Here is a 144,179-nt window from a genome sequence, read left to right as displayed (position 1 = left end):
TCAATGGAAGAATCGGGAAACTGGTTTAGAGCTAACGGTTATCTATTAAACAAAAATAAAACTGAAAATATAATTTTTTCTTTAAGGCCGTATGATGAAGGACTAGTGGAAATGGAAACAGTTACTAGTACTCAAGTTTTTTAGGTATAAGTGTTGATCATCGGCTTACATGGAGTACTCATATAGACTATATCAAAACTAGGCTATCTAGAGTTGTATATTTGTTGGGACGATTGAAAAATTGTGTAACATCTGAATATATTAGAATGGCTTACTTTGCTTTTTTCCAATCAATAATTAAGTATTGCTTACTTGTGTGGGGCAACTCTTCAAGAATTATAGAAATTTTAAAATTGCAAAAGAAAGTCGTTAGAATAATTGACGGTTCAAATCCATCTGATCATTGTAAGCCTATTTTTAAAAGATTAGAAATAGAATACAGTAATTAACCTTTACATATTTTGAACTGGCTGTCTATTCCTTAAAAAAAACTACCTGACATGGTCCTAAATGAAAATATACACTCATTCAATACCCGCAATAAAAATAAAATTAGTTTTCAGCACTGTCGTTTAAGTAAGTTTTTTAAAAAGTCATGTTGTAATGTGTAAGAAAGTGTACAATAAATTAGTTTCCAATATAAATAAATACCCGCAACAGGTATTCCTAAAAAAAATTAAATTATTGGCTTTTAAAAAATCCCTTTTATGGGTTTTAATGAATTCCTAGAGCTTTCTGACACAACTTTTTAATGTAATTTTTTGTCCTGTTATTGTTACCCTTCGATTTTAACCATATGTTTATATTTTTTGTTATTATATATGTTTTATTGTAAATAGTTTGTTTGATTATTTAATAGTTTATTTACGATATTGATCCAACTGGAAGGCATAATTTGTAATTTGTAACTGGTTCAGTATATTTTAAGTTAACTCAAACTATAATTTGTCTCTAATTATTGTGACAAAGAGTAGTATTTCGGCTTATTGACAATGTCTATGCATGTACAATTTCTACGACAATAAAAGAATTTGATTGATTTGATTTGATTTGATTTATTTGTCCTTGTTGGACATAGGCCAGTGTATCTTTCAAACGTTCCCATTGGATACAGGTCAGTGTAGGTGTATGTTATTTGTCCTGGTTGGACATAGGCCAGTGCATCTTTCCTTCGTTCCCATTGGATACAGGTCAGTATAAGTGTATTTTATTTGTCCTTGTTGGACATAGGCCAGTGTATCTTTCAAACGTTCCCATTGGATACAGTCAGTATAAGTGTATTTTATTTGTCCTTGTTGGACATAGGCCAGTGTATCTTTCAAACGTTCCCATTGGATGCAGATCACTGTAGGTGTAATGTTATTTGTCCTCGTTGGACATAGACCACTGCATCTTTCTTTCGTTCCCATTGGATACAGGTCAGTGTAGGTGTATGTTATTTGTCCTCGTTGGACATAGGCCAGTGTATCTTTCAAACGTTCCCATTGGATACAGGTCAGCATAAGTGTGTTTTATTAGTCCTTATTGGACATACATCAGTATATTTCTTTCCCTCCCATTGATTACAAGCAGTCTCATTGTCTCATCAGGTGCACAATTGAGAGCACTAGGATGTTTCTGATACGATCTATAAGCACGGCGGAGTAATCAAGTGTTCTGCACGTAACGTAGCTATAGTAGGAAGGGTTGATTCAATTTTAATCTTGAATACCCCTCAACACCCTTTATATACCAGAAGCTACAATAAATATGAAGGTGAACTGGACCAAATTCAACATTCAAATTGAGCCTTTTTTTGAGGCCGCCTTCATCATATCGCAACGGGATAAGCGGCGATCAAGCCAGTCTGAAAAAACTTGATCGGTGATCCGGAACGTTCTGTTGTAGTAGCGGCAGCAATGACTCTTCTCAGTATCAATTCCGAACATCATAAGAAGGATAGGGGCTGTGTGTCTCTTAAAGAACGAGGCATTTTGCGTAATCCATTGGTTTACAACGTTTTAATGAATTTTTTCGGACGTTTATACATATACTAAAATATACTTATATTATTGTGTTTTTCTAAGTCACAGTGCCTAACTATATAATTAAACTAACTATGGTAATGAATAAACGAAATCAGGGGTAAAATTGGTAGTAAAGTATTATTATATTTTATTATTATATAGTGAAGGAAAAGGTCTTGTCTTATAATTAATAGACTACTTCTCCTCTTCGAGTATAATGTGTCATCACAATATTTATGTCTGAGATTTATCTAAGAAGGATTTTATATTCTTATATGACATATTCCATAATTTTGTACTTGTTCTGCTTAACCGGATAAAAACAGTTTTGAGAATAGGTGCTACCAATTTTCAAAATGTTGATATAATGTTCCGTGAGTTTTAAAAACGTATTAAGGGAAATGTTATTATTATTTATTACAACCGATTTATTTACTCATAAACAGTGGCTGTTACAGCTTTTCCTGCACATATCACGTATCCTATGAATTTATCTTCTATCTTGTGTATGTGCGTGAGCATATTTTTAGCTCGCATTCCTTAATTTCTTCCTCGTACTTGGACCTATAAAATATAATTAGTATTAATATGTAATTTTCCTTAGATTCACATAATCAACCGTAAATGGCTCAATTTTAATTGTTTTATTTGTCCCTATATGAGTTGCATATTTGCTATTAGCATAATGTGCGGTTGACCTCTTTACATTCAATTAGTTATCTCTGACAGTTTGGATGCAGTCTGTTATAATTTTCAAATATTTAGGCCAAAGTTAAAAATGAAACTGTGCAAAAAATTTCAATTGTTACACCCGTATTTTTAAGTTGGAATCAGTGAACTGTATGAAATAAACCAAACAGCGCTTTACAATTTTAAATTAATTTTATTTTTAAATTTAGCATATTATTCACGTAAAGGAATTGTACTGTCGTATTTCTGTTACAGTGAGTGTAATAACAATTCCATACCATATTTCTTTATGTGATTTAACTTCTTCTAAGTCATGACATGTAATATACTTACAAACTACATTCCAGAGGAATTCTATTGGATAGTTAATATTTGTAATTAAGAACAGCCTGAACATTTTACTTAGCATCTCTTAAAATAACATATTTATTACCGTCATATTGGCAGCTACTGAAATGATGTAGTTTCCATTGCATGAACCAATGGTTGCGCCCGCTTCTAGAGATTGGCTTCATACTATTAGAAGCCTTACATTAGAAGGCACGTAGCTGTGCGCGCTACCGGAGCAGGTCATAGTTGTACAGTTATACACAGAAACATCGGTCTCTGTACTGTGGACTCACTGGGGAGAGGGGAAGGTAAGCGGGGCAGTTCCCCAGCGTACCATACAACACCACCATCCTCACTTGGAGAATCGAATACTACCGAAATCGAATATAGTGTATTCAAAAGCACCCTTGTATTCGAATACTTTTTCTAGCATACAAGTCTAGACTTGTCTTCCTTCCTTCTCGTAAATCCATTGCTTCTTGATTGTTTGGAATTACCCTACCAAAAATGTGGGAAAATCATTTGCCTGTTTGTGCCTCCTGCAGTTATGCCATACCCATGATTTATGAAATCCAGAAAAACATATTATTGACCTGCTACTTCAGCCCCGTCTGAAAGATTCTTGTCTACTGCAGGTTTTGTCACAAATGGTCGTAGAAATAGATTGAAGCCATAAACCTCAATCATATTTTGTTTTTACACAACAACATGAAATAAACATTCATTTTTATCTTAATTGTTTACAAATGTATTTAATAGTGGAATATTTGTACATTTAAACATTTTATCAAGTCATAAAATGTTTAATGACTTATTCCAAATTATGAATCTCCCCTTAATTATTCTGTTCATAGTCAAGATATATATATATATATATATATATATATATATATATATATATTACATTTATATGAATACGAATACTTACTAGAATATTTTATTTGAACACTATTAGTCCAAACGTATGAATTCGAATCTTCCAGAGAAATTGTATTCATTTTAAAAGTTTTCGAACTCATTTTGAGGTATTCGAATATGTGAATACCCGGTCTGTATTCGAATACTATTCGATTCTGTATTCGATTCTCCCATCACTTTCCTTACGAACTAAATTCACGAGCACAGCTATACGTCTCCTACTGTACATCAGTACAACAGAACTAAAATATTCCAAGTGTGAAGTCAATGCAAATATTCGGAAGTTAAGAAAATCACGCCCTTTCATCAAATCTATAGAAACGCAAGCACTACTTCACATTCGTCCATAAATCAACAGTACATGATCTTGTAAAGTTATTGAAAGTCGCTATCAATCTTGTACGTCTAAAAACATTGGCATCGCCTTACAATTAGATTTACAGTGTGGAAGTAATAACTGCCACATCTCGAAGATTCATGCACGTCCTCGTCCACGCGTTACCTGCAATAACCCTCGGTCATCCATCGGGGTAATGGATGCGTCACATGGAGCGTCGCTTTGTCTTCAGACGGTTATCAAACCGAGCGGAACCGTCTTACGGCCGGGGAGCCTAAACCCCCATAAACCGCGCGCTTTACGGCACTCCGGACACCTCTGAAATTGAATATCGGCCTAGACAATGTCCGCCATCTGGTCGGTTCAACGCCAATTCAACACTTCCTGTTCATTAAGGCGGTGTTTTCCGCCACCGCGCCGTAACTGAATCGGTAAGTCGAGTCATTGTTGGCCGTGACTCGCAGCGGAGATGTACTTAAACTTGTCAGGTACGGGCCACGGAGGATGCCCACTTAGTGCACAATGACTTTCACAGGAAATGTTGGCAATACAGAGGCACAATGGCAGGCCCGGTGGGGATAACTGCTGCTGCCTGCTGACCAATCTGAGGACCGGTGCTGAGCGCGACGGTTCAGGAAAGGTCAGGGTTAGTACTTTGTAACTGGACCTTTACCCTCGAGAGACAATCAAATTTATGAATCATAAAGATCGAGAATTCTTTGACGGCTGGATGTAACGCAAAAAACATACTTTTAGGAAAAGTTCACTTCTATTTTGTGGTATCACGATAGCAAAGCCAAATTGGGTATCGGGAGAAATAAAGTTTATAGATCTATGTGCAAATAGAACAATACAGTTGTTTTGCCAATGTAAAGATTTAATTCGTAGCGGATTTTTCTACAAGGGCTAACTAATCGTTTGAAATATCCAGTTAATCACAGTGGACATTGTAATTTAATGTTTACTTTCCACAATACAAACAAATACAATGATACATACAAAAATATAAAGTTGCACTAAAGAATTTTTCGATTATTTCCATATTTTAGAAGTTTATAGAATGACTTTACCACATTGTGACCTGTTCTATATCCTAGGAAATATCAGAGAGGGAGTGGAAAAGCAGATGTTAAGCAAAATTAATTACATATAATAAGTAATAATGCTGGTAACTTACTGTTATGGCCTTGCTTTGTAGAAAACAAAAATCTCGTATTATTTTGTTTTGTCCATGTCAAAGATTTCGGGTGAAAATACTAAATTTGATATTTGAACGTAACACATGCAGAATGTGAAAGAGTTTGTGAACGGTTTAATAACTTTTTATTAGTCAAGGTATAAAAATTTACAAAAAACTCCGTTTTCCTGCTATTAGTGGTTATACGCTTTCTTAATTGAACGGACCTCCAAGTATTAGTAAAATTCTTACATAGGTCAAGTAACAAGTAATTTTAAAGGGTATAAGTGATATAAAGATCTTAGACATTTTAGACCTGGAATAGACTCCAAGCAGCATTTGGGCATGTTTGAACCCTTTTCTTTCCCTTCTGTTCCTCTTTCGGTTCTTTATTTTTTATGTATTACTACCTCCCCCACCTGACGAGGAGGATAGATTCCGATCCTGGAAACGTTGAGTTACCTTTTATAACATATAACTATGTTAAATGTCCGAAATCCTGTTTTCCTTTTGAACAACAGTTTGTCAATAATAAACATTAAACGATAGACATTATTATTTGATAATTTTCGTATTACAAAAACTAAACAAATAAACCGATTTCGTATTACAAAAACTAAACAAATAAACCGATTTCGTATTGCAAAAACTAAACAAATAAACCGATTTCGTATTACAAAAACTAAACAAATAAACCGATTTCGTATTACAAAAACTAAACAAATAAACCGATTTCGTATTACAAAAACTAAACAAATAAACCGATTTCGTATTACAAAAACTAACCAAATAAACCGATTTCGTATTACAAAAACTAAACAAATAAACCGATTTCGTATTACAAAAACTAAACAAATAAACCGACTAAACAGAGAATCAAAAGAGTCACATTTGATATGACACGTGATAAAATATCACATTATAGTTGTACTCAATTTCATTACTAATTTGTTTATCCTACTGTTTTCTCTTTGCAACCATGGCCATACAACATGACATTTTTAGTGTTTTTTATTATCTTCAGTTTAGATTGTTTGACCCAGAAATAAGCAGAGTTCTTCCATAGGACCAAGAGGAGCCTATGTGCACAGTTTCAAGACTTTAGAACTTTTCTATCAAGAGTTAACGCAAGGGCAGACAGCCAGGGACACGCTATCAAGAGGGCCATGTCTATGTAGGTAGTAGTCGAGTCATCTGAAATAACAGTTTGGATTAGGTCCTCTGTAAAACTTGTGTTTAAGGAAATAAATTAAAAAAAACTGTTAACATCTTTTCATTAATAAAACCCCAAAATCTTAATTCAATATAATAATTAGTGGTGTGTTTTGTTTTTATTAAGTGCGTGCTTTAGAGTTAGTGTACATGGCACTTGGTTGTTGTTATTTCTGACTTATGTGTGTCACAACACTCATACTAGAGTTTTTTTACTTGAGCCAACATTGTAGTTATTTATAAGATTAGTTATTTACCTGAGAACGAGAATAGATGGCTTTCGAGATGTTGCTGATTTTTTAAAATTCAATTCTTCGGAATCATTGTTGAATAAGTAAAAGAAAGAATCATTTACCGTAGGTTTACAAGGGGTTGTTAAGTAAGCAGAGAAAGCTAAGCTTTTTTCTCATATGATTATGTTTCACTGAAGGGTTTTGGAAAAAATAAAAACTATTTTAGGACAAATATTTATAACTCATAAGCCATAACGTTTTAATAAAAATAAATTGCTATTGTACATTTAAGCAATAAACCTCCCAATCAATTATCTCAATAAACATGATTAACTATTGCAAAGACAATTATTACAATCCTATCGAGTGCCGAGAGCCAACTGGAGGCCTAAAGGTGGATGTAATCATTTGTGGGAAGGGTCGACCCATTAATAGCCGAGGACAAAGCGTTTAGAGGCTCTGTGGGCGGCCGTGATAGATCATTAGCTGTTGTCTTTATTGATGGTGCCTACCAGCGTGTGCTCGCAGAGCTTTGGGTGCCGGAGTCGGCTACTTGCAGACACTCCGTCGTCACTGTACTATGTCATCATGGTGCCTACCAGCGTGTGCTCGCAGAGCTTTGGGTGCCGGAGTCGGCTACTTGCAGACACTCCGTCGTCACTGTACTATGTCATCGTGGTGCCTACTAGCGTGTGCTCGGAGAGCTTTGGGTGCCGGAGTCGGCTCCCTCGCAGACACTCCGTCGTCACTATACTATGTCATCATGGTGCCTACCAGCGTGTGCTCGCAGAGCTTTGGGTGCTGGAGTCGGCTACTTGCAGACACTCCGTCGTCACTGTACTATGTCATCGTGGTGCCTACTAGCGTGTGCTCGGAGAGCTTTGGGTGCCGGAGTCGGTTCCCTCGCAGACACTCCGTCGTCACTATACTATGTCATCATGGTGCCTACCAGCGTGTGCTCGCAGAGCTTTGGGTGCCGGAGTCGGCTCCCTCGCAGACACTCCGTCGTCACTATACTATGTCATCATGGTGCCTACCAGCGTGTGCTCGCAGAGCTTTGGGTGCCGGAGTCGGCTCCCTCGCAGACACTCCGTCGTCACTATACTATGTCATCATGGTGCCTACCAGCGTGTGCTCGCAGAGCTTTGGGTGCCGGAGTCGGCTCCCTCGCAGACACTCCGTCGTCACTATACTATGTCATCATGGTGCCTACCAGCGTGTGCTCGCAGAGCTTTGGGTGCCGGAGTCGGCTCCCTCGCAGACACTCCGTCGTCACTATACTATGTCATCATGGTGCCTACTAGCGTGTGCTCGCAGAGCTTTGGGTGCCGGAGTCGGCTCCCTCGCAGACACTCCGTCGTCACTATACTATGTCATCATGGTGCCTACTAGCGTGTGCTCGCAGAGCTTTGGGTGCCGGAGTCGGCTACTCACAGACACTCCGTCGTCACTATACTATGTCATCATGGTGCCTACTAGCGTGTGCTCGCAGAGCTTTGGGTGCCGGAGTCGGCTCCCTCGCAGACACTCCGTCGTCACTATACTATGTCATCATGGTGCCTACCAGCGTGTGCTCGCAGAGCTTTGGGTGCCGGAGTCGGCTCCCTCGCAGACACTCCGTCGTCACTATACTATGTCATCATGGTGCCTACCAGCGTGTGCTCGCAGAGCTTTGGGTGCCGGAGCCGGCACCCTCGCAGACACTCCGTCGTCACTATACTATGTCATCATGGTGCCTACCAGCGTGTGCTCGCAGAGCTTTGGGTACCGGAGTCGGCTACTCACAGATACTCCGTCGTCACTATACTATGTCATCATGGTGCCTACTAGCGTGTGCTCGGAGAGCTTTGGGTGCCGGAGTCAGCTCCCTCGCAGACACTCTGTCGTCACTGCTCTATGTCATCATGGTGCCTACCAGAGTGTGCTCGCAGAGCTTTTCAAGTTCAAGTTCAAAAACCTTTATTTATTTAGGAATTTACATGTATTACTACATTTCATATGCCAACATGGCACGTGCGAAATGAAAAAATAAAAACAATTTTATACAATTATATTTCTCAGTGTCCTTCAGCTGGCTGCGGTTTTACTTTCAGTCTCTAATATATTGTGTACAAGATAAACATATACTCCCACCTAAACATTCATGTGAATTACAGGACGGTAATATACTCATACCTCTATTAAGTATAATAACTAACAGAATAACATATAAATAAATTACTAACAATAAATAAATAACTAATTGATGTAGATAATCCAACATGATAATAAATAACTATAAAGACATAAATTAACAAAACGTAACAATAATTGAATGAATTTATTATATAATTTTTGTAATAGTCAATAAAATAAATAATTAAATAAATATGCAACAAACACAAATAAGTAATGACCAATATATATCAAAAATCAATACCTGCCAACAAACTCCAAAAATCAAATAAATAAGTATGAACAATTATATATCATATCCATTATCAACTATTAATGTATGAACAGCAATTCTTGTAATAAATTTATCTGTCTCTATTGGTGTAATTATATCAAACCCAAGCTAACTATAAATTCCAAGGCCTTCAGTTTACATGGCTTTGTGTGCTAGAGTCGGGTGCTTGTAGACACTTTGTCAGCCACTTCGAACTGCCTCTTTCACGATAATCTCCTACTACAGCGGAAGTAGAAATTTCCAACATCAATAACAATTATCTAGTAAATGCATAACATTTAGCAATTCCTCCAACCAAATCTTTTACCGGCAGAAAATTTCATTAGGAATTTAAGATATTATAATAAATTAAATGAGCTTGTGCTGTAAATGTGCGTAATCAATCATTAAAGTGAAATTATTACGTTTAGAAGATTCAATTTTCGTAGGAATGGCTGATAGTGGTCTGAATTAAAGGGAAAGATAATAGTTTCTTAAACTAAACAAGAAATATTTTATTTGAGTTGTAGTACCTAACTGAAGTTACTAGAATGTAAGTTACTACGCAAAATAAAAGTTTACTTTCGAAAAAAAAAGTTGCTTGTGAGTGTCTACTTTTTTAGTAATTAACCAAATAAAACAAAATCCGTTGATATTCTTTTCGAGTAAGTAATAACAATACTGAAATCATTGATTTATTATTAATAAGGATTAGATGACTATTGGTATCTTTAAAATGAACCATCTGCAATAAAGCGATGACGAAAGAAAGAACATAAAAATGTTTGAGGTTAGAGATTGTTCTTATGTTACCAGTACAGTCAGTCACTGATCCATCCAACGCTATTCAGAAAGTAAGGTTTTGACAACACTGTTAATGTAATCCGTAGATTGAATCCAAGGAATCAGAAGTGTGGTGGCTACGTACTGGTGAGCAGGCGTAGCGAAGCAGCTCTCTATCACATCACGGATGTCCTCGGAGGACGCGTCGAGTTGAAGAGGTCCTTACGAAACAACATTGTAGTCAATGATCGACAAACTCTAGGCCGGTGAGAGAGCACGTCTGCGCCGCGCCGCGGTGGCGTGGGCGTGTTGATTGACAACCGGTGCTGACACGCAGGCCGTAGGCCGATCTGCTCTCGAGAAGGCCTCTCTCCAGTCGCCCCTGAGTGTTTGGGGCATTCATATCGGGCTCGGCATGTAAATGGAGCCGTTTTTCTAAGACCTAATCATGACTGGAGGTTCTGCGTACGTTGGGGCGAGCGGCCCGTGGTTCCTGCCCAGCTATTGAACTCTCGACGTGTTTATCAGTTTGGACAGCTTGTTCCGTGAGCACTCGAGCGACGAGCGCCCACTGACTGCCATCTGCGATTCTAGGACCGTCCGTGTCTAATTGTCCATACATCAAAATACTTTATTCAATTAAAACGTTAAGAATTGCTCTAGAACTACTTATATTATTATGTCCTTACTATTGTCGTGGATGTTATATGGCATCCTTAAGATCACATTATGAACAACCACTATAAATGCAAGTTCTCTAAATTTAACGCACTGCAGCCGGAAGTTTTAGTTTCCAACACGGCTAATATTGGAAATCATTAAACGGTGAGCTGTCAGGGTGCATTCTTATCAGCAATACATACATCTGCAATTTCATTTATCCAACTTTACCGTAGAGTGGTATTACCTGGCAACTTATTTTTTACTACGAGTTTCAAAGTGTACCTTGACTGCAAGTAGACTGCTCTCCTTCTCAACACCAAATACTTTCTTGTTGCAAACTTACCGCACATCCATAGTCTTCGACATGAACGTACTGTAATAGTAAATGTGGTTGGATACGGATATCAATATTCACTCCGAAATAGGTCGACAGTAAGAAATTGGGGTTGGGACAAATAAGTATTGAACCCCATATGATTTTGCGCCAGAGCCAAAAGCTCTTGACCACAAAAGAAGTAAGATGTTCATTTTTACCGCAATCTAATCTAGCAATCATCCAATCAGTAATAACTGTTATCCGACAGATGTTCAAAGATATCCCGTAACTGTTATAGGACGTAATACGTCCCCAAGCATGCTTGGAATAGGTAATGTTCACTATGAAGAAATTTTAGCTAACTTACAAATGGCCACAACTTTGAATCCTCCGTCAAAAGCATAGCAAAATCGTTCAAAGGTACAACTGTGGTAGCTCCTGAAATTGCAGTTCCCAAGCACACTTTTAAACATGTAAAACCCAATTGAAAGACAGTTGATTGAAACCATGTGTCTCTGATAACGGTAATTCGCGTTAAGTATTACTTTAAAACATTCGTTGAGTAACTTGTAGCTGTTAAAGTAGAAAGGCATTAGTATATTTTAAAGTATCAACTTTTCTTGACCTTTATAAAAATGATAGTTTGTAAAAAAAAACAAATATGAGAAAACGTCTAAAAAGTCCGAATTAAATTTTGAACTTAAATTTCCATCTGCGATAGTAAAATTAGTTTTCATTTCGTATTCTCCAATTTGTCTTTATATTTGTCATATACGAAGCTCGTGTTTCTTCCATTCCACAATTTGGCATCTTTGCAGATTCATTTGTGACTGAACTAAATTATTAGCTATGACACTAAAGTCAAATGCATTAGTTCCTACCATTATTTCGAAAATAGCAATGTATGTTCAGGTTCATATAAGTGCTTATTTGACATTTGTATTAGGTTCGCTAGAAGAAGATGTAGTAGAATATGAGCATTCTCTATTATTTTTATAATGTGTAAGACTGTAATTTGAATCTTGTAATTTAGTGAGAAGTGATTAATGGGTAGCCTTCCTAATCATTCGGTACGACATTATACTCCTGCAGTGGCAGCTCCTCGCCAAAGGAAGCTCGGCACGCTCCAAACACAGCACGCTCGCCCACCAATCAGACCATTTAGAGATGTTAGCTGAGCCGCTGCTATAGAAAGATGAAACACAAGACCTATTATGGATACCTGCACTATTTTTCATCCTTCACAATCGCCTTTGTTAGGATGGCTCTAAGATACTGCAGCTGATGATAGCTCCGCCAACGGTGGCATGTGGGAGAAAGTTAATGGGCTCTTTTCAACAAGTACAATTGACTTGCAATTCAATTAATTTGGGTTATATGGGTTCTTTAAATGACCCTAAAAGAATCGTTATGTATGATGCAAATATTTTAATATTTATTACAAGTGGAAGATTTTGTGCTTTGGTGTAAAAAATTAAGCAGTAGGCTTTTTTTTAAATGTTCATTATATTTAGGGAAAAAAGCTGCCAGATCAGGCTGACAAATGTGACCTATGAAAATGAAAAAAGTCATGATTCGAATACCTGAATCTTATCAGGATTAAGTAAAACATTTGAGGTGCATTCGATTCTAATTCCCCAGAAGATTCCTTCCTATTTCCTTTCCTGAGTAACTCATAGTTCTTGATCTATGGACAGGTGTGTATTTGTTTTTTTAACATAAAAGGTAACAAAAAAGTAAATCATGAAATTAGGAATTACTTCATCGACCTTGTACTGTATCGACTCTCCCCCTTATTCTGTTTGATAAGATCCTCGCACAGGCCAGTGGCCCATGAGGACGGGCAGAATAAGGCTTAAAAGGGGGTCGGCTTCTCCTGTTATTAAAAAAATAATAATAAATAACTTCTACTGAGAGCAAGCTCTTTTTTGGCCAGGAGGGTTCACGTCTGACTGGTTGACACCTTCCAGTTGAACCTCCTGTGGGTACACTCAAATCTATGCAATCCTATGGATGTCCGGTTGTGGCACATCACTAACCACAAATATCGAGATATTGGGGGTGCAATTGTAGATCGATAGGTCTAGTCTACTGCGGGGAATGACTGTTGGAGTTGATGGGGCTCCCTAGGCATTAAAGACTGTTCAAAGCCTAGACATAAGGGCGTGCCACCCCTGCCCGCTTTGACTAGAGAGCCTGATATAGAGCTGGCCTCCCTTTCTTCTAAGAAGACATGACTGAGATCAATGCACACAATCCTTCCTCATGGATCTCAACAGGGGTGGGGGCTGCTCCTACCTTACCCGTCCAGAATATCCTGTCAATCCGGAAGCAGCGCAAAGGTCATTTTAGGTCTACGTCCAATTTCTCTGCTTCCTGTCCTAAGATAACAAAAATTACTCTTTTTTCATACATCTTACATGCGCTGTTTAATCATCGTTTCATGTCATGTCTTAAGAAATCCATGTGATTCAATGGCGAAGCTTTCCTGTTTTTTCTTTGGTTGCTATGGGCAGTGCGTGAATGAAAAGAGTTCTGCTCACTACTGAAATGTCAGTGATATGGAAACATTATGTGGCGTTTCAACTATCCACCAAATAACCTACTTGGAAGAGCTGGTAACCCATTGAATTACAAAAACTCGGAACGTCCAACTTCCGTTATTTTATCTTACACTCAGTGCATCTGTTCTGTTTCGAGCTTTGACATTCATGCGAGTGTTTCTTTTCTTATCCAGCAAATATAGAAGACATCTTTCATGATAAAACCTTAATATAATACAAATATTGCCTCTCTTCAGCAAGATCACACTGTACCTTCGTGAGGTTATTGCCTGCAGTCTTTGGCAGATCCTTGAGCATTACATTACTGATCCATTATTATTTGGATTTAGTCCCCAAGTAGGTTTTACTGAAGGTCCCCTTCTTGTTAAAGAGGCTGAGAACGTGAGTAATGCTATTAATATGGATGTTCCAAGAAAGCTTGCCATTCAGTCTTATTGACACGTACTTGAGTTGGAGGTCACCTAAACCTCTTCTCAAAAGGTGTTCATTCAAATTATTATAATTACCTTACACCTAGTTGTGAATGTGTACCTCATAATGACAGATTCAATAAATCAGTTTTTCAAAGAAAACAACTTAATTTTAAATCCAACAAAAACAAGCTATATGGAATTTTGTACTAACCAATGCAGAAATAAAATTAATCCTCATATAGAAATAGATGAAGTGGCTATAGTTAAGGAAGAAGAAGTAAAGTTTTTGGGTTTAACGTTAGACAGTTCGCTGACATGGAATAAACATTCAGAAAAAATAGTTTCAAAAATTAAATCTGGTGTATATGCTCTTCGCAGAATGTCAAAATTATGCTCACAAGAAACTCTATAAATGATTTATTTTTCACACATCCATTCACATATTATATTTGGTATCTCATTATATGGATCCACATCAATAAAAAACTTTAATTCAATTTCAGTGATACAAAAAAAGCAATTCGTGTAATTTTAAAACTTAAATGGAATGAAAGTGTGAAGGATCACTTTCCTCAACTGGGTATCATGACGGTTTACAGTGCATATATATATATATATATATATATATATATATATATATATATATATATATATGAAACTATAATGTCAGTGATGACTCGTACTCATAGCTTAGGCAAAAGTGGTGAGACCCATAATTATAATACAAGAAATAGAAATAATACGGCAGTAGCTCAACATAACTTACACTTTTTCTGTAAAAAACCAATATACATAGGAGCTAAATTTTTCAATTTGCTGCCAAGCAATATAAAATTAATAGAAAATAATAAATTATTTAAAAATAAACTTAAAAGCTACCTGACTGACCTGCCGTTGCACTCCTTTTCTGAATTTTATACAATTCACAATAGTTATTAAAATTGCTTTGTATTATATCTCGTTAGATACTAATGTAAATCATATTTAGTAAACTTAACCATTTACTTTCTTAATCATGTGACGCTATTCATGTACACCATGTGTAACAATCGAATAAAGATTTTTCTGATTCTGATTCTGATTCTGAATGTGACTTTTACTTATTATGTAGGACACATCCTGTCTTAAGTATACTTCTTGTAGGACTCGCAGCATTTCCAGCGTAACTTGCCTATCTGCTGCGTAGATTACTGCTAGAAGCATCGGTAAGGGTGTTATGAAGGCGGTCATCGAAGAATATTCAAGAGAAAACATCTAGAGATCTCAGGTGTGTGAAAGTAAGAGCTACGCAATTATTGCACTATTCAGATCTGATGGTTAACATACGTTTAATAATGATGAATCTTCACAGTGAGTCCAAAATATAGGCTACCAGGATTTTATTAATGTTAGCAATTATATTACTTGATGCGGTGTGAACCTGATTGTCATTTTAATCCATTATTGGTTGTCTTTTACTTGAATTATCAACAAAATAAATGTCATAATGGTTTATTATCAAGAAATATTCAGTCTTGCAACCAGCCATATGCACAAAAAATAAATATAAATGACAGCACAAACACAATTACAAGTAAATTTGAACGCATATGACGAAAACGATTTCGGATAGTTGGGAAGTCATAACAAGTAATTATATGCAAGGACTGTACCGTTGTACTTCACTAACATGATAGGTCAGAATAGTCTCTTTGCCTTGACCACTTATCGGGAACGAGAAAATAAATGTACGAAAAATCGGATTATCTTATGGGTCAACAATTTCTATCCTTCATATCTCTCAACTCTATTAACCGTAACAACGAAATTTGCTCGAAGGAGTATGAAACTTACTAGGAATTAAATCTAAAACAAACGTAAATCTAGTGAATATGTCTAGTAAGTACTTCTGTAACTGATAGTTTCATATTACCTTAACTTCTATGAAATGCGAATGGGATAAAGCCTCTAATTGCTATTTACCTTGAAAATATCTACCCTTCCTCAACTGACAGATTTTCCAATCAATCACACCGACTCGGGCAATGAAAACAATAACAGCCACGTCACCTCGGCAATCGCTCTGTTAGATAGGCGTATTTAGTTTGGACAAGCGCATAATGGTATCTCTGATGAAGGAGTTGTTTGGCGCTACCGGACCGGTCACGAGGATCTAAATAACATAAGGATAACAACGGCCAAATAACACATAATACATCAGTGCAGCGGCAGTGGAAGGGCAGAGGCCGGTGACTGGACCGATCTCCATAATCGGCCGCACAATACCTCAATCCGGCGACTCATCCACTAACGACGTATTATTTACGGCTGTCTCGGATCACGAATTATTATCATTATTATGCCTTCTTCTTCTCCTCCACCCCGTCTTCCTGGGCTACCGGACCTGGCTTGGTTACCATTGATCGTCAGCCTCCATTCATGCCAGGGCCAATTATCCTGAATAGCTCCGAGAGTTGATAGGTCTCAACGTGAAATGTCACTCCTGTCTCGAGGATCGGTCAGCCGGTGGGAAGTCGAAGGGAGACGATGCATTCGTTATCTCAGATTAGAATTTTTAGCCCACTTGATCAATTCATAGATTTGTGAGTATTTTACCGCATGCTTGTCACATCTCGTGAACATTAATGAGGAGAAATGGAAAGTGAGAAAATTACATAGAGTTAGGGTTGAAATTTGGTTTTGACAATTGAAGGATTGTGAAGGAAACAGTTCTCAGTTGGTCGTTTACTACAAACCTATTGTGCTCTGTATTTTTGCGTTCGATTTTAATAATTAGTGTTTTTATTAAGTGCATGATTTAGAGCTAGTGTGCAAGAATGGTTGTTGTGATTTCCTGGCGTATGCGTGTCACAACGCTACGGTATGGTTGTTTTATTTTAACGTGGATTGTAGTTATGTGTTAGATTAGTTATCCCCCTGAGGAAGAGATCAGATTACACATCTCATAACGTAGCGTTACTGATTTCTGGTGTCACTGGGCGATGGCAAATGCCCGGAAAAGTCTTGTTCATAATATATTTAGGATTGTAGTAGCCATAACATGTTATATGAAGGTCTGGATAGTTGTGATCTTGTACTCAAAACAAGGTACGGATAGTACGTTAAGTAAGGAAAAAACATCAAATTCTTTGTTATTAGAGAATTCAGATTTCTTCTACAAGATGCACCTCCCCTTGCTCATTTTCTTGATGCAGAATACTAGGAGCCCGGCTTTTCAGCATCACAGGTCAACGCCGTATTAGATGTTCAAAATTATTCTCCTTGATTGTGTCCTTGTCAAACACGTAAACATTACATACCTGAAAAAGAGCGTATGAAAAAGGTGTTTAGTCGATTTTTCAACCCAGACGTACCTCATGACCAGATACCACTGAGGAACGAACCTTCCTGCTTCAACAATGATTTACGACAGTCCATTAAATACGGGTTGATTCATAGCCGCTTTCCGCAGCAAAAGAACACCAATGACCGCAGAATTAGCAACGATCGTCAGTGATAAAATAAATTAAACCAAAACTGGACCTGGTCCATTATGGACTTTCTTCGGCCATTAAGATTCTCCCGCCGCGGCGCGGCACTCGTGAATGTAACGTATCAATCGGTTAATATACCAATAGGAGATAGGCATCAGTGCTTCTACCGATCTGAGGCAATACCAATAAAGCTTGCGCGGGGTCGGCCCACAGAATGCGTGCCGGTCAACACATAAACTAGATAGATCTGGTGGTAATTAGGCTGGTACACGCACGTACGACATCTTAATAAAGAGATGTTCTGCCTCCGCCGCCGACTCGTATTTTATGTTAATTCCGGCCCGGTCTTGTTTCACTAATATCCTATTATTAGCTGGCAACATAAAACTGCCTCCATTCTCCGATAAGGCTGGATTTGCTGCGATTCAGACGTTATTGCTTGTGAGAGGGTGGCAGAGAGGTGTTCGCTACCTCATCGTGCTTCCCTCGCCATCACCTTTGCTTTATTGGTTCGTGAACCTAATGTCCCTTTCTTCTGTCACTATCGACCACTTTCTCTCTTTCAGGATCTTTCAGTAAAACTTAAATGCCGTAAAAACGTTACTTAAACATCGTTTGAAATTACCTGAGCATTTTAAATAATATTATGTTTTTTTAGATTACGAAATAAAGCATAAAAGAGTACTGCTTTAAACAATGCATTTGTGGTAATACAAAATCCGAAAAATAAAACGACAGAACGAAATATGGAAGGAGCCAACAAAATCCAATCACCAAATACTAACATCTGTAACTTACTTAAGGAAATTCATTTTTTTTTACTTATTGTAAAATGTGAACGTTGCATTTTGCTCCATTTCACCTTCCGCTTCCCATACAAATAATAAATTAAAATTTGTATTGCTTTAAGCGAATTTCATGAAATACATAGTGTTTCAAAAGTCTCACTCCTCTATTAACTTTGTTATAAATAAAGACGAAGTGACTTACTTTGCTACATGTTTATATGACCAACTTAGAAGTTTTTTATGTGTGAACATTTTTACTCTCCCCCCCCCCCCCAATGGGGTAGTTTAGGAGTGTCAAAATGTTTAAATAAGAACCCCTAGCAAGTAGCACATCATTTTAAAGGTGTTATATCAAGGATATAAATATAAGGATTGAAGGCACATCATGCCAAAATGTGTTTGAAATCTTATCTGACCCGTTCTCAACAAGTCCATGTTGGTTGTAATTAAAAGATTATTGATCCTGGAACGGTAAAAGAATAACTAGAACTAGTCAATCAAACTTAAAATGTGCTTTGACTCGCTTAGCAGAAAGGTCTTTTTTCTAAATGTTCAACCTGGTAATGGTTACCAAGTTCTATCTTTCGTACATGCTTTTTTGGCTGCATATTGACAACCTCGTCCTCTGCAAAGATGATAACTAATCATATCTACTGTGCACAGAAAGGTGGACACGCGGTGTCTTGCTGCTGGGTCTATGACTCCTGCGAGTGCTGATCACCTCACCGCACCGTGCAGAAGATGAAAATATCGATGGAGCCTCCATCAACGCGTTGCGCTGGGCCTGGCGGGCTCTGTGACTCCTGCGAGTGCTGATCACCTCAACGCACCGTGCAGAAGATGAAAGTATCGATGGAGCCTCCATCAACGCGTTGCTATGGGCCTGGCGGGCTCTGTGACTCCTGCGAGTGCTGATCACCTCACCGCACCGTGCAGAAGATGAAAGTATCGATGGAGCCTCCATCAACGCGTTGCGCTGGGCCTGGCAGGCGATTGATGGGCCGGCGAGTCAAAGCGCTCATCTCTCAAACATGATTGGCTTAACACCAAATATATATCTGCCAGCCCTAATTACCGGAGTATATATCACGCTGATGTGCTGCTCCTCGGCGTACAATGCCTGCTTACCGCTACTCACGAGCCGGCTCGGCTAACGTAATGCTTCTCTGGCTGCCGCCTCTTGGTAATTGGTGGGCATCCCCGACGGCTTGCAGAACCGTGAGTCGGTAATGATGTTAAATCTGCCATTGTCAACTAAAAATGACACCGTTAATCGAATCCTCTCGCCTCTTGCTTGAAGTTGCCAATGCCCTTTTATTTACTGCCCAGGTGGAATTAATGGTACAGAAAAATTAGGTTTTAAGGAGAGGCCTATCTCCTTAAACAAGGTAAACAATACTGATAAAAATTGCAACATTCCTGGAAGGAATTGAACCAGCGCTATCTATCTCAAACTCAGTCTCAAAGTCCGCTGCCTTAGACCATGCAACCACCTCCTCTCCCTCACAATGGGAGTCAAGCTAAACATTGGGAGAGCCGTTGGTCTGTGGTCAACTTTGGATCTGCAGAAATCCTATGAACTGCATCCTGTGCAGTGACAACGCCTTGACCGGACTTCACGCAGCTTTTGGGTACGTTTGAACCCTTTCTTTCCCTTCTTTACTTCTCTCTGTTAGTTATTTTTGTATGTATTAATATCTCCCCCACCTGATGAAGAGGATAGATTCCGATCCTCGAAACGTTTTGTTATACCTTTTATAACCTATACCGATGACAAACGTCCGAAATCCTGTTATCCTTTCAAACCCTTCAACGCCAATATAACATCGACCTTGTATACTGTATAGATTAATATTGTTGCTGTTTTATAAGATCCTCGCACAGGCTAATGGGGACAAGCAGGATGAAGTTTAAAAGATAATACTTCTCCTTTTTTTTAAATTGTAGCAATCCAGATATAAAATCTATTCTTGCTCATGGGCGTTCTTCTCGAATTCTTCAACGGCTTGACATAATATAACGGCTTGGTTTATCTATAATTGGGATTCCTCCCCACAAGATTGGTAGAATTATTATGTCAACCTGACTTGCGGGTATGGAGGCTTTATGTTATGAAAGACCTCCTAGGTTACTAATGGAAATTTCTTTTGCAATTACTGCTGGTGATACGGCCACTGCCCGTTAATACAGGTAAAACTTATTGGCTTTATGACCTCACCAATCCCACATTTCATATCATACTGTTGGGGTGTTAAGCGAATTTAGGAACGAATGAAGGGATTGAGTAAAAATATTAACTAGAATTGCTGTAGGCAAGAGTTTTTTTTTGTTAAAGACCACTTGGATCTTTTCACGGAACAGAAGAGAAAGAAGACATTCGAATGTCAACTGCGCAATTCTGGAGTCAGTTCGTACAGCTGCGGAAGCCGCGTACTGAGACAAGAATTGACTTGCTAAAGACTTGCACTTGACACCAGCACTTAGAAAGGGGAGCAAATGTATGGTTTAATGCTATTACATTACCTATGTCGGGTTCGCCAGATTATTTTGAATTTGATATCTATAGGTGTAGCTAACATTACTCAGTATGCAGCACTCTTTCTCACTCCAATTATTACAGAGTGAAGCACTAGTCTTTATGATTTAAAACACTACGGTAATCAGAGAGTAACAGTACGTAGCCTGCGAGGGAGTCCCAGGGGTCGGGCCCTCTCTTAAATTTTCAATTATTCAATTATTTTTAAGTAAACGATTATTATTATTTACATAATTCAGTATTACTGACATGTACTGCTGAAAGGCCGTTGTCAACAAAGAAACTGTTCAAGAAGTTTTTAAGGAGCAAAACGGAGCCTTACTTTTCTTACTTTTTTACTTCGGAAAAATATCAGTTGTCTGGACCCCCTCCCCTTCCTCTAAAATTTGTTCCTGGCTATGTTCTTACAATAGTACACCTTAAAACGAAATTTTAGAAACTCTGAATATTTTAAAACCTATATTCTTAACTTACAATTTAAAACAAATACTACGCTATGACAATGTCCTATTTTCTGACTATATCATGCTGAACTCAATAATCATCCATAATCCTACATCTAAAGACAGAAATAAGTAAAAATTCCGTTTCACTATAAATAGTTAGTTAGTGAGCATTGTTTATTCCAAAACTGCCAGTTATGATCATTGATAAACAGTACTGTTTGTTGCAAACAAACACTTCTTCGTAACGTTGTCAAATATATGACTATAGAAATATTGTTCAAATTTATTTTATAATTCTAAAACGCAACTTTTATTAGTATGAAGCAGTAACTTTGTACAAAAATTGTTACAAAAACGGAATTTCGTACAATACTGCGGTTATGTCTTGCGTCACTCTCGCGGTGAGCTGTTGATGATTGGATAGAATTGTCTGGTGGAGACAAGAGACTCTAGTAAAACCATCTCATACATTATATAGGCTATTTATTTTGTCGATATATTTCTCCAAGTTAATAACAAATGTATATACGATCTGAATCACTTCATTGTTCAAAGTCAATTATTGGTTATTTTGTGTTGTTACGACGTATACCTGACAACGTTTCGAAAACTTATATCTCCTCTCTTCCTCTGCTGTCAAATCCTAAAACGTAAGGTTAAGGAATGTAAAAATTTATCTATTAAATAATATAGCGATGAACAGACAAAAGTAAAAATTGATAACAAAATGTGTTGTACAAAATGTAAACATACACATGAAGTGAGTAGTTAGTTCCTTAAGGTGCAAGTTTTTTTTTCATTCCTTTAATCATTTTCAGTTCAATCCGGATTATGGCTAAGAATATCAAAGGGTTCTATCCTCTTTTATAGTACATTTTAGATTTCCTCCTCAAAGACGCTGTAAAACAAATGTGATACGGTAACGTAGTGGCCTCTCCCGGAATTTCTGCACTGTCACAAAAAAAGTAAACTTCTGTATAAGTAAAAGTAAAGATTATGCACTTTATTCACTTCATCGCGATATCTTATTGAACTGACCAGTTTGATCATCATCAAATGAAATCAAATAATTAAGGTAGTACAAATACATAACTGTTTTTATGAAAAGCGACATGTATATTGCCTATAATTAATAATAGAACTCCACTTGCCGCCTGGTGCGATAGAGCCGAACAGCTGATGTCGATTACTGTCAGCTGATGTGTGTGTGTCGTGGCGCTAGTCTCACGCCGCGGTCGCCGGGGGGTCTTTGATCGTCGCCAATCAATCTCCCACACGACCCTGCCCCGGCCCGATCCTGTCTTAGACACGGCTTGATTGCTTCCCTTCATTACCACCTTGTCAAGACAACGCCACTTTTACAGCAACACCCGACACTAGTTAGGTGTCCTTCTACACAGTGTCAATAGTGTAAACCCAATAGAGACCTTTCGGGGAACAGGAATATCAGCTAGACCACTACTAGGCCTAATACTAAATCTGTAAGATTACAGGAAGAAAGATTCGTTAAATCTCTAGAGACACTTAAATTGTTTTTATGATTGAATTTCCTTAACATGTTCACGGCGTCAGCGTTTTTTCCTGACTTTCTTATTTGCCGTCAAATATTTAAATAATAATGCCAAAAAACAGTAATCAATTTTTTTTATGTCAAACGTCTAAGTGTAACGAAAAAGGTATGTAGGCTTCGCAATTTTGCACAAAAACAGTTATTTAATTATGTTTTTTTTTCCAATTTTTCTCCGTTTACTCCAAGGGGTACCTAAAAAATTTAATTTGCCTTAGAAATTAAACAATGGTGCGCCCGACGGGATACACGACAGTCTAAGGTATTTATTAATTAAGCGCGGGATTTAACAAACCACCAAGATAGGCAAACAATAAAAACGGAAAGCAATAATGAAGTGCATAGCAACGTGTACCACCATTGGGCACAAGACGCACTTTAGAAAAGCCCAGTGTGTACTCGATCTGTTCACCATGGCAGTTGTGAAAGATCGTAGTCGTGAACGTGATAAAACATTAAAATTACTATTTCTTGTTTACAGTCAAAGGTTAAAGTTAGGGGATAAGCTCTTTCTAGCACTTAACCTGGGGACAAACGGCTTAAAGGTGACTTCGAAACTACCACCAATGGCTGGGCAGGCAGGCTGCTTGCAGGGACAGAATCACTCAACGGTCACCCATCCAAGCAGCAGCCACGCTCGACGTTGCTTGATTTGGTTATCTTGTTATAACCGCCTATTACACTGCGCCATTGGCAAGTAGTGGAGCATTTAGTAGTTGTGCTTCACGTTATTTTAGTAATAAACGTAATATTACAAATTATAAATACGCCAGACAATATGTACCGTAAAAGGCTTAAATGAAGTTGCCTACAACATTTCGAGTTCATTTCAATCTCGAGATGCGTGAAACACAGAAATAAGATAGAAATGTCTACTAATAAAATCCTTCACGTAGATATCTTGCTGACAGTTGGGATACACTTGTTACAGGATCACATGTTTAAAATTGTTACTCAGTTTGTTTACAAATCGGTTTGTTCTGCGATTTTCTCGTTACCACACTGTTACCCTTATGACTAATGTAAAAATGTTCGTATAAGTTCAGGTGAAACTCATAGAGTGACTTGTTCCACCGACGGTGTAGGACTCGACGTTTCTTATATAGAAACAAGATAGGAGTAGTCTATACACCAAGTGTCATATAACAGGTTGCATGGAAAATGTTAAGTCTATAGTTCATTTACGACAAATTTTGCGTACAGAAACACATCGTCAAAAAAATGAATGTGTACATCCCCTTGGCAGACAAAAGAAATTTTGTGCCAGCCTACTGAGTGATCGGCTTTAATGACGCTCAGCCAAAATCAGTGGTTGGACATGGACCGTCCGTATGAACTTCAAGGGCTAAAACTTCAGTAGGTGGATTTAAATTACCACCAACGCTGCATGGGTTGTTTATGGTAAGATAATTCGTTAACCTCCCAATGAGTGGGTGATTTATCTGCCTATTTCCGGGATAATACTTAAGTATTTCTAACATTTTTTTCCTAAATAAGTAACTAACTGATTTAATGAAAAAAGCGGTATTTATTTACAATACCGTGACCATGGAAAATGCACTTTTTTCATGGGTTGGGCATTTATAACCTAGTATTATTATCACAGGTGCATATAAACTGGGGGGAAAGAATGTTATTGTATTATATTGATGCCTTTCGGGCATTATTGCGTTAAGGAGCAGGGGCATCAGGGGCATCACGTGATCTGGGATTCGATTTTTGCAAGCTCGAGTTAATTTTTTTCCTAAAAGATCAAGCAGTGCGCAGCACTGCGCAGCGGGCAGGCATCGTTGACAGGATTAACGTACTAGTCTGCATCATTTCAGTAACTTATCACTTACCTTAATGAACATCCAACACAAAGGTGTGCCATTACCACTACTGAACTAGATGGTTAAGAATAGACACGGAGGAACAAAATAGTTCAAAATGGCGTCCCTTCTTTATTTGAGAGAGCCGCGGAGTAATACCAAACTGTCAAATATGGATAGTGTTGCCAGAGGTACTGTCAAAAACAGAGTTTTCAGACAATTTCAAAAAATCGTAACTCCTTTGATTTTCGTTGCCGACGATTTTTTTTACTATTGTTTTCAGGAAAAATTGTAGTTTTCAGGAAAAAAAATGAACATACCTTTCCATGGTCACGATATTGTAAATTGATACCAAAAAAGCATACTGATAGTGTAAAAATAGTCTACAATTGAGGGTTATCGGATTTACACATCAATGTCTCAGTTTAAAATCCTGAGAGATAGTCATGTATAAAATGTGTAACAGTGAGAGAACTGGATGTTTCTGACAAACTCTTCTTGACAGATTGACAGACGGACAATCGGTGAAACATTGCGATTACATTTCCAGTCGATTGTTTGAGCTCTCGAGCCGTGTGATTGAAAGGTTTTGTTAAAACAAAGACAGACAGACGTCGGACTGTGGTAGCGAGAGAAGCAGCAGTGCTGTGCGGTCTACTCTACTCCAGTGAAGAGAGAGCCCTCAACCCTTTGTACCTGACCCACTTCTGCCCCTCCGTTTCATAACATATATAATAGCTTATCAATATTTTATTCTTCGGTTATTTATATAACCTTAATTTGGGTCTCGTTTGTCGGCTTTGTCAGTTGTACCAGTCCAAAGTAGATATTGTAACAGCTGGGGATGAGATGGGTTATGTCGGGCTTTGTTGGAAACGTCTAGAGCTGCCCTTCCGCCCTTTCAATCCCTCAAGGGTTGAGATACCTCTTCAATTATCATTGTGGCCAGTAATTTTTATTAAATGGGTTCTAAAACATGCTGGGTTTTGAACAGGTAGCGCTAAAAAAATTGTTATCTGAATGTTCAACATGAAAACTGGGAAAATACAGAATTTGAGAAGTATTTAAGCGTAAAATGGTGTCAATAGTAAATTTATTGTGAAAAATTAAACAAATTCCTTAACAGTTCCTTCACATCACATAACTGAAACTCGTGATTATTTAAGTATTATCGAAGTTCTTGTTATTTTGTTTATTTAAAATCCATTGAAATACCCTGAGATGGATGTTATAAATATAGTTCAGAGAGTTGCTTAGAGTACATTATCAGCTGTTTTGAGCAACAATAAAACTCAGTTTTTTATTAAATCACCATAGAATATTTTTGTCTTGAAGAATGTTGTTTCTTTAACATTAATTTTCTCAATCTCAAGACTTTATTTCATATTACTTACCAGAACGTAGCCAAGAATATTTTTTTGGGGAGGGGGTCCAGACAACTGATATTTTCCCGTAGTGGACAGAGTAAGGCCCCATTTTATTCCTTAAAACGTTCTTGACTTGTTTCTTAGCCGAGAACGATCTTTCCGCAGTACAGACTAATAATAAATAATAATAATTGTTTATTAAAAAAGTAATTGAAAAAAATTGAAAAATAGGAGGGAGGTCCGGACCCCTTGGACCCCCTCGCTGGCTACGACCTGGATTACTGTAGACCTACATATCGGTAGAACGCTGCACACCAGATAATATTATCAATGTAAATAAATAAAAATATCAGTAATAGAAGAGATCAATTGTAACGCAGTACATGACTAACCCGCTCATAGCGACTATTAAAGTTTCGAAGAGCAATAAACCAAATAGATTAAGTAATTTGACGAAACCAGTAAAATTTACGACTACACGGTACTGTGCAGTAAAGCGCTAGTGTCAGGGGAGGAGTAATAAAGTCCCACTCGGCTCGCAGGAAGAGACCATGATCATGTCGAGCTGACGGGCGTAAAACAATAGGATGTGAGGAGGAATGTAAATGAAGCTGTCAGACCGGACGTAATGGTGACAAATGAGGGAGGTGAGGTAGTTGTAGTGCCGACACCTGGCCACAGGCAGCGCTGCAGTCGCTCATTAGCACCTTGAGCTCATTGATGAGCGGACCTCGGCACACCGCTGATGAGACACGGGCACACCATACATCACGGCCAGATTGTCTTATTACACACCTGGCCCTGAACAGTGGTTCGGTATATCGCTGTGGACATTAGGAAAGAACCAATCAATTATTTAGTTATTGCGGAATAATCCCGAGTAGGTTCGTCATCATCTCAAGTCATTACTTGCACTAAGAGGAAAGGTTTTGGGTCCAGTTGCTTTCAAGTCACGAGAAAAATTAAATTATGTTAGGAGAAGAAACCAAAACTGTAGTATACAATGTGGAATAACAATATGGCAGAAAAGAAAATTACTAACTCGGTTGTGGGCGACGAAGAGAAAAGTCACGGAAAACATTATCCGAAAGAAATTAAAGTGACGGCAGCTGAAATAATTTTCATGATACTTTATGAAGAAGGCCTATAAATTTAGCAATAACACAAATAGGTAAAATGAAATGTAAAGTGTAATGAGGATCCAATCTAGTCGTCTCACTGTAAGTTTGTGACCAACCAAAAGATTAGGGTTGCGCAGGTTCCGAAGTGGTAGGGTAGTACCTGATTTAGCCGTAGGATCGCGCTGTCAACTGTTGTTCCAATGAGATGTCTGTGTTTCATCTTATAGCCTACGTAGCATACTCTCTACACTTATTCTGTTATAACTGAGCACTGCCTCTATGGGGCCCATCCTGAGGTCCTTTATAGCAGCCAAAATTTGTGATCGTTCTTTATAAAAGTGCTATTTTCTCATCCCTCAATGCTTAGTGGTTTTAGACAATAAAGTTAAAATATCTTCAAAATTAAAGCATTTAGTCCCATTGCGCCACAGTAAACCTATACTAATATTGACTGAGCTTTCATAAATCATGTTTAGGACGTTTACAGTTAAATATTAATTTTAAAATGTTTAGTAATATATAGATATTCATATTTTATCATATTCCTTCCTCTCTTCGTAAAAATATGCTCTTTTCTTCTTTTAAGATCCTTGAACGTTTCCCAGTCATTAATTCTTTTTTTCTCCCCAATTAACATATTTTATGTTCAAAACCTCCCCTCCAGTACCTTCATAACTTTACTATCCTTCTAAACCATGATTGAACTGTTTAAAACACAAAATATTCCAAGAACTTTTAACTTTGCTCTCTACTACTACATAGATATGTAATACGATGACCGAGGGAAGAACATGTTCAGTTGGCAGCATTAGGTGAGGTGATATGTTGGCGACACTGTGTTTACAATTAGCAGTAGTCACAGCTGTCACATTACTGTGTTTGTGTGGACAGGACAAACAGTGGCCCCTCACTCACTCCCACTTCTGCCAACCCACAGAATAAACTCGGCACTGTTGACACATCAATGCCATAAATGATACAGTCCGCATCATCTGCCCTGGCCTCGCCTCTCCGCTTGTTTACCCGCCGCGACCACGACTGCGACCGCCAGACTCCGTGCAAATTTCGGCTCACAATTTTATTTGGATGAAAGGAATAGATTTTCATAAATAATAAAAGTATCAACGGAGTATTTGACAGAACGTAACGAAATACAGATGGACATACAGATGAACGGACCCCCGTTTCCTTTAAGACCCCAAAATCAAAATAATTCGTCCTTGGACCAAGATAAATTTGCACACCAAGTTTCAAATCACTAAAGCTTTTCTGCCATGAGATATTGCAGAGACGGCCTGGCATTTGATCTTTTGACTTCAAAATCAATACTGTTTGTATAAAAGAACCCTGTGTACCATGTTTCAAATCTCTAGAACCTTTTTACCATGATTGTACCAAGGGCTTAAGGGACCTTTCTTAAAGCTTATTGCACAGACAGATAAACACGAATTTAAGAAGATAAGTGTATTACTGATTTTAATGCTGCTAAAGCCGCAATACAGTTCTTTTTTTTATTCAGTTAATATGTAGTTTTCATTTTATTACAAGGATTTGCATTTATTGGCAGTTGATAATTTTTATAGTAAAACAAGTGAACCGACAAGGAATACACTCATCACCACGCACATTCCTCTGAAGCCCAAGTATGTATAATTTCGTATCCAAATATTGTACTATGTGTTTTTGTAAGTGATTTTGATTTGGATTTATCTTGATTTGATACGATTGTGGGTGATTTTGGAGTACTGAGGGCAAGATATTCTTTTTTGGTGAGCCACATGTTTACGTTAAATCTATCATCGACTACGGATATTCTGGTCTAGCCAATTGCTTGTTTCATAGAGCTTCCATTGTTTGTGACGCGAAAGCATGAAAACACTTCATAAAGAAATCTGGAATCTACTATTGTGATCAGATATAAGATGGAAAATCAATCAGGAACGCCAATAAATTATTTGTATTGTTATTTTTATTATTTTTTTTTATTTCGTTTACCACATAATTATTTTACGGTTTATACAGTGCACAATATTTTCCACCAAATCCTTCTTTTTAATTTGTTCAAAATGAGATGCAAATATACAGTATTAATGTTCTAAATGTACAAGCTAACTCACTCAAAACCAGTTTTTTATTATGAGTACAGAATATTTGAAAGGAACCTATAATTATAATATATTGCGTATAAGAGCAGTAATGCTGTTTCCAATTGGTATAAAGAATTTTCTTTCATTAAAAGATTATCACAAAGATTGGTCAAGCTATTTAGTCTGAAATGTAAACACTCGCGGAAGTCTTGACAAGCTAATGTTTTACTGTTCTACTAGTACGTACCAAGCAGAATACCTTCTGAATCTGCGGCAAAAAACTGCTTCAGACCTCAGATGCTTGACGGCCTTTGAAAGACCTACAATCTTAAATCGTTAATGGAAACCCATGAATACATGATATTTGTTTATTAGTATTGACACTCAATTAAATCCAAATTATTATTAAACATTATATTCAAATGTGTAGACAAGTTGTTTTATCAGCAGCTAAGATAATAATTTTCGTTTCTAGCTGCGAGAACACCACCACTGCCATTAATAGCTCTCCCTCCCTCAGTCCCCAAGCATTACAACTAAGCCCCGCAGGCTTACCGCGGCTTAAGTTTTAAGCTTTTTGCCGCCTACACTCAGCATTGCTGAATGCCAAGCGGGGTTTTACCGCTGCATCAGCACAGCGACGCAGGAATGAACAGAGTGCATCTGTTTACAGAGGCAACAGCCGGGCCGGGCGCGACAAATGTTTTGCAACCAAAAATCAATAGCGAGTCGACACACGCTTGTTGGTAGAGACAACAACATTTGGCTAAGTCGGGTGGGAGCCGCCACCTGGCCGATAACTGGGGTGAGGTTAATTTAAACCAAACATGGCGGTGATTAGCACGTAAGCCGTCGTCGCCTCTAACAGCTGACTCGTCAATCCGATCAGCTGACAATTGTTTCGAGCGCCCGGAGCAGATTTACGTGCTCACAAACATGCGAGGATCGGCGCGGACAGATAATCGTGATGTTATAAACTGGAGATGGAGACATTTTGTGATCAACTCAAAATATTTACTCTTATTAAAAAAATCTTAATCAGGTCAGATGAGACTAGTTTCAGATACACTGCTATTTGGAAAAGAAATAAAAGTGTTAAGGGGAATTTTAATACAAAAACAAAAATCATTGTTTTAAAGGGCACGACAGATATTCACGTAACTCAATTTGTCTTTGATTGTATTTTTGGGTTATTTTGTTAACCCACCCAAACCTTGCATAGCCTTATATACGAATCTATGAAATTGTAATTATTATTAATGATGTATTGTGTTCTGCGGAAGTTTGATTTACCGCCTTGTTTTACAAGAAACGTGGTTAGGTAACTTTCTTATCTTATTTTATCTACTAATGCCTCAGAAGCAGGCAGCATTCCTCATTGATGGTCAAGACAGATAAACATACCTGAGATGGTGCCTATCGCGTAACAAATTGAGAGGGTTTCGTTACAAACGACTGAGAGATAAATCAAATATTAGAAGGTATACACACCTATAGAAAATGCTAAAATATACCCTTGTTATTTATTATGTATTGACCAATTTTGTATTTACACTGTAATAATAGTTTTTGTACAATTATTTGTTAAAAAAACTTTTGATGCCACACAATGCTACGTAATTATAGCAATACAGTTATATTAAGTGAGTCCGCCAATAGGATCTTTAGACGTTGAAGATGGACCTTATATTAGTTATTCTTAATTTCAATCACTACATTGAAACACATAAGAACCAATATTTAAAACTTTTCCTGTTGTGAGGCCTTTCGATACCTACTCTGAAGAGATAGCCTTGCTATCGAAAGACCTCACAAAATAAAAAGTTATAAATATTGGTTCTTATGTTTTTCATTGTATTGGTTGAAAAAAGTTCCTTAATATAATTACATTTTATCTACGTTATTGTTACATATTAGAGGTTCGTTAACACAAGATTGCAACTACAGCACGCACGATAAAGGCCGTAACAAGCAGTATAACTAAATGCTCATTAAATAACATGTCACAAATCATAAAATAACAGTTAAAGCAATGAAACTAAATAAATAACAATATGTAATTTAAATGTAAATTGAAAGATTGATACTGCGTACACTTTATATCATCATAAATGTGTGCGGTGGTTTGTTATGTTTATGTTGGTTTACCATCAAAAGTTTCAGAACCATACTTTTGTATTTCTTTTGAAGAAAAAAAAACTGACTACGTAAATTACTTGTTATAATGTTTTGTGCTAAATTTAATTTCAAGTTTTCATAAATCATTTTATGTTTTACATTCTAAATTTAAACATCCTACTTTGGCATCCTCTCTCCAACCCTACAGTACTTTGCTGCTAAAAATACAACGTGAAGTGAATTACACCGAAATTTCCTTGCGGTATTCCGCGTGCATACAGTGAGGCTACCCTTTATAACTTCCTGGGCAAACACTGGACAGGACATGGTGATGTTTAAGGTAATCTTTAAATTCGGTCACGACTCGGCCACCACAATTCCTGTGTTGATTTAACAATTCAAAGGGGAAGTGGCAGTCAAGTGTAGAATGTAAGTGTTCACACTGTAAGTTCAATCGGTGTTACGTCACGAGTTCATTCGTATTATAATTCGCCAAATTTACTCTTTTTTAGTAACGGTAACACTCGCTTGCCCTATTAAAGACTGCTGTAGAACCAACAATCGATTTACACGGTTTTTAGACAAATGAAGCGGAAAACGATGGGCACATTGGAGACGGCTGCGGTGGGGGCGGTGGGTGAAGGGATGCCCTTTTTAATTAGCCTGTGGTCTAATGGGTAGAGGGCTGCCCGTATCCAGTGTCGGGCCCTATTAAATCTTTAACCCCGGACAAAGGGAGATTTGTTCGGTAAATTGCGACAAATTGTGGAACAGCCGCTCAGCCAATTGTGGTGTCGGGTGTCTGTCTGTCTGCATGTCGGCTCGCGCCTTTCACAGGTCATTTACCTCTCTTTCGTTTAAAATGATATAACTGTAGGCTTTGTATACTTCTGGAATTATAGCATTTTTAAATCCAGTGTGAGAATTAGAATTCCACTACGTACAAGAGTTATTATAAAAAGACTCAAATACGGTAAAAAGGATTATCTCCTAACTACAACACAAATGTTTCCAGGCACTACAATAAAGTTTCAGTCAGCTTTGCGGGTCTCTGAAAAATGTGGATCAGCTTGATAAATTTGTCAAGACATGTACCATTTCATGTACCAGAATTGGACGTGGCGTTAGTTGCATTCTCTATGTTGACTCTAAGTTAGATACCCTTACTTATAGATTTTTAGACATAATGAATGATTGACCTCACTAACGCTCATCCAAATCACAAGAACATGCGCCATCTGGAAACTTTAAATTCTCTAAGTATAAATTAAGTTTGCTAAAGTTTAAATCTACAACTCAATTCGTTCTCGAGATATCTCCCTGGGGAATAGAGTTCGCTGATGCTCATTTAAATCCACTGCACGAATCTAAACCATCGTCAATCACGAATTTTCCTGTGTATAAATGAAGGTTCGTGCAAAATTACTATTACACAGCTCAATTCTTTTTCAACAAATCCCCCTGTGTTATAAACTATGTAATGCTTAGGCAAATCTTTTGCACAGACATACATCATCATCGAACCTGGTATTTCCTGTTTCAAAATAGAGGTTCATGGAAAGTTCAAGTCTATATCTCAATTTGTTATCGAGATACCCTTTAGATACAAAGATAGATATTCGAAAAATTGTACCAAATCTCTCAGTGGTAGCCTTCGCTAATGCTTAGCCAAAAACTACATAACATTTTGCAAATATACATACCAATATGAATAACTATTTCGTAGCAATCTTTTATGTACTATACTTGACGTTTTGTGATAGCTGCTTTTACACAATTGTACAGCTTTTACAATCTTTCATCAGCCGTTTACTCAGAACGTATCCTCCTTTTGTTATCAATAGAGATATTAACAAATAGTAGTCCATGATTTATATAATTTACTCAATTTTACTAATATGACAACATTGTGTATAGCGAGCTGTTTCGGTAGATGTTTTATGTACTTCTAATAAAGCTTCTCCTACAATAGCAATACGTTATGTGCCATAGCAATGGTCTACTGGAATGCCAAAATCAAGCAACAATCAGCTTGAACCAACCAGGGCCGTGCTCAGCCTCTGTATGTATTACAAACACAATCAAGTTATCCCGCTGTTGATACAGTAGCGATGTTAATGGGGCGAGATAAAGGCTGCCGGATTGTAAATTTATTTAGGTAAATACCGTGTGCAGTTGGCTAACCTGATTAGCGAGCAGTATGCAGATGTGGCAGCCTGTGATTGCGGTTCATTTGCGATGCTAAACCGTGATCGTCGTCTGTGATCATGTTTGGGCCAATCAGCCACAGGCACCGGCCGACCACTGCCACCGCTACCACATCGCTTCCGCCACGTTACGGTCTCCCCTGCTGAGCTCCTTGAATAATTCATACAGGAGAAACATTCAGGGAACAACTGAAACCGTGACCAACTCGAAACGTACACTTTGCAACAGTCTTCAATTTCATGTACAGATCAGAAAGCAGAAGTGGAAATAGCATCTGAATAGAACAAACGGAAAGCATGCAGCTGAATAGAGGTGGTCAAAATATAAGTACAAAATCTAAAGCTTTTCTGTATTTAGAATGATAGAATCGTGTTATCTGTCTGTGTGATGACTCTTGATAAAAAGATTTTAGAAACGTGAAAATAGGTATATAGGTTCTTCTTGATCCAAGGAGGTACACTATTGATTTTGGCACAAAAAGTCCCAATTTAATTCTAAAATGTTTACGTGAGTCTTATAGATAACCAAGATTTCAACGAGAAAATACAAAATAAACAAATTAGTAAACAGAGACACAGCCAAGGCTAAGCATATGCCATTACTAATACATGTGATGAAGTTATTTTGTTGGGTTGGTTTCTTTCACCAAAAGCGTGAACATTTAAATATGCAGTCAGTTTTGTCACAAGTTAGGTTAGTCAGGACATACACCACCAATACCAGTCAGCCTCATAACTGTGTGTGTTGTATCCATGGACCATCAAACTGAAACCATCCATAATTAATAGGAATGAAAAATTAAAATGTGAGTTATCCATTATCAATTTTCAGTCGTTCTGGAAATAGTTATTGTCGTTTCAGTGGACTTTATTTCCTTTCTGCCAGGTCCTTGAGTACTCCGTTGCATTGATTTCTTATTTCATAGCACAACTAAGCTATTCAAATTCTAACTAATAATGATTAGTACGAGGCACAAAACTACAGGTATTATATTTTCTAAAATAAACTCAGGACCATGAAGTCCAAGCTGAACATATAATGCTGAACACTGATAGTTTGTAGCCTTTCAATAAGCTTATCATTGCTTTACCTCTTGAACAGTGCCATTATTTAGGTTTGACACACTTCTAGGTCTGAATTTTTCTGTTTAACGTCCAAATAAATTAATAGTGTTACGATTAACTCACTTTTATATGATTATTGTACGTAATTCTTCCTTGATCTCAACCCACAGGGTACCAAATTCATGTCACTTCTGTTCTACACATTATTCTTTAAATCACCTTTTCTTAACATCTCCTAAACATTTCCTACTGGTAGACACTGTTCTTGCATCATGGTATCATTATTTTGATGTTTATGTTCACATTTTGTGTTCATGGTATCCCGTTCAATTTGGAAAACTAATTAGTTTAGGTTATTACGCCATAGTTTCACCCATTAAATTCGCTGCATTTTGCCACGAATTTTAAATTCCGTGTAGTACCAACTGTATTTCAAAGTGCTTTGTTGTCCCGTTAAACGTCATCAGTACAATACTCAAGGCGCAGAATTTATATATCCAAGCTTCGCCAGGTATGTCTAGATCCCTTTATATCTTTTATTCCTATTACAGCTCAATAGTTTTTATAGTTGCACATGCAAAATTGTGCACGCAACAAAAATACTGAATAATTTGGATGTCCATGTTGTCCAAGAACGTCCGTTGGTCACAACAGCTCAGCACAATGGTATCCTAGTAGAGGAAGACGACTGGAGATATCATTACGAGACGATGAAGACGTCATCATGCAGCAGGGATGACGGGAACATAAGTCATGGTCCACCAAGACTGATGGTAGCTCGTTACCAGCTGCCTATTAATCTGCAATCACAAGACCACGCGCTGCGCAGCCGTGCCGCCTAGTGTGACCGTTTCCATTTAGAGTGCAGAAGACACCTGGAGGCGTTGCTTACACAAAGGACTCGTGTAAACGCACCCAAGTACAGTTCAGTAACTGATATTTAAATAACCAACGATGGATTTTTAATGTGTAAGTCATGGCAGAATCATATTTATTGGAGTCTTTTCATGGTGACTCTTCTACGCGGATGGGTTTCTGATTGGTTACACTACACGTTGTTAAAGGAAACCTGTTGAAACTACTTCTAAATAGGCTATTTATTGACGACCCTGGAATCGTACTGTGAACTCTTAGATAAAGTGCCGCAGCCTCACCCTTACGCTACAGTGGATATCAATGTAGACCAGTAGCGTATATAGAAAATTATTTAAGGGGGGCTGACACACTGAGTGATTAAGGAGAAATTGTTGTGCATTAAAACCTCATAATGTGTTTTAGCCTAAAAAAACTAATGAGTGCAATTTTAAAGTTTATTTCAAAATTTTGGTGGGGACTTGACCCCATTTAGCCCCCTATATACGCCCATGTGTAGACTTACTTTTGTAACTTTTAAGATGAACGAATGGTTGTCTCACTAGGTGATTAATATAATAAGAACAAGGCCCTTTAACTTAATTATATGCGTCTGTAATTGTGTATATTTTCAATGTCACTTCGTTTAAACCAATGTGTCGAAATGAGTTATTCTTAAGATTGTAAACGTAAATTAATTATGATGAGGAAGATCGAATTCAAAGATTTAGCAACATCTTTTAAGTACATTTAACAATAGTAGATTGAAGCTATAAAACAACAAATTCTTATACCAATAGACTTAATAAATTAGCAGCATGAAGTTTTTAGTAGTTTAGTATTTTCTAGGCTAGATCAACTACCAAAGTATATAATCCGTGTAAAAGATGACAAGTTCCTCTATTATTTACTACCATTTAAAATAAAATAGATTTCATACTGTGTATATTAAGCAACTATGTACCAATGATTCCAGTTGGAAAAGGGTTTCTTCGTAAATTATGATCATAAAAACTGTAATAAAATAGTAATAATCAATATTTTGTCCCAGTATGGGATGTACACACAAACACATGTATAATTATTGGTATTTGTATTACCTTTGTTCAGTTTACATGGGGATCTATGAAAAGTAAACTAACAATACTGGACTAATTATTCTACATTTCATCTATTACTTTACATCTTAAATTGTATAATGTGTCATAAGATTTAAATACTCCTTTCAATACAAATTTATATATAATTGCACGATTTATTGCGCTCGCTTGAGAAGCATTACCAAATTCATTATAATATAATTAAATGGTTAATAAAATATATATTTAGTGTCACAAACAACTTGGACAAGGAAAGTAAAGTTGTTACATACCTGGCTTTGTAATTAAACCGTAAGTTGAAAAAGTTACCCAGTCAACAATTCGTATAACGAATACAACCCTAAAATCTCATTAGAATATACATTATAACTAAAAAATTTAAAAAGTAATGGATTTGTTTAGGTTGTATTAAAAAGTAGACACGTTAATACCGGTTTAATGAATCAACTACGTGAAAATTGGTTTGAAGAATCTCTTCTTTAAAGACACGTACTCCGTATGTAATCATTTAATACATAGATAATGAAATAGATTTAATCAGAACACTTCTATTTTGATACACTAAAATCAAAACATGTCATGACAAAACTTGAAATTATGAATACTCATATAAAATATTAGGGCGAAAACTACAATCCATACACAATGCTTCTTTCCTAGATTGTCCGACGATTTACCATCAACAAAGTTTTGTACAAAAAAAAGAATATTATATATAAAAATCAGTTATAAGAGGTGATAAAATACAGTATCATCAACATAAATAAAGTATAAGAAAACATTATATATTATAGAAAAATCTCAGCTCATTGAAAAATTTGTAAACTATGAACAACGTTATATTCAATTACAACACTAAAAGTAAATAATACATATACGATTGAGAGTATGTACACAAGAAATAATGTACTTATTAGTGAATAAATATAATTCTTCCAAATCGTGTTAACATAATGAGTTATACGACAGAAATTGTCAGAAGGCTCATCTAAAGTGAATTACGAAACATTGAATAATGACGAAACAAGATGTTTAATCAAACAAGTTAAAGTAGGCCTACAATCAAATGTAAGAATGTTAGTTAAGGAATGTAGAGGGGAGCGTCTCCATTATTGCAATCAAGTTTGTAACGAAACGTAAATCTGTTTAAGGATAATCAATCCAAATTAGTTCTCAAATTGCATTTTATCTGCACAGATTCTCTCAATTCCCCAGAATTAAATTTTCCATTAGGCTAGCCAAGAAGTTATGCGCTAAGTAGGATGTATCTGCATTTTAATCAATCAATTGATTGGTTTGATTAATCATCCTGCTTTTCAATTGTTAAAATCAATTATAATACGATCTCTAATGTAATTTTAGATCAATGTTAGAGATTTACATACGCCGATGTGTGAAAAATGATTAATAATTTGTTTAATCTCTCTACACGATAGTGATCAAAAACGTATCTGGCTCACTCCACTCTCTTAACACTACTTTCAGTAAACCCGGAGAAAGATCATCTGGTCCCTAAATAGAAAGACAAACTGGAATGATTTTTATCTATTTTTAAAGATCAATTTGAAGCTGTCGTATTTTAAATTGTCAATATTATCCTTACAGGAAACTAAAAAATAGGACATTGGGTCATAAAATAATTAAAAAAGTTTTTATACTATACTTCCTATAGTAGAATTCAAATATTCAAGCCAGTAAAATTATACTTTACGTTATGTTTATTACGACTTTGCATACATTATAAGGCTCCGTATAGGTATTACAATATTACAAACACCGTAATACCTTTGGATTTAAAAGACTAATACTCATTCTTAATTCTTTACCACAAATCATTAAGCAACCACTGAATTGAGTATAAATCTCAAATTATTTAAGCGAGTCTAGCTGCGTATTTCATTTTGAGGTTCAAATTTAAACATGTTATAAATCAGGAAAAGACTTATATTAAATTAAAAAGTTGGTATGATATATTTAATTCTTATAACCACTGACAGTTTATCAAATGGACGAATTATTTGTATTTATAGATTAATTATCTTATATTTATAAAACATATATGTGAATTCAAAATTAACAGTCATTTTTTAAAGAGTCTGTATATAACACATTATTTTAAGACCAAAAAATAAATAAAATTCAAAACATAAAAAACATTAGAAACCCTGTTAACTTTTAAGGGAATAATGACTAACTGATATAAATGTTTTTGCAGATATCATGTATTTTCCACCAGGGATAGGAATTTTCCCATCATTCATCAAATTGGACGGGTGGTGTCATGGAAAACGTTCTCGATTACGTCACCTTTAGAAAGTACGAGACAAGGGATGAGAATGACAAGGGTTTGGAGAGGGTGATTACTTCTAATGACCGCAACAGATTACAGGCGTTATGTTATGTCAACGCTTAGAGTTATCTCGCCATCAAGGTAGAGGTTCCCTGCGTTATTATACTTGTTGGAGGTTTACAGATGGTATACAGTTCAGGGATGACGATCTTTCCTAATGAAGATTAAAGTTTAAGGACGATTCGGGAAATCTCTCCATTCATGAAAAGAAGACTCAAGCTTCCATTACTGATGAGGCGAGAGAGAATAATCTTCAATGATGGATATTCGTAATAAAGATAATTGCCCTCTGAAATGCTGTCGGCTCGAGGTTTTCTAGATGGTCTCTGTTGGAGACACTGGACTACTAGGTTATGTTTCGCGAGATGGGATTGGTTGAAGGGGTGAAGATTTCAGCTAATGTTTTGATCTTAGAGATTCTTGAAGGCACCTCGCCTTAAAAAGTAGCGGTACATACCTTCAGGATACCACGGGAATCTGAGCTAGTGTAATAAGACTGAAGGGATAGAGATTTTGATATACCCCTCAAGGAATTAAGACTTTATAGCATCACATTCCAGACGATGAACTAAGAGGAAGTGAACTGGAGTTAAACTCATACTTCAAATTGAATCTACCCTTCCCTCCATATCTACCTAATGATCATGCCCCCTATCCGTAACAGACTCCAAAGATGACCTTATCATCTTCAAGCCTCAGGAAGTTCTCGCCTACATTACCTACCTATATACTTATCATAAAAGTATCATTGGCTCGTAATATTTAGTTGTAGTGTAAACTATATTTAACAAAGAATCTAATTTGTAAGGAATCAATCACATCCTCCAACCATATAAATAAGGACAATGGTGCTTCACACTGTGACGTGCAAACATCTTGTAAAATTAAAGTACTAAGAGTAATTTTACATTTGTTAAGACACTTAAATTATGCCATTTGGCTAAGTACTAAAATGCCTAAGAAGGTCCATACGAAATACGAAGGCCTGTCAACGAGTTGACTGTGTCGTTCACTATCGACAACTACGCTAACGATGTATTTTGAAATAATGAACCCATTTATCAATAAAAATAGCCCAACATTTCTTAAATATAATAAAAATGACAAATTTGTTTTATACAGCATTAATTACAAATTGAAGTCACTCGATTATATTTTAAAGAAAATATTTTTTATTGTTAGAGACAATAATTATTTATTTACTAATTATTGTTATTTTAAGGCGTAGTTCATATCCATAACTGTGCACTAATAAATATAAACACTTGCTGTCTTAGAGTAAAACAGTTTTACACGCTACACTAATAATAATTATAAAGTGAACTGAATTCAATTTATACTTAAATAGTAGAACAATAAAGACGAATTAAACTATGATCTTTCTTTTTTGGTGACTAATACAAAACCCTATTTTGACTTCTCATGAAAGTAGCTGTTTGCTGTTGTTAAAAATGTCATAACGAGTATTGAACAAACAGTAATACATCGATGAAAGATACTTTCCCATAAGTTACGAACTAATCCGCATCTACATTTTCGTAAAACAATTCGATTCCTTAGAGGAAACAGAATTTCCGCTAGTTTTTGTGCAGATTGACAGATTGCAAATACACAAGTTGTCGGTGGTAGCAAACTTGCAGATGTACAAATCGGTTGTTTGGTGCCGGAATAACACGGGGATGATGGCAGGGTGCTGATGGCACGATCAGAATATCAATGATCAGCTGATTGTGGAGCGAGAGAGAGCGAGCGTTAAGTTAAGTACAGTACGTAGGTATCGCTAGCAACGGAGGTAGCAGTAGCACTAATTCTGTGTAGTGAGAGTGGAGGGCGTGGCGTCCCGTCGCCTGGGATTGGCTCATGGCTCGGTCGATATCACCACTTCCTCTCCTTATCGACCTCATCCGATACCAATACACTCCGGCGCGGGCGGCGCACTCTGACGACGATATCAGGTGGCACTGACACACTGCTCCCCCTGAGACGTACGGATTTACTTCATCCACTCTATCGATCCGAAGATGAGGCGGATATTTGGAAATGCCTTCTACCGCCGCGTTACCTTTCGTGCTTTGCCGCGACCGTAGTCTGATTCCTGCGCTTTCAGTTGGTGTAACCGAAACATTACGATTCAATCGAGTGTTCGGTTATATCAATGAACAGCAATATGATAAATGTGCAATAACACAATGAACGTAAAGTAAACACTGATACAATGGAATACAAATGGCATTTTCACGCCTTTTAAAAACGAAATTCTCCGTTACCTTTAATTGTAGGGGTAACTATGTATAGAATATAAGAAGATCCCCCCCCCATTACCATTAGATCATAAAAACTTCGGCGGAATCAAGAAGTAATTGAAGTATGCTTCCTTATTTTGGTTGACAACTGGTAAAGAGGTTGTTAGCTTCCATAAAAATTAATAGGTTCAATCAGTGGTAGTGTTTACAGTAGGCCCTAATATATTGGATCTAATAACAAAAATCGTTTAATTAACATCTAAATCTACTTTATTAATAACCTAACAGCTAATAATCAAAAACCTCCTCTGGCTTTGGTCCAGATTCTGCCCCACAACGCTTTAGTTATTATTTTCTAAAGGACCACATAAAGGTATTGGGAAAAGTTCGCTCCTAAATTGAACTTAAATTGGTTGCGTCACATCATATATAATGATCTTTCTTGAATACACTGGATTTATAATTTCTGGTACAGATACGATCAAATCCTAAAAAAGTGAGTACTGGAATGGTGCCCTGTGCTTGTTGGAAAGATTTTACAAGAGCTATCCATGATCACTCAAACTGTTGTTTTGTCTATGCACACGGTTATTTTAAGAAACCCCTTAGAGACTACTGAAGAAAACCATGACTAGTGGCTCAAATCTTGCCAACAATCTTCTTAATGAAGGTAGAACCAATCCTAGAAACAATGATCCTGGTGTAATTGAAAATTTTTTGGGGATAAAAACGGAAATAACTGGAGATATAGGCTACAGCATTTAATTCCACTACCTGTACCTTAAACAAATTTAAAGAATGTTATAAAATTGTTAGGAACGAAGTATTATTAGCAGATAAATATTAGACTGGCAAAAAATGTTTCTATATTTTGGTATTAGTGGTCATAAATTGTACACATGTTATTTTATAAAGACTACTTGCACCAAAATATGATGAATTTTGTAGTTATTTAAGATGCATCCACCAGTTTTGTCTAATAAATGCGGGCCTGGCCGTGCCGGACCCGCATTTATTTAGACGACAGATGATGAGCTCCTAAAAAACATTTTGCATACCTAAATAGCCTGCATTGTCAGAAAATGTGGCAAATTCATGAAAAAACTTCAAACGGATATAATTTATTAGTCAGGTTCTAATGAAGAATATTACAATGTCTATGCATATCAAGAACTTTTTGTGTACTGTGAACAATTCTCCGCAAGGGTTCATTTGCTGGTGGACATCAAGAATTATATAGGTAACATGTGTTGAAATCCGAATTAAGAACTTCATACGATAATAAAGGTACAATTGAAAAAGTAATTATATATATCACGTATTTATTTTTTACAAGACTTACAGGCGGTTAAAGTACGTGCCATTAAAAAAGTTTTATAGTAGTGGAATTTATTCAAACGAAATTATATGAGGTTTTGCGTTACTCAGGGATCTGTACTTGATCCAGTTTTGTTGTTATTTTAAATTACTCTGCTACTAAAAAAAATTATGCTTGGTCATCTTTATGCTATTTCGTAACCAAGCGAGTTCGTAACGGGTACAATTCAGAGTGTGTTTGATCTGAAATTAGAATAGAGGTTAATAATGAAATCGAGGAAGAAGTTCAAAAAAAACTGTCTGGTTTACCCCGCATGTTCTGACAACTCCGCCTGAGTTTCATTAAATCGCTAATTACAAAGCTGTTCCAACCAGCTGTGCACTACGTTGAGGGGTAAACAAGCCGGTTCTCTATCGTCCATCAAACGTACCAGGGCATTTCGGTAGTTATCATAATATGTCGATGTTATTTTGTATTTCTAACAGCAATTTTCATTAAATTGCAGTAATTGTTCACAGACGTATCTTTGACATTGATTACCCACAGTTAAGCGATTGGTTGTAACGACTGTTTTGTTGTTATTGTCGGGTTACTTTCTAAAGCATACTTGCCGCTTCCGCTGCTGTGAACGGAGAGCGGTCGTGCTCTGTTATTAATTAAACAAACATCAGCAGCAGAAGTAGCGGGCGAAGGAAGGAAGAGAAGGGTCAAGTAACTGTGGTCGTGGCTGGGAAAACTCAACAATACAACTGTGTACTTCCGTTATGATTTGGTTATGTGACAGGACAGATGTGACAGATGGCGACAAAAGCGCTCTCTCCACCTTTCACCTTAAACAATCGCCAATAGAGACTCCACGTCGCGGACATGACCGTCAGTGACAGCGATTCTCCCTGATTGGCCAATTGTCAGTTTCGAGGTCGACAATCTGAATTGGGACTTGATGTCGTGAGGATTCCATCTGTCCAAATGTTGTAAATTGCTTGAAATAATGATAACAAAATACAATTGAACAAGCAAATAATATAAAAAATGTAACATGAAAATCCATTAAATGTTATGGAAACAGTATTTTTCCGGACATTTGCCATCATTCAGTAATACAAAAAATCAGTAACACTACGTTTCAAGATCTGCAATCTGATCTCTTCTTCAGGTAAATAACTAACCTAACACATAATTACAAACTAGATTAAAATAAACAAATCATACCAGAGCGCTGTGACACGCGTATCCAGGAATCACAACCACCATGTTGTGTGTTAACTCATTTTAACCTAGTTAGTTACACGTGTCACAACGGTCTGGTATGACTTGTTTATTTCAACCTAGTTTGTAATATTATGTGCAAGGTTAGTTATTTACCTGAAGAAGAGATCAGATTGCAGATCTCGAAACGTAGTAGTCTATTACTGATTTGTTTTGTATCACTGAACTATGGCAAATGCCGGAAAGTCCTGTTACCTTCACAATCCTTCCATCGTCAAAAAAACTTCAAACAAGGAAAGGACATTAGATGTTTTAGTTATTTAAAATAAAATTTTAGATTTTAGTGAGTATTCATGCTTGCGCATAGTACTTTAGTTGGTTATACATCAGTAAAGAAAGTTATGCTTCAGCAAGCGATAATTGGTACGTCTCCGTAAATGGTGCAGTTTGTGAGCCAAAGTATTTAAGTCATACTCATAACTTTGGTTTAAAATATACTTACCATTTAGAGATTACTTATTTTGCGTTACTACTATTTTAATTGTTAATGTCATGCAACTTTAATTTGCTCAACGATATTTTTTCGTGTTCTTTTGAAACGTAAAATATTGTAATTTTAATGAAGAAGTATCAAACAATGTAGCTTTTTGAACGGTACTATCAATATTAAAAATAAGTAAAACTAACAAAGTTTCAGTTGATTTTCATTCTGTTAAACAGAGCTAACTTAAATTTTACAGTAATATGAATCACAAAAATGGTAACAAAATGAATCAAACAGGCTTCATTCTTGTTTTATTGAATAGACAAATTGGATACCACATAAAGTAGTATTTCAGACTTTGTATATCTTATACACCCTGAGAAAATTAAGGTTTTGCTCAAGTTACTTTGTGACCCGAGTAAGGTATTTTGGTACACTATAGAAATTTAATTGTATTTCAAAAATAAGATATTGCAGAGTAGTTGTGCCAGATTTGAGTTGCATGACTCATTTCAGTTCGTCATACCTTACAAACCATGGAATCGCCCTTCTTACCCTCCCCCAACCCAACTTACATTTTAATCGCTCCCAATTCTATGAAATATTCAAGCCTTCCTAAAAATTTTCTAAAAAACTGAAACTATCCATTCAGAACAAAACCTATCAAAAATAGGATTGTTAGTTTTGGAAACAGGTATTATCAGTCTTTAAACTATTGGGAAAATTTTATTTTTCACGTGAAAATCAATATTTTATTAATTGTTACATCATTAACTGATTGTACAGCAATTTTGGATAAACCTCGATATGCATTATTGTTTCATCGTGTTCATGGTCTCTCTCTTGGAAAACAGAGTCCATGGACTTTGAAATTAGCTATACTGACAATGCCTTTTGGACCATGTGTTTGACATTGTAGCGCCACGTATTTGTTTTTTGATGAAAAAATATTTGGTTTTTTTGAATAGCACAGCCCCTAATACAGAGCCTTGTGATACACCGGTAGTCCGAGCAATACCTAATAGCAAATAATGTTGACTTGATTAATGTATTAAGAGACTTACTATTTGACACTATCTGTTTCCGTTTAAATAATACCGTAATTAGGATTATAAGTGTTATACTGAATTCGTTTATTTAACAATGATCAAAGACAGATTACTTAAGATAACATTATGTGAGTTAGAGATAAGCTAATGTAATTGAGCACAGTTATTCATAGTAATGAATAACTCATAGCTCTAATAAACAGAGAAACCACCCTGTAGCAATAACAATAGCTATGAAAATCATATATACCCTCTAGGGAATGATTCATGAGGGACTGAAATAGAACTGAACAGCAGTCATTGGAAATCCCTCGATACGACTATGTACACGAATAAAGCTACAGGAGATAACTGCTGAGGCCAGTGTACTGAGTTTATGTTTGGTTGGTGAATTGTTTAGATCTTTGATAATGAAGTAATCAGAGAATTTACTGAAATAATGGCATTCAGTTTGTAACAAGTACAGAACACTCCATATCCTATAATGAATGGTCCACATAAAAATCCTAAATTAATTTGAATTAACTTCTTTTGAATAATATTGCTGATTATTATTAGGCAGCACATAGTTCTCCTTCACAAGGAAAAAGCAAAACAATGAGAGAACTTCATTTATAAACATGTCTGTCAAGGTCCTGATACAAATTTGGATAGTCGAATACTGGATTGTTTGTTTAAAGAAGTCATAACTGTAGAATAAACTTTCATTGGCACTTATCGAAAAGACGTGATATCCACTTAGGATTGTTCCATTTATTTCAACGACTGTCTTCTAATAGGCTCTTTTATTTTTTAAACAGCTATGCTACAAAAAATAACTGAAATACTAAAATTAGTAGTATTGAGAAGAAAACTGGATTTCCCGGACATTTTCCATTGTTCAGTGATACAAAAAATCAGTAAAACTACGTTTCTAGATCTGCAATCTGATCTCTTCTTCAGGTTAATAACTAACCAAACACATAATTACAAAATTTATGACTATTCTGTTTTTCTGACTCGGGAATGATTCTTCTAGTTCGTTTGCACTTATTTATTACTAATTGAGGTTATCCAGTGCGTCTAATATCCGATTAAACTTTCTTAATTTCCTCTTTTAATCCATCTTTATATGAGCATAAGATCTTTGCTGTATCAAATAACGAGTAAGCCACTCCTTCTTTGCAGATTTCTGATGGTTTGATTGATAATTTAAATATTTTCCTGTGTGTGTTTTCCTGAGTTAGTAGTATTCTTGACAGCATGTACTAATAGTATTATGATGACAGATAGTTAGTTACTGGATCATCATAATGTAGTAAACACATCCTATTTTGTATGCACTTCATTGAAGTTTAGAAATTCCCCTGAACACCGGGTATCAGGCTATCATAACATCACAGTCGCGTGAACCACTCGTACTTCCATCACTAAATGAGGGACTGTGGTGACACCTGGCCTGCTGAGAGATGAGCAGATTAGTGCGCTCCTAATGGCGACACTGACAGCCGTGTTGTGACACGCCCGTGTTCCCAGAACGAGCCCATTGTGGTGGGCTCTCCGTGCGGAATAAGCCTGAGGTGTCACCGCGGAAACCGTAATCCGCCACCTACCACCTACATTAACATCGGCTTGGGTAAACAGCCCTAGATCCCTGCCTGTGGCTGTCTTCATTCACCAGGAGCAGGTGGGACACCTTGGCTGATGTATCACCGATAGAACCGTCCATCCGTTATCCATCGCCGGAGTTGTTACTTACGCCATCTCGACTCCTGGTACACATTGTGACTTGCAGCTGTTGTACTATAAACTACCATATAAGGCCATCTATCCGTGTTCCATATCTGACTTAAACCTTCTAGACTCCTACTTTTTAGGACTAGTTAGACTCATCACTATTTGCAGCTATTATATAGTAAACTAATAAATTATACTATTTATCTGTGTTCATATCCGACTTATGCCATCTTGATTCCTGATACACATTGTGAAATTCAATTTTTATACTGTAAACTACTAAATTAGGATCTATTTGTGCTCCATCTTCGATTTACTCCATTTTGACTCCTGGTATACACTGTGATTTGCAGCTGTTATACTGCCAACTACTAAATTACGCCCCTATCCTTGCTCCTACTCGACTCCTGATACATTTTGTGACTTGTAGTAGTAGTTCATTATATTGTAAACTTATAAATTTCTACGTCTATCCGTGCTCCATCTTCGACTTACTCCATCTCGACTACTGGTACCTAGTGTGATTTGCAGCTGTTATATTGTAAACTACTAAATTACGCCCCTATCCTTGCTCCTACTCGACTCCTGATACATTTTGTGACTTGTAGTTATATTGTAAATTTATAAATTTCTGCATCTATCTTTGCTCCATCTCCAGTTTACTCCATCTCGACTCCTGGTGCACATTGTGACTTAAACTATATTGCAAATCACTAAATTAAGCCATCTATCTATAATCCATCTCCTACATGTTATTACTTTATCTCTACTTCTTAACTTGGTTATATTGAGAGTAGCTAATGCTTCTAGTTGACTTCTAAATTGTAGCTTTCTAGTGAACTAACTCCACATAATGCCATCCGGTTTGGTGGAATCCCCACTCAGTATATTCTTTAGCTGAGCGTTAGGGAAAAGACAGAAAATATTTCATTTCTGTCCATCTGTCTGCCCGCGCTATAACTCGAGAACGTACCCATTCATTTCTATAAAGGCAATAGAATGTGAGCTTAGTTAATGTTAGTTGTAACATTAGTTTTACACTTCTATCTATTTTATGTGGTTTTCTGGCCGTTGTATTTGTTTTATGACTTTCCCAACGCTATTTCCTGACAATTAAAAAGATACTTAAGTTGATTCCTATGTTTAACTGCACACCATACATAATTACAAAATCGATGTCACGCAATATTAACCTTTATTCCATAGATCACGTGTAGAGCATTTAAAGTTGTTACATTTCATATTTCTATCCAGTAGAGAAATATATTGTTTAAAATTGGATGAATATGCAAAATCCTAAACAAATAATACAATATACAGAGCTTAACTCGCAGAATCGGGTGTTACAACGGTGATGTTGTATGTTAAACAGAGCAATATAAAGTTGTCTGTAGAGTGTAGAGTGTGTTCGGTATTGTACAGAAGTTTCGTTGGCGTTTTTCTAATCTTGTCGCTTACTTTCAGATGATAGATTTTTTTCTTTTCTATTTTACTTATTTTACTCTTGACTAGTTATATATTGTAATAATATTTTTTCCTCTGGAATAATTCGTCCCGTGTGGCTTTTAATCATGTGGTAATATGAGAAATAAAGATTTTTTATTCTATTCTGAAGGAATAATATATGTTTTTAATAAACCTGATATATCATTATAATAGCATTTACAACTAATTACACTGTATCCATCTTTTGTGTGTAATCCTCACTTTTGACGTATAAACCACCGAAATGTATTAAATAATTTTACTTGGTAAAGACTGTGTTATGTCCAGTTGTTATAGTTCCTATTATATATACTTCAAGTTCCAACATTTCCAAAAGACTTAGGCCATTAAAAGCAAAAATCGCTGTTGTTCATTAATTAAGTACCCAAGAAGTACCATGCGGTCGATGTAAAATGATTCTAAGAAGAGCATTAATATGGTTTAGCAATCAATTTTGGATACGTGAATTAATTGTAATGACAAACTCCATAGTTATTTGAAATAAATTCCTTAAATTCAAATAAGTAGAAAAAATATTTAAACTGAAATTGTATACTTTTAAAGTAGGCAATTTTGTCATGAGGCCGAACTGAAAACGGCTGAAGATATAATTTTAAAATTTGTACAGTATGTATATGAATTATAGCTTCAAGGAGTCTCATTATTTTATTTATTAGAACAATATAATTTTTTTAATATAATGTCCTTAAGTTATAAATGAATTACAATCATGTTAGTCCCAATATGAAGCGATAATTTATATTAGGTACTGTAAAAGTTTACCTTTTTATATCTTGAGCTGATTGAACATGGACATGAGTACAATATTTCAATATTGCTTACTTTTCTATGTTTTTTATGTATTCAGGGAAATTATCTTAGACGACTATGAATATTTTCAGAAACCAAAATCACCTTTGGTTCACGAAACACATTTGTTCCAAAATGTGAGGTTGAGATGAGCAAGGAGTCTCATAATATCATGAAATGTCCGATGAGCTTTTAACTGCAAGGCGGCTGTAAGCAAGCCAGACAGAGCGGAAATATCTAAGAGGGATGATCGGCCCGCGAGCCCGCTCCATTAGCGGGTGGCGAGTGCTCCGACTCTAGCTAGCTCTCAGGCCCAGCGCACCCACACACGCTCATGGTATTACCTGAGGTGCAAGAGGTTTACAGGCTCCCGCTCAAGCTACGTGTTTGTCCATCTCACTGCATTACACATTACAGCCGTTCAACCCTCACCGAGTGCGAACTAATCCCTGGCCTACTGTTCCTTGCCACGAGTAGTGCGCTGTACTGCGGATTGTATCGATCCTGACTGAAGGCACTTTGACTAATCTTTGGACGAATCCATCGAATGATCTGTGCAGTGGGAGAGGGTGGAGTATAAGCAAGGACTTATAAAGAGAAAGATCAGATTTGTTGGTACATAATATAAATTTACTAGTTTTAATTTGTGAACAAATGTATAACATTAGTTTGAGGAAAATGTCTCCGACTATTTACTGCTTAAGAGGATATAAGAAACCGAGACAAGACTAACCCCAAAAAACTTAAATGCAATTTTATTATGGATTGGTTAGATCAATACGGTGTAAAAATGTAAATGGTTTTAATGCTATTTGCTGTTACAATTACATGAGATATTTATCCGGTAAAAGTTTTAAAATAAATATTGCTTACGTAAATTCGTAAAATGGATAATATCCTTAGACCTACAAATAGTTTTATTATTTAATTCTTAGATTCCCAATAAAGTATCTTGGTGATTATTAAATTAGTAGGCTACTAGGAGCAAATGGTTCAGATTTGGTGATTTGATTTTCTGATCTTTTCTCATTAGGGTAAACTTGTTTACCACAGAGCAGGAGGTATAGTCACGATATAAAAGGGCAAAATATGATAAAATCTTTTGTGTGAGAGAGCCTCGTTAATTCTTACTTTGAAGTTTTTACTCATCTACAACATATCTGAAGTTAGTGAAGTATAATAGTAGAGACATAGACCATCTAGCTAGCCTGTCTCACTTAAAATGTATCTGAAGATATTGAAACATAGATCAATTAGTCTGACTCATTTAAAACATATCTGAAGATAGTAAAGTGTAATAATAGAGAAATAGACCAGCTAGCTACCCTGTCTTACTTACAATGTATCTGAAGATATTGAATAGATCAATTAGTCTGACTCAACTCAAACATATCTGAAGGTAGTAAAGTGTAATAATAGAGAAATAGACCAGCTAGCTACCCTGTCTTACTTACAATGTATCTGAAGATATTGAATAGATCAATTAGTCTGACTCAACTCAAACATCTGAAGGTAGTAAAGTGTAATAATAGAGAAATAGACCAGCTAGCTACCCTGTCTTACTTACAATGTATCTGAAGATATTGAATAGATCAATTAGTCTGACTCAACTCAAACATTTGAAGGTAGTAAAGTGTAATAATAGAGAAACAGACCAGCTAGCTACCCTGTCTTACTTACAATGTATCTGAAGATATTGAATAGATCAATTAGTCTGACTCAACTCAAACATCTGAAGGTAGTAAAGTGTAATAATAGAGAAATAGACCAGCTAGCTACCCTGTCTTACTTACAATGTATCTGAAGATATTGAATAGATCAATTAGTCTGACTCAACTCAAACATCTGAAGGTAGTAAAGTGTAATAATAGAGAAATAGACCAGCTAGCTACCCTGTCTTACTTACAATGTATCTGAAGATATTGAATAGATCAATTAGTCTGACTCAACTCAAACATCTGAAGGTAGTAAAGTGTAATAATAGAGAAATAGACCAGCTAGCTACCCTGTCTTACTTACAATGTATCTGAAGATATTGAATAGATCAATTAGTCTGACTCAACTCAAACATCTGAAGGTAGTAAAGTGTAATAATAGAGAAATAGACCAGCTAGCTACCCTGTCTTACTTACAATGTATCTGAAGATATTGAATAGATCAATTAGTCTGACTCAACTCAAACATCTGAAGGTAGTAAAGTGTAATAATAGAGAAATAGACCAGCTAGCTACCCTGTCTTACTTACAATGTATCTGAAGATATTGAATAGATCAATTAGTCTGACTCAACTCAAACATATCTGAAGGTAGTAAAGTGTAATAATAGAGAAATAGACCAGCTAGCTACCCTGTCTTACTTACAATGTATCTGAAGATATTGAATAGATCAATTAGTCTGACTCAACTCAAACATCTGAAGGTAGTAAAGTGTAATAATAGAGAAATAGACCAGCTAGCTACCCTGTCTTACTTACAATGTATCTGAAGATATTGAATAGATCAATTAGTCTGACTCAACTCAAACATATCTGAAGGTAGTAAAGTGTAATAATAAAGACATAGATCAGATAGCTAGCCTGACTAGGCTACATCACTTAAAACGTATCTTAAGATAGTGAATTGTAGGACTAATAGTATAAACACTTAACAGTTAGAATATTTCACTCTAAGAAATAAATAAAAATGAGATGATAATTCCATGTAATGCTATAGACACAGTTAAGGTACTTCTCATTAAAAATTATCTAAAGATTATTACATGTAAGACTAACTAGTAGACCGACTGCATATTTTATGGTAGTAATTAATCGCTATTAATTTTAATTACGGAGTAACAGCCAGAAACTGAGATATATGCAGAAGATAACAGTTTTGCAGACAGTTAGGCACAACATCTGATGCAGCTGTGAGAAAGCAGCTGATTATTCTGTGGCCTTCTTTGTCCCATGTCAATCTTTAAAATGTGCTGCAAGAGTTTGTGTTATTACGCGCCCGATATACATCTGGCATTATTTGTCATCGCTGCACATTAAGGAGGCTTTATGCAAAGCTTTACTTTAGTATTGCTATTGGAATTAATTACGAGAGGCGGGTGTTTTAGTAGATTTTATCGCGTAATGAGGGAGGGGAAATACTCATTAAATTTGCTTGGTTACTGTAAAGATTTCTTGATGTTTTCTAAGAAAAACTATAGATTTATTGTAAAAAAATTAGTTTAAACTTAATTGAGTTTTGTTATGGGTAAAAGCTACTTTGTTTTATACTTGTAAGGAGTTTACATTGCCGTAGTTTTAATGATCTGTTAGAATAAAATCGCAGAAAATACATTTTATTACAAATGCATGCTTTGATTAATTTGCAATTTTTATTGAGTAATTTTGCTTCTTAGATTTTAATTTCAGCTGTTTCTGTTGTCTTATTATAAATAATTGGCTGAGCATTAGGAAAGTCTAACAATAGGGGGCTGGCACAATGTCTTTTCTGTCTGCTGTCATCAGGATATCTTAAGAAAGAATAAACTTAAAACTAAATATTTTGGATGTAGCTAATTTTTGATGTGCTATTTGTCTATGTAGATAACACTGGAATCGATGATGGTGAACGTTCCTCTATTGAATTTGGCCGAGCGTCGGCGAATATCTCGAGAACGAAGTGACCTTTTAACGAAAATTCATTTCTACATCGGCAACATCTAGTCAGCCGTATGAGTTACTATGCAAATGTATGATGTGATGACACGGAGAATTATTATAACTAAGAATGGGAAAATCCTGAAGTACTGTTTGATTCAACTAATTTCCAAAGAGGTGGAAACATTGGGGAACACTAACTAATTCTTCAGAGTTTTACCTCCCGGTCAGAGTATACTCGAACCAAGGTTCGCCTAAGACTCAATGTCGACAAGACTAAATCTGGCACCAAGTAATCCTTCAGAGGCCATCGCTTTTCGGACATAGTATAGTCGAAGTCAAGCTCATCAACACCTCGATCTCGACAAGACCAAATCAGGTACCAAGTAATCCTTCAGAGGCCATCGCTCTTCGGACATAGTATAGTCAAACTCAAGCTCATCAACACCTCGATCTCGACAAGACCAGATCTGGCACCAAGTAATCCTTCAGAGGCCATCGCTCTTCGGACATAGTATAGTCAAACTCAAGCTCTTTAACACCTCGATCTCGACAAGACCAGATCTGGCACCAAGTAATCCTTCAGAGGCCATCGCTCTTCGGACATAGTATAGTCAAACTCAAGCTCAACACTTCGATCTCGACTAGACCAGCTCTTGCGCCAAGTGACAAGGTGATGTTACTGTCGTCAGTATTGTATTTTAGAGGCTTAACTTTGCCTAACTAACTGGTTATCTCTTTTTAGCCATGTTCTCTGAGTGCAACCCGCTTAAACTAGGCACTTCACATATTGTACAAAAGTTCTTGACCTCTTTTACAAACCGTATTATACTTACAGCGCCTCTCAGTATTGTTGAACAACCCTACCGGCATCAGCTTCAGCATCAGACGCCGGAGTATGTAAGGAAACATTAAGGCATCGGGTGATACCAGTGGGAAATAAAATGAAAGTCCTCTATATGGCTCATTAAGTGTTAGTAGTGTTTTCTTATTTAATTAATAAAATTCCTATTGCTACATCAATAAGTAGCAGAGAATTGAAAGTGAGATTATGTGCAAGTCATGGTATATAATAATGCACCAAAACGTGATGAAACCGGGGACAGCGGAAACGAGCCGGTTCATTTACACATTCCGTTCCACTACACTGCACTGTTCGAAGGAACAAGAGGTTTCTACATTGAGAGATTGCATCACTTGTCAAAAGAAGTTGGGGGTTCCCCCATGGGGAAGGAAAAGTGAAACATTGAAGTTAGGAATAATATTGAATGTAATAATTTGGTAATAAAATACACTATACTCTGCTTTCTTCTTAAACCTTCTACAGCTTCCTAATACTTATACACAATTGCTTTCAACAAATTGATTTAATAATTGCAATAATTTATTTGTGTTACAAATAAAGAGTTGTTTTTTATATATTTTGAACCCTTTTTACAAAATAATAAATCCTTTTACTGTATATTGTAGTAGGGGGATGGGAAGGAAATGTGTTTTTCTAATTTCTGCATTTGAACGTTTTAAAAATTGTGTTCCCACTGCATGATTCAAAATTTCTGGATTTACTATAGAAATTATGTTATGTTTATGCAGAAACACTAAAAATTGAAATGATTTATACAACTTTATTTAAACTAATCTCTTTTTTTAATTTTCTAAAATTTATATATTGTGGCAAATACTTTAAACATAAAAAATAGATTTTCCATTAGTATAACGATTGTTTCATTTTAATTTTACTTTTTATAACAACCACAATCCTATAAATTTAAAATTATAATTAATTTTCTCCAGCAGTTTCGTAAATGTTTATACAATTAAATATTGAACAATGTTGGAACAAAATGAAAAATATACGGGAAGTAAGAACTTGCGGGTACACTATATGGGTTGCATGTGGTGTGCGATTATGTTCTTCCTAATGGATGCATAACTTTAATACTCTAACGGGGTTTTTTTAGATATGTCTCCTGTAGATATTTTCTTCTCCATTCTTTCAGTACCTTAAAACATAAACCAAAAGATGTACTACTACGATGTTTTATATTTTCTTTTTCTCTTTTCATAAAAATATGTATATTTAGATATTAAAGCAACATCAATTAAATTCCATTTTCCTTTAGATTCAATATAAGAGATAGTCAGTAAAGTTTTTTAGTTACTGCAGTAACTACCAAGTTCACCAATCCACTATTACACAAATCCCCACAGCTGCTGTACACGTTAACGGTACTCTGGACGACTGTTATTTTTATAAAGTGTCAGAGGTAATCTTGTAGTTTAGAAAAACACGTCCCATTCTGCCGGTTTCCGGCGGGACAATGGCACCTAAGCCGATTATTGGTCGGTAATCCTTGATACAGTAACCTATCCCGGGCTGGGGCTGTAGCCGCCAAAACATCCCAATAATGTCGGTCGTCGGGTCCAGATAGTGGCAAACAACATTCCAAGCCCGGTAGAAATACGTAATATTCCCAAACTGAACGTAATTCACACAAAAAGCAGTATTTCTACACATTACATAAACAACATTCGGAGCTCGGTAGAAATACGTAATATCCCAAAGTGAACGTAATTCACACAAAAAGAAGAGTTTCTACACATTACATAAACAATATTCCGAGCTCGGTAGAAATACGTAATATTTCCAAACTGAACGTAATTCACACAAAAAGAAGTATTTCTACACATTACATAAACAAAATTCCCAGCTCTGTAGGAATACGTAATATTCCCAAAGTGAACGTAATTCACACAAAAAGAAGAGTTTCTACACATTACATAAACAATATTCCGAGCTCGGTAGAAATACGTAATATTCCCAAACTGAACGTAATTCACACAAAAAGAAGTATTTCTACACATTACATAAACAACATTCGGAGCTCGGTAGAAATACGTCATATCCCAAACTGAACGTAATTCACACAAAAAGCAGTATTTCTACACATTACATAAACAATATTCCGAGCTCGGTAGAAATACGTCATATCCCAAACTGAACGTAATTCACACAAAAAGAAGAGTTTCTACACATTACATAAACAATATTCCGAGCTCAGTAGAAATACGTAATATTCCCAAACTGAACGTAATTCACACAAAAAGAAGTATTTCTACACATAACATAAACGACATTCGGAGATCGGTAGAAATACGTAATATCCCAAAGTGAACGTAATTCACACAGAAAGAAGTATTTCTACACATAACAAAAACACATTTCGAGCTTGGTAGAAATACGTAATATTCCCAAAGTGAACGTAATTCACACAGAAAGAAGTATTTCTACACATAACAAAAACACATTTCGAGCTTGGTAGAAATACGTAGTATTCCCAAAGTGAACGTAATTTACACAGAAGAAAGTATTTCTACACATAACATAAACAACATTTCGAGCTTGGTAGAAATATTTAATATTCCCAAATGAACGTAATCCACACAAAAATTAGTGTTTCTACACATAAAGTAGCTATGAAGGAAGAGTTGAGGAGACTTTAATAAGCGGCTTACACTCGTTATTCGATATTTGTAATAGAACTATTCGATGTATTATCCAAGTTCTATACTATATATTAAGCATACGAAAGAAGAATTATAATACATTTCAATTTTTAGTAACATAAATTTAACAATAACATTACAAAATAACGAATCCAACTATGGTCTAGACATGCACATCAGAAATACGTTACAATATTTATAAATTGCACGGATAGCAGTGAGTAACCGCTTTTATGAAGGCAGTAGCCAAACACACATGTATATCTAGAAATTTATCACATAATTTCATCGTATTCATTGTCATTTTTAAATTCTCACCAAATTAGCTACTTCTTGCTGTGTATTGTTTACATGACAAATGACTGTAACTAATAAGTAGGAATCGTATGTGTTGTTAAATAAGTTGTAATATCGAAATATTCATTCGGATAAAAACAATCGAAACCATTCGATAAAAACAACCGAATAAAGAGTGTAGGCCGCTTATTAATGTCTACTCGAAGGGTTAACTCAATTTGAATGTTGAGTTTAGCTCCAGTTCACCTTTCTCTTAGTGCAGCGAGTCTGAAGTCATGTTCGTCTGAAGAGATCCAAAAAAGTCTCAATTGAGCAACTGATGAGATAAAGAGAATACATCTTCACCTGTATCACACCATATTTTGTAGTCTAGGTGTCTCTGATACCTAAACGATGTAAATAGTTTACTTTTATCTTCTTCACCTCCGACTTTTTCAGGATGTCTACAGACGAACATGGCTCCAGACTCCAGGAGTTAAGTATGTGACACCGTCATATTCCAGACGTTACACTAAGAGGTAGTTGAATTGGAGCTAAAGAAGTATCTCGTAGGCGATTACGAAGATCGCGCCCATACTTAATTAACAAGGGATAGATAGAGTAAGTTTAAAACTTAATCAAAGTATGTCTATTCTGTTAAAAAAAGTTTTATCTTCAACCAGTCAGCGAAAGTGCTCTAAACGTATATTTGGAGAAATATTAGAGCTATGACAAAGAAACAAAGTGAAAAACCAAAAAATAGCGTACATGAAATAGATTTCAAATATTTTTTTCGAATTTAAGGAACAAAATGTGTCAAAACTGGAGATCTCGGGCTTAAATCTCAAATTTTTTAAATGTAAATCTACAGCATATGACAGATTGATTGAAATCTCTAATCGACACAAAACTTTTGGTAAAGTTCGTTTTGAAACATATTTTATCTTTACAAAATGGTGATCCAAAAAAAAGTTGGAGTTACACATAAAATCCAACATTTCCCACAAATGTAACATAGAATTTTCTCGCTTGTTAGTGAACTCAGCGGATTTGACATGGTTAAATTAATAAAACATTTACTAGAGTGATGAGCCTAAGTTCCTGGTGATACAGAGTTACGGTTACCATTTTATTTACAAATTTTAAGGAAATACTCTGGAACTTTATTGTTAGAGAATCACTTGATACCACCTTCCTTCGTCAGTGGATTTACCGCAACCTCCTGGCCCCGCGGACCTGAGACTGAGATATGATTTGTAAGGGGATTTATAAAAGACCAGGTCTCAAACCTAAAGTGTTAAGATAAGCGTTTAAGAAATGAGAGTAAGAATATTGACATTTTCAAACGTTAACATGCGTCATCTAGTGAGGTCAGTTATTGTATTGCCTACATGACTATCATTTTGGCCGCAATGGAAACCATGTTGAACTTTTCACAGGCAGGTGATACCCAAGATAACTTAAGACTATGTGATAACTTTAAATAAAAAATTGTGTTTTTTTTTCAATAACACTATGGTAAGGATTCCTAATATAAAAAATATCTCCTATGTTCTAACCGTTAGACAAAACACATGTTTAGTTCTTTCAAATACTTTCAATGTTGGATACAATTTTCATTTATTTATAAATGGATGTACCATAAGTATATGTAAGGCAAACAGCAATGCTGTTGGTGTTATTTATTGCAAGAAATTATAGTGTAGAAATATAAGTTATTACAAGTATTTAGATAGGTTCAACTCAAATTCTCATGTTTTGCGTTAGGCATTTTAATTTTTCATAATTTCTCAAAAGAGCAAGTTGACATGCGAAAATAATTTAGGAAACATGTTTATATGAAGTTAAAAATAAAACCACTTCCAATGTTCTCTGGTGTATATGATACATCCACATAGACCCCGACCTTATCCACGACAGAAAAATCGCCATAACCCAATAGCCGTTTCTCTTATCAATGAAGTAATAAATTGTTCACTGATTGACGTAACAATTGTTGTACTCCTTGTTTACCGTTGAAAAATACATGGGAAAAAGCATATTTTGGCTTAATTTACCAACATCTCTCCCATAGTACTTTAGGGAGCATGCGCAGACATGGTCTTCATGAGAGCTTTCAGTCTCCAGAAAAGATGTTAGAATCATTGGAAAATTTAAACCCAGAAAGCCGTGTAAAGAGACTTTCGAAGCTCTACATCTGTTGACGCTATCTAGCCTGTATATCTGAGAAACAACAGGCTATGTGTATGTAAATGTTCCTTAACGAAAGACTGACATATACGGGCATGATACTAGAGGCAGCGAAAACTACCGAACTGGGAGACACAGAACGGTGGGTTATGAACATTTTGTTCACAGTTGGGTGTTCACTCTATCAAGAAATGTCCAGGCTCAATCAAGAATACCCAACGCTCAAGGCGGTAAGAACCCCTCTAAAATGCTCTTTATCGTTACATGCATTTTATAATGTCGGTGGAACCACCTATTTGGTTGTTTGATGTAGAAACTGGGTCTGGGGATAGATAAATAAATAAATAAGCATTGGTGAGTGAATGTACATTTTTGTATGTTTGCATGGAGAAAACTTTAGTGGATCAGAATTACTAGTACCTCTGACTTTTGCAACGCAATAGACATTATTGTCTACTGCAATAAAGATATTTGAATTTGAACCAGTTTCTCCTACTCCTTTCAAATGATTATGAAAATATTAATAACACTTTCGTAATTCAAATCTTGGATAGTTACAATTCTTATTGGTCTCCCGACCTTCGAATCATCTAAGTTCCACAGTTTTAAATGAGTTTTGTGTTGGAAAAGTTATCAAATTGTCTTTGAAATCTATGCCAAATTAAATTAATGTAACGATAAGCACAACAAAATTTTAAAACTCGAGCAAATTTAAATCGTTCAGCCCGGCTGGAGGTGTCATTCAAGGCCGCCTTTGATGTGCAAGACGTGAGGGTGACTTGTGAAATTATAGGTTTTGACGGCCCTGTAAATAACGGTTTACTTTGCTTTTACTTATGACACTTCATAAGTTGACACGTCTGAGAAATTATCGGGAACAGATTATTAAAATTGATTACCGTTTTAGGATCGGAGGTCCACTAAGATCATATTCAGAGTTTATAAACTGTTATATACTATAAAGAAAGTTGCTTCGATTGACATGAAACCTAAATAAAATGTATCGTGGATTTAGGAATTCAGTATGAATTAAAGTAGATAGATCTAAACTTTGAATAGTTTGTCGTCGGTCTTGCCACAGTAATAAAATTGCGGCTATTGTGTCTTATCAGACATGCACTTTAATTTATACTAAATATTCTTGGAGAAAATCGACCACAACTTACTTTATGTAGAACGTTATTCTTTTGGGTAAAGTACTCTTCCCTATTATAACTAAGCCTAGAAATAATTAAATGTTTTTACAAATTTACGGAATAATATGTTTTAGGTGAACAAATAGTACAACTTGAAAGGTTAGTGTTCTGTGATATAATTTGCAAATTTATAGTACTGAATGACCCACGAGTAGCCCGACAAACTTCTCAGGTGGTTTCATCTCATAAAGTAATGAAACGATCTTATAAACATAAGTCCGGAAACGTTTTGTTAGCGAGCTACGGCTAGTGAAAGACTTCGCCCGATTTTCTACGAAAGGACGGAGGTAAAACGAAACTCATGTTTTAATGGCGTAAAGATAATGAACATGGCGTGAAGATGTTTTTTGGTGTTGTTAAATTCATTAGATTTTATGTAAAATGAACTGAATAATTGAATAAAATACATTCCAGACCTGTAAAACCACTCATTTCTGAGATATCAGACAAAATATGCAAAATTCGGTCTCGGAAAACATGCTTTGTTTATATTTGAAGTACATTAACTTCATTAAATGATTAATAAACACAATTTTTAACCAACACATTTTAGAGAATAATGTAAAATAGGCCAGTAATAAATAAACATAAAGGTTAAAACATTAATGTTTAATTAAATCAACACTTAAGACAGAACATGCAATACCTGTTTATTAAATGAACACTGTTCAACTACATCAACACTTACAAAAAATAAGACAGAAAATGCAATATCTGTTTATTAAATGAACGTTATTCAATTTCATCTTAAACAAAATCCAATAAATTTGACAACTATCTTTACGCCATAAAAATATTATTTTCGATTTATTTCCGTCCTGTCATAAAAAATCGGGCGAAGTCTTTCGCTAGCCGTAGGTTGCTAACAAAGAGTTTCCGGACATATGTTTATATGAACATTTTTTATTATTTTGATGAGAGTAAACCACTTGAGAAGTCTGTCGAATTGCTCGTGGGACACTCTGTATATTTTAGTGGTCACATTACAAAAACTTTCAAAAATTACTTGAAGTTAATTGAGCTAGAGAATTCCTTTAACTCAACATCTGACTCGCGTTTTGTAACTTATCAGTTGTTTTATATTGTTAATTTGTTTTGATTGTTATTGTTTTGTAAAAAAATGTTTTTATATTAATAAAAACGTAGGGTTTCATATAATTCGATTTATAATTTTTAAACTCAAATGCATTTGTAACACGTTTGTATGTTGTAGCTTTGAGTAATTCACACCAACAGAAATTGGCCTTACATATTTGTCATTTCAAACTTTGTTATATTATCCCTTTCAAAAATTTAGAGATTTTGATCTCTTTATAATGCCATTGAAAGTGACACCTCTTTACTTCTTCATTTTCTACTTGGGGCCTAATTTGGGGTGCTATATCATTTCTGTTTGTAGGTAGTATAGGAATTATCATGAGTAAATGCTACAACTGGTAGAGTATGTTCTTACGGACCAGAATGGGCTTCAACACTATTAAGGTAAATTAATACAATTAAATTTAAATTTACCTTTTTTATCAAACAAATCACTTTTTAGTGCATACTTTTTGTTTTTGATATAATAGACCATTTGAATTAAGTATTTATAAATTAACTTCACATCATAATAAGTAAATAACTTGACAAAATCCAATATATACGACAATATAGTATATTAATTTTTTAAATCTTAAAATAAAATCAGAACGCAAATTAAAATTGGTGATGGATATAACCTACATGTATGAAAAGCATAATTTCAATAGAATATACCATCACATTTTTATATGTGAATAATTAATATTTTAGTTATAAATATGGTACAAGAAGTTAAAGAAACCCCTATTTGTTTAGAAATTTATTTTTCAAACGTGCCGTTTCACAATGACTTGCTCAATAATAGACCTTACAAGTTACAGGTTGTAGGAAGACGTTGATGACCTCTTCAGGTAACAATGGCAGACCTCGGTTTTCCCGACCACCGAGGCCGAGGTCTAGCGAGTGTCCAATGGCCTAATTGAAGTAATCCTGCAGCCAGACCTCGGCTCACGCTCTCGGCACACACCTGGCTACAGAAGGTCTCGGATGGCCTATGATCACCTGATAGCTCTTATTTGTCAAGAAGATGGGTTCTCCTGACCACAACCACCGTTACTCCATTCAACCACGGGGTGCGCCCTTGGAAAGATTTTTTGCAAAAATAGTTCAAAACCTTTCCGACTACTTATATTGTCAGATTATATAGAGATGGTTCATTTGATAAACTATTTACAAGGTTAATGAATATAATCTAGGACCTTTCAATTAACAACGAATAAATGTTTATTTGTTTCGGTGACGTCAATGTAAGATAAATCTAATGTATCATGGCAAGTATCGTATGATACATACGATAGAATCGTATGATTGTATACCCACTACTTCAGGAAGCATGACAGTAAAAATGGATTTACCTATTTCATTGGTTGAAGATTTTGTGACGGTAGAAAATTTTTTTACAAAGTCGCCCATAAATAGGTTATAGTACGAGGAGTCATCCTGGTGCCCATTGCTGTACCAGAGGTCTGTAAATAGTTCTCGTTGTTAAATTTAAAATTGTTCCTTGTGAGAACGAAACTAATTAAATCGATTAAAAAGTTATTTGACGGAATAACCATTGGGTTACCTAGCATTTCTTAATGAACAAAAATGTGAATGTCTTCATGTACGGTATTCCTAGCTGATGGGCTTCTTGGACATTCTAATGTGGGGGTTTAAGAGAGGCTTAAGGAAAAATAGAGACATTAGCACTAACATGCCTCAACGGCCCATTTTTCCTTAGAGTATAGTCCGAAAATCATACCTTTTCTTCGTCAGGACAAGAAGGCAAACTCTACCTTGGCACTGACAAATATTATAAAGCGGATGTACGTGGCAAGGATTGAAGTAAACGCTTTTTAACAGGAGTAGGTTTCTGAGACCTATGTATTTTATTTTTGAACAAGGTAGGCTCAGCTCTGGCCTTTGAAATATAATTTATTGAACTAGAAATGTTCCTACACGTGCAAAACATAATATGAGAGTCAGATTAAACTCTGATACTCTAAAGCATGAATACTGAAATAATAAGAACCTGTACATACTTACATTTAAAAAATGTCAGATGAGTTCATCATATTACATCAAAGGTGGTATTACTAAGTATTAGGTATAAGGACTTCGAGTTTGAAAATTCCGCGTGAAATCGGGGGAAACATCTAGTCAATAAAAGTAAGAGTAAAGGCGAAGAGTTTAAATTTTATGGATTTATCAAGTTGTGATGAATTGAGTAATTCGCTTTTGATCGAGAACATCAGCATTTATGTGATGAGGTCCGAGGTTGGTGCCTGATGCCTGTGACACGGACATGTTGCGGTTCACACCTAGAGCACAATGGGGAGTCAGCACGCCCGGGCCGGGAGAGCCGAGATGGAGATACCGTCCCTGTCCCTGCCCCATGTCAAGGGTGTAAAGCGGATTATACGCGCCGCCCCTGCCAGCTCAGCTGCACCATTAGTCCGCGGGTCTCTATATAATACACTGTACAGCTGCTCACATCGCGCTAAATGCCGGTTTAAGTGACTCTTCATTGTTTATCCTTCAACTGTTTTATTTGACAACACCGGTTCCGGCCTAGTTGTTAGTATTTCCGCGTCCGCCGAGGGTGCTTTGTACTCGGCGATACTGTAATTGTTGACTGTTTTTTAAGTGTTGAGCAACAAATGTGGCACAGTGGTGACGTACAACTTGAAGAATTCAACACCAGTTTCAAAAATAAAATTTGTTATTTATTAAAACTAAAGCATTATTATTTAATGACAATGGGCTGTTTTTATTGTTACCTCCGAAAACTTTCTTCCCTGAAATGGGACAAGTAATAGGAAGATGATCATGGTCCATCAATTGATCCCTAAAGGAACTTGGATGTCAGCGAGCCGTCCAGTAGTGCCAACTGCAAACAACATAGGATCCGTAATTGATTATATTTCTCAAGTATTTTATGTAATAATAAACTAGAAACACGACACTATTAATTTATCTACATACCGTCTTTATTGTTTCCGGCTTAAAAATCTGTTAAAGTAATTGTTTGACTGTGCCAGATTTTTACAGCTTTTCAGCTTACAAGAACAACACATTTTTGGTTCCTGTACTTTTCCCTAAAAAAATGAATGTAGCCTACAAGTTTTATATATTTTGTTATTTGAAACAGATTTGCCCTACTTTTTATATTTTGAATTGTATTTGAGTGTGTTTAGTAAAGTGCTATGACGTACTAAATGTGAAAAAAGTTAAACGGTTAATAACTTTCAAAATACAACAGTAAGTAATGAAAACTATTACTTTCTTATTCTGTAGCTTTTGCTGAAAAATACTATATATTATAAGTTACGCTTCATTCATTTTTATGTAATTATTATTTACTTTCAAAACTTTATTGCAAAATTTCTAAACCACGTGTAGCACTATAAGTGAATATATAAAATAAGCACTTTGAGGGTTATTCTGGGCTCACATACAAACGGAAATTAACGACTTTTCAAAAACCAAAACTTAAAGTTGCTCTCAGATGGTAAATTGATCAATTACATTATAACTTCACGTGTTGTAGGGAAGTATTAGTTCTCTGAGGTAGGTACCACATTTGGTTTTAAGTCACATAAAACACCATAAGAATTATTATTATTCTTGCGTTACACAAAAGAAAGTGTTACCTTTGGAACAAGCAATAAAATGTTAATAACTTAGCGGTTGTTAACTTCAGAAATTTCTCCATTATCATGAGGTGGTATCAAGTATTTTCACATTAAAACGCACTATCTTCATACTATCATACATAATTTAAAAAGAATAGGAATAAATTCAAACTAATTGTTCGTTAACTGACAGTACTGGTAGCCATCTTGATTGTTGCCCCATAAGAACAATGTTAAACCTCATGTATTTTTAAGACTTGTTTTAGAATTATGAACGATGTCTCATTTTACAGATATAATTTAAACGCTTTATTGCCGTTCCCAATATTTACATAATTTATTCTGAATAAATGTAAAACTTGTTAGTACTTCATTGTTAAAGTATTCAAAAAGTAAACATATCACAACAAATTAAAATTATTTTGGAACGTATTAATTATATATTTAAAACTATACACCTCCAATAACACTACAATCTAAACTGAGGCTTAAAAGTGCATGAGGTTTAATATTATTCTTATGGGGAGAAATTCAATACCGTTTCGCAACAGTCGGCTCTTAGAGGGGTATTTAGACCTTTTTGGAAATAAGTGTATTGTTGGTTTCCCACCTAAAATAAGATATATCACCTTATGCTATTGTTTTGTTTACATTACTTCGTAAACTAGAAATAGGTTATTGGTTGGAGTGAGACGATATCCACAATTTATAGTATTTTACTGTGGGGAACAAAACCATTTATTTATACTTATATTACACACACACACACACACACACACACACACACACACACTCGTATATTAAATTTGTATAAGTGGCAATAGCCTTATTTAATTTCAATAAACATTGAATCGCAAAAAGTACTTGCTCCGTTGGGACTCAAGCCCGGATCTCTCTCTTGCCGGGTGAATGTGCTACCATTACACAACAGAGCCCTCACTTTTTACTATTCAATTATTTTGTATTTGGCCGTATCTGTCACATATGCGTAAAAATAACCAAACTAACACAAAGAAAAATTGTTTATATATATATATATATATATATATATATATATATATATATATATATATATATATATATATATACATATAAACAATTTTTCCATAATGCTAAAAAACTTGAGTTACGATGTCCTACTAAGTGGTGTTGCCCGTTAATTTAGGCAGGCCTCTGCTGCAGAAATTTCGTCGATGCAGATGCTACAGATTACTTTCCTAACGCCCACTAAATTTCAGTGGATGCGTGACCGCATTAGAGGAAAGGCACAAGAACACATTTATCTCTGAAAGTTTGGTTATTTACGACCCCCAAATTATCACAACATGTGGAATACAAGTGAAGGGGAACAGAGAGAAGTAAAAGTACAACTGAAGAGTCGATAGCGCAGAACGTAGTAGTTCCGCATGCACGTTCTAACGTCGAGATTAGGCCTGTACCTACCGGAGCACAAAAACCTCTTGATGTGTTTATGGGATTCTGCAAGAGATAATATCCGAAGTACCATTATCGTCGGCGCCATAACCACGCAACCTTTGCCGTCAATGCTCAGCGGCGACCGCCGAATAAATCCCCATTACGAAATTGAGTCATAATCGTCCCTCCTCCGGCCGCGTTTACCGCGAACTCCGGGCGGACCCCGGCCATAAACATTTTGGAAGTACCATCTCGCTTACAGACGGCCCCGTAAACAAGCGAGACGGTCTTTGTGACTCTAATGTCGGACACTTAATTTGATTTATGGAGTGGTTTTAATTATGAAACTGTGTGAATATGTCGTGGAGCCCGCGGCGGGCGTCATAATAATAGGCTACGTGTAATAAATACGTCGCTCTCCTCTTCCGCGGTGAGCTGGTAGCCGCACGGCGAATTATGTACACTGGGCTCATTAAACGTATTATTATCACGCCGGTTTCATGTACCGACAATTTATGTCTTAATTCCAAACAAGCAGCGAGCAGCGAGTATTTATTTACCGGCCGCCTCCCCGATCGGGTCGAACCCTTTGATTAGACTGGCCGGCTGCCACCGGCCCTCGGCCACTAGGCTATCACCTGATTTACAAGGCCGTGGCTCACATTAGCTCGCCCTCGTTTGTCAGGCCGTGCCGTCACGTCAGTGTAGTTGTAGCCGCAAACCACCCCTCAATCCTGCCACTAATTTGAGGTTAATTTCGCAGTAATTCTCTCTTGTCAGTTCATTCAAGGAGGCTTGCATCTCGGTTGAGATTAATGGGACACTTTAACACACTTTTTATACTTTTGAATTCTCCGTACTGATTCTGCTATTAAGGATCTCAGCATCCTTGTCTACTGCATTCTGTTTGTTATTCTGTTTTCAGATCTGGATATGTTACTTATATGTCGTACTATCGACCAATCGTACTTTTCCTGAACTTTCAAAAGTCCCCAGTCTCTCAACGTGTGTAGTGCGTGCGGCATATGGTTATGTAGTGCACTAGTTTTGTGCAGTAATTGGATTGTTTACATTCAGTCTACCAGTCTGGACTTACAATACAAGTACATGCTTGGTCTTTGACAAACAACTCGTTACTTAGCACATTAGACTGTGACGCGGTAATCTCTACACTTTGATAAATTAAACCAATTTTAATTTGTGTCTATTTTAATCTGTTTGTTTCAAATCTTTGACACCAGATGAAGAGGATAGAGTTCAATTCTCGTAAATTATTTTATATTCCACGCTCGGGAAGAAACTGGAAACTAACTTCATCTGGCTGAATACAGTTTTTGATAGAGTTACTGGTATATCGATGTTAAAATTAGATATAATTAAATCACTAAACACCTCTATATATATATTGAGATCAACCTATAGATCACTTATTGGCCAATTTTCGTTTATTTAATCTGCTAATGTTTTGGATTTCTTGAGTTTTAATTCTTACTGCTTTTCTTAAGTTGTTTCATGCACGTAGTTCTGCAGGGAGTAAGTTTTAATGTAGTTCTAAAGACAGAATAGTATTTCTTCGTAGTATGCCAACTTCAGTAAGTTCTAATAAACTTCAACTTCATTGGCAGTAAAGTTAGTCACAAATTATTCGATAAATCCTTAATTTTGGTAGTAGAATCTGCCTAGTCATTCTTGAAGCGAATGCAGCATTCGGTGTTATTGCCAGATCTTGCCGATTTGCTTCCTCTATTTCAAAAATGAAAATAAAATTATATACCTTTTATGTGTTGTGTCGAGTGCAAAACATTATAGGAGCTATAACAATTCTGACTTGAATTTTACAGAAAGTGCATTGTACACAAAGTTAAACGTCCAGTCAATGAAGTGGGAAAAACCATTTTGGTTATTATCTATATATATAAAAATGAAACTGTTCGTGTGTAACAGCATCACTCACAAACGGCTGGACGGATTCGCCTAATTTTTTTTTAATTTGTTCGTCTTGATCTGTAGAAGGTTATAGGATACTTTTTATCCCTTTCCCGATTCAGGATTCCGCCCCACTGGTTACAGAAATACCCGTAAGAAATGCATTGCAGCAAACATATGTTATTAAGTGAAAGAGTCTTTTCAAATTTTTAATCAGCTGTTCTTTGTAAACATATATAATGCGACAAAAAATATATTTATATATAAATTTCTTTACACTTATAGTTTTAAAGCATAGAGTAAGCTTAAGAGAAACGACAAATTTTGTTTAAACTGTTTCTGCAATCATAATATATAAAAATGAATGTTTGTGTGTTTGTCCTTTATAGACTCAGAAACTATTGGACCGATCACTATGAAAATTTGTATTTTTCCATGTAGAAGGTTTATACGCAATGCCCATTGATGTAACTAACCACCAGGCTGTACTGCAAGATATAAAAGTTATCAAAGCGCCTGCACATTATAAACTGCAATTAAAACACAGTAGTTACGTATATTAAAATATCCAAACACTATTTGAAGGCAAAGAAATATACGGGCAAAGCTTAAGAGACGCGTGCGAAGCCGCGGGAAACAGCTAGTTATTATTATAATCATTGACAGTGAATCTAATTCCATTGAAAAATAGCTACTAAACTCAGTGCTGTTGTTTATAATTTTTAATTGCATCTTAATTGTTTTTGTGCTTTGAGAAAACCTCTTTTTCTTGTTACCAATCAACATGGTATAGGCTATAAACAATTTTATCAGGTTCTCCTATTACCAGCACAAAGTGCTATTCCTTGTTTCTTTTTAGTGTACTCAAAATATTTTATTTTACATATCATCTTCCGTTGGACATATCATCTGCAGAGAGAACACCTGTATGTAATAAAAACATCTCAGTTCTACATACATACATACATAAACAGAATATCGGGACATAGATTGACAGTAATCGAAATAAATAAGTTTAAATTTTTTTAATTATCTAAAAACATTTAAATACAAATTTATGACACAGATTGACGGACCTTGAATATTAGATTTCTAAAAGTTACACATAAGGGCGATTTAAATATAATTTTCAACGTCTTGTTAAAACGAAAACGATAACATGCATTATATAAATTACGGAAGCCCTTTAAAAATTAAGCACACGTTACGTTTTTAAGTATGGAAAATAAAAAGTTTCTTTAATTTTATACACAAGAAGAACTATAAATAAGGAGATTCTGGGAAGGTAGATACAAATTTTCGAATGGTTTTGGATCCTTGTGTCTGCAAAAAGTTCAATGCCATCAATTAAATGTAGCCATAGCCGTAGAAAGAGCCTCCTTAAAACAAGAATAATTAAGTTCACTAATTTAATAATTTACCAAAATATGCATATGCATGAAATCACATGGAATTTGTGCACCTGACAAGACAATGAGAAAACCTCCTCATTTAATTTACACTTGAATTGGCAGGCTAGATTTCTCTAACGTCAAAACGCTACAAAATATTTGTTTTGATCTTTTAATCGCCGACTCTCTTTAGATGTTCGTGGACACCCAAATTCCAGGAGTCAAGTCAGATTTTACCTGCTGCACTGAGCAGAAAGTGAAATGAAACTTTTTGCAGGTAATCTAACCTTACTATAGCTCTGTTATTTGTAGAATATTTCATTGTCCTAATATTTCAGTAGGTATGATCACTGAGTTCTACAATACTTTTTCTTACATGTTTAGTACATTTTTATTTAAAATATTTATTTTCTCTGCACGTGTTCATAGTTAGACTAATAATAATGTAATGGTTCATATTGTTATAGCTATGATATGTTTGATTTCTTAATGCAAGTCCTTTGATAAGCCATGGTCTTATACATATAAAAATATATTTATTTAAATACATCATATAGTTGGGAGAAAAAAAGATGTTCCAATGAATTAAAGTCGTAGAACCCATCACTGCGATGCTTGTACGCAAGGAAATGATGTAATTCAAACAGCTCTCGTCGTTCAGGAGCTGTTTAAATTCGGTTGAAGTAACAACAATAATCTATTGATGTTATATTCTTGTAGTGTTCAACACACAACTTGTGTACTGCGAGTTTTAGACTGATTTCATCAACGATTCTTTCAGTTCTCTCTACCAATTTCCAGTAATAAGAAAGTTTAGAGCCATTAGTAGTTTCTGTTATCAAACAAACACAAATGCAAACAAAAATATGGTAAAATCGAAGAGTATGAACTTTTGAGTAATTGCTTTTAAGTAATTTATGCCTTATGTGACTGTTAACTATAGATTTGATAAACAAATGTGTCCACTAAGAAATGTGCGCATATTACCAGATATTATCATTTTAATGTAAACGAGGCATACAAGAGACTAGAACGTGGTAATTACATCTAAAAAAACCTTTAAACCCTGTTCTTGAGGAATTTATAAGTCAACTTGCATGTACGTGGATTTGATAACTTTCTTTCTTTGTGGTCATTAGTAAAAGAGATAATTAGTATGGAGAAAAGATAATCAGGATTAAAAATAAAATTATGTTTTCGTTTTTTAAATTTAAATACGCTAACCATCTCTAAATGTTATTAAATAGGTCGTATCTTCAAAACATTATAAAGTACACATTGCCAGGCACGTATAATGATTTATTGAGTTTAGTTCCTACGAGTATATCAACTGTATTGATCTCTAGTTTGCCTATTAACTCGTCGCTCCATTTTACTCAACATAACATTTGCTTGTTAGATGCTTAACCATCGACCAAATTAGTCTTTCTTATAAATATAATTTCTTTGGTTCTGGTTTATTTTTTATTTCAAAAGCATCTTTTTTATTAGGAACATTTAGTTATAATTGTTCTTATAATCAAATGTCAAAATCAATTAGGTATATAAAGAAAATCTCACGTTAAAAATTACAGACAAAAGTGAAAATATTTAGCATTAATGTTCTTATAAAGTAACTTAAAGGCCGTTACATTACAGTTGACTGAAAACATAGGAATATAGAGTTAAACCTGAGATAAATCATTTATACAGACGTGGTATACTGTGGTGCGGAGGTTTATTCAGTTAGTTCTGAGGTCCTCCGCTAGGGCTGCGCCACGTTCCAGTATTTACTACCTAACTTCTTACCTCCACAGATGGCAGTCTAAGCGCTCATTTACGCCGTCCCTCAACTTATACTATTGGCTGAGTTATCTCTAGTGTAACTAATACAATCAAAGACAGTGGGTAGATTTTGTAACAATAAGACATGCCAAGTACCGTATCATATAAGTGATTTATTTGCATATTATGTACAACAAAGGGACGCGAGATACAACAATATAAAGCTGTGTGTACACTCTATCTACAAGTCTAACAAACCAACTTACAGTATTATAGTGGCTATAGTTACATTTCCAGTCTGCACCATTCGTTACTAACTAACATGTCTGAGTGAGTGACAGATACACCAGCGCGACATATGTACAATCTGTCAAGAACCGAGTATTCGTTTAACAGTATCAGGAATAAATAAATTATCACAATTAGTCAAAAATTACAATATATGAAGTAAAATAATATAGGAACAATCTAATCATCCTTATCCAATTATACATCTTGGCAGTTTTAAAATTCAGTTTGGTTTGGAACTGGAAGAAAATTGTGTAATGTAACATTGTGACTGGTCTTGGATTACAATAGAAGCATGAACAAATCTACTAATAAAATAAATACTGGGAAAATGATTACAAATAATCCAAATATACAATGAAACTTGGACTCCATTTTAGAAACTAATTTTGATTATTGTTTCTGGTTACAATACAAGCTACCTTAGAATTTAGCATTATAGATCCTGTGTATAAAGTCCGTAAGGATTTTAACTTTTGAGTAGAACATAAATTCATAGAATTCATCCCTTTATCATAAAAAAGTATTTTTGAGATTGGAACCACAGCATTATTTTATTAATGAATATCACATGATAAATCACATGATATTCATTAATAAATGCTAGTGTCGATTGTTTATTTTTATGAACTTTTGAAAGTAATTAAAATATTACAATTTTGTTATACAAGATTAGTACATTGTGAGTTAATTGAAATTTTCAAAATATACAATGCAAGTTTACTATGAAGATTTGATAACGTCTAAATATTTCTAAGATGTAATGTTATAAACACACTGGCAACAAAATTATAATCTAATTTACACTAGTTTAATGAAGGATTGGAATATAACGTGGACGAATTCAAATCAGGTACAGCACGCGTGTATAGAAGTAGCTCGACTTTACGCACTCTTGGTTCCCGATTCGGAGGGTTCACGGAAGAACCCTGGCTCGGCAAGTTTAATTAAAATTACCGTAAAACGTGAGTTAGATCTTTCAGAATGATCTTTTTGTATGTTAAATTACATTGAGGGTGAATAAACGTAGATAACAGCGTGTGTAACGCTCTTTTAAAGATTATCTTCTTATCAGATTTTTGTAATCGTAATATTTTATCAAAAATGATTTTTGATCGTTTAAAACAAGCATCTATTAGACAGTAATAACTCAGTCATGAAAATTGATGAGTATCGTATCAAATATCTGAATGTGCTGGAGACCCTGGATTTTTTCGTCCTAAGTAAAGGGGTCGGACGAAGGGCAGGTGTCTGACACAGCCCATCTGCTACTCCCACCCCGCATCGCCATAGGCACTACATCATCCTCAGCAGCTCGTTGATTTCATTAACAGCCTTAACTATAGTCATTTGCCCACACAAGTCACTTTTATAATATATGGCCACACGATTACGAGCTATTTGTTCAGTGTCCGAGCTAACACAATCTACAGGAATGATGCAAAAACAAGCGTCAAGTGCTCAGGATGATTTATTTTTCAGTATTAATTGACAGCCAATTCATCGTTAGTTTTTGAGCTGGAGCCAAATTTTGATGTGTTCATCAATATTTATTACGAGTTGAATTCGAGTTGAATTAATTTTGTTCTAACAATATAGCCTAACAATATCCATGCATTAATTTCATATTGTTTCGCAGTTCCTAATATGAGAAAAGGTATATTTAAAGCCGTAATTTAGTTTAATTTCACATCATTAAAACTTCAGCGTAATTATAATTAGTAAATTATTTTATAAAAGGTACGGTGATAATAACGTATACTGCAACAATAGGTATGAAAATAACAATATATCTGATACCAAGCACAAAAGAGGTTAAGTACCAGCTGACGTAAAATGATCTTGAGTTTTTCTCAATGAGAATAATGCTAAACCTCATTCAGTTTTACGTTCTTAGTTTTTGATCAAGCGGTATGTCAGATTTCTTATTTTAAAAATATAGTTAATACGCATCCAAGAGATTTTTAGTTTTTTTAGTGTATAGTTTTTTTTTAATATTTAAACTATAAATTACAACAATGTTTGTTTTTGTTTAAATAACCAATGAAAATATCGATTAATAAGATTTTGGATGCGTATCAATACCATATTTAAAATGAGATATTTATTTATAAGTTTATGACTAAAAAGGTCGTAAAAGTATATGAGGTTTAACATTGTTCTTATGAGGCCACAATCAGTATGGCCGCCAGTGTAGCCAAGTCTTAAGAGCTGGTTAAGGTGAAGCGATCTTGAGTTTAACCCTATAAAAGCAACCTAAACATTTTTATGTTCTTAATTTTGCTCGTAGACTTAGGGGAGGTGGTGTTTTTCTTAGTTTATTTTTATGTTTTCATGTAAAGTGTATATCTGTTCAACATTTAACTTATACGAAACTGCGCAAGCTTTTACTTTCTTTTTTTAATAATTAATAAAAGCGGCTAAAACCTAAAAATCGTTTCAATTGTATTAAGTATACATCTCCCATAATTCTACAACCATAAATATGAATGTAAAAAAAGTATTACAGCGTTCACATTGGGACAAAAATCATAAGGCATCCAGATACAGATTTATCCTAAAATTACATTCTTCAATATTAAAGTATAGTTAATGTTTTTTTATATTAAAATTTTTTCTATCAGGAAAGTATTATAACTAAGTATAAATTTAACTTTTATATCCACTCATTGTAAATTTATTCATATTTCTAATCAAATTATCCTCGTTTCTGGAATTTTTGAATTTTTGAAATCTAGCAAATTGTACAAACAAACGTCCTATTCATCATGTAAAGGGTTTAATGGTAAACATGTAAATAAATTAAAGTATATTACATATTCATTGCACAAAGATTATTACTATTTACAAGAGAAGATAACTACAGTAAACATGTCAGGTTGAACAATTGACCAAGATAGAGATCCCATCAGAGGTTATATTGAAGCGTTTTTATTTACAATATTATATCTTTATACGATAGCTATATATCTATATATACGATCCATAATATAAATTATATAAATACACAATATATAATATCATTTTCGTATAGAGCTGCACAATTTGTGTGTATGTGTCATTAATACAAGAAAATAACTACGATTAAGAATAGTATGTGTACAAAGAAAGAATAAACTTAAAATTAAATTCATTTTTTGTTATAATAGATAAAACGTGTAATTCAAATAAAAATTCCCATGAAACTTAAATTTTTACATATGCGATATTTTTTAATTTAACACAATTTTGTGTGCAATGAATGAAGCCTCCTTCCTTTTACATTTTACTTTTGTTATCGTTAAATACTTTTTGATTAAAATGAACGTGATAAATAAAACAAACAAGAATATATACCTCTGGAGGTAAATTACTTATATTGTCTACATTTGTAACTAAAAGTTTATTTCGTTTTAAAATTATCACAAAAAATATATGCTTTTTGTTTTATTTTCTAATTTACGTGCATTTGTATAAATCAGTTCCGGTCCATTCATTACCTGAATTACCAATTTTAACGTCTCCACATCATTTTTCTTAGGCACAATTAAAGGGCGACTCAATAGTGTTAATTGTAAACACGTTACAATTTGTATAGTAAACAACAATTCCTAAATATTTTGCTGGCGTTAGCAGTAAAAATAGCAATCCTCTGAATTATTGACACATACACACACAACAAGCAGCCACATAACGATATCAACTCGAGAAGAAAGCACCGACCGAACACGGCCAATCTTATACTAAAATATACACAGCACATCATTCACTCCTAGGTACTTCCGCTCTGCAGACGGTCTGGTCACAGCGGCAATGATGCAGTTCTTAACCAGACCGACTGCTATTCTTCCACCACACATAGGCGGTCACCCCAAACAAAATAATTTCGAACGGTCAATTTGAATGTTTGTCAATACTGTAGTTGTGTACGAACGAATAGGTTACGAAAACATAACAGAAAATGCACTTGTTAGATTAAGTTTAGATGAAATCAGCACGGTAATATCTATAAATAAACTGTATGGCCAACTTTAACAGTTCCGGACAGTCTGGTAACACGATGTCTACAAGGCGTCTAAAGCTTGCAGAAATAAGTCCACATTCGATTCAGCGAGGAGGTGAAGGCCGCTTCACGACAGCAGCGAGTGTGGGAGCGGGTGTGGAGAGGCGAGGGCCCAGCCGGAGGGCCGGTATCACGAGAAGGGCCTGTGGAGGGTGCAGGGCGGCTGGGGCGAGGGAGCGCCCAGGCTGATGCTGGAGTCGCTGGAGGTGGAGGCCGCCGCGGGGCTGTGTGGAGGTTCTGGGTGGTGGTGGCCGTGGGAGTGCGCTAGCTGCGCCGCCAACTGCTGCTGCTGCATCCTGCAACACAAGTCATTCATTGTCACCACTCAACATACAACTAAACAGTACCAAAATTGAAAGAGTCAAAACTTAAAATGTAATTCTAAAGCAGCCTCTAATTTCATTATATTGACATTCCTTCTCTAGCGTTACTACGTTTATCTTTGAATTCCACGATGACCTTAAAAAGGTTCTGACGTCATAGAATAACTTATTCTAATCATATTCTCAATTGTAACGTATTTCCCCTTGAGAATGACATGAGTGGTATGAATGGTTTCATAGAGCATACATTAGTGCTCCAAAGATTCAAGATCGTAATCAATCAAGCCCTTTTCACCAAACAATTCCTTTTAAAAAAGTAAAGAATATACAGTAAAAATTGTTATAATGTAGTAGCAGAAGAACTAGGTACTTGGTGTGTGCGTGTGTATGTTTTATGTAGCCGATATGTTATAAAATGAAAATATTGTTCAAAGCATTTGAAGATGTTCGAGTTCATTTCTTTACTCAGAAGGCAGTGGCCGACAGAATATTTACCAGTCATTTTGTTGGATATGGAACGTACTATTATAGTTGTAGGGAACAATTATTCACAAATAAACAAACCTGTTACATTTTCTATTTTATCACAGTCCCGTGTTTACTAATAATCAGAGGAAACTACTCTCATGCTCTGGCAATTTATGGAAAAGAGTTCTTATCAGAATGTTGACAGCTTTTGATGGGTTACTGGAGTTTCTAAAGAAAGCAAGTACGACTAGTATAGTAGTTTACTCTAGACCTAACGCTCTCATAAATAGCGTAATACCAAGATAGATTTTTTGGTTCTCCTACAAAAGAAATCTTCAAGTGATTTCAAGTAAATGGGAATGATGCCCTCAATAGTTTACGCTCTTATCAACATTCCATGAAGGATACTCTTATTGTAGAAGTCATTGTAGCCAAACAGTCCTCTGACGGTGTTTATTAAACAGCCCAATAAAAGTCACTCAGTCTCATTTCACAGTGACGCCTCATTGAATGAATGAAAGGATGAATGAATGAATGACGGAGGCTGTTACCATCCATGAATGGACAGCGGAGGTCGGTTATACGCGGAGAGATGATGGAGCCTAGGGGGGGATGATCGCTGGTTTCCTCCACATTGTGTATCGCGGATGTCCTGTTTACAGTCAATGTTACATGTATGTCCACAGCACCCACCACGCCGTCCTGCCAGATTATGTCGTCGCCTCCGGTTTCTCTTCTGTCTTCCAATTGAGCTAACCGATCTGGAAGGTTGAATGGGCTACTGCGACCTATCATCGCCTTGGCTGAAACACTAAGGGGAATTGTGACTTACAGTTGACCCTTGGAGATCTGGAGTCTTGGAAACAAGAGAAGAGTGAACATTTACCAAGCACCTTCATGAAGTAATGCTGACTGTGGGTCCGAGAAAGTCTGTTTTAATTAGAGGTTCAAAATGGAAGCGAGTCTTTATTGTACATAACATTTTTTAAACTATAATTTTATGACTTTTTCGTGATTTCTGATAATGTTCATCACATTCAAGCCACATATAAAAGGTTCTATAGGGAGGTAGCTCTCTAAGGTACTCAAGGTATCTCATAGTATCCTCTAAGGTATTCGTTGAGATTGCGTTATAGAGATGGTTTGATAGCCATAACTCCGTCTTTAAAAATATTTTGTTCATAACATTTGTAAAAAAATAACAACAGAATTTATAAAGAAAGTACATTCGAAATACATTCTTCGGCAGTGTCCAATACGAAACAGCAAGACGAATTATATTAATATAATACAGAAATAAATTCTTAAAAATAACTTCATGACGTAATCTTTCTCAGAAAAATAAAGTATAAGGCTCTAATCAAGAAAAACAAAACCCAACTACATTCAAAGAGTAATTGAAACACTCCAAATGTCCAATGGAGAATACGGATTTTTTCAAACCAGAGCTCAAGCATAGATTTTATGAAATAATTGAAAAGAGCGAGAGCAAACAGTTATTGCACGATTATTAATACTCGATTGGCAAAACATAAAGCCTCTCACAGTCGAAACAAAACCTTGTACAGTTTAATAATTGACAGAGCTATCCACACACTCGGTTTTGTTTTTGGAATCATCGAATTTAAATTAAAGAAAAGTTCTTCAACAAGCATATCTTGCTGGTTTTCCTACGTTCGTCCAAAATCATCGTGACTTCCCAGATGCAAGTACAAATTCCATCAAAATCATCGTCATTACTATCAATTTCATTTTATATTAGAATAATATTTATAAATTAAAATACTTTTTTACTTCGATATACTAAATACCCGTATTAGTGGCAAACCTTAGTTAATTTGTTTCCACTCTAATGAATCACATTATCAACAGATATGTTGGGAGATTTGCGTCATTCCGGCCGCAAGTGACAGGAATGATTGTAAGCTTTAACACAATCAGGTTTACATCGGTATTACTTTTTATGCGCGCTGGAGCGAGACATAATCCGTTAATGGTGCAGGAGACAGTGGACGGCGCGGGGCACACAACATGGGAACTGTTTAGCGAAACACGGGCACCATTGTCCTCGGCTTATTCAGTACCGCAACGACAGTGACAATGTGGGGCTAATTGTCGGGCCGGTAATAGCATTATCCGCCATGCTGTGTGTGTTGGCCCACAGAAGCCCATTGGTGCCCCCTCACCCCACCCGCTAACAGTCATGTGACGCAACCAGGGTGAAACTACAAATGTCGTGTCCGTGTCACGATTACATTATTATAGTTGTATTTTGTCCACAATGATTTTTAGGATAAAAGCAAGAGCAAGAAAACAATAATCATTGTTTTTCAAAGATCATTTCTACATTTTATCACGGTCGGTTAATGTGTATGATGACAGGGGCGTACATAGACAATTATTTCGGGGAATTTGTTGAGCTTACAACAAACTGCTGGGTGCAATTTTAATTTTTGTTTTAAAGACTTCTGGGGGGTGCTTGCGCCCCCCCCCCCGCTATATACGCCCATTTGTCACCTTATAGAAAGTTAATTAATTCCCATAATCGGTACCACTATTATGCTTGAGTAACATTGACAACGCATAATCCTTCTCAATCGACTGATATTCATCAGGACCAATCATGGAATTAGTACAATTTTGAAAGTACTGAAGTGGTTTTAAATTGTATTAATACAGTATTATAGACATTCACACGTATTTATTTAACTCAAAATAATCAGCACAGTTGGACGTAACCTAGTAGGAATCGTGTGATAATAACTGCAAAGGATATAAAAATCAAAAGGTATTTATGATGAATCAGAATATAAAAACATCTTGAATAAACTGTACTTTTGTTGGAATTATTTTAAGGTTTTACAGACTGTAAGTAATTTACAGTGGTTTTGATTATTACACCACGCAAAATTGCGGATGATCTAGCCTAACAGAAAATTGTGGAAATGATTTGTATTTGAGGGAGTAATTAATTTTTGTTTCTTCTAATTTTTTTATTGCTCCCATTGATTTATCTTGCACTCAACGCAACGAATTTAAAAAAATAAAAATTATCGTTAAACAATGGACAACCTCAAGAAGATATTATTTATTCTAATCAATGTTAAGCCATTGCTTCCAGGAAAACCGATCACAATCCCTTCTCCTCCAGATCATAGTAAAACTTTTCAATCGAAATGTACAAGTTTTATTGAATTTTGCTGATATTTTATCCATTCAAAACTGATGGTAGTTTCTACATAATAACAGTCTGTTTTATTACATGTCATTATTCTAAATATATTTTTGGAACGGTTTCATTTCAAAAGGAGTTATAACTTACGTAAGTTCGTAAGTAAGACTAATCTAAATATTTAAGACGGCGGCGGCCATAATATTGCCTTTACAATCTCAGCAATGAAAATAATTTGGGTTATGTTACAGAGAACGATCCGGTTTGCTTACTTCATTCCTGTATGCAGCTGATATAAGTTACATAACAATCAGTGGTTTAATGCAACCTGAGTGGACGATTTATCAGCTGATCAAGGAAAGCCGGGTGGTTTTCTATTGGCTCTATCACCTGTGTTAGTTTTTTTAAATAGTTGACAGTCATAACAACACGCCACAAGTGGGTGTGCAAATATGGGTCGTCTCTGCAATTTCCTATAGTTACTTTATCTATCCATGTGCCTGCCTCTTTATTGAGGACCTAAATCTTTTCCTCGTCTGTCGATAACTCGTGATAGAAAGATCCTAGGGACTTTAAACTTGGCACTTAGATTCTTCTTAGTCCAAGGAAGAGCACTGTTGATTTTGGAGCCAAAAGGTCAAAGGTCCGTCTGTCCGATAACTCTTTTGTTACTTTCTGTCTGAACCTTTGATTCTCCACTGAGTCGGTTTATTAATAGTAAATTAGAAGTAGACTAATTAAATATACTTATAGTAATTGGATAAACGTTCACTATTACATTGCTTGCTCGTTCATTTAGCGTTATGTACTTAGAGTATTCATTTATGACAATTATATATATATATATATATATATATATATATATATATATATATATATATATATATAGTTTACTTAGATCACGATAGATAATTTTTGTAGACTATGACCAACCTCCTAACTGAACGAAATATTTATTAATAAACTGTTTTTGACATTTCCCCAACTTCTGGTCTATATTTCCAATACCCTCTGTACATATAAAACATTCTATAAAAGAGAAGAGTCAATATTGATCATTTCAACCAAGATGAATTTGTATCCTCTTCCCAAATTCGAAACCTGAATGGATAAGAAACGAAGCCGGAAGTTAAATTTCATGGAATACCTTTAAACTCTAATTTTGTTCTAATGGCGAATAATGATTTATTAAAAAGAACGTATGGTAAAGGTTGTTAGAACTTCAACAGGATTTAGCACTAAGTACTACAGGCTAGCTAGCAGAGTATGCGGGAGATGCCCAAATATTAAACATGCAAACTTTAATCCCAGAAAATATAAAACGTCAAACATAGGCGGGTGTTTAGTAATGTATAAAAACACAAAAAAACCTTAAATCCATATTTTAATCTCTTTTAAAAAGCTCAGTTACTCAATCACCAAATTGAAATGCATCCCACATCGCGTGTTACGATACGATAAACATCTGGACACCTGATAATAAACAGCAATATGGAAATTGAGCTGATGTGGTACAAACACATGGTGCCACTTTGATAAGCTGACATGACATAGATAAGAGATAAGATCGCGTCAACTAATACGCGACATCACGTGCTCCCGCCTAGCTGATTTACAGTTTTTGTTACTGGCCAATAAAGAGACTAATTCGACTGGCAGTGCTACAGGCCAGGTCAACCGAGATACTAATTGGCTCTTAAGAGTCGTTATACTGGTTTAAATTTCTTCACTAAATCCACCTCTTACATAATTATAATGCACCACATATAGTGCATAATGAAGTAACACTCCTGCTCTTGGTTTTGGAGAGATTTAATATTTTAGGGCGTTTTACGACCAATACAAGAATATAGAGAATAACTGATTATTCGTCAACTCCTAAAACACCCTAGATTTCAAATTCTAATTATTATTCGCTAAATGGGTTTCAGTTATATCTAGGCGGTAAAAATGATGCATTAAACATAATTTTAAGATCAATGAAATGAGAGAACAGTAAGGAATTTACACGCATGAGGTGGGAAGGGTTTAACTCAATATGAATGGAGTTTAGCTTAATACAATTTGAGCGGTGAGTTTTGGTTATAACATTTTAAATTGAGGTTCAGTCTATCATATAATAAAATTTACTAATGTAAAGATCCATTTGATATGTGGTAACTCTTGTGAGCCAGTAATATCTTGAACGCTAGAGATTCATGTCAAAGTATGAGAGTTATCTTAAGTTATAACTGAAACCCTTATAGCAAATAATAAATATAATTTGAAATCTAAGGTATTTTAGGAGTTGTCGGAGATGAAAAAGATGACAATGGATTTAACTTTAGTTAACTACAGATCTACTCTGAAATCTATAGTTAGTGCATTATACAATGTATTACATGCATTTGAAACAGGAAATTTGGGTAATTTTGTAATCAAGCTTGAATAAAAACGCCTAAATATGTGTAATTTACACAGTACATATTCAGAGAGTGATTTTCAAATTTTCAGATATTTATAAGTGAAGAAGAAAACTAGTTTTAAAGTAACTTTTCTTAATGAAATTAATTTTTACACAAATAAAAAAATGTGGTTCTTACTCTAGTCATCTTTCATATTATGTATACCACAAAATGTTCATAATACTTCTCATCGTCAGCCAATTTTTGAGCCTAATTTTTTAAATATCTACCAGTCCTGGTAGAATAATAAAATAACATTTTTCCTAAAATTGTATTTGAAAACTAGTACTGTGTCTAGACTTTTCTTTAAAACTATTATTGTAATTGATAACTAATTGTGCCACCTTCATGTCTCGTTATTATTTGCAATATTATGGATTTTAATAACTAGAAAGTATTTATTCGTTGGAAATATATGGCATAACTTTCCATTACACAAATCAACATTTCAGTAATATAAAAATCGCACCTAAACTTCCCTACACTTAAGTATCAATTGACTCGGGTGGTGCAAACTCTGAAAAGGTATAAACTATTTATTTACCAAAATCTTTCCAAATTTTGTTAATTGATTGGTATCGCTGATCAATATTTATTTAATACTTTACTGGTAAAGTGATAACAAAACATTTCGTAAAGGGTGACACTTAATGCAAGGCATTGTAACATGCTTGTTTAGTCAGTAACAGTGTGACTTGTGTAATCTCTTAATTGTCACCTAGGCGTCTTCAATTAAAGGGTACTGGGAGCCTAATGGGGGATCCCCGCGGAGCCCGCGCCCAAATGAACGGTAAGGGTGAGGCGCAACCGACAATTAAGATCAATTTGGAATCCAAGAAGGGCAAATCACCGGGGAATTTGATGATTTTGAATCATTATTGACAAATCAGTGGAGCGTCCCTCACATGATCAGTCATTCAGAGCTAATCCCTAACTAGGGGTACTTTACAGATAAGAAAGCAGTATGCAATACGAAACTCGTAGCTGTGCTACTTGTTTCCTAGAGTATAAATTCTCTAAACAGTGTTCGTCATTAGTAGGTTAGTGTTTATTTGAAGTAAAAGGATGATATGATTTTGAATATTTCCTATTAATATGTGTTACACAAATCTATCATCTTCCTGATGTGTTTAAACCCCCTAGGTGTATTAAGGGATTTTGACACATTGAAAAAGAGAGTAGATTTCATTCCTCGAAACGTAGTGCTATAATTTCCTTACATATGATTAGATTGTCCTATTTCCAAACTTTTATCAAAATCGGGCCAACCATTTGATTTTTATTATGATCTCTATTATAGTTCTGTTAACATTCCAAATTTACGATTTTGTGAAATTTAATCTTCCTACAGTTACGATACATTTTATTTTATTTTGGTATTTTATGGGCTCGCTTGTTGCAAATGGGCCTTCTTTTTAAAGATCATTTTCTCGTGTTAAATAAAAAATTTAACGGCGAAACAATGTCGAAAACTTGCATAGGCAAAAATACATAAAATACAAAAGAACATTTTTTTCCATAAACTAACGGAAATTCTAAACTAAGTTGAGCGTAATATCGAAAAATGAAAACTGTTTAAACTAGTCCGAGTTGTGGAAGGTTATTAGATTAAATTTCAAAGCCTAGAAAGACAAATCGGCGAACTTACGGAAACGATTCATTATTTATTTCCTTTCATTAGACCTATCGTACATTCAATACATACCGAGACCTCGTACTGTGGCACAATATGACACCTGACCTACTCATAATATAGAGGTCATAATGTTCCCTGTAGTAAGTATAATATGATTGCAATAAAATATACTTATTACTATTTTGTAAGCTGTGTAGTTTAAGAATTATTAATAACAATCTTTCTTGCTGATTCCCACTCGAATATAATGAAACATTTCGTACTTAATAGTTTCACTATTCGTGCAATCTTTTTTTAGTTTTCCATAACTATCACAATATTGAAATGTGTTTGTAATTAGACATAAATAACAGATGCCTAAAGTGCTAACCAAATTGTATTGTATCTGATGACAGCAATAGAACATTGCAAACATTCTAAAGTCACAAATCGAGGAAGCATTACCTAGGAGCACAACTCCGCATATAGAGTGATTGAATATACTCCGCGAGCATTTGCTGAGTACCTGTGTCAATTCTGTTATATCCCGTGATGTGCAATACAGTTATGTATATATAGCTCCTTCCACAGCATTTATAACATGCTGAACATATAACATGTCCCATTAAATGTGCTGGTTACAGTTAGTAAATCTAAAATGAATTAGCTTGTACAAAAATGAAACGACGTGTACATTAACAAATAATACTGACAAGTCTGTAAGTTTCAGTTCTCTAGTCCGGAATTTTTGCGACTTGAAATAATCGCCATCGATATGTGGTTGGATATTTTAATTGAATGCCACTTTTTGTCATAACACTTTAGGATACCATTCCTAAAGATAGGGAAATAGAAAAAATACATTTGATACTTCTACCAGGAATTACAGACACTTATAATAGCATTTAACGTTATATTATGATCAGACTCAAAGATAAACCGCTAAAATAGCATACGAGTTCTTACAATAGACCTATATATAGGCTATATGAAAGAAAATTGGACTGCATACACTGTTTATAAAAAATTAATCCCCTAAGTATTATTTATTCAAGAACATGCTATTTTTATAAATTATATTTAATATTATTATTATTGAATCGATTTATTAAAAAACTTAAGTTATTCATATACACACTGTAAAAATACACATGTTTTAATCAGCTGTTTTTAACCTTGTTACCTAATTGCCATAACACCTACTTTAAATTGCTTTAATTCCTTTTGGAGGGAACTACAATGTACTTTTCTATCTTCAGGGTAGTTATCATAAAAGGCTGGTTATGCTGACATTTATTCGTGCTGTACTATTTGTGTGATCTTGATTTTAATTCCATAAGATCAATTCATAGCCTCAAACACTAGTACATCATTATTTTTAATAGGATATGGTTATGGGAGATTTTTTTTAATGACAATTAATACGCATTGTAGTTTCTAATTTTATGGTATAGTTCTCGACAGTTCTTTTTATCCTTTATAATTTAAAAAAAATCTTTGAAAAAAAAGTGTTTGGGTGCTTACAAATATCTCTGAAATGAGATATCTCATATAATTGTATGACCAAAACCTAGGGCCTAGAAGTGTTTGAAGTACCATTATTCTTAAAAAAAGGCAAAAAAGTAAAGATGTATTATTTTACCAGGCGAAATTGGGGCTAAGAAGCCCTCTGTAACACAACTTGGGGACCAACGACTGGCCGGGTAGGCGGGCTGCTTACAAGGACAAGATGGCATAGAGGTCACCCAAGTCGCAGCCACGCTCGACGTTGCTTGATCTGCCATTGGCGCAGTGTAGCGGGTACAACGGTTTGTCAAAGGATGAAGTTCAAGGTCGTTTCACTGCAGCATATTTTCAGCGCTGTTAAAGATCACAGTCCCGATCGGCGCGTCGTTAAAGTCTCCAGAAATGTCAGTGTGTCTCTCACGTCAGCACAATGAGCATCAGTTGCGTAAGATCCTTACGTAAGGACACGAGAATGGCGACATAGTAAGTTAAATGTAAAGTGCGCGGAAGGTGGCGCGGCCCTGCAGTCAGCTGCCTAATGCCAGGGTCCAGTCAAGTGTGGGGAATATTTATGTTGTTTATCGGATTCTATTAGTATCCAGATAGCGGATAACCAGGCGGCAGCTGCCAGACAGCAAGGCCCATTTGTCACACAGGACTCTGACAACGTGTGGTTTACACGGGGTAACTGTTCTAGTCGGCCCACGCCCCGTGTCTGTATTATTAGAAAGTCCGGGTGAAAGTCAATTAATTAATTATCGAATCGAAACCGTCACCAATCAGCTGATTATCCTGCTATCTGTGTTGGATCTAACCTCTGCGACTAACTGGATCAATTAGTTTAGAAACTGTAAATTCATCACCAGGTCTACAGTACATTTCCGAAAACATTGTTGCAACAGGCAAATTGATTGCAATAATTTATTTTTAACTTGTAAGTAAGTGAATTATTTCAGTCAATACACCTCAAATGTGATTGTTATCACTTGTGAATATCACTATAAGATACTAAAGTAGCTGAACAAACGAATTTAAAAGAGTATAGTCTATATTTCTTTGTATTCTGCAGAGTTTTAGTTCAAACTACGTAGAAATAGAAGCTAAAAACTAATATGTAAAAACTGTATAAATATATAATTTAATGTTTACTCTTAATAATCAAGTTTTAAAATGTCAGTATCACTTTTAAATAACTCAACTACCTAATAAATTGAAGTACATCAATGTAGTATTGTTGTAATAAATATTCAAAAATGTATTAAAAAATAGTTATCTAAACTCTTAATATTTTTAGTCTGAGCTGGCAAAAATTTCGATGTATAAATTACAAATGAACAATAAATGTGTTTATTCAATTAAATATTTACGCTACGATTGCTTTTTATAAATTTATAGTTAATCGGCTCCAAATCTCAAATACCCCTTTATTGATTAGTTCTAAGCATAAAACTTAATTCTTATTTACATTGTTTCTACAAAAACAGCGAATTTCTACATTTAAGGTTACTATAATATTTATGAAGCTCAGATTATAATTTGTTACTGTAAAATTTCACTCCCAAATCGGGATTGGAACCTGGCTCCATGGGTGGTGAAAAACGGAGTCGCTGATCTGGGATGGCAAGAATTGTTTTTAAATTGAAAGGAAGATAGGACTAATGATTTAAGCCCTAACCCTGTCATTGCATTAATCGACATTAGATTAAATACGAAATAAAATTAGCCAAAATCTGCTCAAATATTTTTTTTTACAAAGATTAGTCCAGTAAAAGGCATAAATGTTTGGGCAGTCTATTGAGGCAATCTGTATTTCCTATTAAAATAGCGAAATCTATTTATACCTATGAGCTGATTCTAACATTCCTTTAATATCATCTATTACACCTTAGTACTCATCCTCATTCGAGGTCCATTTAAGTCCACAACCAAAATTTATGTTACCTGTCTTACTATGCACATATATACTAACTTTTGCTAGATCTTTTGCCGCAATAGATTTTGCCTAGACGTATGTTATATAGAATTTTAAAAGATAACTCACTCAGATAGTCGAAAATCATGAAACATGTTCTTATACCTTTGACAGTTCCTCTCCATTCTGGAAACAACACATAAGAATTAATTTCAACGATAATAACCAGAGCATTAAACTTACTTAGATAACAATTTGATAGCATTGAGACTCTAAAATCCAAGTTTCTAAGTGAATCATTACGGATTTGAGACGAGTCTTTATTTAAAACGCAGTTTTCAACTTAAGCCTATTTTAAAAGCCAGCAGCTGCCTATCGCTCCCTCTTAAGTTCTACGAAAATTCCTTTGATTCCATCACAATTTATGTACAAAAATTCATAAAATTGAAAAGAAGAATAGTTCTAGGCTGAATGGCTGGAAATAATTCCCAAGGGGCTATGCATTATTCACCCCAAACCGCCACTTCCTGTCAATATTATAAAGTGCGAATATTACAATCCAATATCCTGTGCAAATCCTTCAAAACACGGTTTGGACGGCAGGACCACAATACAGATTTTGGCTAGAGGTCCAAAATCCGGATTCCCACAGGGCGGGCGCCCCGCTGCGCGATTTGGAAATGTTTACGGTATTGTAGTCGGGCTTGAAACTCATACTTTCTCCCCTAGACAGCGCTCAATGGAGATCGCATTACACATTGTGCGGCCATAGGGCGGCTATAGGGCGGCAGATGGGCCGAGTGACATGCTAATATAGACCCCGGCTACCTACACTACCGGAGAGCGGTGACAAAGCTAGATCATGCGGGCCCCGTCGTGCTGTGTGGGTATCGCTTACTCACAGACCGCTGCTAATCTACCAGCTCTACCAACTTCGAATAACATAATTTGTGATACTCCAATCAATTTTTTGCTGGAAAATATTTTTTTAATTTCACTTAAGAAAAAGTGACTGAAATTGTTTTGATTATTACAAGAAGAATTACAACTGGTATCTAAAGTAGGCAATTTTATAACCAGCTCCAATAAAATCGACTGAAGGTCATTTTTTTTTCTGTGTGTAACATATTTTTTATTCATAAATGACGGAAATTGTACATTATAATTGAATATAACTAGTTTTTTGGTGATGTTTTAAGGATATATTTAATATTTTGTAAATAAGAAAATGTCAATCCATCTAGTCATCTTTCATGTAAATACTGCAAAAATTTCAAATTCTTAACTTCAATAATTTTTCATTGGGTATGATTATATGATGTTCTAAATTCTTTTTTAAATGTGTACCACTCATCGTAAAGTGATCTAATGATTTTTATATTTCCTGCCGTCAGAAATGGTATATTCAAAGGCAGCAAATGTTCTAAACACAAATATTATTCCATCCGAAAACAGATAACACCGTCTTAACTTTGTATTCGTGAAGAGCGAATTCTACTTCGTGCGTTTGATAAAATACAAACACAGTTTGTACAATATTATTATTCACACCTTTCAACACTGTCAAACACGCTGTAGGTATTCAACTCCTTTTTTAATTAAAGTTTATTCTATTTTGGCAAAATATTTACTTCCCGAATTTATGGTTGGAATTTAGATAAGAACCTCACGTTTGCAATTTATCGTACGCGATTATTACAAACCTTTCTATTGAGAACAAAAAAACCTTTAAATTGTTGAATTGACAATTACCATTCAAGGTATTAACTTACATTTTCAATGATTTCATACTCATTCTCCAAAAGAACGTTCGATTAAATTCATAGTATGTATCTGTTCTAATTGAATTTTATTTTAAGGTGAAGAAATATTTTTGACGTCATTTGTTAGTAAAAACCATATGCATATAAACCATATAAACAAAAAGTAGCCTAAGTTCACTCATTACTACTCAATAACTCAGACATCATTAAGAGAAATCGTGATATCATTATGCTTATTACAGATTAATCAAGGGCCATATTACCAAAATTGATCGTTTAACTGACATCTAATCAACCCATTTTAAATATACTGTATATTATTAAATTAAGTTCTAATACAATTTCTTTTGGTGGTTGCTTGAAAAGTGTTGTAAAAGTTTATATCTTTTAAATTTTACAAAGGAAAACTTAAGACTTACCATATAGTTTTACGACGCTTAAACCCTAGATTTTGGTTCTGAATGTAGTTTTTATGCATAGAAGTTAATGAGCCGTGGAAGTATGTCGTAAAAACGTTTCAAGAACCAATTATTTTATGAAGAAGCAGCATGCTTCATCTTAATTAGCCGCAAGGTGGACCATTTAATATGGTCATAGCACCATTTACGGTAACATCAAAAGGTCATTCTCTACATTTTGAGAACAAATTACTGTACAGTCAGCGCCAAAAATTAGGGTAAAGTGCTGTGCGACGTATAGTTTTATTCTTTAGTTTAGTGCAATTAGAGTTTCATCCATCAAAAAGAATGAAAGGACACCTGCAATTTTCTGTAATAAACTAAACCATAGCTTCGCTACGCGCCTCCCAGCGTGTTGTAACCACAGTCTGGACCAGTGTATAAACATGCGGGCCCAAGTGACAAGCGACAATTGATCGCTTCTCCGACACAAGTGCTCCAGACACTATTACCTTAGCAAGAGCCACTTAGGGTATTGTAACCACAAAGTCTGCACCGGAATATAAACATGCGGGCCCAAGTGACAAGTGACTCTCAATTGACCGACCCTTGTGCTCCCGCCATCATAGACTACGGCCGCAAGTTAATCTCTCTTAGGCAATTTGTTTGGTCAGCCAGTTAAAGTTGTCACCTGTGGCAAAATAACTATTGAACGCGTGTTAATTTGACAATGATTGACTTGGTTAATCAGTTATAAAGGAACATGGATTACTCTTGGCATGGCATTGGTTGGTATTATGTTGGTGGGCATGTGTTCCAAGACGCATTATAAGTTCCTTAGTGTTTCTCATATACTGTAGCCTACATAGTGTAAAAATACACATTTTTATATTCATCTATTTTTGGGAATTTTTATCCAATTTCAAAAGATGTCTGCTTTAAATTCCTATAATTCCTTTTGGAGAGACCAAAAATATTTCTCTTTTCTATCTTCAGGGTTACTATTCCAGATCTTAATCTTATTTTAATCTTCGTTATTTTGAAGATTTTAAAAATCAACGTACAAAAAACTGGTTACACTACCTTGGCAGTTAGCTGTAACTTGATATGTTTTTTTGCGGTCTAAGACGTCATACTTTGGAGCTTAGTAAGATATAGCACAGGTTCAGATTCTGTCTGTGACAGTTGTACTTTTATCGTGCTTTCGAACTTGTGTTGTTCTATACAGAGTCCCCTCCATAATCCTCGTACAGGCCAGTGGCCCATTAAGATAAACAGAATAAAAATTAATAAAAAATTTGTGAAGATAGGCATTTTTAACGACTTCCTTTAACCTACAATAATTTCTTCGTTCAGTATCTTATAATTTGTTAAACATTTCCAGTCCACATATTCTTGCACACTGTAAACTTCAAATTGGCTTCAAATAATAGAAGTGAAAGTCTTTCATCCTTTTCGGCCGTAAAAAGAAAAGGCAGTGTTCAAAGAATATTGATAAAGCCAGTTAAATAGAATGCCCATTGACAGAGATGAACTGTCCACAGCCATAAATAAGACACAGACTTCATTGAACACAACTGACGATCGATCCTCCACCAGCTATACAGTGGTCAAGTCGGATTTACGGAGCCTAAACACATTAGGGACGAAAGGCGACCACTGTCTCGCAAAACAAGCTTCGGTCTCCTTCCACTGGACGGACTGTTGTCTCCAACTTAATTCCCATTGAGGCCCGGTTTTGTCTCAATGTTTGAGAGCGGAAGACGGGGGAGACCGGGTAAAGAAAAGTAAACGAGACAGTCCCGGCGGCTGCACTGGTGATGTCCCATTAAGGACAATAGGGCGCCAGATCGGTCTTAAACAATCACTGTTTTGGAGTTGGACCACTCAGTTCGGTTTTTGCTCGTGGGAACGTTTCGGCCTGTTTGTCCAGGCTAAGTGACTTCCACCGTCCTAATCTACTCTATTTGCTAAATGTACGCTCCCGGAACACTCGACATAATGTGGATCAAAGCGCGAGCTTCTTCGTTTCTAATTGATTCCTCCCACTTCTTGTCATTTCAAAACAAAAAAACCTCAAGGAAAACAGCGTAATCGTTAAAAGTGTTGCAAGTGAACTTTGTTTTTATTACGTGGGGTACGTTAGTAACTCAAGTCGGAAATGTGCATTTCCGGACTGTTTTTCCTTATCTATGAGGATTTCATTTTAAAATGTTCTAGAGGAACACTTGCAAATGGGTATAAGATTACTATTGCTTCCGTCTAAGAAGAACTTACATCTATATCTAAAGAAAATTTAAGTACGGTGTACCTTAAAGAATTATTGATACAAGTTGGAATGACCTCAATCAGAACCCTTTCATATACATTCAGTTTTGTGAGACTCTTGCTGATTTTGAGATATTTTGAGTACAGTAAATGTTCCTTAATTAAGACACACAAGACGCCTATGGACTACCTCCGCGGTTCCGATCGTCATAGGAGGGCTACCGGCGCCGCCCTCACAACTTTCTCCAGTTACAGCGCCCTGATCATCGTCTCCCTCGAGTTACAAATAGCCGCAGACGGGGACAGCGGTAAACCTTTTACGTGGACCAATGTTTTGAGCAAAACTGCGGAAACTCTATCTCTAGGCGGAACCGGAGAGTCGGGGGCGCTCGGCCATGTCCCGAACAAAGGCGGTGCCTCGGGCCGGTCAGCTGTAAGGCGATCCACGCCTTGTTTCTGGGTCCGTGCCAATTGAAGCGGCGGCCACGGGGAGCCAGACGCGGACCGGGGATAATGAGGGTGACTTGCAGACGCCACGACAGTCGCGACTATAGTGCACAATCACGGTAAACCCGCGGTTTATCAGCTGTTCATTATCACTAATGCACGGTGGCAGTCCTCCATCTCGGTAACGAGGCCGTGACTCTTGTAATGACGGCGTGGCGCGGCTGCGGTGGCGTCTCCCGACCTATCACTGATAACAGCCAGGCGCCCGCCGCGCCGCCCGTGGCAGCGGCCATCTTGTCGCTGTGGAAGACATTGTCAGTGTCCACTGGACTCACTCTGAAGCCGGCACCATCATAACGGACTCTGGAGCTCTCGAACAGTCTGTTCCTAGACTCCTTGCTCCCGTCATTGAAAGTTTGAGAGCTGAAAATTCTGATGCAGCTTGCTCTGGAGATGCTTTTTGAACCGACGTCAACATAAGCTCTCGAATGAGACCTAGGAACTGAATGTCACCATTATAGAGATTCCGGGATGGTATTTTAATTTTCGTCAGTCAAAGTTACCAAAGGATAGAAAATGCTACAATCTGGATCGAATTAGAGGATGTGGAAGCTCTGATATAGCTTGTTTTAGAGATGATTTTTTAACCAACCAGTCAACATAAGCTCTCGTAAGAGACCTAGGAACTGAATTTCACCATTATAGAGATTGTCGGATGCTATCAAAGTTTGATCTCGATGCTCTTTTAGTTTCCATCTCAAAGTTGTCAAAGCCAATCCAAATTCCACAATCCGGATCGAAATTGAGGATGCTGGAAACACTGATATAGCTTGCTCTAGAGATGCTTTTTGAACCAACCAGTCAACATAAGCTCTCGTACGAAACTTGGGAACTGAATTTGACAGTTATAGAGAATGTCTGATGCTATCAACGTTTGCTCTCGGTGGTATTTTTGTTTCCGTCAGTTAAAATTATGTCGGCATAGAAAATGCTAGAATCCGGATGGAAATAGAGGATGGTGGAAGCTCTGATACAGCTTGCTGTAGAGATGCTTTTTGGCCCCGTTAAGTCGATGTTAGCCGATGTAGAACATTCCAGGGAACACGCGTCAGAAATAGAGAACGTTTTATATTTCGAACGATCAGTCCCTCTAGATGACTTTTTCTCCTCTCATTTAAAAGTTATTCTGGCGTAGAAAGTGCTACGATACAAACAAAATAGAGGATGCTGGAAGATCCGAACACTTCGCTCTAAAAACATTTTTTGCCCCCGCAATTGAACATTAGTAATTGCAGAAATCCAGAAAATACAGTTCCCATTTTCATGCCCAGGGTAATGATTCTTCCTATAATTCTAAGAAGAATCACGTTATCACACGATACATAGGCTATTATATGTTTGCTATAAAATGGCGATATGATTAAAATACAATTAAAAATTCAATTTAAAATATCATGAATGAATTTTTCTTTAATTTCAAAGTAACGTTGAACAAAATAATGTAATATTTAGATTTGTTCATTTCATTATTTAATGAAGTCAATGCTCTGTGGGAAGTAATATTACATTTTTATAATTCATAATTTTTAGTGGAAATACTAAAAACAAGAAGCAATTACTTTTCTTACTGTACTATCAAATTATTCTTTATGTTTTCTTCAAAATTGTGTATTTTTGGTTTCTGTGTCCTCATAAAGATTGAGGTGTATGCTAAAATATGATACATTATGCTATTGTAGATGCATAAGAATTTTCAAGGTAGAAGAATACATTTATAATATGTGTCTTGGAATAAAAAGTCTCCAGAGCTTTATTTCTCTACAACACAGTCAATATAAAAACCGGATCTAAAGCATACAATTTTGTTATCATGAATTGGGCGTGCGTATACAAGATCATTTTTTTGTTTTGAGCCTTTTAGTAAAGAATTGTTTTTTCTATGATATATTATGAATTACAAAATACAGTTTTTTTAAAGGTTTTTACATTACATGGGTTTTCTCAAACAATTAATTGACTAATTCCTTAAATTCCTCCACTCGAAAAATCACCCAACAGAGCTTCCAGGGAAAAACCAAAAGGCCGGATTTTTATTTCCAACCCTTTAAAACATAGTTTAGAGTAAATGTGATTCCATATAAAATACCTCCCTCAACCCTCGAAATATTAAAGATCATGACTCCAAGTTTGATCAGCACAAGTACCAGCCAAATTTCCACTAATTGTCATGAGTAAGGCAACATCATTTCGACTCCACCAGCACCAACCAGAGCGGAATGTTATGACCGTGGACGACCTGCCACTGTCCGCCATGGTAGCCAGTACAGGACACAATTGTCTTGAGTAAGGCAACATCATTTCGACTCTAGCAGCACCAACCAGAGCGGAATGTTATGACCGTGGACGACCTGCCACTGTCCGCCATGGTAGCCAGTACAGGACACAATTGTCTTGAGTAAGGCAACATCATTTCGACTCTACCAGCACCAACCAGAGCGGAATGTTATGACCGTGGACGACCTGCCACTGTCCGCCATGGTAGCCAGTACAGGACACAATTATATTACCATACAATGGCGCTGCGCTACCCTGGCTAGCACACTACAGGAGCTGTATCAGCGCCCACATCGCCTCCACGCCCCCTGCAGCTAAGTGAGCCCTTCCTGTCAGACCCATATCACAAGAATTCCTGCCATTATCGAGAACTTACAATATACGTTACTTCAGACCATGTGTTTCAACAAATGAAATAAACATCAATGTCAAAACAGGCAATCACCATGCACCAATCCATAGCCCGCAAAGCATATACAGACGATCCATACTATACAAATTGCTTGTAACAATATTTTATATCAAATCTGTTATATTTGTCAAATTAAATGTCTTAATATGCTTAGTATTACGTTTAAACATATTTGCCGTTGGTAACGTTGACGGTATTTGACGATATCATTTTTTCGACTAAGTTTTACTCTAAACATATGACACTTTACAAATTTATGGAAAAGTGTACTCAAAATGGAATTATGAGATTACCGACCCTAAAGTTATTTCCAGTTTCTTACCTGTTAGTCCTCAGGTTAAGTGTTAGAGAAAGCTTCTGACCCCAAATTTCTCCTAAAATTCTTTACTTTTACTTCTTAGTTTTATTCGATAGCAAAGTTGTCAAGATACAATTATTTTATTAATTTCTTTATAATAACTCTTTTCAGTTGTTTTAACTAATTTATTCTGTTATTATTACCAAAAGATTTAATTTGTATTGCCATTTTATGAGCATTTTCCCTAAATCCTGCAAAATACCTTTTTGGGCACGGTCTTTTTCGATTGTACATATCTTTAACCAGTATCATTAAAAAACCTGAAATAAATGCTCTACGCTAAAGAATTATCTCTAAAAAATTAATGAATATATGTTTTTTTCTGTCTACAACGTGTGGTGCATGAGCTGACCATCCTAAGTTCATAAATCCTAGTTTTATATTAGAACGAGCTGAATCCCACGATTTACACATTAAATTTTAGTTAATGAACTATCACAGAATTTTGGAATTAACAGATACAAAGATGACAAAATAAGGAGAATCGACATACAAGGTGAGCATTTATAAAAGCTTTGAAATTTATAACCTAGAAGGCATTGGATGAGTAATAACAATCATACAATGAGGTAACACTTGTTAAATGTACTAAACTATCAACAGGGTTGAAAAGCGAGGAAAGAGCAAAAGAAATTCTTTTTGAATAAGTGTTAAAAAACAAATTTACCTCCAGACGCGTCCTAATGGAACGTTACTCTGCAAGTGAGATATCAACACAGAAGTGGCATGGCGGTAGAGTAGGGCAGAGCACCCCAATACGCTTTTAATCCGGCAAAAACTTCGAGAGGGGAAGAGATAGAGAACCGGATCCGTCGATGCAAGCTAAAGCTGAGAGCAGCAGCAGCATGGCGTACTCACTGTTTAGTGCCAGCTGGGTCGTGGTGTGCCACAGTTGTACAAATAAATAACTCTACGAGTACTCATACAGGTTAGAGTTACTGCAGCTTCATTGGAACATAAAACAGAAACTATCAAATGGGCTCTGACTCAAACCACGACGTATTTCTTTGGCATTGTAGTAAGCACACCATTGGATACAGATACGCTTATACTGATAAATAACTCTCGAGAATTGACAGAAACGCTGTGAAAGCCCCCATTACAGTTTTTGTCTCGCCAATAATTGTGTTATTTGAAACTGAAAATTATGGCACAACTGATAACAGTTTGGTTCGAACTAAATATTGTGGAAATTGAAAGTAAACTAAAATGTTAAACGTTTCATTGATATGTTAATATTTTCATACATAACGAACTGTGTGATATAAATAGGCACTCTTTACCCACAGTATTTTGCTCGAAGACCTCATGGGTATAATTCAGTCAAACGAATTAGCCCTAATCAAATTGAACAGTGCAATCTTTGGTTTGTTCACTTTATCTGTACAAGTTTAATTGAAAGTTCATAATAATTTAACAACCAAAACTGTTGGTACTATATACAATTTACTTGTGTGGGTGGGTTATTGATAAAACCATGGGATCAAATAAATACCGAACAAAAATAAACAATGAACGCGCTGTTATAAATTGAAAGAAGATACACGATTGAGGGATTTACTTATAGAAATTCTGGAAGAACTCGACGTATTGTGTTCAGGTCGGAACAAGACATTTGATTGGTGCAGGCCGACAACTCGCTGCACGTTCAGAGTGAAGTCGATCCCGAGAGAGGTCGATTAAGTCAGTATAAGGAGCAGAGTCAAGTTACACGGTGTCGTCTACTCTATTACCATATCTTGAACGTCCACAGTCGGCGCGGCGCGGCGGCGTAGCGGCTCGCGGCCAGCGGAAGTGGGGTGTCCCGTGCGGGCCGACCGTGTGGGTGTAGTGTAACCATATACAGCCGACTGGGACACACATGTTATTGTTTGTTTTTTGTTTTTTTGGCCTGACGTTGATTTTGAGTTGGCTGCTGAAAGTGCGGTCTCCAGTTTCACCTGCAGCATCTGCTCAGCACGGTTCCGCGGCGCGTTATTTCGGTGACGGCGAGCCGTTGTGTGTGCCCGCTCGCCCGCTCGCCAGCTTGACCCGGGCTCGTGTTTCCGCCGCGGCGGCTCCCAACTTTCCAAAAACTTGCTCTCAAGGCGAGATTTACTCCAATGCCTAAAAAAGGATTGAAAACCCACGATTGGTTCGGTTATAAAAAGGTCCAACTGCAAACAAATCTGAGTACGCCTGGGTTATGGGTAACATCACAATTGTGAGAGTATATTGAAAGAAGCAACTCATATTCATTTTGAACGGACACTATCATCGCTGCATGTGAAATGCAGGCCGTAAATGTAACCATCAAGGGTAGTGAATTCCCTTCTTCCAGTAAAAGAATAAATCTGCAAGTCTGTGTTGTAAGTGCACTTTGTAGGTTTGATAGATCAAAAATATTTCAATAAACAAAGGCAAATCTGTACCCAATTGATACGGAATCTTGGTGCATATACTGGTTCAAACGAAACAAAATGTCTCAGCTAATAAAAAAATAAATCCTTGACGAAACATTGCGTCTCTAAAAATTGTATTTTTATATTATAAGTAACAATAATGTAATTCTAATTTTTGTCATACGTGTAATACATGTCTACGACAGTAAAAAGATTGAAATTTAAAATGAATAGAATCTCTGAAGAATTAAATAACAGAACAGCTGTCATAGAACAGTTACATCTTCAACATTTTCTATACATTATTTATGCTTTATTCATTTAAAATTATACAGGGTTTTCTTTAAAAAAATGCAAACGTACAGTAACTATTCAAGGATATAGAACCATTGTGCATATACTGGTTTGATGAAAATAACATTTCTCAGCAAATAAAAAAGAATATTTGACGAAAAATTGCGTTTACAAAAGCAACGGATTTCTGAAGAATCTAACAACAGACTAATAATATAGAATCTTTTAGGGTATTGCGAATATTCTACATTTATCTAATCAAGACTCACTGGAGGTTCTAAAGGACTCTGGAAACAAATAAAGAAGGCTCAAAGAATGTCGAATCTTTTTATATACAATGGACGTTCAATGATAATGGCTAATGTATTATAGATTCGAAATAAACAAATAACACCCTTTTTTATCCAGTACACAAATAAGTATTAACAACCAGCTTATAATTGTGTGAAAGAGAGGTTTCTCATATTTCCAAGATGATAATCCAAACCTCCATGAAATCTTGGCCATTAATCATCCTGTCATAGAACAGCTACATCTTCAACAGTTTCTATTGATTAATTATGCTTTGTGAATTTAAAATTATGCAGGCCTTTATAAAAAAGTTCATAGAGGCTTTCTATAAAGTAAATATGATCAACACAACAATCAAACATTGCAATGTTAAACGATTCTATCAACGAAACATTGAAATTACAACATAGCAGAGTCCATTGCTACCTGAAGTGTGTACAATAACCGATATTGTATCGGCAATGTGTATGTTTCACAAATTCGCAACACCATCAAATATCGCCTTTATCCCCGTATCACACCAGAGGCTAATCCCTGCCCGATAATGGCCTGCACGCTAAACGCTGAGGGCGATATCATGTATTAATGCACGTTATTGATCTGTAGTAAACCCTGCCTGTTATGATATGCAACTGAACATTTAGATATTACAAATTATTGGTGCATTGTTGATTTATTGTTCAGTTATAGACTAAACTAATCATTCTTACGTTGTCATATTTGACGAGTTTAGAATCCTGCCGCATGCTGTTTTATATATTTGGTGTGATGTCAAATATTTGCCAATGTGCAGTACCCTTCCTTAAGGACTTGACAAGCGACAGGTCCTTTTTAGAACCTTGTCGATACTTGTCTGTCCGTTTGTGTGATAATACTTGATAGAAGTATCGTAGAGAGTTGAAACTAGCTTATTCATTTTGGGGTCAAAAGATCAAAATTAAAGGTAAAAATAAAATTGTAAACTTTATGATTCGTCTAATGGATTACTATGATGGCAAAGAGAAAGACTATCAACAACTTTGAAAGTATCAATTATTGAGCAAGCTACAAAAAATGCGTGTGAACTTGATTTTTTGGATTGGTTGTTTTAATAAAGGATGGAACATTTTAACTGACGTATGTTCTGTCTGGTCCTTCGATGCTTTATTGTATCAATTTATGTTCTATGTGTATCTCCTAAAATATTAAATTATACAGGTTAAGAGATTATTATTGATATTTGGTAGACTATAGTCTACTATGAAAGGTGTAAAGCCGGAACAAATATGACTAACAAACTCTTACGTAAATCTAAAATAGGTTAAAACAATTCCAGATTATGCTCTCATATACGATTGTATTATGTGGTCAAGAACCTGGATCGATGCAGAAAACCTCAAGAAGATTTAACGTTCAGAATCATTTTACACTGTATCACTCATAAAAATACTAGATTTGCAGAAACGCTAGCACATGCTTCATTTTGTGCATTATGCCCCAAGAACACATGAGATGTACGTTTCAACATAACGACTTAACTCGGTATTGAAATTAATACTTTTGAAGATAACCAAAACCAACTGAAGAATCTATGAACATAAGTCTTGAAAGTGACAAGTAGATTTTATTTAAGGTTTGAAGGGACCAAGGTTTTATTTAAATGATTTACCGAGTTAATATAGTTAATGACTTTTACACAGTGCTTAATGTTCAATTCTTCCTTTAAATTGGAATATGTAAAACAGTAGAATTTAATAAAAAAGAGAAAAACATGAAAGCTATGATAGTTTTAAGGATTTAAGTTTAAAACGTACCAATTCATTCCTATTTTGTTATTCTATAACTTGTTATTTCTTTTTGTTATTGTGTGGAGCCTGGACAGGATGGGCAGTTACATTGAGCGTTTCCGATCGGATGGCGTCTTACCAATTCTTTATCACACTCTCATATATTTGGTCTTCTACCACCAAAATCTTTTTCCTACATTAAAACACAATTTCAATACCCGAAACAAATCCGAGTTCAGTATTAAAAAATTCAGATTATGTTGGAGATATGAAGAAATCTCCTACTATTTCTCCTAAGTTTTCAAGGCGTCGCTGAAGCATCATTTGATCGGGAAGGCTTTCTCTGTATAGTCTTGTCAAGGCTGCCACCATTGTTGTATAAAATTCTGTCCAGAACTATTTTGGTTAGGATAAAAATGATGAATAATTACTTTTAATGTGGTAATTAATTGTGACGTGCGCACAAAACTGGATTGTTATAACAGTGCCAATAAATTTGTTGAAGTGAACAACGTCACCCGATGCTCTAAGAACACACGATATGGCGTTTGAATAATTCCACGCACAGGTGGGGGAGAAAATCTGTAACCCAAAACATTTTTTACGGGGGTATCCCGAGTGTTTTGACATGAGCGACCGCAATGGTCCGTCTTTGTCCCCGGTAGGGCCAGCGGGGCGGAGGCCGGCCAGCAGATCGCTGTTGACGGATACCTCTGCAGTCTGCACGCGGCATGCCCGCTATCGTGTGACCCAACAGGAAGGCCGTCCACAAAAAACCTATTTAAAAATAAGATCGGAACAATGAGTGGCTGGATGGTATCGTTCGGTAGGTAATCGGGTTGACAAAATCGGGACATGCCGAAGCGGATCGCCTTACCTCACAAGCGGCGACATTCGATATCGGGCGATAGCATCGCCTGCCAGCCATCCGGCCTTCGCCCCCTCATCTCTCCGCGCACTACCAAAATATCGACATGCAGTCACTCTGAACACGGAGTCACTGGCTCTCTTTCACTCTATAATACACGACTGCGTCAGCAACAAATCGATTGTCATTACCTTACTCGAATTGTATCAAATATAAAATATATAATCAAATAATAAAATATATATCGAATATATATCGATATACAATTATATCGCTTACACACCGAGATTTACTCAACGCAGTATAGCACTGTACTAAAAAGTCAGCGTTACTTTCGTTCCGTCCAAAAACACAAATCAAACAGCAGTATACAATTACACAAGTTCACTAGCTATTTTATTTCCTTTGCGGTCCGCGGACCTACAGTAGATTATCGAGATAATTTGACAGGTCAGGCGAGGTTGTTTCTTGCGCTATTCTCTCTCTTGTAACGAGTAGCGCGTAACAATGCCCTCTGCTTGTCTCTAGAAAATGATCCGACCGAATATCATCGGTTACAATACGTATGTTACGTAACGAAACATGAGAGAATTGACATTTTTTACAATAATTTACTAAATGAGGGTTTAAAAAAGTTTGTTTTAAAAACGAAAAAGTGTTCCTCTGTACATAAGTTATCGTTTAATTTTTCGGGTTTTTTCACCTAAGAACTAAATATTCAACCGCATCAGTGCAGGTCAAAATGTGCGGGTATCAAAGGAGTTAAAAATAATTAATAATTTTTTACTCGAATCACATTTTTTTAGGTTAATACACTTAAAAAGAACCATCAGGAAATAAAATTAAAGTTAAATCAGATTCCGTCAACCCTATAAAGTCCGACTCTTTGACCAAAGTAACTATTATTTTTGCACTACTTGTGTTGTGATTATTGCATTTTGTTGTGATTAAATCCATAAATATGTTGAGCTATTATAACATAGTTAAGAGTGTAATTAAATTATTTAATACAAGTAATTAAGTAAGTATGCGTAATGTCTATTTTAAAATGCAACTATACAAAACCAATATATTACGTCGGATTGGTGTTGGGGGAGGGGGTTGCTTGTACAAACAATCAATTTTTGAGAGCATTCAAGCTTCAAAAGGAAGCGATTCGTATCATTGTCAACATGAATTTCAGAGAATCGTGCCGGCCAACCTTCAACTGTTGACTTGTCCAGTCTCTACATCATGGAAACAGTTCCATTCTGTAGGTCCAAATGTACCCAGATAAGGGGCCTTGACGTGCACGGATATGAGACTAGAGGCAGAGACAACTACCGATCTGGAAGACACAGCACGGTAGTTTTTTATTCTTTTTTTTTAAGCCTCAGCTCTTGGCTATGCTGGCTTGTATTTGTCACTGGGGCTGTCACTGGGGCTGTTATTCCTCCGAACATTTGGCCTCACAAACAGGTGATCATTTTCTCAGCCGATTCCCAGCTTCCACACGCTTAATAGCACCAACGCTTAAGGTTTTAAACATCCGGCTTAAACACTTTTTCGCGCCAACGGCACTTTACAATGTCGGCAAGTTTTGGGCATGCAACTGGGAGACCGCATATTTTAAAGATTGACCCTGTCGTTGAAGATGATGAAAATTAGTGACTGGAATAAGTAAAAAATTTGTTTTTGTGAATGTTACGCTGTGTTATAAATCCAAAATTTTATATTAAATGCCTGACTTCCAATATAATGTTTACTGTATACGGCAATAACAGATTTGAATTTGATTACTAATTCTAAAAATGTATAAAATTAGTGTGAAACGCTGCCCTGGATGCTCACAATGGAATGGCTGAGCTACAAAGTGAAAACGTGATTAATCAAACAAAACAACAATGTGTTGATGACCGGTGATCTGTGTCTCTGCACGGCGCCGCGCCGAAGCCCGTGACACGATGCACTAATGTGCGCAGCCAGGGGCGCTATTGTCGACACAGAACCCTCTCTGTGACACCCACACTCCCGCTTGATTAATAGGCTTCTTCTGATTGGCTTTAATTATGACCCGGTGTCATTAACTCTCTGAGGGCCTGGGACGCGGTATCCCACCCGGGGGTACCGCACTCAGTCGCAATAGAGCGTAGAGTACGCGCAACAACCGAGCAGACCTCCACTGTAGCGTAGGGGTAAGGCTGCTGCTTTGTAACTCAGAGGTCACGGGTTCAATTCCCGCCATGGTTAAACAAATTTGCAAATTTGTTTGGGCCGTTTTATTCTTAGAAACTTGTAGTATTATCAATAAAATAAATTAAAATTCCTCTAACGAAGAAAGAATCACTTTTAAAAGTCAACTGATTTAAAAGCAGCAAAATTGAAAGATTTTCAAAATTCGAAACGGTAATGTAAATTGGATTATAGAATAGTAAACAATGTACGGTGTATGAGGCGAGGTTAGAAGATTATTAATACAGCCTAAAGGGTGTCCAACAACAGGTGACCTATACATTTAGAAATTGTTTCAGGAAATCAAAACAAGAAAGAAAAAATAATGAATTTGATCTTGTGTACAAATTTGTTGGTGTTTTATACAAAAATATGTTTAATCAAAACCCTATATTTCTTTGTAAATTGTAAAAGATCCTATATATATTTTTATAATTCTCCTTAAAATCGCTAGAAGTTCAATAATACTTTAACAGAAATGCTGGCAATTCGTGGCGGACTAACTAACGTATATGTATTGTTACAACAGTAGGCCTAATAACACTATTGATAAGATTTGTCTCACAAATTGTGTGAGTCATGTTGTGGCTGTAATAGGAATTTCTGTAATTTTTTAGTCTATGTAACGATTCTTTCAGCTTCCAGTCCACGTGGTACCAAATGAAGTGTTATTTGGACTTGGCCACATCATTTCAACGATAAGTAGCCACTACCGTGTTTGTACTTCTTGCTGGTCTTTTTTTTAAATATTAAAGATTTCCTATCGAGTTGCATCGGTAGATTATATGATCAGTTATTTTATAAATCATCAGACGGTAACTGGCCATAAATGTATTACGTCACAATGTTTAAATTCAAAAATAAAATTTTAAAATTCCGTATTGTTTACTTGAAAACATGGACTGTATAGTTAAAATTTATATTAATCGCACCTACAAGAAGATTGATAATTTTTTTTAAATTTCCAAATATTGTCAGTTTCAATTAAATGCTTCTCTTCAGCCATTCCAAAACTCTGTAAATAGACAGACTACATATTTAATCCTGGGGAGCCCTGCCTTATTAACATTCAGTGTGGATCAATGATCTATTCGACCAAATCGCTTGGGACGGCTGCGAATCTGATGTGCTGTATCGAAGTCGTGAAACCGGATATGCCTATCACTTACAGCCAGCCGCTAGCCGCTGGGCGGGTGCCGAGAATATGGATCGGCTGAGAGCGACGTGACCTCTGACCTCATCGGCGGCGGTGACCACTCAATTCTCGCTACCGACCGAGACCCGGCACGAGCCCGCTGTTTCAACGGAGATTCTAAACGGCGATATTAAAGAGCAGTAATCAGCAGAGCATACGCTGAAATTGTTGCGTTTAGCTTTTTCTTTGCATAGTTGTTCATGTAAAACAAGAGGAAAATTTGCTTTTTTTACAGAATAGTTTTTCAATCTGAATGCCTTTTTGAATCATTTTTATACTTTTACCTACAAATGGAAGGTTTTGTTAAATATGAAAATCAGTAAAATTAAATTAAATCTGTTTGTAATCACTTCTTTTTTCCTCAGCAGAAGGGAAGGTTTTAGCTGGTGTACATCAATAACTTGTAGTAGTTATATGAAGACATTAGGTTGTGAATGTTCATATTCCCGAAAAATAACTTATTAACTTGTGTGTTTCCTTTCATTCTTCAAAATTTAGAAATGCCCCAATTCAGGATGTCTTCCAGCCTTCGGAAACTCAAACTCCAATACATTATTCACTTCTAGTAGTGTAATAATGAGTGTAATTGTGAATTGCCATATTTCCGAATTATATTTGGAAGAAGAATTATTTGTGATTTTATTTTCATCTCTCATTAGAAATAATCCAAACCAACATTTCTTCCATCTATACAAGTTCAATAGAATAAAAACTCTGAATAAATTGTTATATTTCAATAATAACCTACAGTTTTTTAGAAGTAAGAAAATGTACTCTGCAGCATCACCGAAGAGATCATTGGTATTGGTCACCAGGTTGGGTGGATATGACATCGAGAAACCAAAGTGTCCGGATTGTGAAGTGTGAAGATGAATGGAAGGACCTGAACCTGCAACTCTGACTAGTGACTCCCACGTACTGCTGAGTAACTTCCATTGAGTACAAGAGGGATGTGGGCTCTCGTCTCTCGCCTCTAGCCTCTCGCCAGTCGCCAGGTGATCGAGAGTGTTTTGTTCTTGCCCAATCAGCTGACTGGACTCGCCCACACCGCACTTCTAACATCCGGTGGCAGTGGCAGTGGCGTCACTCACTGTGTGTCCATGAATATCAAACAACTGCCATTATGATCGTGTTTGTTTGCGATCTCCTTGTCGCGAGGCCAGTAACTCATCCGTGCTTTGGACACATCCTCCTCCGAGATCACGACAAGCGCCCGCGAGGTAAACCGACTGTATAGATCCAATTTCGATTTACGGCAAGGGCATTCAAGTCTAGTTTAAAACACGCATTTGTTGCATGAGGGGCGATGTGAGTCTGAATAGGTAAATATAGAGCGAAACCTTTAAGAAATGCCTGAGATGAGATTTGAGCGAATATTATGAAGTCGAGTTTATCTTGGTATGTGTATGTGGAATAGTTGTTCAAGTTGCGGCGAGTGCCACTATAGATTTGAATTTGGCGCGTAATCTATCAGTAGGCGCAAACGCGATTACCAGCTGCGCCGACCTTTAAGCCATAGCCTTAACAATGGGAGCCTCCTACTATCTGGAATTCTACTGGACAGGTTCTGATAGGATGATTCCTTCATAGGATAGCAAGCGGAGAGCGGAGGTTGTGTCGGAGTCGTGCGGCTACCGTGTAGAGTAGACCGGGTAGAAGTGTATGTAGATCGTCTAGGCTTAAGTGTTATAGTTAGGGAACTTACGAAACCATTATTATTTTATCTTTTCCTCATGAAAGCTGGTTAGGTTTGGATAGGGGAAATCTAGTGGTGGATCCACGGTAAATGATTAGTCCTCTGGAAAGGTGCCCTCTTCCGAACGCGACGACACGAGGTTGCAAAGTGTGGTAAGACAAGAAGTTGAGAAGACCTCTAACGCTCTTGAAATTGTAAGGACTTCAACGTGACTTCGAGAACGACAGGATATTCAAGATGGGTACAGGTGTGATTGGGAATGCTTATTCTACGGATATCCCATAGAACAACGATAAGATTTGAATTCTCTCTGTAATGTCACATTGAAAAAAGAAAGGTTTTGTCTGTTTCAGTCTACCAGTCAAAGCGGACAAGGACGAATTCTCCCTCACGATTAAGCTAGCTAACACCTAAAACACAAAGAGAGCAGCATCCACTCCAAAACTCATCCTTGGCAGTAAACTAGATCTAATTATCTCTTTGCCAACATTTGAAAGAATAATATGGCACTCCTGACTTACATTCAAGGGATTGCTCAGAGGTAAGTCACAAAAACATATTTACTGTACCATGTGTGGGTTCTACTTACTGTCAAGAATCAACCGGCGAGAATTAAACCCTTCTTTTGATGTAGATTGTTGTGGAATCTAAATCAACGACATTTCAAAATACTTATCTTTATTCATGTTTGACCTGTTTCCAAATATTTTGTTTACCGAATCAGGAAAGTGTAGTTAGAATTTTGTTATTAAAGTTTATAAATAAAGTAGCTGAAGATAATTCGATAAAGAAACAGAATAGAGATCATTCCTATCTGAGATTTTGTTTGATTTGAAATATATCCTAAGGGCTGGTTCGGTAGTCAGAGATTTAGCTATAAACGAGAGTATCACTTAGAAAAATGGGTTAAATAGGCAGGGGTTTGTAAAAATGTGAATTTCAACTAAAACTTGCAATTTGAGTAGGCAACTTCGTTCCGATATTTGCGATTACATATAGCGAAACAAGGTTTTACGAAAACTTCAGAGTTAGATCCGTACGGGAAATTGCAGCTCATGAAACTCTCTGGTTTTAAAATAGTCTTAAAACAGTAAAAACTGAAACGTAACAGAAATTGAGATGCGATGACAAAACATGCTGGATTTACAATCCCCCAGAGGGCAAGAAGCATAGCCATATCGCATATAAAACAAACTCCGACAACCCAACGGGCCACCGAAAGTGAAACGAGTTTTGGATCCTTTGAGAGCCAAATAACTTGAGATAGGGTTACAATGGCTTTGTGGGGCAAAACGGCAGCCCGGGGCCGAATCTGTGAGTACAACGTTAATAGCATGATGTGCGTACAACGGGAGCTCGGCGGAGTGTGGGGGGGGGAGGGGTGTAAGGCAACGAGCGGTGGAACGGCGCAGCAATCTCATTACATACCGCCGCGGCTAATTTGGTTAACAACCCTCCCCCCCCCCCGGCCGCGTAGCACCCCCGGCGGGACTTTACATATTGCCACCACTTTATAAACATTGTGCCACCGACAACGTTTACCGCAAAACAATCTACAGTACCGACAACCAGCGTTCCGTCTGTACTTCCTTCCCACTCCTCCCCCCTTCCCACAGTCACAGTTGGCGGAACTGTTTTGTTTCGTTCTGTTGGCACAATACCTGCTATTTGTTTATTTTAACCTTCCTTTCCTTTAGCTGTTCATTTGTCCGCGAGGACAATCAATACTTAGTTTGGTTTCATTACTGCTTATACTGCATATACTTATACTTATTAATAATTAAACCTGACACCAGGATTCGTTTGTACCCTGTAATACGTAACGTTTGTAATAGATTAATTTCGGACTTTGGGTGCTACTTTATACACCCCCAGGTATTCAGCGGAATACCTGAGTTGAGTCGTTGTATGGAGCATACTCGTATGTTGGCGAAATATCAGGGTAATCGGTTGTTATGGCGGGGGTCTGAATCAGAAGTACGTAGATAACTCGAAGCAGGAAAGACCAATCTAAAATTCGAATTATCCAAGATTTCGGATTAAAAATGTTTGAATCATCTCAGCTCGATTGTTTTTCCCAACGTTTACTCATCGCAAACGGCCTCTGGTTTATCATCTCAGAACGCAGAGTTCGTGATGAACTTCATTCTTCCATCTCGACAACTAGGACTTTTCTAAACAGAGATTTGAAATTCCATTCAGTAGACAGAATAACGTGACCGCAGACCGGGTCTGATGTTGTTAGTGCTGTCTGGTTATGACTTGGGATCGAGCAGCTTGTAATGTGGCGGAGAGAGCTGATCGTTCAGCAGACCGGGTCTGATAGGATTTGCAAGGCAGTTGTTACAGCGGGCTTAGTCCACGGACATGGCTCAGTCAGTCACAGACGATGTTGTTAGTGCTGTCTAGTTGTGACTTGGGATCGAGCAGCTTGTAATGTGGCTGGGAGAGCTGATCGTTCAGATGATTTGCAAGGCAGTTGTTACAGCGGACTTAGTCCACGGACATGGCTCAGTCAGTCACAGGCGATGTTGTTAGTGCAGTTGTGACTTGGGATCGAGCAGCTTGTAATGTGGCTGGGAGAGCTGATCGTTCAGCATCTGATAGGATTTGCAAGGCAGTTGTTACAGCGGACTTAGTCCACGGACATGGCTCAGTCAGTCACAGGCGATGTTGTTAGTGCTGTCTAGTTGTGACTTGGGATCGAGCAGCTTGTAATGTGGCTGGGAGAGCTGATCGTTGAGCAGGCCGGGTCTGATAGGATTTGCAAGGCAGTTGTTATAGCGGGCTTAGTCCACGGACATGGCTCAGTCAGTCACAGGCGATGTTGTTAGTGCTGTCTAGTTGTGACTTGGGATCGAGCAGCTTGTAATGTGGCTGGGAGAGCTGATCGTTGAGCAGGCCGGGTCTGATAGGATTTGCAAGGCAGTTGTTATAGCGGGCTTAGTCCACGGACATGGCTCAGTCAGTCACAGGCGATGTTGTTAGTGCTGTCTAGTTGTGACTTGGGATCGAGCAGCTTGTAATGTGGCTGGGAGAGCTGATCGTTGAGCAGGCCGGGTCTGATAGGATTTGCAAGGCAGTTGTTACAGCGGACTTAGTCCACGGACATGGCTCAGTCAGTCACAGGCGATGTTGTTAGTGCTGTCTAGTTGTGACTTGGGATCGAGCAGCTTGTAATGTGGCTGGGAGAGCTGATCGTTGAGCAGGCCGGGTCTGATAGGATTTGCAAGGCAGTTGTTATAGCGGGCTTAGTCCACGGACATGGCTCAGTCAGTCACAGACGATGTTGTTAGTGCTGTCTAGTTGTGACTTGGGATCGAGCAGCTTGTAATGTGGCTGGGAGAGCTGATCGTTGAGCAGGCCGGGTCTGATAGGATTTGCAAGGCAGTTGTTACAGCGGACTTAGTCCACGGACATGGCTCAGTCAGTCACAGGCGATGTTGTTAGTGCTGTCTAGTTGTGACTTGGGATCGAGCAGCTTGTAATGTGGCTGGGAGAGCTGATCGTTGAGCAGGCCGGGTCTGATAGGATTTGCAAGGCAGTTGTTACAGCGGGCTTAGTCCACGGACACGGCTCAGCCACAGTCACAGACGCGTAGGAAAACATTGGCTTGTCAGAGCATATAAACCGAACAATTGATTTAGCGAATAATGTATTTACCATAAATATATTGAACAAAGATAAATAACGGCTGAGAGTTGAAATGAGTATATATTTTATACATTTTCTTGAGTAATTTTACTTCTAGAAAAGGTAAAAAAGTTTCGTTGTTGTTCTTAGTTAAAATAATATAATCAATTACTAAAAAATGATTTTTTTTGCTACTGTTTTTCTTCTTTTAATTAAATCTTAATATTACTATACTGGTGATTGTTAAAGTATTGCAATTTGGTGTCAATATGTATGTTAGACAAGTTAAAAACTAGTAAATGGTGTGAATTATAAGGTTTTATGCAAATTATTCGAAGATATATATAAGAAATAAAAATATAAGAGACATAAGAACTAGCTTGAAAAATACAAAACATTTAGTACTTAATTTTTGTGACCGGGTGGTAAATGAATATAAAATGAATATTTACTGTTGAACTAAACGAACTAAATGAACTTACAATTCTCTTAAACATTTTTACACAAGATCAATAAGTATTAATATAATCTCAGTGTCGTTGTCTAGGCGTCCGTCTGTCTAATAACTCTTAATACACGTAACTTACAATTCTCTTAAACATTTTTACACAAGATCAATAAGTATTAATATAATCTCAGTGTCGTTGTCTAAGAGTCCGTCTGTCTAATAACTCTTAATACAACGTTTGTAGTTACTTAAAATTAAGATTTAGTAACTTGTTTGCAAAACAGTTATTTAGGGTTCAAAATTTAAAAATTAGAGGTAAAAATAAAATTCCGACATTTTAAGTGTTACGGGTAACCATGATGGTAATTATAAAATTACAGAAAAAAACCATTGAAAACAAATTTGAATAGTCATACATGATTCCAAATAAATTCCAACATTTTAAATTGGTATTATGGATAACGAAGATGGCAATGATGAAATTACACAATAAACAGTTGTGAAAAAAATTTAGAACAGTCATAAATAATTCCAAATAAAATTTCAATATTTTTAAATTAGTATAATTGTGAATAACCAAAATGGCAATGAGACAATACAGAATAAATAATTTAAAACAAATTTGAGTATTGTCATATAATTATATTATAGTTCCAAATAAAATTCCGAAATTTTAAGTTTGTACTATGGGTACCAAGATGGCAATGGGAAAATTGCGAAATAAACAATTGTAAACAAATTTGAGTACAGTCTTGTGACATTTAATCATGAGACATAGTAACACCTGTAATGCAGTTACTATGTTGGATTCTCCTTGGTCTCGTTTATTCATCATCATACTTTATATACTTCATAATACGCGTACGAATGTTAAAGATAGTATTAAACATGAATTTTACAGTGTAACATAACATGGTAACAGTAAAGATGTTTAATCTGTTGTATCCCATGCCGTCACCCTTTGACAGGCTGTACCGCAGCTGTTGTCCAGCCCCACATGAATGGGCGCTTTGGTTTATATAATTGCTATACAAACTAAATCGAATAAGGAAGATTAGGAGACAACGAGCCAGGGCAGAATGGAGTAACAATTGGAGGCGAGGGCAGCAGCGCAGGGGCGGGTTATTCAATAACCGACGCCCCAACATTCAATTTTTCGTGGCACAGACTTGAGGGACGACAATGTGGCCCGGAACTCGATGATAGCGATGGCACTGACTTTCCGACCGAGTGGAATATCGAAGTGGCATTGGATTTGGCGTACATGTCTAACTTGGTAAGTACACGCTTTTATTATTGCATAACCCATGCATGATATTATAAAAATGGCGACCCATAATATTATTGCTATTACACCTTTTTAAATATAATTTTATTTTATTTTTATTATTATACGATATTGTATAAATTTCATGAACTCTTATATCACTTCCAATATCTTTTCCGTTGAAAATTAATAGTCAAGAAGCCAAAAGTCAACATAGGTTGTACAAACACAACTTAGTTTATCGTAAAATCTACGTAAAAACTACCCTTGTCAAATATTATCAGACGAACCAGTTTTAGATGACGAAATGGGAAGGTTTCCAACAGGTTACATGTCAGACAATAATAATTGTTTTCTTACATCAAATTATTTTAGCTTTATACGTTAAGAACAAACCGTCAGACATTTAAAAAATAATCGTATCAGAGTCAGAGGACGGTTTAAAGAGATCTTGTCATCATTTCCAGTCATAAAATTCGTGAAAAGTACAGTGTGGCAGAATTCAATTAACATGTAAGTTCGTGCCTGTTTATATGTTTTAAAAGCATAAACATAAAAAAAAATTGGTCCGAGAACACAATTATTTAAAAAATCTTTAACCTTTTTTATACTTCTCTCATTACGACATCTCGCGGCTGACGATCTATTTGTTTATTAATACTCTATATTGTACTAAAACTAGGTCGTGTGCTTATACAATGGGGTTTAGGCTATAAAAGAACATCGGTGTTACCAGCATTAAATTACTACAGTATTATAAAATATCGAGTGCGATATTTCATTGGAGTGACTAGTACCACCATCGAACTTAGTATTCCTCATATAGAAATACAACTTCATGGACAATTTACTTAAGAAGCGTATAATTACTGTAATTTATTTCATTAAAAACCTCAATTCATTACATGGTAAAGCAAACATGCTTAAGTCATTAATCGTATACGCACTAGTAAAAATTACCTAAATTCATACTGTTCTTTAAGGTTTTCTTAAGAGCCGCCTATAGTGGCAGCCATCTTGATTTTAACCTCATATGCACTTTTACTACCTTATGTTTAGAACTATGGGAGATGCCCCATTTTAAATATATATAGCTATACGTACCAAATGCTTGTTTTGTTCTTCCAATATACTTATTGCATATTCAGAAAAATCTCCGATTTTTTTTAATTCATCGTTTAAATACTCATAAAGTATATAGCCTAAATATATTTCGCAAGAAAACCCAAGAAGCATTCGCATGCGTACTAATGAGATCTTCAAAATGAGACAACTTCTATATCGCTACGATCAAACAGTGCATTGTTGTTTGTTTAACATTGTTCTCATGGGGTGTTGAGAACTTCAAGGTGTTCCATTACAACTGGCTATTAACTGCATGACAGGTCGAAGACTTTTAAATACAAGAGAAATAATACCAAAAAAAACGGTGTTGCCTAAACGTTGGTCATTTTATATTTATCTAACTATAAATTCACGTTGCTATTGGGTTTATTTTAAATATTTATTCATAAAGAAAATTTCCAGAGCTGGATATGACAACTATGATTTTTTTAATTATCTCAAATAATTCACATACGTGTCCTGTACACTGTATATGTATGTCTAGGTACTCGAATAAGTAGGAGAAAGTGACAAATGTTAATAGCATCGCAATAAATGACGTCTGAGACGCCCTCAGTCGCAGCCCCGCCGTAGACAATAGCCCTGTCAAGATCTGAGACACTCAGATGTCGAGTGGCACACTATTGTAGCAACACCCGCTCACAATTTAGTTTCCGCCCCGGCAGCGATGTTTACACGGAGAGTCGCCCCTCCCCCTCCTGCCTGTAGAGTCCCGGTAATCCCGAGGAAGGGCGCAGCTAGCTGTTACAAGATTACCCGCCACTTCTTGACAAAGAACCAAAGGGAATAATTCAGATTGCAATCCAGTTTGGAGCCGTATTGACTGGATTTGGACGCCTTCTCCAATTATCGGGTGAACTGCTCCAGCGATCCTGCGACAACGACGGTACTACCGCCACCGACGTCGTGGAGTTCATTGTTAATTGTCTATTCAATTGACGGTACTACCGCCACCGTCGTGGAGTTCATTTTCAATTGTCTATTCAATTGAGGCTACTACCGCCACCGTTGTGGAGTTCATTGTCAATGGTCTATTCAATTGACGTTACTACCGCCACAGTTGTAGAGTTCATTTTCAATTGTCTATTCAATTGAGGCTACTACTACCACAGTTGTGGAGTATTGTCAATTCTCAATTCAATTGAAGAAAGGGGTGTTAAACGAGGAATCGAACCCGAAAATTGGTATAATTCTTTACCATTGTGATTTTTCATTTTGCGTTAAATTTACAGTTGATATGTAATTTTTTTGCATATATTATAAAAAGTTATTTTTAATTACAATTCTAATTACATCGTAACTCCATTCATACTCGATTATAATTGCAATCGGCAAAGAACACGTGCTGGACGTTTTAAAAGATCCCTATTAAAGCATGTTCCTGTTAACTGTAATACGGCTGACCGAAAGTACCATAATTAATTGTTAAGCGAGTTTTCGAAAGCGTTACAGCTAAACCTACCAATTTATATATTTGTATTTCCCGAATTGTAATTCAGCTCATTGTTGTTCTACTTAAAATAAAAAATTTGTAGACTGATTATGAATCAAACCATGTAAAATAGATTCTAAATCACTACGTACACAAAAAGTAGTTTTACATTCTCTACGTCATCACTAAAAATATTTACAACTCTATAAGCCCACGACATCGCCTCGAACATGAAATATTATTGGTAAAATTTGTTTGAGAAAGATATTTCTTCAGATATAAGTAGAACTTTAAGAATTACTTTTCTATGAGTAGTTAATTTTGCAATGAAATTATCCGAAAATTTCATAAGATGTATGTTCATTCATGATTGTTCACCTTTCACAATAAATGGAAACAATATTAAAAATAATACTACTACAAGAAATGATTCAACAATCACTGATACCTTTTGCAAATAAAGACCTATTTCCTTCCCACCCAACTGAATTTAGAAAAGTACAATACCATCACACATAAACCGACGATAACATGGTTTGTAACTGAAAGAGATTGATTGTTACTCGATTTCTTCTGTTGGATTGTAAAAGATGAAAACCCCGCAACGGAGTGGTATAAAACTGTACTAATTTCGAAAAATAATCTAGCATTATAAAAGAGGAAGTCGTGTGTAAATATCTTTCAAAGCCGAGAGGGTGGCCGATATTTATCGGAACGAATGTAAAAACATGCTCGATTACATTTCTATTTGGAGGCAATTATTTTTAAAACACTGGAAGGGGTAATGTTTGGAACATCGCATCGCACTGGGAAGAAAAGGCAGGACAATTGACAAAGCAGGAGGGGCCCTGGAGCAATTGCCCCCTCCCCCCCCCCCCCCCGCCAACATCACGTGATCGATTCCCAGTCTAGTGCACACATGCTGACAACTGCACGATATTACAGAGAATATACAAATATTGATGCATTCTCCACACTTGTGTTGTACACCTGAGTCTTAGGTATTCCTCTTTGTGCAACTAAATTTTTTTACGAGTTTTTATGTGCAACTAAATAAACTGATGACGATTAGAATACTATTCAAGAAACAGCTGTACTGAATTTCCTTTTGATTCACAAGAACGATGTTTTAAAGGGGTTCTTTCTACGGCAGTGGCATTTTAATTTATTAGGCTAATCGTCTTTGAGAAAAAACTGACCAAAACATTGGGTAATTTGTATTAACCTCCCCGGAATCGAACCCCCGACCTCTTTGTTACAGAGCCTTACCCTTCCGCTACGATGAAAGTCAAGTCTTCGAACGATTTTCTCCACTGCTTTAGCCCCAAAATTGTTGCAATAATTCTCATTTTAAAGATATAATTTATTATTTAAAAATAAAGGTAGCCACTGAATATAAGTATTATGATGACTTAAGCATAAATAAATCGACGCTCTTTACAATGTAGTCCTTTGAAACAGAAATATAATACATCAGGATCTAAACCATAAATGTAATCTTTTAAATTAAAATTCAAACCAACACTTGTATTTATTGAAAACTGTTCCTAGCGTCGAGGAAACAAATTAAGCAATTACACAAAAATATAAAACACAAATACTTTCACATTTTTAAATGAACGATGAATTTAAACTTTAAAAAATTATTCTGTCACGTTTGTATTTTTAATTTAAATTTGTTGATGTTTAAAAGTATTAATATAAAACAGCGTTGCATATTTCCTGGTTTGTAAAGAATTTACAGTACGGTACTCTAGTATTACCACGGGCAATGGGGTAGCTATAACTTTGTTTTCACGAGTCAAGGGCACCCCAGGCAATGAGGCCCAAACCGCACATAATCCCGCCTATAATACCCACACCTGAGTTACTTGCTGCTATAATCGGATACTCTCAATACAAACTCCCTGGCCAGGCCGTACACCAACTTAGCGCAAGCAACTCTCATCTTTGTGATAAATTCTATTTCCGTGTGGTGGGGAGGAAAATTGCAGAAACCAAAAATTACTTATGTTTATTAAATTTTATAATACCTAGGACAGCCTTGCCTACCTCGTAACAACGGTGGATGCTCCACAAGTCGGTATGGTAAGGCTAATGCCACGGTTTCCTTATCAATAATATCAGGCTGGGCTTGTTGCTTACTTATCTTTGCATTAAATCATTCATTGCTCTCAAACAAAACGTTTGCAAAATATACTGTTTTTTATGTGGCTATGTTGAGCAGGGTTGATTCAATGCGAATGCTGAGTTTAGCTTCAGTTCACCTTCCTCTTAGTGCAGCGTCACTGACTGGACTCCTGGAATCTTGAGTCATGTTCGTCTGAAGAGATCCAAATATGTCTGCGATGAAGAAGCTGAAAACAAACTCTTTACATCCTTTCGACATCATCAGAGACACCTAAACTACAAAATACAAAATTTAGGTGAAAAGGTATTCTTATTGTCTCATCAGGAATGTGAACTGTAGGTGAACTCTACATCCGCGTACTGATTTCGTTTGGACTTTTCGCCTGTTAACATCATTAAAACATGTTTGTTCTCGCTTTCCAGCCAGATTCCTGCTGTCGTATCCGGGACATTGGTCATTCCACGGAAGTATCTACTATCTAATAAAATCTGAGTCAAATACAACCAATTCGTAATCACATTTAGTGCCATTGGTGGGATTACAAACCATTACAACACACGTACATTTTTTTGGAACTATAGAATCAATTAAAACCATAAATATGTTGCTATATTTATGGCTTAACGAAAAAAACGAAAAATTAATTAAATAAACTGCTAAGATAACAAGTGAATTTGTGGGGACGAATTAAAGTATTAAAATTTATGAAGCACGTATTGTGTAATACCAATTTTCATTAGCACAGACTTCTTCAAAATTGGTTGAAATTTGATCATATGGCATTCAAAACCTTGAACGTCCATAGTTTGATCGATGGACAGAAGTATATTGATCCGTACTGAATTTCTTAGGTATTGTAAGAAATCTGGCATTTACAATATAGACCAAAACATGGACGTGTAAATAAGGATTCGGTGAGCTCTGGAGAAACCAGATAGGGACTTCATTGCTTCATTGGACCCAATTAATTCTTCTCCAAACAAGTGAACCCCGACTATCCCGCCATCTGAAGCACGGCTGAGTGCTCCAGCTCCAGCTCCACTACCTCCAGTTCCAGCACGCGGCTCGCTCGCTGTGGTCACTCGCACAATTAAGTTGTTCTGCCGCACTGTTTACGAGGTCCGAGGCGGGCACGCCGCCGCCGCCACCGCGAACTTTACGACCTGATGCCCCTCCCCGATGTCCTACACATTCAACATCCAGTAATTACCATTATTATACTAATTTCGGACTGTAAATTAAATAACAATACAACTGAAAATGCGATATTAAGATGTTCCACTGCTGGATCCGCCGCCCCGCCGCTTCATGCAACTGCCTCGGGGCATTCGCGCCACGCCGCGGCAGTCCGCGAGCTCGCGCCCTGGCGGGTAATCGAGCTCCATTGAATTTGGAAGCGATGATTTGTATGCCTTTGTCCGCTCTTTTAATCTATACTGTAACAGTGATCCTCGGTGAAAATTAATTATGATCCATATTCATTTCACTTTCACTCGTTTACTTAATTAATTATAATAGATCAGACAAATTTCTAAACCAGTTAATTCCAGTTCAGAATGAGGTATGCATAGATTTGGTAATCACTGTGTTGAATCTAATTTAATCTAGAGCATATTTGTAAATGCGATTTTAAGTTGGAACACACAATCGTAAAGTTTTGTATAACATTGTCATGTACTATAACCACTCTTTTTCATCACGAAATTATTGAAATGCAATATAGATTATCTTAAAATAATAGCCAAGAAACCAAACTAAGGTCTGAGTGTGCTTCTGGGTTATGATGATCTTGATCGGACGAGAATTGCAATCGAACAAGTGAGGGACAGAATGAATAGAAGACAAACGATAATGAACTTGTGGTGATGAAGGTGGTCATGCAAGGTGAGCCCCACCTCACAGTGCAGTAATGGCAACACACACGCACACCACTTCCTGACATCCTGGGAGGGCATCTTTCTGCTGCACTTTACTGCAGCCGCTCTACCTCACAGTGCAGTAATGGCAACACACACGCACACCACTTCCTGACATCCTGGGAGGGCATCTTTCTGCTGCACTTTACTGCAGCCGCTCTACCTCACAGTGCAGTAATGGCAACACACACGCACACAACTTCCTGACATCCTGGGAGGGCATCTTTCTGCTGCACTTTACTGCAGCCGCTCTACCTCACACTGCAGTAACATCCTACATCTTTCACTTTACTGCAGCCGCTCTAACACTGCAGTAATGGCAACACACACGCACACAACTCTCTGACATCCTGGGAGGGCATCTTTCTGCTGCACTTTACTGCAGCCGCTCTACCTCACAGTGCAGTAATGGCAACACACACGCACACCACTTCCTGACATCCTGGGAGGGCATCTTTCTGCTGCACTTTACTGCAGCCGCTCTACCTCACAGTGCAGTAATGGCAACACACACGCACACAACTCTCTGACATCCTGGGAGGGCATTTTTTCTGCTGCACTTTACTGCAGCCGCTCTACCTCACACTGCAGTAATGGCAACACACACGCACACCACTTCCTGACATCCTGGGAGGGCATCTTTCTGCTGCACTTTACTGCAGCCGCTCTACCTCACAGTGCAGTAATGGCAACACACACGCCCACAACTCTTTGACATCCTGGAGGGCATCTTTCTGCCGCACTTTACTGCAGCCGCTCTACCTCACACTGCAGTAATGAATGACATCCTGGGAGGGCACCTGTGCTGCGGCCGGGATGTGTCCATGAGAACTCGAGCTACAGACAACATTTATAAGTTGTTCTAAAATCACAGAGAGTTATCTTAAGGAAAGAAGCGAAAAACAGCTATTAGTTTAAATTAGCTTGAAGATTTAAATTTAATGACAGCGTCCATACTTGCATATCATTTTGCTCGGTAAATTCCTCGCAGATACGTCTGCCAAGATCGGAAAAGTAGCACAAGTTCTATTAAACCAATTATGATTCCAAATCATACATTGGGACAGTAAACATATTGATAGAGCAGGAATTGGGGTACATTACCACAACAGTTCACCACGTTCTGTGCAACGTCTCGCTTTATAATGATGTATAAGAACCTCTCACCGGTGAGCTAATGAAGGTAATTGCAGTAATTTAGACTTTTCTGGCTCTGGTAAAGTATTGAATAAATATAACAGATATTGACTTATATAGGAAAGCTTCTAGAATGTATTTATCATTAAGACAAAACGCCCCAAGTATAAAGTGCGTGTTATGTCATATTATTAATTGATAAATAAAAAAAATTACCTTAATTATAAGTTAAGGCTGTTATATGTGTATTTTTAGGCAAATTTCCTTAGAGAAAATACGTTATTTTAGTCCCCCTCATGTTAACACCCTAACGTGCGAGGGAGAAATTTGAATCGGTCCTAACAAGAACTCGTGCTGATGTTCTTATTTTATATTAAAAACATTTTTATTTACATAATTGCAGTTTTTGAGCAATTTATAATCATTGAAAAGGAGAATTCTCTTACCCGTAGGAGCTTAAGAGTCTTCCTAGCTTTTAATCGAAGGTCTGGTTAAAATTTGAATCAATTTGAAATGTGTAGAAAACTGGTGAAAATTGGGGACAAATTAATTAAACATTATTACTAAAATATATACTTATTGTATTCAGAGACAACGTGTTTGGGGAATTTCAAAACGGGTTTAATTTCTAAGTATCTGATGTTGAAAATGAAATCCCAGAAATGGTGGTTGACAACTAATAATCTATACACTTGAAAATCGTTGAATTGTTAGTTAATATCATACCACCAATACAAGATAATAGTACGCAACACCACGCTTGGCGTAACAGGATTCGCTGAGGTTGCATGCAAAATGTATACTTCTCAGTCTAGGCTACACGTTTTAAAATGTCACATAATGTTGATCAAGTTTGATTGAAGATTATTAGCTCTGAGTGTATCCGATTGCCGTTGTGGTTACACATAAGACGAATGTAAAACTGTTCTCTAATGCTCAGCTAAATACCATGAAGAGACATGTATCATCATCGAAGTCGATGTTTTTTTTATCTAGATACGAAGCTTTGAGTATCGTGCGGATAGATATTTTTCCAGCCCCTCAAATGACAGGCTTCGCTTACGCTCAGCCAACACAAAACTATTACTCATATTGAGTAATACATAAATCCATTGAATTACTTGACACAATTGAGTAATAACATCTACTGGTCTACAGGTAGTCAGTATTCAATCAGGTGTAAAGTTGCTAGTGTAACAATCCTGTTGACAAGTAACACGAAGTAGTACCACACGAGGCAAGGGTGACAAGAGGCTAGGTGGGGGGTGGGGGGAGGTGTATAGTGTCTAATTCCTTAGCAAAACGCGTAGCGGGTGAGTAGAGTAATGGGCTATTAGACTTGCGAGTGCGCCACAAAGGCTTAATCGAGCCGGCAAAACGCCTCCTCTGTAATAAGAGGCTGAAGTAAGGGGGACATGCGACACACACATGCACACACACACGAGGGGGGAGGGTGGTGGCGGGAGGAGGGGGATACCCGACACGTCAAGCCCTACTGGAGACTGATTTGTTGTGAATATTTCACGAGTGATTGTAATTTGACGAGGAGTCTTTCAAAAGCCAACGTTGTCGAACCGTTTAGCCAGCCATTGACAAGGATGGGTTGCTTCGGAGGCACTTTCAGAATTTATAGTAATTAAAATCGTAATTATAGTAATTGTTGTAGGGCTCTTGACTAACTCTTTTTAATTACTGTACCTAAAATGTAATGATTTAGAAATGAAATGGTGTATTGGGAATAAGAAAGAAAGAAATATTTTGAGTTGGATGTAAAATATTTTAATGCGTCGTTATTTTAATCAAATTACCATATTTGGAAGCATCATCTCTAATATTTTCACTCACCAATATTATGATTAAAAACTCAATTAGTGGGTTAAATACATTAAATTACCATAAATGGTCAGACAAATGCCGCGTTGGGAATATCTCTATTTTGAAGTACGTAATTCAAATTAAACAATTCCTTAACCAAATAATATATTGTGAAGAGAATAAATACTTGGAAGTACACTATTTAATTTCAAAGGTACTTTAAAAAATCGTTTAAAAAATCGTTTGAAATTTGAAATTTCAATAGTTTCATGGAACTATTATCATAAATATGTAATTGTTTGATGCAGTATTTCTACTCCAGATGGTGTTATATGAACTAGGATGTTGTTACGAGAAGATCAAAATCTTCGTGCACCGATATCGCAATGGAATACTCATAAGACCATTATTAATTGAGAAGGTTTACATTTCAAGATACCAATATTTTTAACAAAATAATAAGTTTAAATCAGCATTTCTACTACTAAATCCATTATAAGTTATGAAAATCTTCAAATTAAGTTGGTGGTTTTCTGTATTCATACAGAAGTTCTTCATTGATATTTGCGGCATTATTTCAATTTACCAGGAAGCCATCTTATAATAATTGATTTTCATTCATAAAACCGTCCATCCGAACTGATTTTCTCGTTTCATGGAATAATGCTGCTTCAACATGAGATATGATGCGGCATAATAGATGTTAAACGCACCTTCCACCACAACAAGCAGGTTATCGTGCAAGAAACGATACATCAAACGTCAAGTCGGCGTCAGACAAGTACAAAGACTCTATTAGCAGCTGTATTTGATCTCAAATTGAGACTGAGTCGACACCGGGCGACGCGTCACGGTCGCACCAAACGAAGTAATTTTCCTCCTGCTTTACGATGTACAGTTTTCCTTTGACTTTCAAAACGCGTTTAACTAATCTCATTTGACTTCCGATATAATCAAAGTTAGAAACCGACTTGATTACTTATTGCGACTTGAGTGGACTTGTTAGCTGGTTGAGACTAGGTTGGCTGCCTTGGCTTTACAGCTCATTCACGTGGTGACACAAGTCAGAAACTATAACTCTGCGTCAAACCATATTTAACACAAAATACTCGCACTTAGTACATATGGCTAGGTTGGCTGCCTTGGCTTTACAACTCATCCACGTGGTACAAAATCAGAAACTAGCTAGGTTCAGCAAATAATAAGAGGGAGTGTCGAAATAGCCCAATGTCGTAAGAACTGATAATAAACCACCAACTCGGAACCAGAAAGACAGTAGTTTATTGTTGTCAGTCTACACCCTGAAACATTTTCTAAGGTTTTATTCTCCCTGATGTCAGAATAAGAATGCTTTATTCCATAAAACGTAACAAATTAAGGACAAACTAGTTATTAGGAGTACTAGCCACCCAGGTGAAGAGGTGATGTGCAGCCTACTACATAATAAAGGTAGTTAACACTATTACTCAATCTAAAACTGATTCTATATATTACTGAATTGAATTCAATCGTTAGTACTTATTTGAAGCTACTTAATTTTCTTATTTTTAGTAAAAATTATAACTACATATTTTATGTTTACAACATTATTTGCATACAACAAAAGTTCTTATTAATTTAAGAACTAATTCTAATTTCTAATACTATTTCAAGATAAATAAAAGATTATTATACGATTTATGTTGGATCTTTTCCATCTATAATTTTTTTAATTTGCTTCAAAAGAAAGTTTTTTATAAGAAAGGTATAAATTTGCTTAGGTATCATATTAAATGTTTTTAGACCCAAGAATGCGAATGGGTTCCTAAACAAATATTTTCGGTTTTTTTAATAGTAGTCTACTCATGACGGGGTACAAGTGTAATAAGTAGACTGTATTGTATAAAGAATTACGTGATAAATTGTTGGAAATATTCACATAATTAAAAATAATTATTAGAAATGTTTAGATCAAGTTCCCAATGATGAGAAGATTTATTACAGTTTCTACACTTGATTAGTGTAAGCCCAAAAACAAAGCTAATAATGATAAAGTTACATATCCTATTAATTGTACACACATCTATAATCGCAGCATTTTAAACAGTACTGAGAGCCTACTGTTTATGTTTGTCACGTACTCTTTAATATTGATCTTTACTATCAATGATGACCATTACAAACTTTGTCCGACCCACGTGGTGCCGTCTAATCCCAAATTTAATAAAAGTAACATAATGGAGATCAGTGATGTAACCTGCGGTAGCCCCTGTTGTACACGCAAGGCTACATGTTTTGACACCTCGGCCCGCCGATTGTTACAGATAGCGGCGGCCATGTTGGGTAAGTGATAGTAACGTCACACCCTGCTTCCTGTTCCTGGCCACGACCAGACACCTCGAGTTTGATGGACGAGCTTTCGTGTGGAAGAAACTATAATTATTATATCTGATCATTACACCGTGCTCTTAGGTCATTTACTTCAGTGCAATTTAAATGCTCTATCATATTCGTGCTATCACTAAACAAAATAAAGATTGAATTTAGTTCACTTAACTTAAATAATTTTTTGAATAATTTGAACTTTGAATATTAGAATAAAACAACACAGATCCCTCCTCACCCACCTAATGGAAGCTATTTTAATTTGCATTATTCATTAGTATCCCATTGTTGTTTGTTTATAATTTTTGTTTCTACCTACGAAGTGACGTGTTCTCCTTTCCCGATAACATCGACTGTAAAAAACCCCATTTCTAACTCGAAGACTGTTGATAATGAACATAAATCATTTTCCATTTAGTAGGGTAGTTTCAAACTATTTATATAAAAAATATTGAGCATATAATGTTCTCAATATCAATACCCACTTTTCTCTTTTCTTTTAAAATAATATATATATATATATATATATATATATATATATATATATATATATATATATATATATTTCATGTCAATCCGAACCCTGATAAAATGTAATAGAACATTGAATACTGTTATTTTATGAAGAGAAACCTAAATTGAATTGTATAACACAACATAATAACGTTACGGGTTACGCGAATGTTGCAATCTACAGGATAAGTCTGCGGTTATAATCCTGCAGTTCCCTGGGCGCCAGATGTCTGTTATGGAAATGGTCCAGACCGGCGGAGTCGGGAGTACCTCAGTTCCCTCGGGATCTCGGTATTACCTGACCCTCGTTACTCCCTTGTTATTCTAACTACTTGGCTGGAGTAATCCAACCCCTCCCCCTCCTGCCCGGCCTTCTTAAATCAATACATTTCCCTCCGGCATTCAGATTTCCACCTATCGCACCGCACTTGGTCTATTGTAACGTAACAGGACGCGGCAGTAACGTGTCACCTAGTGTCTCGTAAGTGTTCCCTCGTTCCCTTTGTCTGCTGTACTTTGTACTAGCCGTGCTATAAATAGATGTTGGATTTGTTTGGAAACGGATGAATCTTAACTCTGTTTACGCACTTTCTAATCCGTTCAACAAATCGAGAGGGATAACAAACTGTTTCAATATCAGCACCTAGATGCCAAAAGGATTAAGAAAGAATGTGGTATATTAGTAACAATGCTTTTTAAATTCCCAAAACTGAGAATTTTCATAAATAGTGCTTTGTACTTTTTTTCATAAATGGCACGGATGTGTTCAAACTAAAACCATCATTCAGTTCGATTTCATGAAAAATCATAATTAGATTTCATATTTTACTGTTTCAGGAACAAACAGGCCGCCACGGCCAGAACATTGAGAGATGATAACCATACATAAAAGTAGTTAGCACCTTGAGTTAGTATCTTAAAAGTTTTCTGTGAATGTGTGTGCAAACATTTATGACACAATCAAAGTTTCCGTGAAGAACAATCTTCCATCAAATTGTGTTACACGAAAATTTGAGGTGGTGAAAACTGTGGAAAATAGAATTCAGTGATACCATCGGCAACGTAATCGTAAGAACCAGAAATGGGAAATAATTTAATATTGTTAAGGAAACAGGATTTTCCGGACATTTGCCATCGTTCAGTGAAACAAAAAGTCAGTAAACACTACGTTTCGAGATCTGCAATCCGATCTCTTCTTCAGGTAAATAACTAACCTAACACATAATTACAAACTAGGGTAAAATAAACAAATCATACCAATGCGTTGTGACACGCCTAAGTGCATGTTAGGCGCGAGAAAATTAAACTGGAGCATTAAGTGCATGTTTTAGAGTTAGTGAAATTGACACACAAAATGGTGGTTTTGATTCCTGACTTAAGCGTGTCACAACGCTCTGGTATGATTTGTTTAATTCAGGTTAGTTTGTAATTATGTGTCAGGTTAGTTATTTACCTGATGAAGAGATCGGATTTCAGATCTCGAAACGTAGTATTACTGATTTTTTGTTTCGCTGAACTATGGCAAATGTCCGGATAATCCTGTTTCCTTCACAATCCTTCCATCGTCAAAAATAAACTTCAGACAAAGAATTTAATACTGAACTGAAGTAGATTAAAGGAACGCAGCTGAAATTAAACTAATTCACTCCAGTCCATTGATCAGCATTACTGGGTCAACTCCAATAATGGATCACCGGGAGCGTTCTTTTGTTTCCGGACGATACGACTCCCGGTGAGGTAAGCGATCTGTGCTGGAGACAAAGCCTAATAGCCCAGGTGAGGATGCAGCAATTAAAAGTCAGACAGGACCAGCACATCGCAGCAGACAGGACCGTGAGGTTGAGGGTGTTGTTTTGTTTGGTGAGCTCTCCACTCTGTTTGCCCATCAACAGCTGAAGAGCGCTCCTCCTGGCGCCGAACACACAACATCAAGAAATAACTGACTTGACTGCCTCCTCTCCCTGCCCCGTCAGTGTTCTCGCCTCCTCTATACATTACACTTCACTGTCTCGTTGTCAACTGGAGGACTGTATAAACTTGGGAAGCTCCTTCATCACTTTTATATTTGATATGTTGATAATTTCATCCAAAAGTCTCTTAACCGACCGGGTAATCCACTTTTAATATTTTCTTCCAGTTAGAGTTGACCGGCGTGAGCAGTACAATATATAATAGTGTCAGAATAAAAATCTAATGTTGAGACCAAAATTTCCGACACAAGGTATTTATTAATTGAACTGACAAGTAAAACACCCATTTCCAGCCAGAACTATTAAATCAATCCAAAAATAGCAATGGTAAACCAGCCATTCAAATTCTATAATGCACAAACGATAACAACATATTTACACCGAGTTGTAATAACTGTTTTAAGTCAGTACTGGAACTTAAGAACTGAAAAATAAAAAGAATCCAAGTATTTCTAAATGGGGCTGAAGCGATCTCCCCCTCAATCTACTCCAAATCTAATTATCATCAGGCAGAGCCTATGGATTAGCTATGTAAAAGAATTGGGACACAGCGCAATCCAACAGCCGGCCCTAGGAACTACCATTTCTGGATATGGTACATCATTAATGCAATCTGTTGATTGGTCATAGTTATTAACCTCAAATAGGTCCCTGCGTTTATATTGTGTTTGACTTAAATAAACCTAAGGTTCGTTTTTTAGAATTATATTCCCCATATGAACTAATATTATAACTCCGTGACTATTTTTGGAGACGAATAAACTAATTAGATAGAACAATAATTATAAATTTAGCTCTAAAGTTGCTAAAAATTCCAAATCTGCCTTTGTTATGTTAGGAATCTAATCCCTTATCAATGATGGATTAGTTTATTTATGTAATTATAAAATTAGTTTTCTTGGAGATCACTTGCTTCGTAAGTTACAAGATCGTATTGACTTGTCTCCTTGGCGATCATCATTGCATAAAGTCAACTATTAATTCACTAAAACAATTTTAAAAATATCCGCCAAATGGTAGATACCTCACAATCTTCTACAATTTTGGAGAACTTATTAATAGTTATCCCAAGTATATTTTAAAACATGAGTAATTATATTTTTTATATTTGTACCATACTGACATGTAATCCTTATATTTATTACAATATTAAAACTATAAAATGGATTAAAACAGTGCGAAGTACTGAGGAGAAGCAACGCTAAATAGTTGTAAATCAGACGCAGTACATGACTTAACAGTAAATGTGTTTTGTTGCAAAGTACAGAGTAATACAGTACAATCAAATCAATATCACGAAGCTTAATTGTGAATAACATTTACATCCAGAATAGGCAAGAGTTAAAATTCCCGCAACTCAACTCAGTGATGCAACAGATGGTAATTTGTCGACAGAAGTGAAAAATTACCGTACCGGCCGGTGAACAAGTTTTCGTTTATCGACCAGGAGGCATCATCGCACGCAGCGGTTGATTGAGCGATCCGGTCCCACTCCGTAATTGATTGTTGAAAAAAATCGGGTACGAAAAAACTACAGCCGTGCGGAGCGGCGCGGGGCCTCGGAGGGGGACTTGATGAGAAAGTGAAGGCGTGAAACGTAATGAAGAAGAAGAAATAGAGCCATCAGAGTCGAGTCATCAGTCATATTACACCTATTGATGATACCATTAGGTACGCGCCATTACGCTTTTTGCCACGGACAGCCATTTTTGACAACATCGAACAAATTGAGTTGTGGTGATGGATTCAACGAGGCGAGGCTGGACGTGCTCATCAATTTGCGGACACCTAGTCTCTGGCTGCCGCCGTCACCGTCACCGCTCCACCCGGGCTACTAGTCTCTGACTTGTGTAGTCAGTCACTCGCTGCTAGTGGTCGACTATTACAGTATCACGTGGAATCATGTTTGTGAGGGATATTTTAACATTAAAACCAGTGAGCGTATTAGTTCTGATGGTGGAGTCTAATGACCGCCAGAGCTGCAGAGGCTGCACGGTATTAGGTTTGGGAGTCGTATGGCTAAAACAGGGGTCGAATTGTGGCACCACAGCCGCTTATTACATTTCGGCTGGAAATATTAACAAATCTGTAAAAATCCGATTGAGAAGATCAGGTCCTTTAAAATTACTAACACAGAAATTTGATAGAGGACAATATTTCATGTGTTGTTTAATTCCCCACTGATATCCAACCTTACATCTTAACTTTCTGCTATTGTACATTAAATAAGTTGCATTAACGAGTTGAACAATGTTTGGAGATAACAACGGAATGTGGATACCCAGAAAGGCTTTAAATATTAAGGTGATCTTGTCTTAAGGTGTGCTGGGTAATTTTTGATGGGTAATTTTCTGTGAAAGATCTTCAATTGGAAATTTAGTAAAAATATTTGTCATTACTCCAAGAGGATTTGCGTAATTTTATACCTAGGCTCAAGTAAACCCGGCTACAGATGAAGTTATTAATTTATTCTTTACAGTAGGTCTGTATGAATGAATAAGATTACATGGTTTTTAATGAAATTAAACTTACTACCATTAAGTTTATGTACTCATAAAAATGCCATTCCTTCAATCATTTCACTTATAAGCGTGCGGTATTTAACAATGCATAACCTTATCTTCAACCGTTTTGCCATGGACATTATCTTTAAATAACCCTGAATACTGCATTGAATTGCTACAAATTTTCATGGAATGATGATCAGAGAAGAAATGTTTCAGGTTTACCACTAAAAGGGCTGAACACATTAAAATATTAACCGAAAAAGGTGATGTGACCGTTTATCTTTGTGTATAATAGTGGTAATACAACCGAAAATCTTCATAGAGACAACACTGACACTCTTCGTATCTTCCCGTATACCAAAGCAGACTCCAGGAGACTGTATTGATTTCGCGTACGGACAAAAACGGAGAGAAAGAGGATACAGCAGTGAAAATGGTGGAAGAGCGCGGTACTTTGATGTGGTTTGGTCACGTGTTAGTTCCGAGACTGTAGGCTCGATTAATTACCGGCAGGACCGCGGTACGTTGCGGTACAGCGCGGTACGGGGTGCGGTCTGACATCGGACCTCGGCCTCTCGCTTACCGCTCTCACAGGAGATAATTAATACTCAGGCCTACTTTGTGATAGGCGAGGTGTTAATGTTTGCTTTGTGATACGCTGCTGTGTCGAGCCGGCGTTAAGCATGCACAACAGTATTATCGGCCTGCTAAAGGGAATCTTTCAAACAGTATTAGAACTCACATGGGCCATGAGCATACATGCTGCCTTGTGTAACGAGTGAGTTTTCTAACGATACTGATAGAGTATTGGAGGATCCAGCAGGGAGGAGCGAAAGAAACACGATTTTCCGGACATTTGTCATCGTCTTTCCTGCTTTTGATTCCTGTATCACTGATCGATGGCAAATATCCGGAAAATCCTGTTCCCTTCACAATTCTTCCATTGTCAAAAACGAACCTTAAAAAAGAGCAACGAAAGAGTTATCGTATGGACGGACGGACTGTCTTTTTACCTTTTTACCACAAAATCAATAGAGATTTTCCATGGACTAAGAGGAACCTATGAACTAAGCTCCAAATCTCTAGAACCTTTCTTTCAACAGTTATCAGACAGATGGATGGACTGACTATCCTTTGATATTTTGGCCTCCAAAAACCAATAATGTTCTTCCTTAGATCATTACGAACCTGTCTATCAAGCTTCAAATCTCTAGAATATTTCTATCAAGAGCTATATAGAGCATCACGCTTGTGATTCCTGTATCAATAAACGATCATAACATCCAGAAAGTATTCTGTTCTTTTAAAAATCCTCCCATCGTCAAAAATACAGAGCGTCGAAAATGTTATCGTACAGTCGTAAAGACAGAAAGTTATGGGCTGCCTTTTTGTCTTTTGGCCATAATTCAAGAAAGATCTTCCATGGACCAAGAGGAACCTATGAACCAAACTCGAAATCTCTTGGACTTTTTTTATCAAAAGTTATTTCACAGACGGACGGGCTGTACTTTGACTTTTTGACTCCAAAAATCAATAGGGTTCTTCCTTAGAGTTACCTATTAACCAATTAACTTCTCTAGGACCTTTCTGTCAAGAGTTATACCATAGGAGAATATACAAGGCAACGACACGATTTGAAGGAGGAGGGAGTGGTGACTTTAATTCTCCTTTGTTTGCAATGCTTATAATGTTAGCATCGAATGTGACTGGAAGATAAGTCACTAGTAGTCCCGACATTGACAGCTTCAATGATCTCGACAAATTGGTCCAGTCGCCTTCGATGGTTGGCTACCAAGCCTCCTTCGAAATTGATCACATTGTGCTCCATATATAACACAGTATAAATGATCAGATGTTCTGCGAGTTAAGTACAGGAAAAGAAAAGATGTACTGTAAGTCTATATTGAGAAGATCTACTAATGTTGGTGTATTTTTGGCGCTTAAAAAACAATCTAGGGATCAATCATCTTTTTTTACTACACATCTTACGATGCTTTAAGTTTTGTAGCTAAACAAACTAACGAGCTTTTCGGTAAGTTATTTCTTTATATGCGATAAAATTAAGTGAAAAGAAAAAATACAACCCTAGGTATTTAAAACAGTAAAGTACGCTACGCCATGCAACGGTGTAAATTCCATAAAACAATATCAGGCTACCTCATTTATACACAAATACGATCCAAAAGTAACCTAAGTGATAATAAAATGATTCTTTGTAAATACTAAAACTGAATAGTGGTAAAGAACCGTACATATTTTGATTATACTGTAATTCTGGCAATCCGTGTAATTGTGGTAAACCTTGCTTGTTAATAAGATGAAGTATTACATTAACGCAAATGTTACGTTGTCCTCTACTAGACTACAACTAATTTACGTTATTAATCGAGTAAAGCCGATAGTTCCGAGACTGACTGTAACTAGCGCACGATGACTGCGACAGACGGCGCGTCGCGGCGCGGGGCGGGGACCGAGGGTAGGTCGTCCAGGGCCGATGTAACGACGCGACGGAGGGCAGAATGCAACGATGCGTCTCAGATTGCCTCACAATCGAGCCTTAAAGGGCTGCAGGCCCTACATGCGTATGTATAATGTCATTTGCAACTGTAATTGTAAAATCGATGCTGGCCCCCGCCCCGCTCTGTTCCTAGCAGAAATTGAATCACCTCTTAAACAGTCGCGACTCGCAAATAACAATTTCTTTTCGTATTTTCCAGCCGGTTGGGTTACAAAGAACTGTGGATGGTTATTTCTGAGTCTTCACTAGAGTTCCTTTGCCTCTAACGAGTTTTACCTCTCTGTCTTTCTCTGTTCTTTCTCTCTGTCCCCGCCTCCAGCCAGCTACGACGTCTTTGTTCGAGTCGCAGATCACAAATTGAAATCGAAGACTCTTCAAGATGAGGTCTTTATAATTTTTTTGTAAAAACGGACGGCTTATTATGTATCGTCAAGTCAAAGTTGGGGTTTTATTACATTTGATTGGTAACAGAAAGAAATAACACTTCAAAATTGAAACTATGTAGGTGGATTAGTCGGTTTTTGATTCGGTTAATTTTTAATCGTTATATTTCAGAGACAAAGACGTTAAAGCTAACTTTACTAGTAATAGTTTAAATGGAAAAACATGTCGTACTTTGAGGATTACAGGCGTTTGAAGTAGGAATATCGGTGATATTTTGTATCCAGACCCAATGGAACTGGTAAACTAGTATAAGTAGCCTATTTTATGTTATTTACAATGGGTTAGGCCTTTAGGGAGTGACAGTTTTAAGTGGCTTACCATTTAAAATTACATATCTTATAATAAAAATATGTCATATCATTCTCGGAATCTAATAATATCATACTGGTACAAGTTCATACCCTTATGTTTCCTTTAAAAATACTTTCAACTATCACTTTAAGTTACCAAAATTCCATGTGAAATGGTGAACCAATTTTGTATAATTTTTACGCATTCAGGAAAGGCGTTCTAAATGGTGTTGAATGAAAAAGTTTTCAAAATTCAAAAAGAATGTACTGATTGAATTACCTTTAATGGTGAATTTTCATGTTCATAATTAATAGTTTATTATAAATATGGATCTACATACAATTAAGAGCAAACTGAAAATTCCAAAGGTAGTGCGTTAAAGAATATACCATAATAAACTTTTTAAATAACTAAATTTTTTGTGAAGTTTATTAAATGTATGATATAAATGGTAATGGTTACGTACTCCATTGGACTATGTATTGATTAATTATGGATGATCTAAATACATATAACAAAATATAATAATAATTTTACTTCGAAACAATTTAGAAAGTGCAAAATTTTAGAGGACCAGGAAACAATTTTTAAGACAACGAGGCAACGCTGCTTGAATACATGATACTTGTAAGCAGCAGTGACAGAAACGCCTCGCTTACGCAATAATATCCATTCACTTACGGGAGCGATATTACATGAGCTAATTTCTCCAAATTGGTGCGAATATCGGCCAGCTTCTGAGCTGTATAGAGCACAGTAATCGGTTAGAGGGCAGAGATCGGTTATTGAGCGAGCAATCATCGGATTGCGGAGTCGATATCAAGTTGTCAGCCGGTCGGTTTGTAAATAACAAAATGAAGCCTTAATAGTGTGAAAACAGCTGATCGGTGTGGACTGTCATCGAGATTTCTAGCAGACCGACTGACTCCTGACCTGAAATTATCCACGATAAATTGCTCTGCTTTTGTTGCAACCCAAACTTCGAAACGAGGTCACGCTAGTACATAAGGACAACATCTCAATGTCTCCGTCGATGTTAATTCTCTATTGATACTCCCTCGACTTGAGCAACAAACGAGACTGAGCAAACGTTGATGTTTGGCGTTGTTTGTATTCCCATGTCCCGCCCGTGTTTGACTGTCTGATAAGCTGATAACAGGGGCCGGGCGTGAGCTACTCACCCCTGCAAATATCCCTGGCAAATAAAAATTTATTTGAGTGATCTTTGATGCAGTGTGCTCGGGAAACCCTGGCTTGGAGATGATTAGAGCACTATAGTCGAAGAATGTGGAGTCATGAGTCAACGAGAGAGATTATAAAAAGACTTTATAGCCCCAAATGGTTATATAACATTTCTTTATAGATTTTAGACCATAAAATGCTGTACCACTATTGTTCTTTATTTAACTCTCCCCTACAAATCAGCATTGGATGGTATTACCCGCATCTCTGGGCATAACCTCACACTCCTTTTGATAAGATCCATAACAGATGAGCAAAATAAATCGATCAAGCTGGTAATAAATTAAAGTAATTCAATCATATCAATAAAACACGTTTTGCGATTAAAACAATTTATCTTGTTTTAGCGATTAAAATAATCGAACCTTCTCAATAGTAACCTTTCGAATTTTAATGTTGTAACAAAATACATCACCCTCTAAACTATCTGAATAAACAGGTTTTATTAACACTGGTTTTAATATTCTTTTGTCGATATTGTACAGGAATAGTGATCATTAGGCAATCTACTAGAGTGTTAAATATGAAGTAAAGAGTAACGATTTTACATTATTCTTGTCCGAACTAGAGTAGAATAGAAGACGAATAACAACATTTAAGATTTGTAACAAATGGTGACACAGTGCATTTAAAAATTGATCGCAATTTCGTCAAAATGTATACTAAATTTGTTATGCATAAGTAAAAACGCAAACATAAGAAATATTTTTCTTTTTTAAATTTTTATGACCACCGCTTTCTTTCAGTTTTTTAAATAAATCTATAATAACTCGGGTATGAATAACTGTTTATTCCTCCTATAAAAGTCTGTATGTATCTTTCTAGTTTTCGAGTTGCTTCTCTCTCTCTTTTACTCATAATAAATAAAAAAAAACATGAAAAACCTAATAGTTTTGGTCAACTGCACATAAGAATCAGATTAGAATCATTGTCAAAATGCACGTAGGTCTTAAGCTAACTAATCCGAATCGTGTGTTCGTGATTTGAAAATTACATAAAACATGTATTTACTGTGTTTAAAACTGTATTATCTAACCCTTAAATAGTTTGATACGTACATAACCTCAAATTATTTGAAAACATGTTCGAAACTTTTATTGTCCAAAAGTAGGGTTTTGAAACTATTTGGGATTAAACTTATAAAACCTTTATTATTAGTTTTTTTATGTAAAAAGTCTTGGCCTTTTCACTCACTTGACATTTATTTACTTTAACGTACACAAAATTGAAACTAAGATTTCGTTTAAGGTATGTGATTTAAAGCCGTGTACATAACGTTTTTTTTACAGTCAATAGGCAATAGATTGAAGAACTTTATGGTTCCAATAGCACCTACAAGTTATTGTTATATTAAATATTAGTACATATAAATATGTAGGTTACATTATTTTGCCATGTACTCCGTAAAATTAAAAGAAATCAATAAATTAATCCACTGCAATCAAAAAAATAAAAAAATAAAAAAAAAACCCAACCGTTCTAATTTTCTAATTGACTCGTCTAGCCTACAGACTCAGCGTGCTTCTTAATTAATACGAACTTGATTGCATTATCTCCATAACTAGTTAAAGCCCTCAATTAGACTTAACTATAATCATTTCACTCATACACAAATCAAGTAAAAACATTTACGTTATAGTTACTTTATATATCAAACTTACTGTTGGGGAAATTATAATTGTAGTCTATCAGCTGGACAAAATTGTAACTGAAACAAAATTACCTCACTGAGACCTTATCCTAGACGAATTTGCGAGTAGAAGTTTAAAACATAAAATACTGGTTTGAACGATACAAATATTTTTGAATGTCTTTAAAATATCGTTTTCAAGCCTGACTACTCAACCTTGTTTGGAGTTCAGCACAGTAATTCTAAGATTTTATAACTTGCGAGTAAATTAACAGTTGCAGATTCTATTTTCATTTAAACGTCTTACAACACACATCATGTGAACTTTATTTGTATTAAATACGGTGATATCGAAGTATCTTGATTAATTATAATAAAATTGGAAATATAACTACATATGTAAGGATGGGGCTCTACCCCGCTTGGAAATATTGATTTTGTAATGCTTATAAACGTGTGTACTTGTACAATTTGGAAGACGCGTTAAACCTTTTTTGTTTAGTATTGGTATTGCTGGTAGTACTGTATATACGGATAGAAATAATAGATATTTAGTAATGTAGCCTATTAGAATATATACCATAGAAATAAACAATACCTTAGAGTTTATGTTTCAAAGTGTTCTAGTTTTAATATTATTTTGCTAGTTTTAGAGGAAAGAAAAGTATGCATTTGCATGATAAGTATTATACCATGGTGAGTTAAACAATTCAATACATATTTTTACATAATTATAATAAATAAAGCACAATAAAAAGGGTATAATGGGAAATATATATGCTGAAATGAATTCCGTAACATGCGGCAGGATTTGCTGGCAATTCTCACAGTCATTGTTGTTTTTTTCCCCATTGGGATTACATTTCTCACAGACTTTTTAAAGAACATTTCGAACGAACCATATTACACCCGGACGTACCTAGGTATTACTCTCTTGAGATTGCCATCACAAGACTCACTTAAGCCCGTGTGATGGCTGCCCCGACCTTCCTGTAGAGTGCCCAGACCTGAGGTCGTCCATTCACTAGTCAATCACGACATTTGGCACTCCGACACCACATGTTGACTGGGACCTCGGAGTCTGGCACCTATCTACGGCACAGTGACGTCACCGCTGAGTCACGGGCATACAGTATGAGGAGGAAGAGTAATAAAACGTTGTAAAATACAATACCACAACTTTTTTTTTAAGAGAATATTGTGAATGACTCTCACTCAGAATTAGATAGGTCTATGGTTATAAATTAAGAAAGGGATGATAACGTACCTTTTACATTGTAAGGAAGTCAATTTACTATACGCCTTACTATAAGGGATTAAATTAGAAATTAATTTTTATATCCATGAACCTATTCTAAATAACAAATACAATTCGTTATTCTGAACTATTAAAAATAAAACATGGGATTTTGATAGAATTTTAGTGTTTTGGGTAGGTTAATGAATTTACAGACAAAGCGAACAAAATAGGCCCTGTTATTTATGTTTCTCCCCAAAGTCCTCCTATTTATTCCGATTCTTGATCTCAAACCACATAATTAGATTACTTAATCATTACATTCCCCCAATGTTTGTAAGCAACTAATGTAGGCCTATATGTCGAAAAATTAAAATTCAACTAAGTACAAAACTATATCTTTAAATTAAAATTCAAGGAAAATGTGTGATTCATAATTCCATATTAAAGATTTTATACGGAAATAATACATCCCTCTACATAATTTATAGTAAAAGTAATAATATACAACACGCCACACGTTACCTACATAACACGAATAGCATTGTAATGGACAGTTTTCTATTAATAATTTTATTAATCGTACTTCGTTGGTAGTTTAATAATATTACGTCACGCTAATTCTAACCGATGAATTTAAGATTTGATAAACGGAGAGGCCAAAAAATGCACTTCTTTTCCACCACGACTAAACTCCGAGAAATATAAAAATACAAATACGTATTTTGTTGCATGCTTTTGTAAACCACACTGTAAAATAAAATCCAAATGAAAACATATTTATATTTTGTTCTCGAGAATTTGAATACATTGCAAATTTTAAGGTTTATCGTTGTTTCATAGTTAATTTATAGGCTAAATTTAAAAAAATCAATACATTTTAAGAATATCCTCAAATATATATGTAAAATAGACTACTGACCTAATTGGGTAAAAATAAGAGCACTTTTTTACTATTTTCGATGTTGAGGACCCAAAATTCGGTATTGATTTTTAGATCAAAGTCATATAGGCTGGATTAGGCCCTATATTTTAATTGACGTTAGTAAAATATTAGATTTATTATCCTTGAAAGCGAATATACCGCTACTTCTAATCGAAGTTTTACAAGTGTTATTACAGAAAATGATTACAATTGTTACCCCCTCATTTTAAGTTTTATTTCCACTAACATACTTTTTTTAATGAACAAAGTGATACTTCCTCTCAAGTTGACCGAATAAGCTCCACCATTAACACTGTCCGGTTTTAAGTTGTTATCGTAGTGGGAAGTTTTAGTAAAGTTACAGTTATATTTACCTCTTAAATATTATCTTTATGACTAACGAGGTTGGTTTTCATGTGATACTGAGACAGTGAACGTTGTAACATGTAGACTTACAACGCCATTCTCCATTTAACTTCAAATACTTATTTTAACGTTAGCTGATATTTCTATTAGAATAATTGGATTCTCATTAACCTACTTTAGTTTTTATGCAAGAAAAAGTAATGTTGCCACAATACACTCAATAAAGCTGTATAACTACAGACCCATTTTATGGTTTGTGTGTTATTATATTTGGGAAGACACAATTCTTCGATTCTGAAATGGTGTCCAATTTTCCCTTTAAGTTACGTATTTGTAGTTAATATTGCAAGTTATGGAAATTACTGTAAATACTTCATAACCAACTCCAAAATTTACTCAAAAATAAACAAACCATTTATATGTTGAAATAATGATCAGTATTCCACATTTAACCTAATACCTCGTTAGAAATGATTACAATAACTATAATATTGAACTAGATAACATAAAAGAATACAATTTGCGTTTTATTTATAATTTAAATTAGCCTACTTTTTAACCAATGCTACGAGATATGGATAAACCTACCATATGCAATTTCCTCATTTTTTATTATTGTTACTATTACCTTGTAAATTAAAAATGTGATCCATAATTTCTTGAAACGAATTATGAAATATTCCAGAACAAACTAGTGAACACAATAAAAATAAAAGATTTTTGTTAAATACGATAAAAGACTTTTTTGAACTAGTAATGGAAATAACAAAATAAATTATATTCAAGGCTATTTAGCCTATAAGGTATACATTTCAAAGTATTTAACAGGAGATTACATAGAACTGGGAGTACACTAAATAGTTATTGCAGGTTATATTTATTTTATGAAAAATTCATTGCAAAATTACATAGCTTTATACCCAGTATTTTCTAATGAAACTTTTGTCACAAATGAAAAAAAAACACTTCTCACTATTCCTATAACATATAAAAGGTTATGTTATTGCATCTGTTGCCTCAAAGTATAAAATTGGACAGATTTTTAAAGAAATAAAGTATGCATATTATGCTATTCCATGGCTTCTTTTTTGCGATGAAGTCCTAATCTGACTTTGAAAGTTCATTTGTTCCTTCCTTGCTAGATCCATAACAGCGATTCTCACACACATGTACACGCCTCATAGACCATTCAATATGCGCGGAAATTCCACATTATTTCTGTCCGGAAAGTCCGGCCAAGATGAAATCCTTTCTGGGATAGCATTGTCTATTTGTGGTGAAAACCTCACTGGAGTTCTGGGAATCCTGTACTCAATTGTCACTCATTGAGTACGCTGGGATAGTCTCAATGTGAGCTTGACTAATTAAATAAATTGCCCAAAGTTGCGTTCGAGTATCTAAATATCTTTTTAAGAGAAAAATGCTAACACTAAAGAAAAATATGTAAGCAAAATTTTCATTGTAGTTTATTATTTCATTTCATTAGCTGCAAGTGTGCATTACTGTACTTTAAACAAAACTCCTTAATGTCCTTTCTCGTCTTACAAAAATGTGCAGTCTAAAAGAAAACCTAAAACAAAACACTAAATAACACATAAGACTAAGAGTAACTATCATTTTTTTTATATGATTGTATGCAATAATGACATTTTGCTTTTGATTACTTATTCTTGCATGTTGTATGTAATGTTTCTAGTTTTAGCTATCGCCCGATGAAAGGAAAGAACTAAATAGGGAAACCGATGGTAATAAATAAATAGGAGAATTAATTTAAATAAATTCAAAACAAAAACTGTAAAACATAGACGAAAGCAGAAAAAAACTAAACAAAACATTAAATAATATTATTTGTTAGTACTGCATGTAATAATCACATTTTACTTTTGATTAGTTATTCTTGATGATACACATAATGTTAGTTCTAGTTGTCACCCGATTAAAGGAAATATATAAGGTGGGAAACCGGCAATAATAAATTAATTTTTATGAGAGAGTTAATTTAAATGAATTCGAAACTAAAAATGTAAAACACAGACGATAGCAGAAAAATTCAAACAAAACACTAAATAATTCATAAAAGTAATTATCATTGTTTGATAGGATTATGTAATAACTACATTTTGCGTTTTATTAGCTATTCTTGCACCTTGTATGTTTCTAGTTGTAATTATCGCCTAATGAAAGGAAAAAATGTAAATTGGGAAACCGATGGTAGTCAATAAATAAGAGTAATAATTAATCTAAATTATTTCAACACAAAAACATAGAAAATAGAAACTAAAGCAGAAAATTTTAAATCAAATCGTATAAGAATGGTTCATATAATACGTAGCCTATATTAAGTATATCAATGACTTAATGTGCTTTAGGGTATGAGATACAAAAATTCTAGTTTTGTTTAAACAAAAAATTTAATAAAAAAAAATCAAAACTGAAGAAAATTCAATAATTAATTTAAATTTGACTTTCTAAAAATAAACAAGGTAGGCTACATTTCCACTTTTAATTCTTTATTAAGCCTATATTTATTTATACGTAACCCATATCAATACTAGTTAATTGTTATAACAACCGTTTTATTGGCAAGTTGAAATATTATAACGAAAGGTAGCCGTGATATTGCGACCGGCCGTTTATATCACCGCAATGTTGCCGTGCCGCCCGTGACAGAGCGGTGCTACTACCGATAGCTTATCTAATCGGCCGTGCTACCGTCCGGTTAGCCCACCTACCGCACACTAATTGTTAACACCTGAAGGTTACTTTAGCCAACAAAAACTTCAGTTGTAGGGCCGTACAACATTTTGGCCCGTATTCTTAAAATACGGTCTACTTTATTTAACTAAAAAATTTAACTAGATAGCAAAAATTTGTAATAACTATTAGAATTAAAATCTGAACTTTTCTTAAATATATGCTAAATAGGTGACGATAAAATTTAATTATGTGGATAATTCAGTATCGAGGTCCAAAGTTGAAATATTCTTAAAATTATTGATGCTAAGGATTGTTATTACTTGTTCACTAGAGTTCTAATTCTATTTTTCTCGACAGAATAAAACCTTTTTATTTATATCATTTGACAAAGTAATCTAAACAAAGAATTCAGTCATGTGCCTACAAAACCAGCAAATTGTATAACTATAAAATATGTATGGCATTAAAGCGGATATTTGTATTAAATGAAAAGAAGTACGTTTTAAGAGTCCGATTTTTAAATTCAATTAGAATTTTAATATAATTATATAACCTGATTTGTTTCGTAATAATGGAGTAATGTATCATAAACTATATTCAAGAAAAAGTAGCCCATATCAGATTAATTCATTACATATCAGATTAATAAAATGAATGTAAATTTAATTCAGCTATAAGGGAAAGATTTCTTGTCTTATACAGTAAAATATTAAATATTTTGTTCCTTATTTTTATATTTTCAATAATAGATAACAATTTACTTTTTCTAAACTTTGATTTTGTATGTATTTTCGAATTTTTTCTGCTACAGCAGCGCATTAACTTCAATTTTTGTAGGCCCTTCCATTAATTTATTCCTGCTGCTGCGATAACTGTTGATTCGTGTGACTCGAATACGGTTTATTAACAATAGGCTAATTTTTATTGCTATTGTTAAAAAAGTATTTTTACATATATTGATTACCATCTTCCGAAACTCTTCCAGCCAAAGCCATCTTTCTTAATTGTAATGCAATCTCTGTAATTGTTACCCTCACTTCATTGTGAAGGAAGTTTGTGTCAATTGAAATAATGTGTAGGCTATAAACACAAAATTCATTTCAGTATGCCAAAGTAAGGGCCCAATTAATTTGTTCGATTATACATATTCGACTTCAACAGTTGACAAAATAATCAAATTTGACCCTAAGACGCTGTTAATTTCAAATTACGACAAACATATTCTGTCCATTTAGAACTACAATGAATATGTTGATTCCAACAGATATGAACACTGGTCACAAATAACCTAAGTTGTAGGCTAATATTGTACTGTAATAGAGTGGCACACTCGCTGACCTGTTCTTGGCGGCGGCGGCACGGTCTCTCTGTCTCCTGTTCTTGAACCAGTTGCCGACCTGAGTGGGAGTGAGGCCCGTGGCCTGGGCCAGCTCCCGCTTCTTGGTCGGGTTAGGGTACGGGTCCTGTAGGTACCACTCACGCAGGAGACTCCGTGTGCGCTCCTTGAAGCAGTGCGTCTTCTGCTCGCCGTCCCAGATGGTGCGAGGCAGCGGAAACTTCTTACGGACGCGGTACTTGTCCACGGGTCCCAACGGCCGCCCACGCAGCTTCTCCGCCTCCTGGTAGTGCGCCTCCAGCCACATCGCCTGCAGCTTGCCGTGACTGTCCTTGGTGAACTTGTGGTGCTCCAGGATGGAGTACATCTCCCGGTAGTTGCCGCTGTGGAAGGAGACGATGGCCCGGGCGCGGAGGACGGCCTCGTTCTTGTTCAGTTCCGCGACGTTGGGGTGAGCTACGGGTAAACTCCAGAGGAACCGCGCGAGCCGCTCGATGTCCCCCGACTCCTCGAGTGTCTCGCAGACGGCGGCCACCTGGGACACGGTGAAGTTGAGGGTCGGCAATGCGAACACGGGGCTCGGGACCACGGGGGGCACGGGCACGGGTACTACGCGCGGGGCCGCGGGCGAGAGCGGATGCGTGGCCGTGGCGGTGCCTAATCCCAGCGCCATAGTGGGCGGCATTCACTCGCACCGCTCCGGACGGAGGATCATGTCAGACTGACTGGCCCTCTCACGGCGAGGTGGCCGGCTCGCCGCGCCGCGCGCCGATTGGCTGCCGGTCGCCCCGTCGTCATGGAGACCGCGCTCGCCGGCCAATCGCGTGTCGGCAGCGCTCGGTTTCAGTGGGAAAGCGACCCGCTATGGATCTGCGACTGAGATTCTCCGACTCGGGCACAAACAACAACACTCCGCCCACCCCCCACCCCGCCCCCTACCTGTTATTACTTACTTGTAAATCACTATTGTACCTGGAATATAACAAATTGCCACCGGTGTGCACAAAGGACTTTGTTTTTTCTCCTGTAATTTTTTACAAACACTCACGAGAATTTGATTGATCTGAAAGTCGCGAACTCTTCCCTCGTACAAACCCCCGACCCTGGAGACTTCCTTCCCCAGTTGCCTCCAGATACTCCACCTACTTCACTGCGGGTGGACTTTGCGTAGAATATACTACTATAAGACGAATCCTGTCTACTTTGTAATAATCCCACTACTGTATATAACAAGTAAATAAGCCGTTTATATTGCACATTAGTTTAGAAGATATGTTGTCAATGAATCGTCTTTGTCAGTTTTCTACTACAACAAAACAACCTATTATGGTGAAACCCCACTACCTCCTGCAACTGAGTCTTATACCAATTGCATACTCCGTATGTCAAAGTGTCATATCTAAATGATTAAATTGATATAGGTATAGCCTTCCTTATATGTTAACAAAATTCGTTTCATTTTTACAAATATACGATCAAAATGTTTTATATTTTTTTTAAATACTAATTTAATGTGGGACCAAACTTCCCATTAGTACGCAGGGCTTTGCAGGGGGGGGGGTTTGAGGAGCCTAATGTCTGTGATGCTAGCTGAAGGCCTTCAAAGAAAAAGATTACTAAAATAATAAATAATTCCGCTTGGCTGTAATAAATAACACAAAGAATTGGCTATTCATGCATCCGGAACCCTATTGGGTCATACTTACAGAAAATTGGCCATTATTGCATCGGGATCCAATTGGATTATACTTACAGAGTATTGGATATTCACGCATCGGGACCAAATTTCATCATACTTACAAACAAATTGCCTATTCATGCATCGGAACCCAATTGGAAACATCAACAAGTAGCCTATCATATCAAGTAGTAATATTTTGAAATGTATTTTGTTTGTGAGATATTTTCATATTTGAATGTTGCTATTCTTTAAGTAAACGATTCGTCTCTAATTCAAAACAAATCAAAATCAGATTTGAATTACACATCATCCTACATAATACACTTTACTAACCACAGAGGCGTGTACGTGTTACGGATCTCTTTCTTGTTGATGTGCATAATGGTAATATAAAAAGTATCATATTGATCGTAATAAACAATTTTGTATGTTGTAAAAACAATTAGGTCTAGACCTACCGTATATCAAAACTAAAATAAAAAATGTAATTAACTGAAAGTTGTAAGTTACGGTTTTCTACAACCGAATATGAAATATCAAACTTGAATGGATCATTTTGGACAACGCTATTAGATAGCCTTTTGTGTGCATCGTCAGAGTTAACCTACCCTTGGGCCAACAATACAGGGCGTCAATCACTGTACAGTCCGTGTCATAATTTCCCATTCGTGGAGATGGTAATGGTATTTGAATAGATAACTGTTAAAATGCCGTAACCGCAACATTATCTATGAAAGCTAATTAGGGAAATAACTTCTTAATCTCATCGTGTATTAAACGACAAATTGGTCCTTTCAAGAGTAATTTAGAATAAAGAGAGAATGATATTCCAAATATGTAAATAAAATACAAATGTATCAAGACAAAGAATGGTGGGATTGAGTTAGTCTACAGTTATTGTGCTGTTGTGAACAGCATTAGATTTAAAAAAACACACATCCTTGGTAAAGTAGTTATATATCTTGATTAACTTACATTGTAGTAACACAGATTAGTAGTGTAACAATAATAATCTCCCATACCCCTGTTAATTAGTGGTGTACACTTCAGATATATATTACCAACCAATGAATACTAAACTATTATAACAGACCCTCAACAACACAAGCGCTCTACACGCACACTCACTGTTATGTCGAGACTGGCCGCCCAGTCAGCGACTAGTTCCAATGTGTGTGCTATGTGTTAAGTTTTTTTACATATCTAATCTTCTCATGGGCGTATATAAGGGAGGGATGCTCAGAGGGCTCAAAGCTCCCCCCACCCAAAAAAAAAAAACAAATTGAAAGGCAAACATTTAAATTACATCCAGTAGTTTGTTTTAAGCTAGAACATATTTATTACGTCTTTAATCCCAACAATGTCCGGAGGGAAGATTCCTAAATCTCTGAATCTTCCTAAATCTTTGAAGGACATCCTAGACCTCAAGCGTGTCAGCCCTCCCCCCGATATAATTTGCTATATACGCTACTGAATCTTCTCACCAAAAATTAGTATGAGTCCAAAATAAATATAATCCAATAAACTAATGGTGGTGTAGAGTTCAATCCCTAAAACGTAGTTTTCTACTTTTTGTAATATAGTCTATAACGACGGCAAATGTACAAAATCATAATTTGTTATGATCTGTTTATATTAACCTAGATTGCGTATATTAGACTAATTATCGTCTGATAAAGAGGCGAGACTGCACCTTCCATGAAGCAGTGCTACTAGTTTCTTGCAAAACTGTACGATGGTAGGCCTAAATGTACGAAAACCATGCAATAGTTGTATATATAACTTAAATTATGTTTTTGGTCAGAACATAGCATTCAAGTTAGTATTTCCTTAAATTTA

At 36.1% G+C, this 144,179-nt stretch overlaps 1 protein-coding gene across 1 annotated transcript; it reads right to left on the bottom strand.

Annotated features, from left to right (window-relative positions):
* Nucleotides 1–71,416: 71,416 nt before the first annotated feature.
* LOC124360158 (homeobox protein SIX6-like) lies at nucleotides 71,417–141,366 on the bottom strand. Its single transcript, XM_046813528.1, has 3 exons — nucleotides 140,662–141,366; nucleotides 87,199–87,219; nucleotides 71,417–75,889 (listed from the first exon to the last, which is right to left on the bottom strand). Exons 1-3 carry the CDS (start codon nucleotides 141,342–141,344, stop codon nucleotides 75,724–75,726), a joined length of 870 nt encoding a protein of 289 aa, XP_046669484.1. The 5' UTR covers nucleotides 141,345–141,366; the 3' UTR covers nucleotides 71,417–75,723.
* Between the last annotated feature and the right edge of the window lie 2,813 nt (nucleotides 141,367–144,179).

Source organism: Homalodisca vitripennis, chromosome 4 (genome assembly GCF_021130785.1).
Source record: "Homalodisca vitripennis isolate AUS2020 chromosome 4, UT_GWSS_2.1, whole genome shotgun sequence".
Taxonomy (NCBI): Eukaryota; Metazoa; Arthropoda; class Insecta; order Hemiptera; family Cicadellidae; genus Homalodisca; species Homalodisca vitripennis.
The sequence above is the reverse complement of the archived record's forward strand: the minus strand, read 5'-3'. Positions and strand labels throughout refer to the sequence as shown.

Coding starts and splice junctions, on each gene's coding strand:
- LOC124360158 (XM_046813528.1), bottom strand. CDS start 141,344: ATGCCGCCCACTATGGCGCTGGGATTAGGCACCGCCACGGCCACGCAT. Junction 87,220..140,661: donor GCCGCCGCCGCCAAGAACAG/GTCAGCGAGTGT, acceptor TGTTGTTTCCAG/AATGGAGAGGAACTGTCAAA. Junction 75,890..87,198: donor ATGGAGAGGAACTGTCAAAG/GTATAAGAACAT, acceptor CTTGTGTTGCAG/GATGCAGCAGCAGCAGTTGG.